The 132,212-nt window shown below is 41.6% G+C and overlaps 1 pseudogene; it reads left to right on the top strand.

Annotated features, from left to right (window-relative positions):
- Window positions 1-14,372: 14,372 nt before the first annotated feature.
- On the top strand, window positions 14,373-78,468 carry LOC144372778 (growth factor receptor-bound protein 14-like; annotated as a pseudogene).
- The last annotated feature ends 53,744 nt before the right edge of the window (window positions 78,469-132,212 follow it).

Raw genomic sequence — 132,212 nt, 5'->3', positions numbered from 1 at the left:
TATGTGATTGATTAGCACTGTCAGTTAGCTGATGATGCAATAACAGGTGTGAAGCAATGCAGAGACAGACCCAGTGAATTTTAGGACCTTCCAAAACTTACTGTCCCAAATGAAAAAAGAATCCTTGCCTTCATGGGACTGAGATAATACGGGGCAGAGAAATAGGAAACAGGTAATGTTCCTTAATAAGCCAGTTCATCTGGGTGTGGGGTGCATACTTGTAACCCCAGTGACTCAGGAGGCTGAAGCAAAAGAATCAAAAACTGGAGGCTAGCCTCAGCAAGTTAGTAAGGTCCTAAGCAATTTAGTGAGACCTTGTCTCAATAAATAAATAAATAAATAAAAGGGCTGGTGATGTGGCTCAGTGGTTAAGCATCCCTGGGTTCAATGTAAGGGTTGATGGCAGGAAGCAAGGCCAGGTGTCTCTGGGTCATGCCAGCTTCTCTCCTCTCGAGCATTGCTCTCAGAGGGGAGCCCCTCTGCCCTTCCCTCACAAAAGCCCCTGTGCCCACATTAGGCCAGCCAATCCCTGCGTCTGGGTCCTGGAAGGAAAGATGGCCACTTTCAGAACTGGGGACACGTCTCTTCCCTGCCCATGGTGCTCTACCTGTTTGGAAGAGAGGTGTTGCCCTGGGAGGTGGCTCTGGGCAGGCCCTCATGTTGGTCCTGTGCTCTTTACCAACTTTCCTGGTCACAGAGCGACTGAGCTGCTAGGGGCCCTGATGCCAGAGAGACATGTGGGAAGACTGTGAATGAGGGGTCAGATGAGCCAACTCTAACCCCTGCCTGCCATTCACTCCCCAGCACACAAGGGGCAGGAGATGGATCACTATTGACATTGGTTGTCAGGAAAAGGGCGAATGCAATGATGGAGGAGAGACAACTTTGCAAATGGCAACTCTTCCAAACATTAGCATCTATTAGAGTCTGTCCTTGCATTTTCCCAGGTTCTTCCTTAAAGTGGGACTTGAGTAATTCTCTGTGGACTGAGTCCTTACTTTATGCAACACCCCTCTGGGTTCCTTGGCCCAGAGCACCTGGGTTCCCAATGCAGCTGGAGTGCAGACAGTCCAAAGCAGTGGGTGTTTCTCTGCAGACTTGACCCTTTCTTTGGATCTGCCATTTGCCTAGTTGTATGTCCTGGGCCACAAGTTTTTTTGGCTTCCTGAAGCTCAAGAAATATACAGCAATTTTTGTCCTCCCTCAAGATTTAATTGGGACAATTATTCCCAAGGCCAGATTCAGGAAGGATCTGGCAAAACAGGAAGGGGATTTCCCCAAAAGAGCCAGGCCTGGAGCCACCTGCCAACCATCCATTCTGTCGTGGCTCAGCATGGCCCCCAGATATGGGTTGAAATTCCCGAAAGTGTCACTGGAGCATGTTCCAGATATCCCTGCTCACTCCAGGGAGAGGCAAGATGAGGGTCATTCTCAGCCCTCACAGGGAGCACGAAGAGCAAGGGAGGGCAACTTGGAGAGGAGGCCAGATCCAGAGCTCAAGAGAGAAGAAGCCCCAGCCACTGAGAGACAGAGAAAGTCAAGAAATGGGGGGTGGATGTGGGGAGAAAAAAATGGCATGAGGTGTAAAGACAAGCAGAGACTGGGGGAGTTGGGAGACTGAGCAAGGGATCAAGGCAAGAGAAGGATAATATACTGATACGTGTGAGACAGAGAGATGGAGAGATGGGAACTCTGTGAGTCATTTGTCCCATGGGGAGTGAGCATGAGTGTGAATGTTCCTATAAACCAAAGGCTGAGCTCGGCACAGCTCTGCTCACCTGTAACCCCAGTGACTTGGGAGGTGGAGGCAGGAGGATCAAGAATTCCAGTCCGGCTTCCAGCCTGTGTCAAAATGAGAAAATAAAAGGGCAGGGGATGTAGCTTAGTGGCAAAGTGTCCCTGGGTTCCATTTCTTAGAAAAGACAAAACAAAACAAAGAGACAATGGAGTTAGAAAGCCATGATGATGATTCCTTTTGCCTGCCTCTCAGCGCAGGCCGGGAGCACAAGTTCTGGGAAGCAGGCCTGGACTGCACAGGGCAGGGCCAGGTGGTGTGAGGAGTTAGATGTGGCATGTTGAACACTCCAAAATGTCAGACTCCCTGGTCAAGAGAAGCCCCTGGGACATGGGGCTGCATCGGACCAATGCAGTGAAAGATGGAGAGGGTGCTGGAAGGAAAACAGAGGTTTAAAGTGGAAGAGCGTGTAGTTTGGCACAGGGAGAGGCCTCTGCAGGGTCAATTGCAGAGGTCCCTACCCCTCTGCTTGCAGGATGTTTTGCAGGGAATGGGACAATGGAGATTGAACCCATGGGTGCTTTACAATCAGACTGCATCCTTAATTCTTTTTTTTTTTTGAGACAGGATGTCAGTAAGGGTTGCACTAAAATGCTGAGGCTGGCCTCAAACATGTGATCCTCCTGCCTTAGCCTCCCCAGTGCCTGATTACGAGCTAGAGTCAGAGTGCCTGGTTCTGCTTGCAAGCTTTTTCAAGGTTGCTGGAAAGGGGTTGGGATCTGCTGCCAGTGAACCTGCAGCCCCTTTGGACAAGCTGAGGCTTCTTCTAGGCTTAGGGCTTAGCTTCTGTGGGGCACGGTTTCACCCCCTGATTGACCACTTGTCCTAGCCAAACTGACGTCAGTCACCAGGATCAGGGAAGATGTTTAGAGTTGGTGGTGATTGGCAGAGTGGGCCAGGTGGGAGAAGCCAACAGCTAAATCCAAGTCCTGTTGTCCTGCTGCCAAGGAGGCCTGGAGGATACCCCAGCAGCTGTCCCTGAGTGCTCCTGACCCAGGACAGAGGATCCAACACTCTTACTTTCCAGGTTCAGAAACGGAGGCCACAGAGAGATCCAGCCCCACTCTCGTCCTTGTCTTCATTTGGCAGGAGAAGGTAGTTATGGTTGGCCTGGGGCCCCACTCAAAGCATGCTTGTCCCCAGAGGCTTTGTTTCTAGATGGGTGCCGGCTCCTTCACCTTGGTTCTCCATCTCCCTTGAGGATCCAAAAGAAAAGTTGGTTCTGCAGCCAAGACCAAGACATATGGTAGTGCAGTGCCCAGCACGCAGGTGCAAACACTGCGTCTCAGGGCCCGGGGTGACTTGTGCACAGTCACACAGCCAGTGAGAGCTACAGCTGGGACAGAACCTCTGCGTGTGTCACTCCGAATCTGCCAGTTTTCTTGGTTGGTTGCTTTCTTTTGTTTCTTCATTTTTTTTTGAGGGACAGAGGAAATTTTAAAAGTAATGCACACTTTCTATAGAGATTACAAAACCACACACAAGAAAATAGAATCCAGAGTCCTACTAACCAGGGAAAGCCATTGGTGACTTTATATTCTTTTTATTGGTCTGGGTACTCAAGAGTGCACTACCATTGAGCCACATCCCCAGACCTTTTCATGTTGAGACAGGACTGTGCCAAGTTGCCCATATTGACCTTGGATTGGTGTTCCTCATGCCTCTGGAGTAGCTGTCATAACAGGCATGTGGCAATGCACCCAGCTTAACTTTTTTTTTTTTTTGTACTGCGGATGGAACCCAGGGGCACTTGACCACTGAGCCACATCCCCAGCCCTATTTTGTATTTTATTTAGAGACAGGGTGTCACTGAGTTGCTTAGGGCCTGGCTGTTGCTGAGGCTGGCTTTGAACTTGTGATCCTCCTGCCTCAGCCTCTAGAGCTGCTGGGATGACAGGCATGTGTCACTGCACCTGGCTAAAATCCTCCATCTTGCAGGACTGAAACTCTCTACCCATTACACAGCAGCTCTGCATTCTCCCTCTCTGCCAGTCCCAGCAGCCATCCTGTTCTCTGATTCTATGAATCTGACTATTTCACGTTCCTCATGTGAGTGGGATCCTGCAGGATTTGTACTGTGTGTGTGGCTTGTGAAACTATGTCCTCAAGGTTCACCCATGTTGGAGCATGTGACAGGATTTCCATCTATTTTAAAGTTGAATAAAATAATGTTGCATTGTGAATGTGTGTATGAGAGAGAGAGAGAGAGAGAGAGAGAGAGAGAGAGAGAGAGAGAGAGAGAGAGAGAGATTGATTCTGTTTCCACATCTAGGGTGTCAATATGTTTGGAGAAATCTCCAGAAGCAGGCTTGCTGGATCACCTGGTCATTGTATTTTTGTTTATGGAACCTCCATGCTGTTTCTGGGTGACTGCATCCTTGGATGTTCCCAGCCACAGCTCACCAGCCCTCACTTTTCTCCCCGTCCTCCCCAGCACTGGCCATCTTTTGCTCATTTTGAAGGTGGCCCTTGGAACAGGGGCAGGGTGGAATCTGATGGTGGTTTTCAATTATATTTCTCTTCCCATAGACCTGCAGGCCATTCGTTTCTTTTCTTTTGGACACCCCCTTTTGTAACCTGGTGTTCCCATATGCCATCCACCACAAACATTTCTCCACATATTCTTTGCTCTGTGGCCGGGCGCAGTGGTGCATGCTGGTGATCCCTGCAGCAGCTCGGGAGGCTGAGGCAGGAGGACAGCAAGTTTGAGACCAGCCTCAGCACCTTAGAGAGACTCTTTGTCTAAACAAAATATTTTAAAAAGGTGGAGCTGTGTATGGCTTAGTGCTTAAGCACCCCTGGGTACCAAAACACAAAACAAAACAAAAAACTAATACTGGTTCTATACAACCCTTTCCAGGAAATAGAAGAGGTAAGAACATTTCCCAATTCATTTTTGAAACTAAAATCCTGATTCTAAGATCAGACATACACAGAACAAAAAAATTGAAAAATAAAGAACAAAAATGCTGCCGGACACAGTGGTGCACACCTGTAATCCCAGCGGCTCAGGAGCCTGAGGCAGGAGGATTGCAGGTTTGAAGCCAGCCTCAGCAACTCAGTGAGGCTATAAGCAACCTAGTGAGACCCTGTCTCTAAATAACATTTAAAAAGGGCTTGGGATGAGGCTCAGTGGCTGAGTGCTCCTGAGTTTGATTCTCAGTACAAAAAAAAAAAAAAAACACATATTTTTTCTTTGCCCCTTCCTTCACCCTGAAGGCAGGGATGTGAACTTCGAGGGCCTAGAAGCCCTGCAATGCCTCTGTCAGTTTTGGCACATGGGCAGTGGTGTCAGGCTGCCAGGGTAGAGGTGGGAATCAATCCAAGGCAGTCTCTGGAGCACTCAAGCTGGGAGGATCAACCTTGGTGGCAGACAATCCGAGGTTCAAGTCCAGATTTTGCCACTTGCAGGCTGCCCGGCTTTGGGCCACTGAGTCCGCCTGTGACCCCTGGTTTCTCCATCTATAAGACAGAGACAGTGGTGCCCTCCGGTTCCTGGCCCCTGTGTGTGGCCTTGCTTTAGCTGGTGCATGCCACAACCTCGCCCACGGGGAGGCCCCGTGGAAGTCAGCTGTTCTCACTGTGGGAATGTCACGGCCTGGCCAGTGCCCACAGCTCTCTCGCCTCCTTTTCTTCACTCCTGCTGTTGTCATGAATGCGGTCTTTGAGGCCTGGTGTTCTCGAAATCTCCATGAACAGAGGCAGGAGGAGGACAGTTGCTGTGGACAGGGTGTTTCTGCCTGTCTCCCCAATCTGGGTGTTGAAACCTTCACTTCCAGTGTCATGAGGACAGTGTAACCCTCCTAAGAAGGGACCCCACACTAAGGAGCTGGCTTCCTCTCTGACATTGTCCATGCAAGGACACAATAAGAAGGCCATCTCCAGACCAGGAGGCAGGTTCTCAGCACACTGGGGCTGTCAGCTCCATGATCCTAGAGTCCCCAGCTTCCAGAACTGGAAGACATCAGTCCATTGATGGGAGAGAGCCATGGGCAGAAATGGAGGTGTGAGGCACACAGGGACCACCAGCTCCTCCTTCTCCTTGTGGGTCAGCCTTGCCTCCAGCAGCCCTTGACCCTGGGGTAGAGGCTCATCTAGGCTGTCATCCAGCTGGGACGTGGTGGGGCCTCTGGCCAGAGAAGGGCTAGGCTGAGCTACACTGCTCTAGAGAGCCATGCTGTGGGTCTGGGTCCCATCCATCAACACCCCGGGGAATGCAAGCATTGGAGTGTGGCACCTGTAGGGAGAGTTACAGGAAAGGAAGAGGCCGGGGCCCCTGAGGCTGGGATCAAGCAGAACTGAGTTGGCCTCACCCCATTTTAGAACCAGTTGCTGAACTTAGCTTTATAATGATAGAGGCAACATCTCGTAAGGGATTACTGCCAGCTCTGCTCATTATAGATGACAAAACTGAGCTCAGAGATGGCAAAACACTTCCCTAAGGTCACACAGCTAGTCAGTATCCACAAAGCTGCAGACAACCATCACAGTACTTCCAGGCAACAGGGTCATCCTCTTTGAGCTCACCTCTGTGAAGATCTTTCTGTTGTAACTGTGCCAAGGTCAGTCTTTGAAACTGGCCCTCCTCTGGCTTGCAAGAAGAACTTAAACATGGGAGAGTGTTTGGAATATGTTGAATCTAATTCTTCCCATTGTACAGTTAGAGACACTGAGGCCAGGAGAGGAGAAAGGATACATGTACATTGACCATCACTTCCATGTCACCAGGTAGGGCGCAAAGCTGAGTACTGGTCTAGCTTCTATGGAGATCACAGGTAGAACTAAAAGGTACATGGGATATAGGTCAGGTAAGAGGATGAACTTTCCTGCAAGTCTCTACGATCATACAACCTTAGCATGTCCCCGCAGAAAGGAACCAGAGGAAGATTCTAAGCCATAGGTTTGAAAACAAGTTGCAGTCACTGCATAACTTGAACCCTATGCAGGGAACCCCACTCCAGCATCATTATCAAATAGCCTGTCATGCACAGAAACTTAGAGCTATGGCTCTGAGTCCATGTCCCACAGGAAGCACTGATTAGCCCCTTTGGGTATCCTTCCTAAGTGCACTATGCCCTTTAGTTGATCCCCTTGGGTCTCCCCGCTGCTGACCTGCCAGCTCTCTGAGAAAAACTCTCCCACTGTCTTTAGCGTCTCCCTCTAGTCCCTGCATCTCCACATCCATTGCCAGAGTCTGCATGGACCATAGGTGGCCGGCCAGCGGGCAGGGGACAGGGAGGGCGCAGGCAGAGCCATGGCCAGGGTTTTGGCAGCTGTGGCCATCTGGAGACACAGATGGCTCCCCCTGCAGTCTGGTACTGTGCCCGGGGAACTGCCCTTTGTCTTTAGGCAATAAGATACACTAAGGCGGGGCATGTCAGTCCACACAGCCGCCACCTCTGGGGCTAGCGGACTCCTGCAGTCCCTGCACGTGGTGCTGGGAATTGTGACATGAACAGTGCAAGCAGAAGGCTGTTCATTCCTCATCAAGTTCATTCAATGGCTTTCCCTCCACCCCCCCCAGGGCATCGAACCTAGGACCCCACCTAGGGGACCATTTTGCATCACTCATTCTTGAGGCCCAAGAGTTCCTGGGCCCCTTTCTCTGGGTCACATTCCAAGCAGAGAAGGAGACTAAATTGGACAAACTGAGCACCTAGTATGTGCCGGGTTTTAGGTCAGGTGCTTCTCTTCTATGTTTCTCTTTCATCCTCAAACCCATGAGGCAGGTGTGATGTGATTTTCCCCTTTTACAGATGAATGACCCAAAGCCTACAGGGGTTGGACAGTATTGTCTAAGGGCACTTGGAGCACACAGCTGTCCTCAAGCCTTCCCCGACCTCCACCGCCCCCACCAAGCGGGAAGACCCAGCCAGCTGCCAGGGAGAAAGGGGAGTAGGAGGAACAGGCTGGGAAGATGCAGAGAGCTGCCCCCAGCCCCGAAACGGCCAGCTCGGCCTCCTGCCCAGAGGGGGATGGCTCTAGAGGGACCTTGTGGGAACAGAGAGAAATTCATTAGCATATGTGCATGTCCCCAAGTGATTAAAGATCGATACTCTGGGCTCCATCAGCCGGGGGTTTGTGTTTATTATCCGACTTGGCCCAAGGCCCCCCAGTCCCACCTCTCCATACTTCTTTCCCCTCCTTCTGAGATGCTCGGGCCCACTCCATCTGCCTCCTCCCAGGCCTCTCTTCAATCCACACAGCCTAGGCCAGTTCCCAGGACAGACACACTGGGGATGGAAGTGGTGGGGAAGGACAAGTGGCAGGGTGCCAGGATTACCTCCTGAACAGTAGGCTCATTTGCTAACCTGAGCTTTGTTCACTTCAGGGACAAAAGAGGACTTCATTTCCATTTTGGGATAGGGCAGAAGGAAAGAGAGTGTGGTACTACAGCAGGAAAGATAAAGGATGGATAATAAGAGGAACGTTCAGTTGCCATCGAACTTTGATTCCTGGCCTGGGGTACACGTCCTTCTTGGCTGTGGGAAAAGGGCTGAAATGGAAATGACACAGGCTGGGCCTGTAGCCAATGGGACCTTCCCCATAGAATATGCCACTTAAAAGTGTCATTAAACCCTCAGGACTCTTAAAGTGGAGAATAAGGAAACTAGGAACACCCTGTAAAGTGATATGGAGAGTTCCCAAGAGACAGCCTTGTCTTTCTCGCTTCCCCTGCCTTGGGATGGAGACAGGTGGCTCCTGCGATGTCCCCCTCCCACCAGTTTCTTCTCTGTCTTCCAGCCCAGCCCTACCCACCCTGGGGCCTTGAGCCAACAAGTCCACGTTAATTCAGGGGCTTCTCTGGCTCCATCTGCCTTGGTTGGATTCTACCCATTGAGTGGTTTTGGGGGAAGAAAATAAAGCAGTAGGGACCATGGTCTTCCACCTCCAATCGGCAACTTCAACCTTGGGCTGGGAACATTCCTGGGTTCCATTCTCTCCAGACGAGTAGATTGGAAATTAGGTGCACTGCTACTCCCACCATCTTTGGAGCCAAAGGAGAAATGTCACCCCAGCCTCTCCTCACCTAGCTCTGATGTTACTTCCCCATCCATGGGGCTTCGGGCTCTTCAGTCCAGGAGACTTAGCTACCTGCCTCGGTGGTGAGTCCCACATTCTGGAAGTCTTTTTTGATGTTTGACCTGAAGCCTTCTTGCTGCAACCAGCTCATTTTTTTCTCCTCATTCTGTCCACAGAAGTGTCAGAGGGAGACTTCTTGTTGAAGGTCACCTGTGAATGGAACTGAGAAGACTGGGAAGCATAGGCTGGACTAGGAAGCCTAAAGAACTCAAGAGTCAGACTGGGGCTGTCGCTCAGTGGTAAAGCACTTGCCTAGCACGTGTGACGCAGTGAGTTCTGTCTTCAGGACCACATAACAATAAATAAAATAAAAGGATCGTGTCCATCTACAACTAAAAATAAAAGTTTAAAAAAATGAAGAGCAGAGTCTGCTAGAGTGGGAGCCTCTCCTTAGGTTAGTGACTTTGAACAATGCTACGCCTACGGTCTTCGGCATTGGCTCCGGGTTCATCATGCTGTCCCTCAACAGTCTCTCCTGCTACCATTAGTCCTGCCTGTTAGTCAATTATTCAGCCAAGGGCTGTGTGCTCCTCCCAACCCGTGGCACTACTGGGGGTAGGGTTGGCACTGTCAAGGAGGGGACCCATGCGGCCAGGCTGTACCCTTCAGGGGCTCCCAGCCTCACGGTCCTTGCTGGCCTCACCTCTTCCTCAACCCAGGCTGGAGGTGGGGGCGAGAGGTGCTTCCAGTGCAGCAGAATTGGGTCATTAAAATCACTCCTCTACCCCTGACAGATGACTTCCAAGGTCTGTTCCAGTCCTATGATTCCAGGATCCCAGCTGGGGGGATCCAGTTAACCCTTGTGATGCTTGGCTGGCGACATGGGCTACAGACTGGGAAGGGGTGGGGTGGACGAGGCCTGAGGAAGGCCACTCTCAGCACACACTAGCACACACTGTCCCCTTTCTCCCGTCCCTCCTCTTCTGCACCAGGCCCTGCCAGGGTGCTGTCCTGGAAATTCAAGTGCCAGTGGAAGGAAGGACAGCACTATCAGTGGTTGTGGGTCCAGGCCAGCTCTGGCCATGTGTGGGCTGGACCAGGCCTTTGGATCAGGCTCAGGCAGAGGGTTTCCCCAAAGCTTTGAAGAACAGAGATAGGAGGAGGTGGGGGCTTTGGAAGGAAAAGAGAGAGCAAGACCCCTGGCCAGTAAACAGGCCATCCAGGGGCCTGGCATTTTGGACCATGTGTCGCCACCCAAGAAGTGCGGGTGCCAGGTGGCTTTCTCCTGGTGGAACATTTGGCCAGTTCTCCAAAGGCATGACATTGGGCAAGTTTTGGACTCTGCTCAGGATGCTTATGGAGCTATCCGTGTGCCAATGGTCAGAGGTGAGGTGGGCCCCAGAGACGGCCATAAACAGGCACCTGGGCCACTTAGAACCTTCTGAGTGTCTCCTTTGGCTCCCATCATGCCTACATCAAGAACAAATGATGTGCCATCATTGAAAGGAGTTTTCTGCATAAAAATCCAGATTTATAACTTTGAAAATAAACTCTAACAATCTAGTAATCCTGGGCTCACACTCATAAGGCCATAGACAGCTGGGGCTGAGTGGCAGCTGTCCCTGGAGCCAGGGCACATACTCTCAGCTTCTCCATGGCCTTCACCTGCCTGAGTTGGCTTTTCCTGGGGATAATGGGGAGATCAAGGCCCACAGAGAAAGGAGGGCCCTCCCTGGAGATTACCCAGAGTTAGGGACAACATTACCCCTTCACCTTCCTCCCCAGAGCTTGGCCAGAGGCTACCAGGTCCCTCTGCCACCACCATCCCCCTCTGCTCTGGAGGACCGGCAGCCTCTGTGGCCAGGCTTTGCTGGCTGCCTTCCTGCATAGCCCCCTCAGCTGTCCGGGCCCCAGCCCAGGCCCCGGCCACCTGTGGGTGGAAGCAGAGGCGCTGCTGGGCCTCCACATCCCGACCTCCTCTCTCACAGCTTGGAACAAGAATGTCATGAAGTGCAGGGGGCGCCGCTGCCAGGCCTGGGGAGCCTGACCACAGAGCTGGGGCTTCCTTCTGCAAACAGCCCTGACTGGCCAAGCTGGGCAGCCCTGTGTCTGTGAGCCCAAGGGGCACTGCGGCCACCCATCCTGGCCCCACAGGCCTCTCTTGCTACCTCTGATTTCCTTGGCCCCTTCTTTCCTGTGGCCACCCCAGTCCTGTTTCTCTGTCTCTCTTCCCTCTGCTGCTCCTCCTTCTCTCTCTCAGCCAGGCTTGCTTTCTGCCTCTTTCTGTCTTGGTTTGGCCGTCCTCTCTGGCATGGCCCTTGCTCTTCTCAGGGTCCTGCCTGCTTGCTTGGTCTGTCTACTGCAACACCATCTTGCTGACCTACAGGGGTGCCTGCCCGGCGTCTGTCTCTTGATCTCCATCTCTGAGCTGCACCGTTTCTCTCCAGCTCTGCTGTCTCTCTCCTGCACTGTGGGCCTCTGAGTCATCCATCTCTCCCTCACTCCAGCTCTCTGGCCTCCCTCAGTCTGTGTTCCTGAGGCCACCACAAGGAGGGCTTCTGGGGGGTTGGCTGTGCTGGATCAACATGGCCCCAGCAGCAGGATAGAAGGGATTCTGTTGATGGAGCTTTCCTCTGGGGCTGAGGAGGGGTAGTGTGAGCCAGCACCCAGGGGCCCAAGGAGAGGGCAGTGTCCTTTCCATGCCTGTGTCCCTTGCCCTAGCCAGCTCAGGGCATGTCCCCAGCTGAAGAGAAGGAACTGCCTCCATGGGGCTGCTCCCCACCATTGCTTCCTCACCACTGATGCCCCCCAGAATAGACACAGTGCACACACTCCACCAGCACCTTAGGTCCAGCACCAACAGGATGGAGTTCAGGGGTGTGTGGCTCCTGGCCTGGCCTGCCTTGGCCTCGATGGCAGGGGCTCTGGGGAAAGGAAACCACCCAGGGGCCCCTGAAGCAGACCATGGGCTACAAAGAACTCATGGCAGCTGACCCTCCTCTCCCAGATGACACCTGATCTTCACCACTCTTCTAGATTGAAAGGCTCTGCTCCTGAGGAGGAAAAGTGTGTGACTTCCCCTCTCACCTATATCTGAGGCCTGATCCTACTGTGGGGCAGCAGGTGCCTGAGCCACACTGAAATCCTTCCTGCTGAGGTTCAGGTGAACAGGGTGTGTGTGTGTGTGTGTGTGTGTGTGTGTGTGTGTGTGTGTGAGATGGGGGTGAGTCCATGTGCTTAGACAGTGTGAAAAAGCAATGGTCAGTGTGTGGGTGTGCAGCAGGGACACAGGGAACTCTGAGAAGAGACGATGGGTCCTGTGCACTGGGACTGAAGGGACAAGGCCTAGAATGGCAGGAACACCTGTGGACACAAATGCAGAGAGAGGAAGAGGATGGAGAAGAAGATGCCCAGTGACATAAGGCCAGGAAGTTTCCTGAAGAAGAATCAGGGAGATTTGTGGGGGGAGTCTTCTACACAGCAAAACACTGTAGGAGTCATGTGGGTGGGAGGGAGTCTTCAGAGACACACAGTGGAGCCTACTATTTGCATGACCAGTGTGTCCCAGTTTTCCAGAGACTGTCCAGATTGGAGAACTGAAGCTCTTATTTCCCAAGAAACCCCTCAGGCCCCAGTGACCTAGAATGACTGAGTCGCCCAAATCCCTGCCCACCCTACCCACCAGGCAGTGCACCCTAATGACAGCTCCTTTCCACCTCCACACAGCCCTGGGCCACGGCTCACAGTAGGCAGGCCCCGTTTGACAAAAAAGACCATGTGAGGACCTGGCTCTAACGTCATGTGGAGAGTGGCCGGTGTGAAGTCAAGGTCTGTGGTCTGTCTGCCTTGGACTTTTTATCATAGTCTTGGAGACCTTCAGGGACAAACTTAGGAACCTCCCTCCTCCCCCCCCCCACATCCCAACCTCAGCAGTTTCCAAGTCCTTCCATGAGGCACTGTCATCTGGACCCACTGCCCACATTCCCCTGGGCTGGGGCTGGGAAGGGGGTTGAGCTGGGACAAGGGGAGCCTGGGTCCCCTTCAGCCTGAGGCCTACAGGGCTTCACTGTGGACTCCACCTGTTGATTTTTTGGCTTCTCCCCCAGCTGCGGCAGGACCCGCTGCTGGGGAAGGGGTGAGTGTAGGAGGGGAAACTGGGGGGAGTGCTGAGGGGGGTGTCTCCAGGGTCTTGCTGGTTCCTGTGCTCCAGGTGGTGGGTTTGGGGAGGGCTGGCCAACCTCTGAGAGCAAACTGAGGGCTGGCCCCTGGAGTCCCATGCTGTTGTTCAGTGCCTCCGGTGTGCTGGGGTGTGAGGAAGGGGCTACAGAGCCAACAAACAGAGCCTGTGAGCACAGGAAGCCATCACGGAGCACCTGGCCTAGGCTGCTGAGGGGCCTGGAGTGGGGGCAGGCTGAGGCCAGCCTAGGAGGCCAGCTAGGGGTGGCCTGGGGCAAGGCCAGCAGAGCACGGGGACTAGGCTCGAAGCTGTTGAGAGTCTGGGGAGGCCGTAGCAGGTGTCCCCTGCTTGGGGACAAATCCCTTCTCCTTTGAAGCAACTCCAAGTAAGGGACAACCTTGGTGAACTTGGGATACTGGTTTCCTGTCAGGAGGCCTTGGTCCTAGGTCTACCATGGCATTCATGAGCTTTGGGGATTATCTGTTCTGCCCTCTGAGTCTTAGTGTGGCCAACTATATAATGAGATGATTGGAATAAACAATCCTGAACAATTCTTCCAGAGTTTATAGTCCATAATACCATAACGTTGCTGAGAGCTAAGGATTGTTTTTTGGCTACAGAGAATTTCTTGAGTGTTAGTTGGATGTATTCTCTGGCTTGACTCGCAGCATCAATAGAGGGAATTATTTATCTATTTATTGACTTATGTATTTATTGGCAGTGGGGGTTTAATCCAGGGATGCTCTACCACTGAGCTACATCCCCATCCCTTTTTATTTTTTCATTTTGAGATAGGGTCTCACTGTAGAGCCTTGATAAATTGATGAGACTGGCCTCAAACTTGCGATCCTCCTGTCTCAGCCTCCTGAGATGCTGGGATTATAGGCATGGGAATCTACCTTCCTATAGGTATAGGACACAGACTCTCTCCTTAAAGAATAATGTTATCTTAAAAAAATACTATATATTAGGCCAGGCACAGTGGTGCATATCTGTAATCCCAGCTGCTCAGAAGACTGAGGCAGAAGGATCCCAAGTTCAAGACTGGCCTGGGCAAAGCAGTGAGACTGTGGTGGTACAGTGCTTGTCTAGCATGTATAAGGCCCTTGGTTCCATCCACAGAATGGAAAAAGAAGCCATTAGCTACACAGTAACTATTTACATGGGCTAGAAGTTTCACTGATGTGGTCTCATTGGGGAATTTTCTTCCAAATTCTATAAAATGAGTATGATTATTATTGCTATTCTAGAGACAAAGAAACTGTCACTAACGGGTGTTGAGTGACTTGCCTAGGTGTGCTGGTTGAGGAAGTGGAAACCACAATTGTACCTACCTCAACCAGACTCCAAAGGCAGCACTGTGAATCATGACTCCAAATGGCTTCTCTGGCCGATGAGGAAGCAGTAACTATCCACATTCGCTATGGTGGACTTTCCCACTCAGTAGCTCTGTTCAGCTTTACAATAGGCCTGTGCACCTGCCAAGATTATCCCCACTTTCCAGATGCGGACACTGAGGAGCAGCGAGTGAAAAGCCCAGCTGCCCTCTCCCTATGTCTCCTGTGCATCGGGATACTGCTATATTCCCTCCACCCCACCGTGCCCACGTGGCTCACACAGAAAGCCAGCAGCACTCCTAAAGTACCTGGGAAGTGCTTGTCTTGTCACCTACCCCCTAGGCTACAGGTGGCCCAGAGCATTTCATGCTTCACTCTGGACTGAGGGTCCACAGTCTTCCCTTTTCTTCCTACCCCAGGGGTTTATTGAGCACCTACTATATTCCAGGCATTGTGGTGGTGTTTCCATGAGTTATTCCCTTAAGTTCCACAGTCACTCTGTGATGTCATTCAGACCTTAATTTTGTGGATGAGAGACCTGAGGCTCAGGAGCTTCTGTGGATCCCCTAAGTCTCCTGGCCTCCTTCTGTCCCAGGCCCTAGGGCAGGAGCTAAAGAGCCCTTGGGGGCCTGTTCTTATAGCTCTGTCCCCTTAAGAGGACTCATTCCAGGAAGTGACTGGCCAGAGTCAGATCTTCCTTTCAGCTCCTGGAAGTGAGTCCGGGGTGAGCGGTCTCACAGTGACCTCTGTCCCTGTCTCTATCACCCACAGCTCCCGTTCCCCATTCTCCTGGAGCTGGGCTCAGGTCTCGGGTGGAGGGCCCTTTGGGACACTGATCTTCAAGTGCTCATGTGCCACCAGGGCCTCATCTCATAGGTACTGTTCTAAGCTCTTGACCCAAATTACCTGATTTCCTATTCTGTGTAACGCAGCAAAGCAGATGCTGTTATTATCATCATTCCCATTTTCCAGATAAGGAAGTTGAGAGGCAGCCAGGTTCTCTGGATTGCCAGAGGCTACACAACCAGCAAGTGGTAGAAGCAGGATTCACACAGTGAGGGAGCCTGCTGCGCACAGGCCCTGGCCTCATCCAGTCACATTTGTACTCATAGTTAAAGGTCCTTAAGAGCCATCCTCAAGGAGTGTGCCCTTGACTGGAGGCAAGAGGAAGTGATTGAGGGGCTTACCTAGGAGGGACATAGTCTACTTTGCTTGTGACATCAATCCACCTGGCTACAGGGAGAAGGGGGCCTTGGAGGTACCAATGAGAAGCAGGAACGCTGGTGGGAAGACTGGGGCTGCTGCAGTCTCTGGGAGGAAGCCTGGTTCAAGGCAGTGATGATGGTGGTGGACATACAGGGCAGAGATGGAGACATTGTGGCCATGACAGCAAGGTCCCTGGTGTTCCTCACACTTCCCTAGAGGAAAGGAGCATCCACCCTCAAGAACAGGAACCCTCTGCTCAATTATGTGCCTAGAGGGACATGCTTTTCCAGTTGGCACTAGGCACCTTGTGGGCCAGCTTGGTGGTTTGACTGGACAGCCAACTGAGGCAGAGGACAGTCGCCTAGGAGGGCCTAGGGAAGGGAGGGTCCCAATGTGGACCTCCTCTCCTCCTTCCTGCTCCCCACTGTTTCCTGGTGTCCCACCAAAGTGAGTCACCAGGGATGCAACAGTGTCCCCATGTGACAATAGGGGACATGCAACAGACCTAAAGGTGTGGGGAAAGAGAAGTCTAGAAGGTTGGACAAGATACTCTCCCCAGTGGCTATGGCTGGGTATTGGTAGAGTGGAGGAAGAGAAGTAGATTTTGGCCTTATGCCCTGAGGCATTCTGTGGGCATTCTTACAAAGAATGTGTCTCATTGAAAGAAAAATAGAAATGTTTTGAAAAGGAATAAACCTCTCTCTTTGGTGGGGAGTGTGGATTTCAGTTAAGATTTCAGACAGCAAATTGAGGGGCTGGGATAATGGATGAGTGACATTTCCACCCCCTCTCGTGAAAAAGGCCAAGGCCATGTCCTCAGGCTGGCTATCCCCACAGCTCAGCTTCCTAACTGACCTGAGCCCTGGGAGGTGACCAAACTCAGCTTCCCTGGGCTCCTCAATTTACCCTGATCCCATCAGCCTCCTGGAGCCAAGCAGAGTGTGCACAAAAGGGATCTCAAGGTGTAGGCCTTTGCTGAGGCTCTGAGAATCAGTGACAAGTTGAATGGTATGATAAGTTAATTGAAGCTATCCCTTATGTATGTGATACTAGGGCAGAGGAAGAGGAAATTACATGGGACCAGGAAATTACATGGGACACCTTGACCTCCTTGAAGAAACAGGCCAGTTGCTCCCTGTGCCTGCCTCAGTTTCCCCATCTAAGGAGGCCGGAAGACATGGTCTCTTTAGGCAGTGCCAGCACTAACATTCCAGGAGTATCTGATTAAAATACTATTAATATTAAAATATTAATACATCCCCTGTGTATTAATCTTCTTGTCAAGTTTTAATTAATGGCTGATGGAGTCAGAGCAGGCACCAGCTGCCCCTCCCCTGCTGGGAGGCAGGGGACACCCACAGGATGCTTGACCTGATTATCACCCCTATGTGGCCTTTATCCCATACCCCCACCTCTCCACCTCAGACCTCTCCTCAAAGCTCAATGTTTTTTTCTACTATGCTATATCACCTAGGGTTTGAGGGATTGTGTGTGTGTGTGTGTGTGCGCGCACTTGGTTTGTGGAAAAGGGTATAACCTTCATCTCAACTCAAGCTACTAACTAGTTCTATGATCTTTTTTTATAACTTAACTTCCCTGAGCTTTAATTTCCTCTCCCATCAAATGGGAAGAGCATTTGGTCTCAAGTAAATAAAATAAAAGGCTTACATAATAAGCTCATTAACTATCCCACAGAAGAAGTCCTCCATGAGGGTGTTTCAATAGTTGGTTTATTCAGAACCCAGGAGGCCAGTTACCTCCATCATTCTGTTCTTGACTTCTGTGCTCAAGCCTGTCTCCTCATACTCATAAGGTGGCTAATCCGCTCCCAGGATGGCACTCTCATTCAATAAGACCCCAAGAGAGGAAGAAGTCATGGATTTGCTTTGGGTCACTTTTTCAGAACAAAGTGACCTTGCCCAGTACATTCCAGCAGCTTTCTGTTAATGCCTCTCACTGTACAGAATTGTCACATGCCAAACTGAAGCCAACCACGTGACAAAGAATTTACAATTATCATGGCTGACTCAAATCAGTACTACCCATTAGAATTTCCTGGTATGCTTTTAAAAACAATACCAGTGCTCAGACTGCTCTCCTGGACCAATTTAATCTCTGGAAATAAGGCCCAATTACTACTATTTTAAAAACCTTTGCAAGTGAGTCAAATATGCAGCCAGGGGAATGAACCACTGGCTGAGACTTACCAAGATCAAGCCCCCATAGTGCAGCCTCCCACATGCTGGCTGCTCAGAAGTGGATGAACAGATTGGGGTCTGAAAGGGAAGAGGAAGTGGTGATGAATGGTTAGCTAGTCCATATCCACACAGCTCATGCTCCCATGTTATCACCAGAAGTAGGGTTGAAATTTGTGGAAATAGGTATCCTCCAGAGGTATCTCTTCCCAGGACTGGCCCTGCCTTTGAAATGGAAGACTCTGGCTACCCTAAGCAGTTATTTCTAAATTTGGCCACATGTCATATTCTCCTGACGTGCTTGTTAAAGTCATGGTCCCTGGGCTAGGGTGTGGTTCAGTGGAAGAGCACTTGCCTGGCATGCATGAGGCTCAGGGTTCCATCCCCAGAACTCCCAATGAAACAAAAAAATATTAGTTCTTTCTGGCCTACATATCATAGAGCCCCAAAACACACACACACACACACACACACACACACACACACACACACACAAATTGTTCAAGTGGGTCTTAGGCAGCCGACACATAGTGATGTTTTGAATTCACTGCTTCACAAATGTCCCTCATGGCCTTGAAATGGCCCTGGAACTCCATCATCAGGTCTGCTTTCCTAAGTCAGCATTTCTATTACCAACTCCCTGCCCCTAATTAACTTGCCACATTCTTAATTTTTAAGGAAAGATAGTTGGAAAGATGCTGTGCCTCTCTTGCCTTTAGTTCTTTTTCTTAAAACGAGGGTAATAATGGTTGCTTCATTTGTAATTGCAAAGGGCCCATGAAACAGCGGAAAGTAGTTTGTCACCAGAACATGCAAAGGGCAGGTGAGAAAATACCTGTGTACTGGGAGACTGGAGGTCCATACTCCAGTTTTGTCTCCAGGTCACCTGGGGTCAGACCTGTCTGTTCTCCCAACCCCTAATCCCCTATGGAAATTTTACTGACTCATGAAGGGCTTGGTCTGTGGGTGGAGTCTTCTCTTTTGTGGCATTCTTAGTGACAAGAAGCCCCTCCTCTGCAGAAATCTCTTGGCACTTTAGCAAGTCGCCTTGCCCTGATGGGTAGGACAGAAGTCATCCGGGTTTCACAAGCAAGGGCAGAGGGGAAAGGCTGGACTGGGGAGTTCTTCTCAGGGGAGAAAGGCTGGGAAGGTGGTGGGGTCCAGGATGAGGGCTATTTCCAAAGACCCACGTCCCACACCTCGGGATTTCTGCTAAGAGTCTGCAGGACCCTTAGCTTCATCCACTGGCATTCCCAATGACCCTGCTCCAGAGGAAGAGTTTTTTCTCCTTGTCTCCATGTGATCTATTGAACACCTACTATGTGCCAAGTTTTTGAGGGGTTCACTAGGTCTATGGATCCCAGCCATAGCCCCCAGGCACTGCAGCCCCCCTCAAGTCCCTGGATCTCCCATTTTCCCACTTCTCTTTGCTCTACATCTGGCTCTGGGTCAAATGTGGATCTCTTTTCAGCCTGAGAGCATCCATCTGTAGAGCCAGAGCCGGAGCCAGAGGCAGTCCAACAAGGAGCTCATCCACCAGCTGAGTCCAGGCAGGGGCTGGAAAAGACCACAGGATGTCAGAACACCCAGGATGCTGAATGAAGAGAGGAGCTTCTGGATCTTCTGGCCAGGAGGTTGGTTCTGGCCCAAACATCCAAGGAGTGGGAGGATCCAAGATGGAGCATGAGGACCCCTGAGTCTAGTTTTCAGAGGACCAATAACGCTTTGTGTGACCTCAAACATTCCCTGCGTCTCTCTGGGCCTCAGTTTCCTCATCTGTAGCATGAGTAAGTTGAATTCAAATGCCAGAGTCATGGAATCTCAGGGTCGAAAGTACCTTTCGAGGTCATCTAGCTGCAGCCTCCACCCAGGGGTCAGTGGAGCTCTGCTGGCACACCTTTACTGATGGGAGGCTCCTTCCTTCCACTGTCATTCGGAGATCAGTCATTCCAAGTGGTCTTCCTGTGGCTTCCACCAACAGGTTCAAACTAGTTCTGTCTCCTGTGGCTACACATGGCCTGTGCCCTGTGACAGCCCTTCAGATGGCTCCATCCCAAGTTGACTTTATTCCAAGCCAAATGGTCCCTTCTGCCCAGACTGTTCTCACAGAGCCTGCTCTGTGGTCCCTCACTGGTTGAGGCCTGTCACTGGACAAAGTCTCCCAGGTATGGTCTTGGCAAGGACTCAGGGGGCCAGAACATCACCTTGCTCCTTCCAGACACAATAGGTCTTACAGCTTGTCACCTTTTAGTTTCTAGTTGTAGTTGGACACAATACCTTTATTTTTATTTATTTACTTTTATGTGGTGCTGAGATTGGACCCAGCGCCTCGCACGTGCTAGGCGAGTGCTCTACCGCTGAGCCACAACCCCAGCCCCAGCTTGTCATCTTTTGGGGGGGTCTCTTTGGGGTTCTCTTCTAGCTTAATAGTTCCACAGAGAATGGTTTTCTGATTTCTGTCTGTTATCCCAGTGCCTGGTTTAGGTATTTGTTCAGACCTGTATTTGGAATGTAAGTAACTCCTGGTTCAAACCCTGGCACAACAACAACAATAACAACAAAAAGACACCTATGAGAGATGGAGACCTGTAGGTGCATGTGTGAGCACACGTGTACGTGTGCATATGCTTGCCCCCAGAGGCAGCCTGAACTGCACGTGTGTACTGGGCCATGGAAGGCCCCAGACTACCCAGATACATCCAGGCAGGTCCAATACCTGCATTCCTGCTATATTTGTCACACAGTGAGGACCTGGAATAGGGGCCTGGTAACACTGGTGCTCATCAGTTCCCAAGTCCTGAAGAGGCTGGTATCTATATATGCAGCCTGGGGACCCAGAGTGTCCCTTGCAATTCTATGTGAGACTTGCCCATGTTGTTTATGTCTTGAAGAGGTGGCTGTGTCCCATCTGTTGGCAGGAGTGACATGGAGATGTGTCTGAAGCTGTAGGGAATGACTGTGCCCGTCAATCAGCAGGCGTGTTCCTGGCTGGGAAGAGGAGCTTCCCGCACCCACAATACAGCTGTCTGTATTGTGGGTGCGGGAAGCTGCCCTGGCAGGCGACTGTGGGATCCTGTCCATGCCTGCTGTGATGTGGCTCATTGATGTGTGTCTGTGTATGTGTGTCCTTGTGCCACTTAGCTGTCATCAGCCCCAGTCACAAGGGAAGTCAGCCTTGCCAGAACTCAAGGTCATAAGTAGGACACTTCAATTATTCCTATGTCATTGGTCTGGGTCCCAGTGGAGAGGACAGACACAGGCTTCAGGGCTGGCTGTAGATAGTGTGTGCCAGAGAAGAATAGGGCAGATGGAGGGGAGAAGAGGGAGGGCCATCTTGAGCAGAGGGAGCCAACCGAGGCTGTCCAGGCACACAGTCACAGATGGGGCATTCTCAGAGCCAAGTGACACAGTTGCTGGAGTGGCAGGTGCAAGTGTGGGTCTAGGAGTCAGATAGTCCTGGTTCTGCTGCTTCCTGGCAACTTGGCGCTTTTCTCATCTGTGAAATGGGGTGCCTGGGCAAAAGTGTGGCCTGTGGTACATGTCAAGAAATCCAAAGCTCCTTCCTGCCTGTCCCTTTCTCTGTGGCTCTCTGAGAGTGGCAGAGGCTGGCTGGCCACTCTTTTGGGGACCGCTACCATGCTTGTCTGCATTCTAGTCCAGAGTTTTTATTCTCCTGGCTTGGTCCCCTTCACTGGGAAGCCTCATTGACATAGAATGAAGGAAGGGACCAGAGTCTCTGTGACCCCTTTGTCATTTGGCTCACACTTGGGGATCACTGTCATTCCCCACATGTAAGATCTTTCTAGAAACCCAGCCAAGAAAGGCTCTTTCTTCTTCCATCCCTTCCCCAGAGGGGAGAATTAGTGTTAGAACCAATGAAGAAAATGAGGCTGTGTTCAGTGACTTCTCTCAGGTCACACAGCTGTGGGACAGACACAGGATTCGAATCCACCTGCCCACACCCATTGTCCCTGGCCACGACACACTGACTACTTAGGATTCCCAAAACACTCCCAGTGTTTTCCTGCTACTGTTTTTTCCTCACTCCAATTCTTTAGCCTGGAAAGTTTGTTCACCCAGTGCTGCCCTGAACCCCCCACTTCCACCCCTTCTCACCTCCTGGGCCTGTGCAGATCCTCCTTATTCTTCAGAGCTGCAACACCTCTTCTGATTCCCGGAATCTGGGGGGCTTTCTGGGCTCCCAGAGAGCTTCGCTCCTCTCTTGTGGCACTAGACGCCATGCCCACAGAACAAGATGAATCTTGAAGATCATTGAGTCAAACTGTTTGTGCTCAGAAAAGAAACCCAGGAGAGCCAGGGAAAAGATGGGGCTCATGTATACACTTGCTCTTCTCCCCAACCCTCTGACCACTGTTTCAGTCTCTTCCAAAGACTGTTGAAGGCCCTCAGGCCTCTAGGACCCCCTCCCTCCTCTGCCTCTCTTCCCCCCACCTCCCCTTCTCTCACCTCCTCAGCTCTCCTTTTCTTTTCCTACCCCTTCCTTTCTTCTTTCTCTCCTCATTGGAAGTTCATCTATGACCAAGGCCTTAAGGAAAGTATTTCAAGGGTTGGGGGTACTAGGGATGAAACCCAGAGTTTCTGTACATCTGAGCTATATCTCCAGTTCTTTTTACTATTTATTTATTGATTTATTTGTTTGTTTGTTTGTTTATTTATTTATTTATTTATTTATTTATATCTGGGGATGGGGACTCTCTAAATTGCTGAGGCTGGCCTCAAACTTGTGATCCTCCTGCCTAAGCCTCCTGAGTTGCTAATGAGATTTTGAAGCCCACCAACATTTGGCCTCCAGCCAAGATAAATTAGAACAGAGCTTCTGGGCCTAGGGCCCAGGTAATGACATTTTTATAAGCTCTCCAGGTGATTCCAATGTGAAGCCAGGATTGAGAATCTCCTCTTTGGGGAAACTTTATAAGGATAGACCCTGAAGGTATGTTCAAGTCACCTACCATAGCTTTTGCCTTAAATGTCTGTCCCCCTATCAAGCTTTGGGGCTTGCTGATCATCTTTAAAAGTCTGGCTGATGAGTGTATGGGGTACCTCCCAGCCCTGAGAGGTCAGCTTTGCCCCCCTCTTCCCTCCCTTCCTTCCACCTGCCCCTCTTTGAAGGAGGCCGGATGCTGATGCAGAAGAGGCGAAGGGGCTGAGAGCACAGCTGGGATTCCAATCACCTCCAACCACAAAAATCCATGACAAGCCATCTCTTCCCCCCTCCCCCCAAGCAAGGCTGTACAGAAGCACCCCACTTCCTGAAAGCAGCCCAGAGTCCCCAAGTTGATACAGGGAAAGGGGCTCTGCATGTGGATATTAAGGAGAAGAGGAGGGAACCCCCAGCTGTCCCTTGTTTGGGGGATGTGTGGGAAGCTCTCTGTGTCCCTTGAATCTGATCAGCCCCTAAGTTCACACAGCCTCTATGGCCAAGGAAAGGAAGGCATATGGGGCCATGAGGGAAGGTGGGTTTCTTCACTGTGGGACAATGTCACCCTTCCATCTAAAACAGGACTTCCTGAGAGCAGATCCAGTTGAACCGGTTCCCTTCCTCTTGCCAAGATGGAACTGGGTATCTATCATGAGTGCAGGCTTTCTCTTCCAGGAACATTCCTCCACCAGCCTCCTTTCCTTACCTTGGCTAGGCAAATCCAGATGGAAAACTAGAAAGTTCCATCTGATGCTGCTGGGTCAACAAGTGTGGAGAGCAAGGAAGGCCTGAGAAATGAGGATCACCCTTTGACGTGACTCTTGGCCCAGGAAGATCTTGCAAAGCCAAGGGCTGCCTGGATTGGAGACTGGAGAAACCCCAGTTTATCCAGGGTCTGCTCAGAGCCTGGAAGGAAATGCACAGGCCAGGCCTGATCTGGGCTTTAGGAAGATTCCTGGGGCCTCAATGGGCAAGCTGTGGCCAGAGGGATGAAGCAGGGGCAACAGAAGGTGACAGGCAGATTCATATCTTTATCCTGAAAGCCGCTGGGAGGTACGGACGTGTAGGTGCTCCTGGACTTACAAAGGCCAGGTCCCAATAAACACACTGTAAGTGGAAAAGAATCCTAAGGCAAATATGCACTCACTGTGCCTCCAGAACATTGTGGCTTAGCAACACAGCACACTGTAGAGCATCAGTTGTTTCCTCTCATGATCGTGTGACTGAGAGAGGCTTCTGTTCACTGGCCCTGCCCAGCATCATGAAGGTTATTGTATTGCATACCACCATCCCAGAAAAGATCATAATTTGAAGTGCAGTTTCTACCAAATATGTATCAGGTTTGCACCATCATAAAGCCAAAATATGCATTAGTTGAATCATTATAAGTTGGGAACTATCTGAACCTGAAGGATAGTACGTAACTATCCTTCAGGTTAGGATAGTTACGTACTATCCTAACCTGAGATGACAAATTGGAGATATATGTCTGGGTGTGGTGGTGCCCATCTGTAATCTCAGTGACATGGAAGGCTGATGTAGGTGGATTGCAAGTTTAAACCCAGTCTCAGCAACTTAGTGAGACCTGGTCTCTAAATATAAAAAATAAAAAGGGGTCAGGGATGTGGTTCAATCCCTGGTCCCATATTATCTATCTATCTATACCAATCTATCTATCTATATCTATCTATCTATCTTTCTTTCTATCTATCTATCTATCTATATCTATCTCTCTCTCTCTCTCTCTCTCTCTCTCTATATATATATATATATATATATATAGATAGATAGATAGATATAGATATATGTATGTATGCATATATATATATATATATATATATATATACATACATACACACACACATTATTTTTGCCTTCATGGTTTTCTTGGTTGGAGGCTGGCTTGGGGTATGAAGAGTTGAAGACCCGAAGATGAAGGACTATCTTCAGACTAGCAGAAAGGTCTCAGTTCATAAGGTTGGTGAGACAGCCATGAAAGAACTAGAATTTTTTTTTTTTTTGTAGCAGAGATTGTACCCAGGGGTTCTTAACCACTGAACCACATCCCCAAAACTTATTTTTTTTTATTTTTAAATTTTGAGACAGTTTCACTAAGTTGATGAAGTTGCCCTTGAACTTTAGATCTTCCTGCCTCAGCCTCCTGAGCCATTGCACCTGGCTTAATGAACCAGTTTGAATGTCAAGGTGAGGAAGACTTGGCAATCTTTTGAATATTTATGGCACAGTTTCACTTGCTCACTTAACATGTTCTAATGGCTCCCAGCATTCTTAGGATGCAGGCGAAATTCCTTCCAATAGCCAGTAAGGCCTAGGTGCTCAGGTGCCTAGTGATTTCTGCAGGCTCATCTCTTACCAGGTAAGACCCTATCCCCCAATTTATAGCTTTGCCTCTCCATATCCAGAGCATGATGTGATCAAGTTTCTCAATTGCTGAATGTTCTCTTTTACTTCTGGCCTTTGTACATACTCTCAGCTCTGTGAGAGGACTTCACTGATCCACATACAGGATTTGATTAATGGCTTCCTTCCTTCCATTCCTTAATTCCTTCCTTTCCTCTTTTCTTTTTGGTAATGGGAATTGAACTCAGGGATACTCTACCACTAAACTACATCCCAAGTCCTTTGTATTTTGTATTTTAAGACAAGAGTCTCACTAAGTTGCTGAGGCTGGTCTCAAACTTGCAATCCTCCTGACTCAGCCTCCTGAGTCACTGAGATTACATACATTAACCATTGTGCCTGGCCTGATACTCCTCTTCTGGGTTCCCTCAGCCCCTGGGATTACACCCATCTCAACTTCTTGTCAACTGATCAGTGATTTTTCTGCTTACTTATTAGATGAGACTATAAACTGAAGTGGGTGCAGGGATTGTGACTTGCTCACTGCTGTCCCCCATCTCCTCAGGCAGTACCTGGTACCACCTGTTCATATATGTTGAAGGGACAAAGTAAGGCGAGGGATATCAAATATGATGTCCAGCTGTTGGGTGGTGACATTATTCCTAGAGTCCAAGAATGAATTGTGTTTTAGGAGTGTGGCTGTGGGGAAGGGGAAAGAAGAGCTTTGCTTTAGAACCAGTTGAGCTGGAGATTTCTGAGGGTCACCCTGGAGGACACGTGCAGGAGGCTGTCCACTCTGTGGGCCAGGAGCTCAAAAGGAGCAGTTTGGACTGGAAAGGTCTGCCGAGAGGTGTAAGCTAAAACTGTGGGAATGAATTTGAAACTTGGTGTTTTTGATTCCTAAGTCAACATCCAGCCAAGAACCAGTGTATTTAGAAACACTGGTGGCCAAGGACGTGACAGGAAGAGATGGAGGGAGGAAGTGGGAGGTGGTACCTTCTTTGTGTGGGGTTCAGGGGGATCCTTCCTCTGGAACTGCCCCAGCTGTCACACATCTCTGTGGAGAGAGAGGCCCCGGCTGGGGAGGTGGCTTGGGAAGGAAGGCTGGACAAAGTAGAGGTCCTGCTGGCCTCTCTCTGTAGTCCCCACCCCTCCAGGTGCTCCCAGTTCTCCCTGGGGCCTTCCCCTGGCTGGAGACATGGAACCTGGTTGGCGTTGTGCTCCCCCATCTCCACGGGTTCCTAACACCCCTTTCCCTCCTGCCTCTCCCCTGCCCTAAGCCAGCCTTGGTAACGCAATGCACCTTCTTTTTTCTCAGGCTGGCCAGGGACCATGCCAAGCGCTGTGCTTCCTGGCCTGGGGTGACTCAGGCTTCCCTCCCCAGATCCCCCACCCTCAGCCCTGGAGTCACGCCATATGCTGAGCAACAGAGGAGCTGAGGGCCGTGCAGACCCACAAGCTGGAGCGCCATGGAGGCAAGCCCAGGCCCCAACTCCTGATGCCAGTCAGGTGGCATCCAGTGAGGGGTCCAAGGAGCAGGGTCAGAGCTAGAGGTACTGCGGACAAACTGTCAAGACTGGGGACTGCTAGGAGCCCTGGCAGGCTAACATCAGCACAACATGACCATGCCTCACAAACCAAGGAGTCCATAAGTACGTATTATTTTGCAAGGTCAAGGTCATTTTGCAGCAGGCCAAGTCTTCTCCTGTCCAGACTCCGAGTTCTCCACTGCAGATGAAGGAGACATTTGAGATCCATGGGCTAACATCAAGTCCTGGTGCCACCTCTCCCTTGCTGGACAACTTGGAGCAAGGAAGTCACTTTGCTTGTGGAAACCTCAGTTTGCTCATCTGTACAATGGGGACAAGAATAATCCCTTCCTCCCAGGGTTGTTGGGAAGATGAGATGAAGAAGCACATGGGGAGTGCTTTGGAAACAGTCAGGGGCTGTCATAGGAGGGTGTTATATTTATCTACATAGCTTGGATGGAGAAGAAACAGGTGGCTTTTTGCTTCTCTGTCATCTGAGGGCCCATTCCCCAGTTTCTTCCACTTGATACAGTGGGATTTCTTGAGGCCTTGGCCCATGGAGGGTCAGGACTCAGAACACTGGGTTCCTGTGTGGCTGGAGGATTTTCTGCAAGCAGCTGGACTCTTTGGAGCCCCAGAGATGTGTACAAGGAGGGGCAGAGAAAGTGCAATCTTGCTCCTCCACTTCCCCTCCAAACTGCTGTCCGTACTTGTGGCTGACATGATCAAAGCAGAGGTTCACACAAAGGAGAGGCCCAAAGGCCCAGCAAGGCCCTTCCCAGATGTGGCATGGGGAGGGGGTTGCAGAACAAATGTGGCCACAAGGAGGGCTGGTGCGTGTGTGATGGAGAACAGGGCTGGGTGGGAAGGTGCTGGAGTGAGTTCCTTGGTTGCTGAGGGTTTGCTCTTTTCTCTCAGTTGCTGGGAGGCCTTGGTCTTCACCCCTTCCCCTGTGCTCCCTGCAGAGCTGTGCCCGTGGCCCCCACTCAGGCCCAGTAGGAAAGAAGAGCAGGCCACCTACCTGGCTGGCCACAGAGTGCATTAGCAGGCCACCCCCTGAGCAGCTGGCAACACTCCGCCTCCCGAGTGCCCCCTTGCCTCTCGGTGGGATGTGCACCCACAGGGCCCCTCGATTCCTGGGCTGAAAATTGGAGAAGTCTTCTGCTGCCCCTGATGGCACAAGTGTCTGACGTGTCCCATGCCTGGGTTTTGCCGCCCCTTGTGTGCATAAAATGCGGCCTGTGCTAGGGGGCAGGGGTGTCATCCTCCTGGACCAGGACAGGGACTCCTGTGTGGCAGGAGGGCTGTGCCCTGGCCTGGGCTGGCTGGAGAAGAAGGGCTCAGCTCTGCAGCTCTAAGGCCTCCTGCAAGGTAAGATGGGAACAGAAACAGTCGCTTTGTTTTAGAGAAGAGGAAGAAAGATGCTGTCTCTCCTGGGTTCACTCCAGTATCCCAGGAGCTTGTCTGCCAACTCGACCAGTAAATGTGCCTTCCAAACCATGCCCAGTCCAGCCCACCCTATGCCCCACTTCCCATCCTTGGTGGAGATCTTGGGGAGATGCCTCTGACCATTGTTTCCAGAGACGGCTCCCTCGGGTCAGGCCTAGGACAGGCTGGGGTCCTCAGCCCCCACACCCTATAGGGAGGCACATGCTGTCCCAGAGAAACAGTTCTTCCAGCCTTTGTTCTTGGCTGGGCAGGAAACCACAAGGACACCAGGGCTGGGTGAAAGGCAAGCATTGGGTAGACAGTTTCCTTTTGATTTCCCTTGGGAAGGGTTTTGAATGAGAGGAGACCGAGGTAAGGAGCAGATACTTGGCTCAGGATCATGGCAGAGTTAGAATGGTACCATAACATAGAAGGGACCCTAGAGTTGATTTAGTTACCCTCTTGAATTTTAGGGAATTGGTTTGTCTTGATCAGGGTTGTGTCCTGAAAAATGAGATCTATGCCTGGCACAAAGTAAGTGTTCAATAAATATTTGTTGGGTGTATGACTCTCTCTGCGTTCCAATCTGATTTTCCACTCACATCACCAAAAGCTGACAATTCTCCTGGTGCTCTGGACTGGGAGTTCTGTTATATCCCTCCCTCTGCCCTTCCTTCCTTCCTTCTTCCCCTCCTTCCCTCCCTCTTTTCTTTTCTGTTTCTTGCTCTTTCTTTCTTTCAGCACTGGGGATTGAGCCCAGGGGTGCTCTTCCACTGAGCCACATCCCCAGCACTCTTTATTTTTTATTTTGAGACAGGGCCTCAAAAAAGGTGGCTGAGGCTGTTCTCCAACTTGCAATCCTGCAATCCCCTGTCACAGGCCTATGTTACTATGTCCGACTAGCCACATTACTCTAGCCACATTGCTTTTTAGCTAAAGGATGGCAGGACTTGGTTTCTTTCTTTACAAAATGGAGATGGTTGTTTCCATCTCTAAGTGGTTGAGAGTCATTTTCCTGAGGTACATTTGGGAGTTGTCCTGGTGCATAGTTTAAATATTGTTCTTTCCCCTTTCTTTTCTCTGAGTCTTCTGTTCCATCAGCCTTAGACATTCCTTATTATTTCCTGTAATCCTCACAACAAGCACTATCAGACGTGGTGTTGGCAAGATCCTCATTTTATAGATGTTGAAACTGAGGCCAGATGAGAGCCATTGTGGTCACACAGAATGGGCGAGTCAGGGTCTGAACAGCATTCTGTCTGGTTCCTCGTGTTTTTCTCTGATGTGATACTTGTCCCTTCCCACAGATGATAGCTTCTGTCTGACTCTAGCTTTGGGATGTCAGGCTCTTCTCTATATTTCTAAAGGCCTTGCTTTTTTCAGCTATCTCATGGGAACAATTATCCCACATGCCCCACACTTGATGACAACCAGATTGGATTGACCACTGGTTGCCATCTCTCTGAGTGACTCTTAGACCATGTGCCTTGGACTGCCATCCTCCAGGCATTCTTGGGAAGGTAGCTGAAACCCCCACCCTTTTGTGCTCTTTCCAGGAAATATATCTGAAAGCAAGGGAGTGAGAGGGACATTATTAGAGGGATAACGTTGGGTCAACTGTTGTTTATTAAAACAGCAGTAAATCATTTTAAAAAACTATCAGTAACAAATGACTTTTGACACTGTACAACGGATGAGGACACCCCAGTGCACTGCGGCTCCTGAGGGAGAACTGCTGGTGTTTCTGATTGCTCTTTTGGGAATGTGTAAAGTCCCATGCAAATGGGAGCAATGACTAGCATTGTTCTTATAATTAGGATTGTTATAATTGATTTTAATCTGGGAGGGAGGGTGTCCTGTAAAGATCAACACCAGAGGCTCAGAAGCCAAACCACTTGGGTTAAAATGCCGGCTCAGCCACTTCCTGGCTTTATAACAGCAAGCCAGTTACTTGTTAGCTTGAGAACTCAGTTTATCCACCTGATAAATGGGAATAATAGCAGTATCTACTTACCAGGGTTGTGTGAGAATCAAATGAGATAAGTTAAAAGTGCTTAGCACAGTGGCTAGTTCAATGGTCCACAAACTACAACTGCCGGGCAAGTCTGTTTTGCTGCCTGTGTTTATAAATAAAGTTTTATTGGAAACAGCCATTATTGATTAGCTTACCCATGATCCATGGCTGGTTTGTGCTACAAAAAGAGAGATGAGCGGTTGCAACATTAACTCCAAGCCTGCGAAGCATAAGATGTTCATTTTCTGGTCCCAGGCAGAAAGAAAGTCTGCCAACCCTTGTGCTAGTTTATAGGTGAATTACCCAGTAAATATTAGCTGCTGTTACTACACTTTATTTAATTCTTCCAACAGCTCATTCATTGTGAACATGAAGATCCAACTCCAGAGAGGGGAAGTGACTTGTCCAAGGCCACACAGCTAGGATGGTTCAGGACTGGGAGTTGAACTTTCAGCTCCAGGAACTTTCTAGAATGTGATACTGACTGCTGCAGTCTGGCTGGGCATAATAACTGAGCTGCCACAAAGCCTTATAGATTCAAACAGTAACTCTTTATTCCCCAACTCTCACCGGCACTGCACACACCACACAGGAACACACTCCCTACACTTGGCTCTGTCTAATCTCCGTGAACCCCTGGGGGGGGGGGACAGGGACTCACAGGAACTCCAAAGTAGTGGGGCCTGACACAGCAAGAGCCACCCTATCGCCCACAGTAAAGGTCAAATATACAATTCAATCAACCTAGCATCATAGCAATTATATACAGCTTAACTCAAATCATCATCTCAATGGTTCGATGTCATCTTTCAACCATTCCCTCTGGCAAGTCATTCTGACTGGGCTGTGGCTCTCAACAACTGACCAGGGATTCTCCCATGCTTGGAGTCCTTTGGCTTTGAGTTCTTCCCAAATTAGTACTTAGGAGGAACTGTCTTAGCTCCCTAGGCAAGGACGGCCCACTCCAAGCCCAGGAACACCTCCTCCCTCTCTCTGACCAAGGCTCTCCCCAGCCAGCAGGCACAGAACAGCTTTTTGCCCCATTTAGGCCTATCAACAGCCTGGTCTGTCTTCCTCTCCTTGGGCCCATGGCCTTGCTAGGCTGGACTGCATTGGACAACTCCCTGGTGATTGACATTTTTGTTCCCCCCTCAGGACTCTGTGGTCTGCTTATTGGCCTTGCCCTTGTCCTTGTAATGGACTGGTCTGAAGCCATTTCCATTTCCTTGGTGTGTTCTCCTGTCCCATAGCAACTATGACATGATTATGTTGTTCTCCCTTATCCTTAATCCTCTCAAACTACCTAGTTATCTTTAATTTCCTGTCCATTTCCCATACCGGGAAGTTAAGTGGAGCTGAGTCAGGCCCGCAGTGATGGAGTAGCGTGGGAAAGCTCAGAGATTCTCACCCTGGGTCCCTGGAGCCCAGAGAGGTAGCTTGGGCCCTGGAGCCTGTGGAGGCTGGCAGGATACACCACCCCAAGGCTGGACCCTCTCTGCTCCAAACCAGAAATCATGAGCAGACAGCAGCGCTGGGTTTCTGGGGCCTTCCTCCCACTTGGGCAGTCTAGGTTCTTTTGAACTAGTAGGATCAATAACCTCCAAAGTTTCCACCTCCCCCAGCCACCTATATCAAATAATGCACTCTCAGATACCTGTCCCAGTGTTCCTAAGTCTCATGGACCCAGCAGTGATAGCCCAGGACAAATTCTACCTAGACTGTTCTCTCTCTCTCTCTGTGTGTGTGTGTGTGTGTGTGTGTGTGTGTGTGTGTGTGTGTGTGTATGTACGCATGCATATATGTGCAGTCTTGCACACGTCCCCATGACCACAGACTTCCTTTGGCATAGAGTCTGGCATATGCTAGACACTCAGGATGTGGCATTTCCTGCCTCTCTTTGGTGACCATTGTGCCTAAGGTTCAGCAGAACTAGTCAGATCAGCACACAGTAGACATTTATTAAATGACTAGATTGACGAAGTGTGTTCTTCCTAAAAGTGTCCTCTGTGCATTTCTACACGTGCACGTGTGTGCGTGTGTGTGAAATGGCTGCACCTTGGGCATGGAGTGTGTGTAGAGTATGTGTTATATGTGGGCAACAGTGTGCATGACATGCTGCTCTGTTTGTCCCCAGGGGGTTGGGTGCAGGCAGGAAAGCACAGTCATTCAGAATCTGGGGTGCATACTCAGAAGTCAGAATGACCCAGACGTGAGTCCCCGCTCTGCACTTTCTCATGGTATCACCTTGGTCCATCAATCTATGGAAGTCCTAGCTTTGCTTCCTGTCAAAAAGGGAAACACATTTCAAATAGCAAACTCACAGGGATGTAGGGAGCTTAAATGCTCCAGTGTAGATCAAACTCCTACTATGTGAACGACACATTAACCTAGGTGTAATTATACCATTAATAGACAAATGTGTATTTTGGATAAATATCAGCATTAAATAGAATTTTAAAAAATAAGGGTTTGAAATGGAGTTCAAACAAAAGTCTTAAGTTTTTCTCTCAGTAGACGTTATTTATTTTAAAAATGAATATTGGTGCTTATGCCAGAAGTTTAAGTTGGCCTACACCCTCTAAATTTGTGTCTTTCAATTCTCAGCAATTTTTTTGCATATTTTCAGTAACATAATCTGAACAAAACAATGGCATTTCCCGATTGGTTAGTTAAATTTCTCACTTTCCCCAATTTTACCTCCTGCTCTGTTCTTTCCCTCTTTTCTATTCTGGCTGAGGCTTCAGAATGCCCTAGTTTTACATTTTCTTAGCCTCTTTAATGTAGAAGACAGAGCATGTAAAATAAGAGGCATGCTTCTATGATCACAGGTGATGAGTGTTTCCTGCAAGAAAATACATGGGAATAGTGAGGAAGTGAAGGGAACCTTTGCAGTAGCCACTGCTCATTCTCCCCATTTCTGGCCTGATATGTGTAACAAGGAGCTGCAGCAGTGACACACCATTGCTCCACCTAAAGGAGCAGTCCAGAGTGGCAGCCTATTGTCCTCTCAGAAGTGGGCATTTTTACATTGCTTTTGCCAGAAGCACCCACCATGCTTGGTCCAATCAGTTTGACTACAACAGCGTGAATGTATAGTGGGAGCATCCTTTAGAATGCCACCAGTTTTTTAGCACAGATGCAATACTTGCACATATAGTCTACCCAGGTGCAAACCTGGGCTATGCTGAGACTACAGAAAGATCCCAGCATCTTAGTGAACTGCATGTGTTAGGTAACAAAGTAAATGTAGATTTGTAGACAATCATAACTGGCTTCAAAACATATTTCCATGATCTTGTTCAGATGACTTTATGGCCATCTCAAAGATTAAAACTCAGATTTGCAACCTGGAGTCAATTCTTACCTAAAATTTTTTTATGATGAAAAATTGCCTGTTTCTACTGAAAAGAATTTTAATTTTCTAAGCATAGAAATTTCAAGTAAAAATCGCATACTTCATGACAGAAAATATTTCTAAAGTAAATGTTATAAATAGGTTTTGAGTACTTGTTATGAGCAAAATGCTGACAGGTTTACAGTGAGTCCAAAGTTCACTAACTTTGAAGACTTTTATTAAGCCAGCATTGCCCGGGCTAGTTCCTCCTGATACAGTCATACATGGTGAATAAATGGAGATTTTCCTTAAAAGAGCTTGTTAGCATGCCTGAGGAGAAATACACATAGACAGATAATTTTAAAAATCACGTGAAAGGGCATATTACAAAGCCTTGGGTAGTTAGGGTAGACTTTCTGGAGACAGTTCTATTGGAACTGTGGTCAAATTTATGTAGGAATTGGCCAAAGAAAACATGTTATTGGTGATTTAAACTTTAAAATATATTCCAGGTGGAGGATATCACATGTGCAATCAAGAAAGAATGGATTGCAAGTGTTTATCACAGAGTGACCAATTCCATAAGACACTAATCCCATAGAGGAGGGCTCTGCCCTCATGACTACATCACTCCCAAAGGTCCCACCTGCAAATACTTTCACTTTGGGATTAGAGTTTCAACATAAGAATTTGGGTTGAAACAAGCATTTAAATTTTTTCAGTATGATTTATATACCAACAATGATTAACAGTCACAGCTTCAGCCTACTGTCTTTCCAGGTTTAAGCCCAGTAGAGAAGAGGGTGTCTTCTACGGTAATGGAATAGCAATTTGCATTGGCTCTGGCTCTGAGTAAGTCATTTGCCTCTGTTAAATAATAACTGCTGTCAGGGGCATCTGGATACTGATTGGTCAAACTAGGAAATACCTTCCACCTTGGAACAGAGGTTGGAGTGGAGGCCGTTATGCACTTATAAATTGGCTTTAAAAATTAGAAAGAAAAAAAAGGCTTTTTAAAAGCCTTAGTATTTATGGCATTTATTAGTTTCTTTAGTATAAATACTTCCATCATGGCTAATTTGAAGATGCCTGACTTGCATGATTTCTGAATGTTTAACAGTCAGCTCCTGTAGGTAAGTTGCAGCAGCTCCAGCACACCATCTTTGGGCTGAAGAAAGAGCTGCCAGAATCACAAGGATTGCAAGTGAGGGAGAGCATGGTGCTTTAAAAGAAAATCAAACTGGTGCCATAAAGAGGAGTGGTGCCAGGTATCCAAAGCCAACAAGTAAATATGTACTATTCTATTTAAGAATTTGTACACATTCTTAGGTAGTTTATTTGGATAACAGTTTTAAGGACCATATAATATTCCATTCAATGAAAGTTTACCTTTCTTTTACTGTTGAATGTTTAAGTTGGCAGAATTCTAAATAATACTTCATTGGGCATGTCAATGCCCAAAGCCATTTTGTACCCTTAGCACAAGTTTGTTGAGATAGTTTGCTTATGTGCAATTACTATGTTCAAGGAATAGACCTTTTAATGCTTTTAATAAATATTCTCCAATAGATGTACAAAATAGTTTTACCATTTTATATCACTCCCATCTTTGTAGGAAAGTAATTATTTCATTATGTTGTCATTAAGTATAATTAAAAAATCATTGATAGGACAAAATTGAATATCATTTTGTTTAGCATTTGTTCAAATTTCTAAAAATGCAGACATTTCAATGATGTTCTTACAATAGGCATACTTCTTATATTGAATTTTCCTCTCATTTCCCAGTTGTGTGTTTATATGTGATTTTACCATACTATTGTCATAGAAATTTATCTTCTTTTACTTAATTAACACATCAAATAGATAATATTGGAAATTCTAGTCCAAAGCACAGCTTCATAAATGTTGATGGGTATTTTATATAAAACTCTGATTCTATATGATTGAAGATAACATTGGCTTACCTAATAGATAAATCCTCATATACAGTGAATCAGCACAATATAAATTTATCTCTTGCTCATGTTAGTGTTTCATAATGACTTTTCTCAGTTAAACATCTTCCTCGAAATCATTTAAGGACAAAACCTCATTCTGTCCCATGATTTTCCTTTTTTCTTGGGCAATCCACACAGCTGTTTCCATTCAGTGGGAGGGGGGATAAAAAAGGGTTGAAATTTGGGAGAATTTTATGGCATCCTGGAAGTGCAGCAGTCCTTACACACACATTCCACTGACTCAAACTCAATCAGCTGGCAACATTAATTGCAAGGGAGTAAAAAAAAAGGATGTGGTGAGCATCTATCCAGTATTTGCCCAAACTTCTATACCTGAAATGGAAAAATGTTTTCAAACAGTCTGATTTTGTTCCATACTACATAAGTGTACCTGGGAATAAATCACTAACATTGCTGGGATTATGTACAAGATTTAAATATGGAATGTGAAACTTAAAGTATTGATAAGAGATATATAGATTTTTAAATAGAGCAAAGTGGTGGGGAAAATTTTTTGAATACTCATTGAATGGCTTTTAGTTTAGACAATGTAAAAAAAATGGAGTTTGTTGGACAAAGTGACCTTGACAAATAACTTTTGGTTAGGTAGCATTCAATGTAAAGAAAATTAGTATAATCAGCTCAACTAGTAAACTGGCTTATTATAATGTCATTTTAATTCAATATTTTAGTGAAAAAGTTGTTTATGGATTGAAGAAAATCTTTGCAAATAACATATCTGATGAAGGTTAATATATAAAGGAAAAATCCTTACAACCTGATAGCAGAAAATGTAGACCCACTATGAAATATCACCAAAAAGTCCTTAGGATGGCTTTTTTGAAGATTAGGGAAGTATTGGTAAGGATATAAAGAAAGGGAAATGTTAGTGGGAATTTAGATTAGTTCAGGCATTTTGGAAAATGGTTTGGAAGTTTCTAGAGAAATTAAATACAGGATGATCATATGACCCAGATATCCCTCTTCTGGGTACACCCAAAGGAAATTAAATCACTACTTCTTGAAGATATTTGCACTGCCATGTTTATTGCAACATTATCAATAATAATAGCCAAGATATGGAAACAATCTAAATGTTCCATAAAAGGATGAATAGATAAAAAGAACCGTGGATGTGTGTATATACTCAGTTGTATATACACGTAAAAATACACAATGGAATATTTAGTAAGCTTTAAAAAAGGGAGATCCTGTCATTCACTACAACATGTCTAGCCTGGTGGAAATTATGTTAAGTGAAATAGCCAGACATAGAAAGAAAAATATTGCATGATTTCAGTTGCATATGGTATCTTCTTTTATTAAGAAATTAAAATACAGAAATAGGGACAGAGTGAGGAGAAGGGGAATGGGAGACATAGATCAAAAATACAAACTAACAGATATATAGGACTGACATTTCCAAAGGTCTAATGTATATAATGAGGACTAAGTTAGTCATTGTTTTTGGAATTTTTACCAAATGAGTAGATTTAAATTGTTCTTGCCATACACAATAGGTAACCATGTGAGATGATGGATATGTTAATTCACTTCACTATAATAACTAATTAGCTATATTTTATCTTAAAACATCATGTTGTATACCTTTAATGTATGCAATAAAATTTATTTTAAAAAAACAAACAAGAATATTTTAGCTCTCTTTTTTTCTCCTTACACAGGTGATTAAAGTGTACAGTGAAGATGAAACCAGCAGGGCTTTAGAGGTACCCAGTGACATAACAGCTCAAGATGTTAGCCAGCTGTTGATCCTGAAGAATCATTTCATTGATGACCACAGTTGGACCCTTTTTGAACACCTGCTTCATATAAGTCTAGGTAAGGATATAGAATCATAATGTTGCATCATTTTTTGTGTCCTGTAGGTCATGTGACAAGGATTTTCTTCAGATATATAAAAATAAACAAAAGGAATATGATCAGATCTTTTCTTTACTTTTTATTTTTCATTGTTGGTGATTAGTCAAGAATATAGCACCAAATGGAAACAAGAATAGAAATATTATAAATTTAGCATTGTTCCTTGTTTAAATAATAACATCAGAATTTTAGAACTAAAACATAGAGTTTAAATTGTATTCTTCTTCTTCTTCTTCTTCTTCTTCTTCTTCTTCTTCTTCTTCTTCTTCTTCTTCTTCTTCTTCTTCTTCTTCTTCTTCTTCTTCTTCTTCTTCTTCTTCTTCTTCTTCTTCTTCTTCTTCTTCTTCTTCTTCTTCTTCTTTTTTGGAAGTGGGATTGCACTATGTTGCTCAGGCTGATCTTGATTTCCTGAGCTCAAGGGATTCTCCTGCCTCAACTTCAAGAGTATAGGTTCACAGAGCCATACCAGCTCTGAGTTCAAATTGAAGGAAAGATAAATTTCATAATAATCTTTGGAAACACAATTAAACTTTTTTTGAGAAGTTGACAAAGCAGAATGTTATTTGGACTATTTTTTATGTTGATGGCAGTATGGGCAATTATAAGTATCCATAGTAGTTCTCTCTGTCCACCTCATCATCCCCCCTTTCTTTTTTGTTTTACTCTTTTTGTGGTGCTGGGGATCAAACTTAGGGCCTTGCATGCTGTCTACCAATGAGCTACACCCTCAATTCCCAATGGTCATTCTTTTTTTGGGGGGAGTGGAGGGTACTGGGGATAGAACTCAGGAGCACTTAACCACTGATCCGCATACCCGAGCCGTATTTTGTATTTTTTTAGATACAACATCTCACTGAGTCACTTAGTGCTTTGCTTTTAATGAGGCTGACTTTTAACTCATGATTCTCCCTCAGCCTCCCCAGCCAGTTGGATTATAGGCGTGCACCACTGTGCCCAGCTTGTCATTCTCTTAATAGTGTTGTGCACCGTAGATTTTACTTGAAAATTATAAAGAACTCCTTTATATTTTGAAGATATAAAGATTAACCTTTTCAATTTTTTAAAAAAATTATTTGTTCTTTTAAATTGTACATGACAGTAGAGTCTATTTTGCCATATTTATACCAACATGGAGTATGTCTTATTCTGCTTCAGTTGCTAGTCTTGTGAATGTACACAATGTTGAGTTTCACTGTGTTCTATTCATATATGTACATAGGAAAGTTTCATCAGATTTAAACCACTTGTCTTTCCTATTTCTATCCTCTCTCCCTTTCCTTCATTCCCCTTTGTCTAATCCAATGAACTTCTGTTTTTTAATTGGAAATGAGGTTTTGTATTATGAACTCTGGAGAGTTTTTAAAGCTTCTTTTAATAAGTTATAAAGAATTCATTACTCAAGGGATACAGGGTTCGACAATAGTTTTATTCCCTGTTTATTTTTAATGGCATTTATTTTATTTTATTTTATTTTATTTTTTTTATTTTTGGTTGTTCAAAACATTACATAGTTCTTGATATATCATATTTCACACTTTGATTCAAGTGGGTTATGAACTCCCATTTTTACCCCATATACAGATTGCAGAATCACATCAGTTACTCTTCCATTGATTTACATATTGACATACTCATGTCTGTTGTATTCTGCTGCCTTTCCTATCCTCTGCTATCCCCCCTCCCCTCCCCTCCCCTCCCCTTCCCTCTTCTCTCTCTCTACCCCCTGTACTGTAATTCATTCCTCCCCCTTGTGTTATTTTTTCCTTTCCCCTCACTTCCTCTTATATATCATTTTGTATAACCCTGAGGGTCTCCTTCCATTTCCATGCAATTTCCCTTCTCTCTCCCTTTCCCTCCCACCTCTCATCCTTGTTTAATGTTGGTCTTCTTCTCATGCTCTTCTTCCCTAGTCTATTCTTAGATACTCTCCTTATATCAAAGAAGACATTTGGCATTTGTTTTTTAGGGATTGGCTAGCTTCACTTAGCATAATCTGCTCTAATGCCATCCATTTCTTTCCAAATTCTATGATTTTGTCATATTTTAATGCAGAGTAATACTCCATTGTGTATAAATGCCACATTTTTTTATCCATTCGTCTATTGAAGAGCATCTAGGTTGGTTCCACAGTCTTGCTATTGTGAATTGTGCTGCTATGAACATCGATGTAGCAGTGTCCCTGTAGCATGCTCTTTTTAGGTCTTTAGGGAATAGTCCGAGAAGGGCAATAGCTGGGTCAAATGGTGGTTCCATTCCCAGCTTTCCAAGAAATCTCCATACTGCTTTCCAAATTGGATGCACCAATTTGCAGTCCCACCAACAATGAACAAGTGTACCCTTTTCCCCACATCCTCACCACCACTTGTTGTTTTTTGACTTCATAATGGCTGCTAATCTTACTGGAGTGAGATGGTATCTTAGGGTGGTTTTGATTTGCATTTCTCTGACTGTTAGTAATGGTGAGCATTTTTTTCATGTACTTGTTGATTGATCGTATGTCCTCTTCTGAGAAGTGTCTGTTCAGGTCCTTGGCCATTTGTTGATTGGGTTATTTGTTATCTTATTGTCTAATTTTTTGAGTTCTTTGTATACTTTGGATATTAGGGCTCTATCTGAAGTGTGAGGAGTAAAGAGTTGTTCCCAGGATATAGGCTCCCTAATTACCTCTCTTATTGTTTCTTTTGCTGAGAAAAAACTTTTTAGTTTGAGTAAGTCCCATTTGTTGATTCTAGTTATTAATTCTTGTGCTATGGGTGTCCTATTGAGGAATTTGGAGCCTGACCCCACAGTATGTAGATTGTAGCCAACTTTTTCTTCTATCAAACGCCATGTCTCTGATTTGATATCAAGCTCCTTGATGCATTTTGAGTTAACTTTTGTGCATGGCGAGAGAAAGGGATTCAGTTTTATTTTGTTGCATATGGATTTCAAGTTTTCCCTACACCATTTGTTGAAGATGCTATCCTTCCTCCATTGCATGCTTTTAGCCCTTTTATCAAATATAAGATAGTTGTAGTTTTGTGGATTGGTTTCTGTGTCCTCTATCCTGTACCATTGGTCCACCCGCCTGTTTTGGTACCAGTACCATGCTGTTTTGTTACTATTGCTCTGTAGTATGATCATCTTGATAGAATCGGAAAAAGCATTCAACGGAGTACAGCATCCCTTTGTGTTCAAAACTCTAGAAAAACTAGGGATAACAGGAACATACCTCAACATTCTAAAAGCAATCTATGCTAAGCCTCAGGCTAGCATTATTCTGAATGGAGAAAAATTGAAGGCATTCTCTCTAAAATCTGGAACAAGACAGGGATGCCCTCTCTCACCACTTCTGTTCAACATAGTTCTCGAAACACTGGCCAGAGCAATTAGACAGACGAAAGAAATTAAAGGCATAAAAATAGGAAAAGAATAACTTAAATTATCACTATTTGCAGATGACATGATTCTATACCTATATTTGATTCTATACCTTGATTTCTATACCCCAAAAGGGTCTACAAAGAAAATATTAGAGCTAATAAATGAATTCAGTAAAGTGGCAGGATATAAAATCAACACGCATAAATCAAAGGCATTCCTGTATATCAGCAACAAATTCTCTGAAATGGCATTGATTTTAAAAAATGTTTATAGATAAGTAGATGAGAATGAAATGAGTTTGTTATGCCAATTCCATTCAACTCTTTGAACTCTATATTAGTTTCCTGTGGTTGCTGTAACAATTTATCACAAACTTTGTTGCTTAAAATAACAGAAAATTTTATTTTAGACCTCTAGAGATCTGAAATCAGTAATAGTGGGTTGAAATCAAGGTGTCAGCAGCTATGTACTCTGGGGAAGATACATTCCTTGCCTCTTACAGATTCTGGAGGCTGTCAGCATTCCTTGGCTCATGGCTGCCTTACACTAATCTCTGTCTGTGTGCCTCCTCCTCTTCTGTCTGCACCAAATATAATCCCTCTTTCTTATAAGGTCCCTCCTAGATAGTCCATGAAAATCTCATTTTGAAGATCTTTAATTTGATCACATCTGCAGTCTTTTTCTTCTTCTTCTTCTTCATAGAAGATGACATTCACAGGAATTCAGATGGAGTTATTTTGGGGGTCTATTATTCAGCCTAGTGCAAATTTCTTCTAATTATACATTAAAAAATTTTAGTAATACATCATCAAAGTCATTTTAAATAACTTATCATTCACAGCTCAATTAATGCCTTCAATTTTTTTTGAAGAATTGTGAAAGAATTTTATAACTAGTCATTAGAGTCATTCGCTTTCTCATCTGACTGCCAGTATACAAAATTGTCCCTTTGTTTGATAGGTTCCAGAGTTTACACCTCAGAGAAGTATTTCCAAAGAAAGGTTCTAGTCAGATGTGAGATTTGCCATTCTCTGATAAAACAGAATTTTAAAAAATGATATTGGCAGAAATGTGCTCTTAGGAGGATTCATATTGAAGAGACCCTTGTGAAGTGGATGTACCTCATGATGCCTGCATTCCCGTAACCCTTAAAAAGTGTTGATAGACTTCGGGTTTTATGACGGCTGTCCTGGGACATGTCAGAAACCCCAGGAGAGGAAAGAGTGAAACCTGTGAAAAAGAAGTTAAAATAGTTCCACAGTCTCCATTGGGATTTGGAACCTGAGCACCTCTGCAGTTGACAGCTGATGAGTTGCAGCAGGGCCAGCTGATCGTGACAGCTGAGTGAGGATGGTTACGTACCTGCCAGGGAGCCTGCGTTCTGAAGCAGTCTGCAGTGGCCAGCTCGGCTCCCTGTATCCTAGGACAGAGAAAGCTCACTGTGTATTTTCCTCATTGTCCTTTCTGACTAATTTAACTTCTCTTTGTGATAATCAATCTCACAAAATATGGTGCTCTCAAAAGATATCTGCCATATCCCAAATTATTTAATTTACGTATACTGACAAGAATATAGCTTTTATTTAGCATCACATATAGCCATAGTATCTCATCCTCCTTTCTTTGGAGGGGAACTTTAAAATTATTCTTTTTGTTATAATCACTACAATTTATCCCTAGCAAATAGCTTTGGAGTTCAATAACATAGATCTGCTATGCAAATCGAGTAGCAGTTTTCACTGAGAACACTGAAAATTATTTATACTAAAGAATGAAATATACAAGTCTTTTATTGGAAAAACTTAAAATGGAACATTGCAAAATTAATTTGAGCTACATACCTAATTTAAACATATAATAATATCAATGTATTTTTCCATTACTATGTTTTCTAGAAGTTTCTGAAATAAAATCAAAGATTTGAGCATAATATCTCCTGGTTTCATTAACAATGCTTTAGACCAAACAATGAGAAGGAATTTTAGTTCTGGCATTTTCTTCTTTTTTTTTGCATTCATATTATATATTTAAGCAAAACAGTTGCAAACATAAATTCTACCCAAATGCTAACATATATAATATTACACAGCCTCCAGTTCTTTGTCTAACAGTGTAATAGGAAAATAAACATTATGGAGGTGCTGCGGTTTTCCTGAACACCAAATATAAACAAATATGACTTTAAAATGTTTTTGTTTCTGTTATTGTTTGTGCTTTTGACAAACCTATAAATACTCTTACAATATATATTTAATCAAGTAATGGAATTAAGAAACATTTTTTGCATTTGCATATTAAAATGAATAAAAAGAAGTAGAATGAGGTTATTTTTTCTTCCTTAAATATGATATGCAGTGACAGATATCCTTTGTCAATAGAATGTCTCCTGATACCTCCCTATAAGTCTTTAATGGGTGCCCTTGATATAAAAAACCAAAGGACGAACTCTTTGCCAAAAGTTTTTTGACTAGCTAGTTAGCTCTGCATGTTATTCAGGAGACAACCTTGACCTCTTTTGGACCAGAGTGATAAGTTTTCCATTGATAAAATTTATGATGCTGGAGACCAAACGCAAGGCCTTGTGCAAAACAGAGAAGTACTCTACCTCTGGCTACATCCTCAACCCTAAAAAATATTTTCAAATACAAAAATAAATCAGTTCACTATAAATAACTGAGAAATAAACAATAATTAAACATAATTATCCATAATTTCACAACACTGAAATAACTTATGTTAGCATTAAAAATGTCTTTAAATAGTTTTCCTATTTTAACAAACTCTCTTTTTGTTCTCACTTTCGTAGACTGCTTTCTTTTTTGTGTATGTGTGCATAAAAAAACCTTGAGTGTTCTCCCCCCACCCCATTTTACTTTATAGATTCCACATAATGTAGGAACATAGGAACTTCCCCAGCTTCCCTTGGCTGTCCTCCATAAACAGGTTAGCAAATATTTACAGACAGGTTTATACTGACTTTTGTATAATTTTGTAGATCCTGGAGACAGTATGTCATAGGGAAAGAAAGATAAGAACATTAATATTTGTTATCTCTTAGGTGTCAGTAAACTCCAGGGAAGGAAGATTGGGTAAAGAACATCAAGTGGAGGTGGATGGGAGAGATGTGTTTTAAATAGAGGCATGAGAAGACCTCCCAGAGAAAATGGTGCTAGAGTGCATACCTGAAGCACACATCAAGCAGGCCAGAGTGAGATTGTTGTGGATCTAGGATACGGGAAAGGGAAAGGGCCCAAAGTGGCAATGTGCTTGTATGCAGGAAGCAGCCCAGAGACCAGTGTGCCTTGAGTAGTGTCACTAAAGTGGAATGCTATGGCCACCAGAGGACCAGATCCTATAGGATCTCATAGGCATGGAGTGGCCTGGATTTTATCCTGAGAGAGAAAGCAATTAGGGGTGTGTGAGCCCAGAGAGCAATATGATCTGATTTAATTTAATATATACTTCTGAGCTGGAAATGTAGCTTAGTGACAGAACACTTGCCTAGCATGTGTGAGATTCTGGGCTGGATCCACAAAAGAGGCCAGAATTAAAGTTTTGACGCTTGGTGGATAAGCAACTTATCTTTGCTTTTACAGCAAACTGCCTATGGCTAATGGAAATTATCCCTGCCTCTCTTTATTATTTGTGCTAGTTGTGCATGACCCATTCTGCTCCATTTTCATGTATTCTGCATATTTATGAAATTTAGTGATTTTGAGAGATCTTGAGACCTCATAAGGAAGAACATTTAGATTTTCAGAATAGAAGAGAGTTGAGAGTTTTTCTCTCACTCCAGTTGGTCAAAGCTCATGTTCCTAGGATTATGTGGTGGGTTTGTTTCTGTATCATTCTACATCTCTGTCACTCAGGCATACTGTAATTTAAATCTTGAATTCCAAGAACATTTTCATATAGCCTTTCTTTCCAAGGTGGTACTGAAGTTCCTAAGATCAAACTGAGCCAATCCGGTTCACTTAAAAAAAGGCTAATAACTTATTTTATCTGAACAACACAAGAAATCATGTTGGAAAGCACCTGCTCTTGAATTTGTATAACTTAGTAGAAATATTATGTTTGGAACTTTGAATGTAATAGCGACCTGTCATATCTTCTGGTCATAATTATTAATATATGCTTCTGAGAATTTTTTTTTTTGGTGCTAGTGCTCAGAACCCAGAGCCTCATGTATGCTAAACTCACACTGTGCTATTGAGTATCCCCCATTCTGATCTTTAGAATTTTAATAGGCAGAATAAATCATTGAAAGCAACTAAATACCCTGATTTTGTTCTCTGAATTGCCTAATTTGAGTGTATGTTATACTGTGACTCTAGATGTACACAGTATTTTATAGACATTGAATTTGTTGGCTTCTCACTATTTGTTTATGACAAATATTCCACATCCACAGTTCTCTCCAGTCAAAAATAGCCATCAAATTTTTAATGTCACTGTATCAGCAAATATTTTCCCTTCTTTTATATTGTAATATACCAGATTTTGTAACTGGTGTGCTTTGCTCAATAACCACTGGACGTCACTATAGCTCCTCAGATGGAGTACTCTTTTTTTTTTTTTTTATAATCACTGTAAGAGGAACTTGGTGGGGTAGTCGACTTCAGCTTCAAGTCCTATGAAACTTAATGGGATCCATGTTTGTCTTGCTCCCATTTTGATTCCTAATTGAAGCCATGGTACGAAGCAGTGGCAATTAGTACATACCTCCAGCACATACCTGTAGACTCTTTGGGAAAAGGAATTAATTGCATTTTAGTATTATTGCTAGAAAAGCTGAGATTTCCATTGTGGATATCATTGTGGAGTGGCTTTAATAAGCAAAATGAATGACTGGAGGCTTTTAATGAAACTGTTTTTATGTGTGCAGCCATGTCCACATGATCTGTTTAAGACAAAAGCAATGTACAGTGCAGGGAAGGGACAGTTCACTGCTGCCTGCTTTCAAGTTGATTCTTCACATTTTTTTTCTTCTTAACAAAATAGGCAGTGTTTTCTTGTTTTCTGGGGCTGATAGGTTACTGTGCTTTCTGTGTTGTGTATAACTTACCAACTCTCAGATTTGTGATCACCGTTATCACCAGCAAAAAAAAGTCCTGAAGCCTTTGGGACATGTGGCATATGGCTCCTGTATAGTGAACTATGTGCCCTGATCTTTCAGCTTTTAAAAGACCATGATGTCCTGGTAGCACATGTAAGGCTGGAAATGAAAAAAATTCTTAAGCAACAAGAATTTGAAGTGCTCTGCCTGCATGCACCTCCTGATTCAGCCAATTTTCCTTCTACGTGTTCTCATAGCTTCTGCTGCTTGAGTTCAGATCCCACCAGTTCTCTCCTCAGGATTCTGTTCCTGGTTCTCATGCTTCTAGTAGTATCAAGGTTATCTCTCTGAATGCAGATCTGATTCTCATGCCATATGGAACCAAGTTCCTCTGTGGGCCTTATAGTACCTTGTGACCTGCCTGCCCCTTGTAACTGCAGCCCATGTCACATCTAGCCTCACTGTTTGTAGTTCAAGAACTGCCTACAAATTTCTGATGCATTGCAGTTTCTTCTCAGTGTCCTTTCTCCTGCTGTTGTGATTCCCAGGAATCCCTTTTCTGCCCAAGTTTATCTGACTTACTGCTATGCATTTTCCATGGCTTAGTTATTTTAGCTAGCCCTTTCTTTAAAATACCTATGAAAACAAAGTAAAAATGAAACCTTCAGCTGTTCGGGGTGAGTGACAGCTAACATAGCACGACAGTCTGAGGAGGTTCAAAAGAAAAAAGCAGTTGGGAGCCTCTTACACTCAACCTATCATAGTCACCTTTTCCATCTGAGAGCAAGTAGGGAGACACATCTACCTCATTCACAGATGTGTCTCCCCCTAGATGCACACTACAGATGCTCTGAAGCTATTTCTTGAGATGATCAGCACATTTGCTGGAACCACTTTTTCTCATACATCACTTGGGAAATTGCAAATCCTGAAAAGCAGAAAGAGGTATAGAAGGCATTAGGAGTATTGGCAATATTTTGTGTCCTGGGAGGTGCTGCTCCCACAAGTACATGCTGTCTGCAGGAGTGGGAAACAAGTACTTTGGATAGGAATTAGACATTAGGCTATTCAAAGAAAATTATTTACAATATCAATTAACCAGGAAAGTGAAGCTTAATGGTATATATAACAGAAGAATGTTATAAATTATTGTATATTCATGAGCTACAACATTTTTTATCATATAGCTTTTGGTTATTTTTTTGAAGTTATTATTTAAACACTGATGTGGGAAAATATACAATTTGTAATGATGATTAAATAAAAATATCATATAAAGTGTATAATGTTTTCTAAATTTTATGAAAAATGTACACACATACCCTCTTGTAGAACCAGAGAAAAAGACAAGAGGCGGTTATTCCTGATTGATATATTTAAACATGAATTGTGACTACCACTTTTCTTTTCTCTAATAAAAATGTATTCTTTTAGTAATAAAAAAATAAGAAAAATAAGAAACAGAGACAATTTTAAAATAAAGAAATTTAAAAAGACTTAGCTAAGTTATCTTCCTGAAGCCCCAAATTGGGCCAAATTCTATACCATTTCCTACAATGATCTTAATAATAATCATATTATTAAAATTAAATAGTAATTCCATGGGAACAAGGACTCTGCATTGCATACATCTTTGAAATTCATGGTCAAAACTAATAAGTTTGTTTTGAACTAAGTTGTATTAAATTGTAAAATATTTATATCAAATAATTTAAAGAGTCAGGTGCAGTGGCACACACCTGTAATCCCAGAGGCTCAGGAGACTAAGAAAGAGAATCACAAATTCAAAGCCAGTCTCAGCAAAGCAACTCAGTGAGACCATGTCCCTAAATAAAATAGAAGATAGGACTGGGGATGTGACTCTGTGGTTGAGTGCCCCTGAGTTAAATCCCTGGTATCAATAATAATAATAGTAATTATTGTTATTATTTAAAGAATAGATTGCAAAAATACAGAAATGGAAGAGGCTTAGAAAGGAGGCCAAAGAAACCACATAGCATGCCCTGCTGGAAATTTACTCTGAAGTAAATTTACATCCTTAAAGGTAAGGATGCACTGGATAGCTTGGAATATATGGAAGCTCTTTATAGAGCTTCTGATATTTACCCAGTCATCTTCAGATAACATATATGCAAACATTTTGTGGAGAATAAGGCTTTCTATGAATATAAGTGGTGACTTTGGGGTCTGAGTTAACACAAAGTGCATTTCAATTCACTGGAGAACCAACTACAGGGCTTTTATAGTCATCAAGCCAAAGTGTCACAATTTTCCCATTATCACACTTGGGGAGATGCATCTGGCAGTGGCAATTTTCTGGGAGATCCAGGTGGTATTAAGTAGTATTCTTAGGTTAAAGAACCTTTTAGAAATTGAGCCCTGTTTTATTCTTTGCTTCTTCAGTTTTTGTTTTGCTTCATCAGAGGCTGTTCATTTTTATCTGAAAATAAGATTGACAAAAACGTTTGTAGTTTCTACCCAGTGCAGAGAAGTACAAGGACCATTTGTCTCCTGGAGTTTCCAAAAGTTACAAAAGAATTGTTTTCTGGGAAAATTAGAGGCAAAAGACACTTTTTTTCTTCTCTTATCAAGTGATGAGAAGACTAGGGACTCAGGTTTCTATTTGAGCCCCATGCTGTACTTTCAGTAGATTCAGCAAACCAATCCAGGCAGAAGGTCACAAGTGAGCACTTTCCATTCTTGGAGGATGGAAGTTTTTTTAAAAGACTTTAAAGTTAAATCAACAGTTTCAGAAAAACTTTTCTTTATTCTTCTTTATCTTCTTTTCTTTTTTAGAAATAAAGCTCCTGAAAATTAAACAGAATTACACATAATTATTATTATTTGGTACAGTTTTTTTTTCAATTGCCATTAGACCTCACTGATATATTTGAAACAAAACTAAAATTTAAAAACAGTATGAAGCTTTTGTTTTTGTTTTAAAGAAGTTGTTTGAAGCTTTTCTTTCCTTTTCTGCCACTATAGTTGATATTTTCACGTATTTTAAGAAGACTTTCTTCCTATTTTTCTGTCTACATATATGTAATATTTGATAATTATAATTCACTTTACAATGTCTGGAAAATAATTTCAGAAAAATGTTTAAAAATAGAATTAATTAATTATTGATCAGGTAGTTGGGGGTAGGAAATATGAGGTTAGGATTTAAATGATTAAAAATGTGGCTTTAAAGTTTTAATAATGTTTAAATATGGTATTTTAAGTGAACTTCATGAAGTTTTCAAAAAATAAAGTATTTAAAACAATTATGTTGAATTTGTGTGAAACTTACCTTTTCTCAAATGCTAATAACTCCATGTTTGAGTTCATCTTGGTTTTGAACTTTGCAGTAAAGAGCCTCTGGTTGTAGGATTAATTTGTTTCTTTTTGGTATTTAGAAAAATACATTGTAAGTTTCTTAGTAGGATTACTTGATAGGTTAAAATTTGTTTGCATTTATGATAATACTAAAGGATGGTCAAGAGAAAGCTTATTGATTAGAAGCTGGCTGGTCCAGCACTTTCCTTAGTTCTTAGTAATGATATTTTATAGCCAGGCCTAGGCAAGATAAAGCTGGTGACTAGCAACTTTTCACTTTCCCTTTAAGTGTTTTCCTTTTCTGGTAAAGCAATCCACCTTATCATCTTGTACATTCCTATTGAACTTTCTGCCTATAAAGGCCTGTATTTAGATAACTGTCTTTGTTAAATAACAAATACTATTTTTAATGTAGAATGTGATTTACTGATAATCAATTATGCCACCTGGGTTTATTGGGTTATTATACTCTTAATACTTAATGTCATGAGATTGCTTGGGGGACAGTATGTGACAATGCATCCAAATTGAGATAATAATGTATACATTTAAAAAGAATATTTAATGTAATGTGACTTTAAAAGCCAGATTCTGTAGCAGGAAAATTTTATTTTCAATACCAGGCTGATATATGAGGCAAATGTCCTAATTGCGTTCAACCCTCTGTTGAACAATTCCTCTATCTGTTATCTGAATTTTCAGTAGGATGGTACCAGAAATTTTCTTTGAAGGAATGGAAAGTACATCTTTTACTTTTTTACATGTATTCTAGTTTATGACATTTTTGAAGACTTTTTTTCTTCTTAATATTATGAGAATATTTTCTTGATGCTAGTAATGGCATTAAACATTCAATGAAGTTTTCTTAAAGATTTTATTCCTTATTTTTTCTTTCTAGACTAGAATTCTGACCTTTATTTCCATGTGGTCAACAGCAACAACAAAAAAAACCCTGGATATTAGATTTCACTTTTTGGTGTCCATGGGCATTTTACTATTATTATTATTATTATTATTATTAGTAGTAGTAGTAGTAGTAGTAGTAGTAGTATTTTGGTTACACATCTGTTATAGCTGTTTACACATCTGTTATAGCTTGATTTTTGAATCCTTTTTGTATTTACTTTTTTATCTTTTTTTAAACTAGAGGATTATAGTTCTACATGGTAGTTGGAGACATTTTGACAAGTTGCATGGTGCATGAAATTTGACTTCAATCCCTGCTCCCTTTCCTTACACTCCTCTCTTCACTCCCCTTTTGCTCTTTCCTCTATTACACTGACCTTCATTTTGCACATTTATTTATTTATTTATATTTGATTGGTGTTTTTAAAAAGGTGAAATTCCCTGTGGTATAGTCATATGTGGATATAATATGAATTTATTAAATTCATTTCATCCTTCTCCCCTTTCTCATTCCTCCTCCCTCCCTCTCAATGTTATTCTTGTACTCCACTGATCCTCCCTATTTTTCCCTTATTTTGCTACAGCTTCAACATATGAGAGAAAACATTCAACACTGATTTTCTGAGTTTGGCATTTTTCACTTAGCATGATTTTTTTTTTCATTTCTGTCCATTTACTGGGAAACCTCATGATTTTATTTTTCTTTATAGCTGAGTAAAACCCCATTGTATATATTTACCACATTTTCTTGATCCATTTGTCTATCAATGGACACCGAGGTGAATCTAGAATTTGGCTATTGTGAATAAATATAGACGTATGCTGCTTTTAGGGTTTTTTTTTTTTTTTTGATAATTCTCAAGGAGGGGAATATTTGGGTCATGTAGCAGTTCCACTCCTAATATTTTGAGGTTACTGTATACTGCTTTCCAGAGTGATTATACTAATATGCATCACAATTTACAATGTATGAGTGTACATTCTCCACATTCTTGCCAGCATTTATTATTGTTTCTGTTCGTGAAAATTGTCATGCTGACTGGAGGGAGATGAAAGTGTAGTTGTATTTACCTTTTAATGCAGTCCAAAGTGAAAGGATTTATAATTACTTTCATGGAAGATGAAGATTGATGTAATTTGAAATGTTGCCCATTATTTTTACCTTACAATTTAAATATGTTTGTTTATTTTTAATTAATTAGCAAATATTTTTTGAATTTGTTTCAAAATAAAAAAATTGAGGTAATGGAAACATGAAAACTGCAGCTGATACAGAAAGAATGCCTGTGATATAAATAGACACAGTGTAGGTGGCAGAGAATGTCTCTTGGTTGGGAAACTCTAGGCGGGTAGCAGTAATTCTGTGCAGGGGAGAGAGCATCATGTGGAATCAGATATGTTGCTACTTTTCAACCTTGAGGAAAATTGGCTATTCTAAACCTCAGTTATTATCAGTAAAATGGAAATACAGCTTGCTCATTAGATTATTGTATTAATTTCCTAAGAGTGCTATAACTAATTACCACAAACTTGGTAACATAAACAATAGGGATGTTTAGTTTCACAAATCTGGAGGGTTATTTCCTGCTGGGAATTCTAAGGGGAATCTGTTCCTTGCTCCATCCAGACTCTGGTGGCTGTTTGCATTCTTTGGCTTGTGGTCACACCTCTTGAATGTCTGCTTCTGTGATCCCATTGCATTTTCTTTTTTGTCTGCATTTATTCTCCTCTGCCCGTGCCTTAAAAGGATGCTTCTGGTTCAATTTAGGGCCCACTTGATTGATCTAGAATATTCTCCCTAATTCAAAGCCCTGAATAACATCTGCAAAAGCTTTGCCATGTAGGGTAACAATTACAGGTTCCATGAATTAGGATGTGATATCTTTAGGGCCACTATTCATCTACTTAAAGGTGTTATAAGAATCAAATATAGCAGTAAAACAGCTCTCAGAGTGAGACATGCCAAAATGCAACTTTTATTTCACAAAATGGAACTAATTTTGCACTCTGATTCTTCTGCCCTTGCAGACAATTTAGTTTTCTATTGTTTGCTTACTCTCTAGACTTGTTGGGATAAATAATAAATATCAGTGAGTTGTATACAGGTCTAAAATGTTCTGAGTTGAACATTGAGACGCACCTTCACATTTCTGACATTGTGGTGGGGCATGTAAGTCCCGAAGGAGGTACTTGTCTGATTGTTATCCAATTCTTTTTTGTTCTGGAAACTCTTGCTCCTTCCAAGATTACTGCCTGAAGCATAAAGACCCTTATATTCATGGCCTTTTCTTCGTTCTCTGTGTTCCTCCTCTCTGGGGCATTTCAGATGTCCATACTTTTTGATTAGACTTAACATTGACTCAGCAATTGCTTCTCGCTGTGCTAGATGCAGGGCTTCTTGAGGAGAGTTGTTTTGTTTTGTTCTGTGCTGGTGTACATTGAACCCACCAGGCTTCACATGTGCTAGGTAAACCCTCTACCACTGAGCTACATCCCCAGCCCTTTGAGAATATATTCTTTAGACTATGGTTTGAGCCACATCACATGTTTAAATCTATTGGACTTTTAACAACAAAAAATCATTCTAGTGCTGGAAAGGGGCAGGATATAGAGTCACTTGAGACCAGCACCATACAGGTCCTGTCTCTCTCTATTTTTTTCTTTCACTCCATCCCCTGTCAATTCCTTTATCCTAGTTTCTTTCCCAGGAAGCAGAGGGTGCATCTCTGTAAGAGAAAACAGAGGACTGGAATTGCTCTGATTCTCCCTAAGCAGTTGCATTTGCCAAATATCAATAAAGTCTACTTTGAAGCTCAAAAACCAATAAAATTTCTTTTTGTCATTTTTTCCTTTCTTTAAAGTGTATGTTGAAGACAGAACATAGCTATTACCTTGGTGGGAGAGAAATGGATGCAAAGAAACAGGTTTGCAAAGCAAACAAGCCAGCATGTTGATTCCTTCCTGAACATTATCTCAGTGTAGTTGCAAGGATCATAGATACAGTTTCCAGCACTTACAGAACTTACTAGTGCATACCTGTTTCATAAACTTTAAAATCCCAGCAGGGTTTGCATAAGAAATAGAGTCAAGTGGGGATTGGAAGATTGTTAAGGATGCAACTTCCCATTTGATATCTCCTTAATACAGCCCTTCAGAGTGCTTATACCCAGAACCTGGTGTCTTCTTTAAGTACACATTTTTCACTCCTATTTTATTTTCCAGCAAATTCTGTTGGCTCCATCTTCAAAATCCAGAGTCTGCCTATTTTTTTTGTTGTTATTTGTTTGTTTTTTACAAAATTGACTGTTGTTATGTTCATCTAAGCCACACCCTCACTCTGGGTTCATTGAAGTAGCCTATGAAATAGACTTTATTTTTCAACCCTTACAACTTTTAAAGTCACTTCTTCACTCAGTAGCGAGTATAATCCAGTTAAAACATGTCAGCTAAGGTTTTCCCTGAGTTCAGCATGATTTTCACATAATTCAGAGGAAAAGCTGAGTCCTTACTAAGGTCTGCAGGGCCCTATACAGCCTCCCATCTTATCTCCATTATTTCTCTGGCCTCTCTTCCTGGTAATGTCTCATGTGCTTACTCAGCATTAACCTCCTTGTCAAGCTCCAGAAATACCAGCCTTGGTTTCATCTCAGTGGCTTTGTTCTTCTTCCTCTAAGTATCCCCTGGGCTCATGCTCTCTTCTCCTTGGGTCTTGTTTAAAGACCCCCTTCTCAATAAGCCCTTCTGTTGTGAGTTATTGGGAATGGATTCCTTTCACCATTTTCTAGTTAGCACTAGTACTTTCTTTCTTCCATGCTCCATTTTTTTTTTGGTAGGGTTTATTGCCACCTTTTAAGATTTACCTTTTATTTATCATCAGTATCTTTCCCAAAGCCTCATGAAGGCAGTTATTTTTTACTGATTTATCCACTAAAAAACTCTCAGCTCTAAGAGGAGTTCCAGATAAATTGCAGGCCTTTAGTAAATCTTTGTTCATTGAATGGATGAATAACTTACAGTTGCCAAACTACGTTGGTTTATCTTGTAAGAAGTAGAAGTAGACAAATTTTTTAAGCAGGATTCACATTCAAACAACTATCTGGAGAGACAGGAAGTTGCTGTGATAACAGTGTTCAGGTTGGATTGGAAGAAATTTGGAGATAAGAGGCTTTACAAGAAAAAAATGATGGTCCAACAATAGTAGTGATGGAAAAGCTTGTGTGTGTGTGTGTGTGTGTGTGTGTGTGTGTGTGTGTGTGTTTGTGTGTGTAGGAGTTGTTGGTTATGAGTGACACTTGGAGTAAGAACACCTGATAGCTTGCAATATCAGGAGTAAAGGATTATTGGAGAGGAGGTTGAGAAAAATGAAAGTGTGACTTAATTCTACATTTCTTTGAGAGAATGTGGTAAAAATAACACTTATCATAGTGGAGAAAAATCTAAAATATAAAAATAAAGATGAATTTATTTTGCTTTAAGGTGTTTTTAAAAATTATGGAATATGTATCACATAAAATTTACCATTTTAACTATTTTTAAATGTGCAGTTCAGCACCATTAAATTCATTTGTGTTGTCATGCAATGATCACCACTATTATCTTTAGAACATTTTATCTTCCCATAATGAAACTCTATACCAAGTCAACAATAACTCCTTGGCCCCCTCACCCCCAGTTCCTGGCAACTTCCATTCTACTTTCTGTCCCTGTGACTTTGGCTGTTCTAGGCGTCTTGTATAAATGGTAGCATTACAGTATTTGACCATTTCTGATTGTAGTTTTTCACTTATCATAGTAACTTTGAGGTTCATTCATGATGTAGCATATGTCAGAACTTCACCCCTTTTTTTAAAGTGACTGTTCCATTGTGTTTATGCATTCATCCCTTGATGAACATTGGGTTGCTTTAGCCTTTTGGCTCTTATAGATTGTGTTTCTGTGAACATTGTTGTACGAATATCTTTAAATCTCTGCTTTTACTTCTTTAGGGTACTCACCCAGGACTGGAATTGCTGTATCCTATGGTAATTCCATGTTTACTATTTTGAAGAACCACTATACTGACTTTCATTTCAGGTGAATTGTGCTTGAGTTGGTGGAGAGTGTCAGAAGGTAGGACTGGACCTTAGCTGAAGGTACTTCTAGGCAGAGATTCCAGTTGAAGGAGCCTCCCGGATGTGATGAAAAAGGGGAGGTGGTGAATTAGTTTGAGGAAGGATAAAGGAAGGTATTGAGTGAAGGACTAAGTCAAGTCATAGGAAAGAGAAGCAGTGAAGGGAGCCAGTCAATGAGACAGAAAAGGAGCAATCAGTGTTAAGAACAGAACCAAGAATGTTGATATACACTTAACTCAAACTCATCCATATTTATTGAGTACTCTTTCAAGAATTTCTTTTCAGATGAATAAGCTTCTATTTAAGGATGGCATTACTTTCAAGGGTTCAGGTCCAGTAGGTCACAGATCACTACTGAGTGTTGAATTTCTGAGGCATAGATACTTTTCAAAAAGGTCCTAGAAATACTAAAAAAGCAGAGAATCTCTTATTCTTTTGTTGGCTGTTCTCCGTTTCCTTTTTTGCATTAATAATTTTACAGTTACATTTTTCCCCCAATGTTTTATGGAATTATGACACACATAAAGAAAAGTGAGCAAGCCAACGTGGATAACTCTGTGACTTCTCAGAGAGTGCCATGTAGCTAGGTAATCAACACCCAGATCAAGAAATACAGCACTGACCTTACCCCAGTGGTTCCCTGCATGCCTCATTTATCCTGTATTGGCATTGTTCACATTTCCGGCACCATAGAATAATTTTTCCTGTTTTGAATCTATGTAAGTGGAATCATGCAGCATATACTATTTGAGCCTGACTTCTTTCACTTAATGTTTCTTAAATTAATCCACGTTTCTGGGAATGCTTTTATACAACTTATTTATTTTCACGTCATATTCATATGCAAATAACTAGACTTTCAGGTAACTTCCAGTTTGAGGCTATTATAAATAATAATATATGAACACCATTACAATTTCTTATTGAAATAGGAATTTGGTATTATGTTTTACCTATTTAAGTTGCCATTGCTTCAATCATTCAAGTGTCTTTTCTACCCAGTGCTTTCCCCCCTTACCTAATTATCTTTATTGTTAATACAAGATATGTTTTCCTTAATATTAGTTTTGAAAGTACAAAGTATCATAAGAAATTGAGGTTCTTAAAAAAATCTGTATTTACTTTCATTAACATTTTATTTTTAAAGCATCTATTTTAATTTTTTTCTCATCTATCCAGATTATGCCTCTTAAATGTGTGTTGAATCTGTCAAAATTTTTCATCCCTTAATGAGGTGAATTGTTCAACCCTGAAACAAATATTTTAATTTTGGCACCATGATGAGTTGGAGGAAGAATAGCTCTTGTATCTTAATGCAGTTTATTATTAAATTTATATCATAATTTGCATAGCAATAAAAGGAAATTGAGAATTAGCAAAATGTACATTGTGATATGAAATTTTTCTTTTCAGATGACTGTTTTGGTATAAAAATTGAATTACTAATTCAAAATTGATGAGGAATTTTTATCAATCTGGATATTTAGGAATTGAGTTGAAATTTTCTATGCATATGAGACATGTATACAAAATCTATTCTAAATGTTTGTATAGTTATTTGTGTGTGTGTCTGTTTATCTGTTAACATATTCACTGAAGCATTCTTCACAGAAAGAACACTAGAAGACCATGAGTGGGTGACTGAAGTTCTGTCTAACTGGGGAATGGAAGAAGAAAATAAGCTGTACTTTAGGAAAAAATTATGAATTCTTTAAAAAGCCAATGGAAAGTGAAATCTCCATTAACAGTCAGTGAAAATCAAATGAATCAGTTAAATTTTACATGAAGAATATGGTCACTATCAATAAAATACAGTTCCATTTAGTGATTCTGGCCCTTTAAAATTATACTCACATTTCTTATTCTAAAAATGATTAGTCACCATGATACAAGAATTTCAGACACATATAAAACATTTCTTTAGCCTTACTTGCAGAATCTCAATTGAGATGCATTTAGTCATTTAACTTAAAAAATATAGGTAAACCTACTTTGGAGGCATTATTGCTTTTTTCTTGCCTTAGAGGAAAACTAGACAAAGCAACTGTACATTTGACTTTGAGATAAATTATTATATGTCCTCAAATGTATTCCAAAATGTAGTTTTAAGTTCTTTTCACAATATTTAGGAAACTTAAGTAAGAAATTTTCTAAAACAAAAATAGATTGGTAATTATTGGGAATGTATAGCTTAGCCAGAAATTTAAGTTTGACATAAATCTTGATGCTTCAAATTATTTTGTTTTTAGTGAAATAATTTTTGACCTAAATAGAAATGAGATAAAGAGTAGCATATTATATAGCAAATACTACTTTCATTGTAATTCTCTTTAAAAGAAAATAAATGTATGTCACATTCTAATGAAGACTAGGAATCTAGAGAAGTCAGAATAGCCTCTGGGCTCATTAGTTTAAATTGTTTTTGTCTCTGCAGCAGTAGCATATTTTTACATGAAGTTTTGGATAATTGGATTGAAATGATCCTTTATGAAAAATATATGATACACACCATAATAGAATATTTTCAAACCCTGAAAGATCTTTTACATTCTCTTTTATTTTAACCTATTAATAGAAACATAATGGGATGATCTTTGACAAAGAAAATAAGAGTTCTAACAAAAATTAAATAGATTTGAAGGAAAAGTGTTTTCTTGTTGCAAATCTTTATTAAAAGCTAGAATTTAAAAGTTGTATTTAAAGAAATATGGTTTGGTGCTCATTTCTGTTTTATTATTATTATTATTATTATTATTATTATTGTTATTTGTAATTTAAATAAGATGAGACATTCACTTTGTATAGTTGGAGCCAATGGTTCGACTGGGTGATCTGACAATATCTGGATACAGTTTTGGTTGTAGGACTGGGGGTGGGGTGGGGGTCAGCAGGAGCAGTGCCAAAGTGGGCAAAGTTTGAATTCTGCTGAACATCCTCTAAGGCTCAGGACAGCCCCACAACACAGGATTATTAGATAAAATGTTAATAGAACTGCTGTTGAAAACCCCTGTCCTAGAGGAAATATAGTAGAATATATTTTTTCAAACTTGTCTGTTCATAAAATTTACCTAAAGGAGTCCCAGTACTTATTAAAAACACAGACTCCAAGACCTGGCCAGACCTATGGAATCAGAAACTCCAGGAATGACGTCTGGGAATTTCTATTTTAAACAACTGCTGTGGGTGAATTTTATGATTAAACAAGTTTGGAAAAACAGTAGGTGGAAAGAATTGAACTTTTAGTTCCCACACTGAGTCCTGGTTTCCCTATGTTCTTGACTGTGAACCTGGGTACAGCTTTTGCCCTTGACTTTTGTGAGCCTTGATTTTGTAAAATGGGTCAGTAGTCTTTTCGTACCTGGTAGAGTAGTTGGAGGGTTTGGGGAAAAGATGTGGGAACAAGCTCATTGTCAACTTGAGGGCTGTGTCCTATGACTCCAGGTCGGAGCATCTCTCTGCATCATTGTCATCTGGGCCCAACTCTACCTGGGAAGATGCCTGAGGACCAAGGACCAGCATTTTCAGAAGCACTTAATGTGGATTTTAGATACATTGGCTTAAGGATCTTCTGCTTTAGATTCTATACTGGTCATAATTCAAACTTTTCTAGCATAGGTTTAGCGATAATTTATCCTTTATTTTTTGCCAGTATTTTTTTTCCAGAGCATATGGTGTCTTTTGCAACTGAAACCAATGGTGAAATATCACCAACACAAATTTTACAAGTAAATATATATTTTCATTAAAATATGTAAGAAATCACATAATAATGGGAAAATTTTAGGTCCTTATTAGCATGCTCATATTTTGACATGTTGAATGTTTAATTTTTTTGAGGGGAGTGCAAAAAGCTAACCAACCAACCAAACAAAGAAACAAACAAAGAACCAACCAAACAAAAAGCGGGGTAAAGAATGCCCTAAATCAATACATCCTCCTAAAAATATTTTTCTTCCCACTTCTGGCCAGTTGTCAAATGATTTTAAACATTTAAAAATGTACGTTATGAAAGGAAACTTTAGAGTTTTGCTTTTTGATGTGTGTATAGGTTATGTTATTCTTTTGAAAAATCAAAATTCTCAGTAAATTGAAGACATTTTATCAATAGATACATAGTATTAGCATTCATAATAAACACCTTCAATTCTATTTGTGATAAAATACTTAGCAATTAAATGAATGGAGGGATATTCAGATATATTTGTTTCATATACCAACATCTGTAATAGCTGTGACAGAAATACTGACATAGAATTGTAAGATATTCTTAGCTGAATCATGAATGTTGATTATCTAATTAAAAATCTCCTTACTTTTGTGTCTGTTAGATTCATTTCTTCCAAACTAGCAGTTATTTGGGGGGGACATTTTCCTAATATATTGTCATTAAAATAAATGAACAGTTTATTTTAATTTTGATAGATTGGTAGATTTGGTATCAGAAGCTCTGCAGTTGTTTTTCACAGGTTAATGTTGAGCTATGTCTTCCTAAGGATTGAAGTTAAGCTCTAGGCATTCCTGAACTCACTCAGTATTCTCTGGTATTTCATAAAGATCACTTTTAGTATTTCCAATACAATATGATTTTAATCTATTAGTCAGGCATATCTACCATAGATTTGTTTCCTGTGGGCTTTTCAATATGAGCATGCTTTATTTTCATACTTCAGAATATTTTAGAAATATGATTAATCCCCAGATGTTTTTCTGAAGGCTGCTTCTATGCCACTGGGTTACACAGAGCCCCCCTGCATCTGAATGTTAGGGTAAATGACAACCTCAGGACTCCCAACTCTCAGCTCCCTGTAGGCTTCACCATTGTATTGTGATTCAGTGGTGAGGTGGAGGTTTTCTTCTATCTCCTTTCCCAAATTCTCCTCTAACATAGTTATATTGCTTTGATGCTAAATTATAAAAACAAGAAAAATTGTAGGCTTTGGAATTAGATAGTCCTGCATATGCCCCTGACCTCTTCTCTCCACTGAGGCAATGTCTTCCCTTTTTAAAAGGTTTCTTCTTTGTCTAGTGTGACCTCCATGACTCTCTTTTTAAAATTTAAATGGCAATATGTAAATCAATGGAAGGGTAACTGATGTGATACAGCAATCTGTATACGGGGTAAAATTGGGAGTTCATAACCCAATTGAATCAAACTGTGAAATATGATATATTAAGAACTATGTAATGTTTTGAATGACCAACAATAAAAAAATTAATTGGTTTGGTTTAATAACTTGGAAAGCACTCAAACTAAAAAAACTACTTGCCTGTTTTACATGTCAATTAATTAATATCTGTAGCTGATTAAATTAAAAAAACATTTAGTAAATTACTTTAAAAATGTAAATATGTACTATTGGTCTTTCCCTGAATAGACTTTAAAAATAAAGTACATTTTTGTAGTTAATAATTTCTCTTAATTTCAGTTCTTCCATTTGTTTAGTCATAGGAATTTCTATTTTCTTCTTTTAATGAGACACTAATGCACTTCCAGTGTCTTATTAAGGACACTGAGCATGGCCACACACACAGAGTGACTCCCTTTCATTCTCCTTTCTGTGACCAATGTGTGCCCCCATCTCAGTTAATTACTGCTGTATAACCCAGTCTTCCAAACCTTAATGGTTTAAAGGACCCACCTGCATTTTGCCAACCATTTTGAGGGGCAGGGATTTAAGAAGAGTTTGCTTCATCTCTTTGACTCAGTGGTTAGAGAAGATTCAAGGTCCCCTTCTAAGCTGTCCCTTTTACCACACATTCTGTGACACTCAACTCCTGTCCTCTCTTTCTCCTTCTGTGAGGCGTTTCATCTTCCAGAGTTTTTCCAGTTTCACTGGGCTTCTCACCCATAGGGATTTCCAGATAATCACATTTCCTGTGTGGAATCTGACTTGCAGAAGTCAAGTTGGTTTGAAAGCCATCAGGATAGGATATATCTAGAACTGGCAAAGGGTTACTTCTACAATTTTATTTTGGTCCAAGCAGTGATAGGCTTACACTGATTCAGGGTGGAAGGAGAAACAAAATCCGCCTTTTCATGGTTTAAAGCCAAGATGCAATTGCAGAAGGACACATGGGATGGGAAATATGGTTGCAGTCCTCTTTGGAAAAAACCCAGCCTACCATACTGCCCCATGACAGAACTATGGAAGATAAGAGGTTGTGTATTCTCATCAGCAAAGTGAAGTTGGCTCAAATTCTTGTCTTTAATAATAGAATCAGGATTGTAATCTTCTATGGTATAACACAAGGAAATCAATAGGTAAACCTGTCAACTCACACACACACACAAAAAAAAAAAAAAAAACATGGGAAAGGATGAGAAGTATAGGACTTCACTCTATAGATGATATCCAGCTTTACAAATAGACAATCAACTAGTTTATAATTTTGATGTTTGATATTGATATTGTTTAGTTTTTCATACTTACATTTGATTGCTAAAAGGCTACAAAATCATTGTTTCCATAATATTAGGGGAGAGTCTAATTTTTTCTTCCAGATATTTCTAAGTTCAAGCACATATACTGAAATCCATGGCTTCTTACATGCAGAAGAACAGGGAAAGAAATCCTGGAAAAAATTTACATCCTTCTATGAAGATATGGTTTATATTTTTCTACTAAAGGAACATCAAAGGTAAATTAAGTATCTGTAACATGTTATGTAAGATTATTAGCTGTAAATTAAAACAGACTTTTTACTTTGTTATATTTATGATTTTATTACCTGATATCAGGAGGTGGTGACATTTTTTGTATTCTAAAGATTTATCATGATATGTTTAAAAATTGTTCAGTTTTATTTCAAACTTGTTTCTATACATCTTTGAGGATATCCGGATGCTCTTATTTCTGTATCACGTATGTTGTTAATTTTTCCCCACCCTGAATTTACTCCTTTCTCTCTATCCAAGACTGAAGGTTTTGAGGCCCAACATAGATTATACCTTTAATTTTCTCCCTGCACCTCCACCTTTTTTTCTTTCTTTTTGGAACTAAAGATTGGATGTTCAATGTTTAGTACCACTGAGCTATATCCACAGTCAGTTTCATATTTTGTTGTGGGGGATAGGGTCTTGCTAAGTTCTTAGGGTCTTGCTAAGTTGTTGAAGGTGGTCTTGAATTTGGAATTTTCCTGCCTCAGCCTCCCAAATTGCTGGGATTCCAGGAGTGTGACATTGTGCCCAGCTACAACTTTTCCACATATCCCAGTCATAAGACTGGTCTTGCTCACTTCTGACCTTCTCTTCATCAACATCAACAGAACAGTTAGTACACCCATCTGAGTCATTTATTACTATTTAGTTATTTTATGTGTGCTGTTGTCTTTCCTTACGGAGATGATAAATTCCTAGAAGAATTTATGATGTTATGATCAGGGAATAATGGATGTGTTGGTTTGTTGGTATGTTAAACCTATACACACCATTACATAGGTATACATGTGAAGATAGTCACACCCACACATATGGTCTCTTAGACATGTGTATATTCCATAGCTTTTAGTACTGTCTATTCTATGTTTCTATGTATAGTCTATGACCACTAATAGTCTGTGGTTTATAAGTGTTGATATTTTGTGCAATCCATTGAGATTTTTCAAGTAATATTCCTTTGAAGATTTTCATAAGAGGGTATTTTAATTTTGTATTCATGAATTTGTTATTGTCAGTGACAACACTGTTCCTTCTTTATGAATGAACTTTCATTTCTCTGAAATAATTATACTTATAATTATTTGTGTTTGGCAATTTCCCCTGTTGCATTTCTAGGTATGTTGAAATAAGTCTGTTAAATCTTGCCTGATTGCCTGCATATACATGCAATCTGCAAACTCATATTCTTCTTTTGTGCTGGAGATGTTCATTTATTGTTTATTTGACAATATTTCCCCATTCTCATCATTTGACCTTTTAAATTCTTAGTCTTGACCAGTGGTAACTCCAGGTATACCTTGGCTTGTGGCTAACTCTAATCTCTGCCTTTGTCTTTACTTGGACTTCTCTTTAATTTTTTGTATCTCTTATAAGGATACTAGTTATGTTTAAAGCCCACCTGAATCATCTAGAATGATCTTATCTCGAGATCCTTATCTTAACCGCATCTCCAAAGACTATTTATTTTTTATTTTTTCCCCAAATAAGGTCCCATTCAAAGTTTCCAGGGTTAGGATATGGACATTTCTTTTGGGGCAGGAGAGCCACCATTCAACCCACCACAGAAAGCCATTGAAATAGCATTAACAAGGGAGAGAAATGGTCAAATGAGTATCTTAAGAAAATTAAGATAGGCACAGAGAGGAGTTTAAGATATCAAGAAGAGAAAGTGATAGAGGGAGAGAGAAAAACAGGGGTCAGAAATAGGGGAGGCAATGAGGAAATACTGGAGGAAAGAGGAAGAGAGAAATTGACCAGAGGTATGGATACTAATTAGAAGATCATTTCAGTAATCCAGAGTGGAGGTAGTGGAATCTGACCTGGAATGGACAGCATTGGGGAGAAGAGAGGAATGGCTACCATATTAAATGGCACATGGCCAGGCTGATATAAAAGAAGAGGAAGCAGTTAATAATGTTCTTAGAGAAATATTCCTGGAGAAAGAAATAAAGAAAGGAATAAAATCAATTAAAAAATCATTAGAAGTCACTCTCTAAGAAACAGTAATCTTAGTTCAAGAAGGATGAAGCCATTATTCTCTGGTTATCTTTTCTTGGGCATTTTAAACTAGTTTACAAATTTTTACATTAAAATGTTAGAATGAATAACTGTCTACTTTTATTATTAAGGTTTTAAGCTCTATCTTAACCATTTCAATGAGGCTGCTCTTTTCCTAAATGTTTCTATTATATACAGTAACATAATAGGTATATTTTAAACAAATGTGTGCTGGGATTAACATTTTACTTTAAACTTATGAGAAAAAAAATGGCTTCTAGAGCTGGACCTGTAGCTCAGGGGAAGAGCACTTGCTTAACATGCATGAGAAACTGGGTTCAATCTACAGTATTGCAAAAGAGGAAGAATGGAAGACTGAGAGAAATGGCTTCTCAATCCAGTCAATCATGTTTATCTCATTCTTACCCCAGTGATTCTTGACTGGAAGATGTGATAATGTCTCTTTAATTCCTATATTCTTACTTCTTCAACAGGTCTCTCATTAAAATCCACAGCCCATTTTATTTTCACTTTACTCTTCATTTCCTTTCCCTCCCACTCATTAATTATATAACAGAACAGGCCTGTTCCTTCTACAAGATTCAGAGTCTGACTTTGCTATCCATCAGTGCATAATATTCTTTTAATTAGCTCATGTTTCAGTTGATATATGGAAATGATGTTATGTTTTCTGCCAAAGGAAAAATGTGAGGATGTTAGATCTCTTCAGTGACTGTGATACAAAATGTGCAGATTATCTAAAGTCAAATATAACATTTTTACCTGGCATGGAGGCTGTGTCCTGTCCTTCTCGAGGAGGAGGTTTGATTGATTTCACTTTGTAAAGATGTAACAGCTGTTTGGGAGTTAAAAACCTCTACTGTAAGTGTTGAAGATGTGTCTGTAACTTAGATTTGCAGAGAAATCTCTACCTATCTTTCCATCTCTTCCCTTATACCCTCACATACATGTTTAGGTTCTGCTAACCATGCCAACCCAGGCTTGTAGTGTTATGCCTTAAATAGAAGAACAAAAATTGGTCAAGACAAAAGACTCATCATGCTTCTTACTGCCTTCCAGTGTTTCTCAAGCTTTGTTTTCCTTTCATTTGAATGATCGAGTTATATTGACTTCTACAGCATCACTGGACAGGGATGGTTTTATCCCATGTTCATATAAATCAGACATTTAATTATCAAATCAGTGTCTATCAAGGAATACATTTTTAAAAAAACATAACAGTAAGAGTACATTTTTCCTTCCTTCCCCATTTTTCCATTGGCCCTATGCTAGATCTTTGTTATTTTCTTTTCTGCCTTATTCATCAATGGTCTTAAGAACTATGGTCATTGATTAGATTAAAATGCTTAAGAACAGAGACATACAGATAAATTTTTGCTCTATTAGTTGTCATAGTTGTGAAAGCCTATTTATAAATTACAATGAAATTTCTTTGTCTTTGGATAAGGTTGCTAATATTGCTGAATATTTTTTCTCTCATTCTGTGTGCGTGTGTGCGCACGCCCACACACACACTGCTACAAAAATTTAGTGCATATGAGATCAGTGAGATCTTGTTAAAATGCAGATATTGATTCACTAGGTCTGGGGTGGGGCCTGATATGCATTTTCAAAAAGATCCTAGAGGATAAATATTTTCCTGATCTGAGACCATACTGCTATGGCAAAGTTTTAGAAAACAGATGCATTTTGTCCAATTTTGATTATACATTGAACCTCAGAATTAAGTACTTCTCCAAGTTATTAACCTATCACAGAATAATATGACCCAGTGATTTCCCATGACTAGCATTAACTCTCAGAGATTTCCCAGAAAAGAAATAGCTGTTCATGTTACCACTTTGCCTTGAAAATCAGACACATTCCACTGCCAGATAATTTCCCTGAGCTCAGCCATAGGAGCTTCCTTTTTGTAAAGCAAGATAGTCACACAGCCCTTCTGGTTGTTTCCTGCAGTGTATTACATAGTACACAACTATGAGGCATGGTTATAGTCTAATGAAGCAGGAAACATGGTCCCCTTTACCTTTTTCCTAACTGCTACAGAAGCTCAAACCAACCTACTTCCCTTTATGGAGATACCATAATTTGAAACCTGGATTAGGAAAACATGTTCAAAAGTCATTGTTTTCTATCTTCTCTCTCTGAATCCTGGAAATGATGAATAAAGAGAATAGAGAGTTTAAAATAGAATGTGTGTGTGTGTATATTGAAATTGTATTTAGGTAATTTTTGCCCAAGGAATACATTATGTAACATTATAAACATACAAAAAGAAATATTGCAAAACATTTATCCATTTCAACACTCCTATGTATTTTTTTAGGAACCATGACCTTTGCAATTTTTCAGCGAATTTGGCACTAGTGATATTTATGTGTCACTGGTGGGAAAAAAAAAACACGGAGCACAAACTAACTATGGATTCTGCTTTAAGGTACAGGCTTAATATTTTGATAGCTCAATAAAGCAAGCCTCAGCCTTTTAGGTAAGCTTCAGTTTAAAGAGACAGTTTTCTATTATATATAGGAGAATTTTAGTGGCTTTTATTTCAACAGGTGTTACCTTCAAGATATGCATTAAAGATAAACAGTGTGCTGTGGCCCTTCTAGCCTAACAAAGCAGGAGGGCCCCGAGACCTGAAAATGCTCTGTGCAGAAGAAGAGCAGAGTAGGATGTACTGGGTGATCATGATTAGATTGTTTAAGGTAACTGACTGGAGGCATGAATTTCTATTAAATTCTGTGAGTACCATAAAAGTTTGAAAATATCTGTAGTTGAAAATGCAAAGAAGAGTGAATCCTAATATGAATCTTTGTGGCTGAATGAGAAAGAAGAAAAATAGCCACCACCAAATGCATGTATTTTTTAATCTAAAAGATAAACATTTGCGGAGTAAAGTGGAATGGGCTAATACTTTATCTTTTGTTTATGAAGTAATATTCCGTTTCTAGAAATTCTCTGATTTTTATTTTTTATTTTTGCAAGAGTATTATATCCATAGCCAGTATAACTTAATGGATTTCTCTCATATAAAACTTAGTCTACGTTTATACAACATTGCTTACAATTCAGTGTGAAGTGTATTTAAAATGTGTCTGCCTGGATATGTTTCATGTGATTGTTCCATTAAATGGAACAATGAGAAATCACTGGCTTAAGATGACCCATTCTTACTACTACTACTAGAAGTAAGTTGTAATTCTTAAGCTAGGGAAGATGATTAATATGACCCATTAAAGTGTTTTATAAATTACATTCTAGCTTAAGAATTACAACTTACTTCTAGCAGAACATCAAAAAAAATTGTATGATTCTCCTATTAGCATATATTTAAATCATCCACTTGGGTGTTAAATGGAAATTACAACTTCCATAAGCATAATTTGTTGAATTTTTTTTGTTTTTGTTTTTAAAAAAGTAAAATACAAAGAGTATGTCTGGGCACTTTATTTAGTATCATTTACTGCCAAAGTTGACAAAATATACAAATTACTATTTTTCTTAATCCTTTGTTTAAATTAGAAGTTTCAGCATTTACCCAGATATTCTTTATAATTTATGCCTGATCACTAATATAATTTATTAACTTATAGATTTCATATTCTATGCATAGCATATATGATTCACTTATTACTACATAAAGATTTAGATTATTAACAGTGTGTGTGTCCTAAAACTAGCTTTTTGATATATTTAGATGTTAACATCAGAGAAATGGAGTCTTGTAGAATCCCTGGGTTCTGCCCTTTCGTTAGGCTGAAGAGTGTACACTTCACTTAACATAATCAAGTTCTCAGCTTATGTATTTTCTAGGTCCACTTTGGACCTAGAAGTTTTTCTGCTGCCATTTCCATATTTGCCACTCAGTAGCTCTTCAAAACATTACTAGCATCCTGGGTAAGAGAGAGATCAGGGTAAAGAAGGATAGAACAATCATAATCAGATAAGTGATCAGACTAGCTTTGGAGAAAATTTTTATTTTTATTTAAAAAAAATTAAGTTGAGGTAAAATTCTGATATTAATAATTAATAAAACTATTTTAATGTGAACATTTCATTGACATTTAGTGCATTCAAAGTGTGCAACCATCACCTTCCATCTAATTCCAAAACATTTCATCACCACAAAATGTACCCATTAAGCAGTATCTCAGAGAATCTCAGGTGCCATTGATTTTACAAGGATACACTTTGTGATATTATAAAAATTTTTTTAAAAAAAGATGCCAATATAATTATGACAGGTGACTTTCACATCACTTTTGCCATTTGTTTTACTTTTATTTAAATAGTTATTATAGACTTATTTGGACTTAGCTAGAAATTTGCCATATTTCACCTTTGCATGCATAGATTACTTATATATACATGTACATATGTCTATATATGTAAACATTGATATATGTATATGTGTATATGTATATATGAAATTATAAATGAAATAAATTAGTCAAGATATCTGTAAAACTTCTTCCTGTTCCAAGTCTGGCTTTCCTGAATCATTTTCATCTCAGAGTCATGGATACCTGTTACTTTCCACATAATGTCTGGCTTTGTGCCATCTTTGAAGAGACAAATGTTGTATTTTGAAATGCAATTGCAAGAATCAATGAAATATGCCAAAAATTTCCTTTAATTCTTCCATGTTGGCGATGCTTAGTTTCTGGAAGATTGTTCCCTTCTTGCTTTCTCCCCTCATCTGATTATTCTCTAAGACCCTTTCAAGTCAGATTTCCAGTTCAAAGATGGTTCATTGTGTTAGATTTTTATAGCTGGTATAGTAAATTATCCCCAATTTAGAGACTTAAAATAACACAAACTTAGTATCCTATATTCTTTTTTTCTTTTTGACAGTATTGGGGAATGAACTTGAGAATCTACCACTAAGCTATAACCCCACATTTTTATGTTTTATTTTGGTCAAGCATTTTGCTAAGTTGCTCAGGCTGGCCTCAAACTTGTGATCCTCCTGTCTCAGCCTTCCTAGTTACTGGGATTGTAGGCATGTGACACTCCTCCCAGCTATCCTGTACTCTTTTAGTTCAAGTCCAGAATGAGTCTTACTGGTTCACAGTCAAGACTTGGCAGGGCTGCTTGCCCTTTGGAGTCTTCAGGGGAGAAACCACTTCCCTTGTCCTTTCCAGCCTTGTGAGGCCACACATATACCTTGGCTGGTGGCTATTCCTCCACTTTCAAAGACAGTAGTATTACACCAAGTCCTTCTCTTGCTACCAACTCTCTAGCTCTGTCCCTTGTGCCTTTTCCTTCCACTTATAAGCTCCTGGTGATTGCATTGGGTGCGCGTGGAGAAGCCAGGATAATCCTCATCCCACAGTCAGCTGGCTAGCAACCTCAGTTTCCTTTTGCCATGTAGCCTAACATATTCACAGGTTCCAGGGATTAGGATGTGGACATCTTTCTGGGATGGTTATTCTACCTATCATCAGTGTTCCCTTTTATTTCAATGACAAAACTTTTCCAGATGATGCCAGAAAAGGAGGCGAACATCCAGGAGTACCTTTAGCCTTTAGCCAATGAGAAAGCAGACATGAAAGTGACACAGTCTGTATTACATTTGAATATTAACAGATCTGGCCTCTCTTTGGAGAAATTCTAGTTACATATAGAATTGTAGAACATCAAAGACAGAAAAGTGGATTGCTCACATAGAATGTCACAGTTACATATTCTCTCTTTCTCTCTCTTCAGTTAGAACTCTGACAGCTTCTCTGTTATGGTATTTCATTCTTTTATCTGGCCCTCCATAGGACAGAGAAATGTTAAAGTTGGCCCATGACTACCCTTGACATGAGTTAAATGCCTACTAAAGTTCTTCAATGGCACCTAGATACCCACCTAACACTGCAGGTGTCAGGAACAATACATCTAGGAAGATAACCATCTTATTTGTAGGTAGCAGGTTTTTCAATGAAGAAGGTAGCCAATCCTCATTTTCCTTGTGAAAGTGTTGGTTTGAGATTATTATCTATACTTCATAATGAACTTGACTAGGAATTAAGCTCTTCTTTCTTCTTTTTAAAGTTGTTGTAGGCTTAGAGTTGATTTAAAGTGAATTTCATTAGGTCCCTTGACATCAATGTCCTTCAAACCTTGAATTAAATAATTTTTAAAAGTTGGGAAACAATTGGATAAAGAAGTCAGCACAGAGAATTTAAAATGAGTGTGGGTTTGTATTCATGTTAGAAGAATAATCTTGAAACAATGACTCTCTCAATCCCCTCCCTCCATTTTTTTTTGTTTGTTTGCCTAATTACCAAATATATCCACTTTGTTAGAATTAGTTTCAAGGAAACTACTAGTAGAGTAGAGAAATAGCACTCTTGAACTATTTATATAAAATTTATCCTATGGGTAAGATTTGATTTCATGGTGTCATTCAATATTTTCTATACAGTACTCTGTGTGTGTGTGTGTGTGTGTGTGTGTGTGCTCATTCATGTCTGTGAGTGTGTGTGTCTGTGCACCTGTGTGGGTACATGAAGGAAGCCCATTTAAGGTGGACACTCAAGTACTGGGCAGAGTAGGTGTTGCTCAGAAGTTGTGTAGACAGATATGTGGGTCACAGTCCCATACCTGTTGCCAGAGGGGATGCAGGTCAATAGGGGCTGGCCCAGGTGGGACAAAGGGAGGTGCCAGAAGGGTGGCATGGGCAGGCAAACCCACCAGGAAACCTTGAGCTAGTTGGTGGTGCTTAGGCTAGAGCTTGACCCAGGAAGCAGTGTTGTGGCCTGATTGGGGTTTTGAAGAACCTAAGGGCTGGCACCTTTAGGGGGGCCTTTTAGACCTGCCACTGAATTGTGATCTTACCTATCATTTGGACTCTGGAAGCCCCTGGAGGCAGGCATGGAGATGGTCATTATCCTCTAAGTGATAAGATTAGTTCATGAGGGCCAACATGGAATCAACAGCAGCACATTCTTCTTCAAAGTCATCCTCCACACCTTCCATGTATGCTTCCACTGTCAGGCCCATTTGAGACCCAGCACCTGCTGGCTCAGGTGCTGCTGGGGCCACGAGGTGACAGAACACAATGACCACCCTGCCAAAAGCAAACATCATGCAGGTGGAAGCAGTAGATGGAACAGGGCTGCTGAGACCTAACATGAAGTTCATTATATCTTCATGAAATGGAAAGAATTATGGAGTGTAGCCAAAATGTAAATAAATATGTATAAATATAAATAATTTAAAATCATAAAAATTTAAAAGCTGCCAATATAATTGCTCCCCCCCTCAACAAAATAGCTTAAATCTAAAGAAGTACTTTCCAGATTCAGATGAGGATTCCTTCAGGACAAGTTTGCTCATGACAGTTAGCAGTCTTAATTTTTCTCAAACTAATAATCCCATTAGAATCCAGACCTCCTACTTTCCCATTATGGCCAGCTGGCTCAGTCTGTCATATTCTTCTTCATACAAGTGAAGACCCCACATTTCTAATCTGCTACATTGTATTTTGAAACTCTGAAATCAGCTGGACTCCTCAGTGTTTTGTTTTTCTGAATGTGAAGCCCAAAAGTATTATGAGAATAATTATTCTTGGTTATAAGAATATTTAACCAATAATGATATAGAGCCAAGAATTTTCCAGATAGGGCCCAATTTATAGTTTTACCAAAGAGACAAATTAATTCATCAATCATCAGAATGACAGTGAATTTTACAGTGTTGCTTAGGACATATGTGAGGTTTTTTAAATTTTTGGAATGTACAGCATGACACCTTTCCAAGGTGAGCTTTCTTTTCATGAGACAAGGTACCAGTCCAAATGATTTTGCTGTAAACTATGTAAATATGTAAGTAGAAATGTAAGTATCAGTATAAAGTAATACCAGTATAAAGTAATACTAGTGAGCAAGACCTTAATTTGGGAGCCTCAGTAAAACAAACAAAGTAAAAAACATTACATACAAGAGGAAGTGAGGGGAAAGGGAAAAATAATACAAGGGGGAGAATTGAATTACAGTAGAGGGGGTAGAGAGAGAAAAGGGAAGGGGAGGGGAGGGGGATAGTAGAGGATAGGAAAGGCAGCAGAATACAACAGACACAAGTATGGCAATATGTAAATCAATGGAAGTGTAACTGATGTGATTCTGCAATCTGTATACGGGGTAAAAATGGGAGTTCATAACCCACTTGAATCAAAGTGTGAAATATGATATATCAAGAACTATGTAATGTTTTGAACAACCAACAACAAAAATAATTAATTAATTAATTAATTAATTAATTAAAAAAAATAAATGTATTGTTTAAGGTCATTAAAAGATTTTCTGTCAAAATTTTGGTTGCTTGTCTGTTTGAAGGAAAATCACAAAATTATTTTTTATACTGATAACAAATGATTAATGAAAGAATATTTTAATTGAATTACCAGTGTAGTAAAGTAAAAATTGTAACATTGTGTTTTGTTTATTTATTTTGCAGTATGGCATGCAGCTGTACCAGAATTATATGCCTCCATATCAAGGCAGAAGTGGCTGCAGTTCTCAGAGTATATTACCCATAGTAAGGATCGATTTTTGGAACGTACATTTTATTTTATATTTATACTATTTTATTTTGCTATTACATTACAATTATATACTACAATATATTTACCATTTCCTTTTGTTAAGTAAAGTTATAATTTGTATGTATGATGTTATATTGAATTTTTTATACTTGGATAGCATATGTGTATGGTCTATGATAAAAATCATAGGACATATATGAAATATTCAATTATAATAAATAATTTTATATGTTAGTAAAATATTTTAAATATTTGAAGGAATGTATATTCTATGTCATTACATCATTTGAGGATTAGATTCTTAATAAGATAATTTCATTGGCATTGTGTTTTTTAATTAATTTTCTTTGATTGTGGGTTTGCTTATTTATTTTAATACTGATTCTGAGATTGTTGTAGCCTATTATAGAGACGCCAATGATTTCAAATTTTAAAAACTGTAATATACCCATGTGTATGTTTTTACATTCTGGCTTTCTAGCAGTAATTTTTTTTTAAGTTCCAGGTCCTTAAAAAGCAGACTGCTTTCCAGGAAATGCAAAAACTACAAGTCAAAATATAGGTCATGTATTACATTAACAATGCAGTGCTTCTCAGAGTTTTACCAAATTTAACTTGCATATGTATTTGCAGACACACACAGGTACATCTTTTACCTTCTTTAGCACCTAATTATAATTTCCTGTGCATTAACACAGAAATTTATTTCTGAACTTAAAGTTTATGTTCTGCAATTCTTGCTGCACTCCTTAATATTGAGTATATTAGAAATTCAGATGTATGTTCCTGTATTACAGATCAGTTAATGCACATTTCTTAAAACTGTGTTTCCACTTAGGCTAAAAATGTGTTCTTCCTGACTGTGACCAAGGGAGGTACATTTACCCACACGTAATGTGCCAGATGAAATGCTCAGTTCCAGGAATGTGGCATGAAATAATGTTGATTATGAAGCCCAATAGATGATATAGAAAAAGAGCCCCTATTTTGTAGTTATGTTGCTTTAAATTATGGAAGAATAACTTTTCATCTTTGTATCATATTACTTTTAAGCCCCAAATAAGAAACTAAAGAATGCAATGAATTTTTATAATAGAAATCACTTTAAGGTGAATATTTTCTGCAGTTTGTCAGCTTACTCTTATCTTTCAATCCATCTGTATATAAAAAATAATGAATTTTATTATCTTAATCCTTTCCTAAATCCCTCCAAATTTTCTTTTAGAATCTAGAGTTATTAGCATGGATGTGTTAATAGCAGCCAAACGTTTGGAAGCAATTATTATTTAGTGTCCTTTTAATCATAGGAAAAAAAAATGTTATAAATAAAATCCTTTCTATTTTCATTACTTTTGTTAGCATACAAGTGTGATATTATTCTTACTTTTTCCCACTGAAAGTCATTCTGCCGTTGATCATGGCATATCTGAGTTTGCTTAGCCGGTTTTTGCTTATTCAACCCCATCTGTAAAAGGAAATGCTCCTTAAGTGAATCTGACTGGAATCAGGTGTGATAGGGGAAAGAAGTTCCAATGCCTCATGGTAAGGGCTTGTTCTACACAGGAGTTGTGATCATAGAAAGTAGCACCTGAGAACTATATCTATGCTATTCTTAATGTCTGTGAAGGAGACCTAGATGTTTGGGGAGGTATTTGTGTTTACTTTTGTGTGTATGGAGAGACCCACTTTTCTAGATGATTACAGAGGGATCAGTGACTTGAATGGTGCTGGTGCCCCTCATCTGTCTCTGCTGCTTTCTACTCAGGAACTATTTTCAGTGAGTTACATAGAAAAGTTAGAATAATTTAGTTACCTTTCTCAAGTAACAGTATTCTCTTTTAAACTTGTCCATATTTTGAAAAGAGAAACAAAACAACAGTTCTCATACCAAAGGGAGCACCTAGCCATAATACTATGTGACAGCCACTCATATCAATTTTTGAAATGAGAATCATCAGCAGATATTTTAGGAAGCCAGATAGATTTGGTTCATTTAAGGGTAAAGGAGGAATTTATTTAAAGGACTGTCTGTTAATATGTTCCTGGCTGGAGTGAGGAGATCCAGAGAAAATGTCTGCTTAGTTCTTTTAAGTCTTTATTTTTGACCCTGGGATAGACATGCTAAGCTGCAATTTCTTTCCTTTACCTCCCACTATGTGGCAATAGAAATAACCCTAGATGGGACATATTGGTTGCTATTTTTACCATAAGGTGTGTGATCTTGGTTGGATCTCTGGTGTCCTGCAGTGTAAAAGAAGGGGGTAGTTGCATATATCCTGACTCTTACATCTGGGGTTGCCTTTGGCTCTGTATGAAGCAGATGAGAGAACGATACCTGGAGGAATTCTTTGTCCTCTTGTTCAGTCATTCTGAGCTGCAGGTTTATCAAGATCCTTAAAATAGAGTGACAGAGAAAGAATGGCTAGTTGCCATGTAATTATATTGCCTAATATTGGATTTGGTTTGGATTTTGCCAGTAAATAATAATCATATATTCAGTGGACACCAAGTGTTTTTAATTTTGCTTATCATAACACAGAAATGACTTTGTTCTGTAAGAGTGGCTATCACTGAATTCTAGCAATATCTGTATAATACCCGGTACACAGAGTGTGTTTAGTATTTGTATAAATTAACAGAGAAGAGAATAGTATTCTTTGTTCTTGACTAGGAGCACTAATGTTATCCATTCTGTGCCAATTCTAGCATTTTAGATATTAATTCATGAGAGGAAAAAAACTAACCTTGTTTTTGGGTATCAATGTTTCAATTTGAACAAGTAATTAATATGATTCTAAAATATGATTTACATTATGATGTTATCCTATACATTGTAATTCTTTTTAGGTATAATTCAGGGTATATTAAGTAGAATTTTTTCTGATGTTTTCAATGTTTGCTTTTATTTCTGTTTACATCCCTATTGCTTTTTCTCTAAACATTTACAGCTTAAAAATATGAATCTATTAAAAGAGTACTTTTTGATGATTTTTTTGTGTTATCTTTTAATGAGATACCATGGAGTAAACAAAAGAAGCATAAAATATTTTATGAGAGATTTATAATCTGAAGGATTTTCTTCTCACATTACTCAGTTTCAGGTACTTTAACACTGCTAAGTTCCTTTCCAAATGCAGTACAATGAGAACATTTTATTGAGGATTGGATGAGAAATGAAACCATTGTCAGTTTAAACAACTGGAGAAAGAATCTTTTATCTTCAAAGGTTGACTTAAGATGATGACAAGGGTTTGAGGAGATTTAATACTGACATTTGGGTAAAAATGAATCTTCACATGGAAGATTATTAATAACAAGTCAACATTTCATCAGAGTCTAAATAAGAAAGGATTTTAATATACTTCTCTGCTTAGAGCATGGTCAATTTTTGGATATAAATTTGAACAGTGATCAGAGTTACAATCTAGTGATGTCAGGAAAAGAAAAAAACAAGAAATAATGATTTAAATGTTTTAGAAGATTATAATTCCCTTTATTTATGAATTTGTAACCCAGAGAAAATAGTTTTACAGGGTAATCATGCCTGTTTCCATTATTTTGGTATTCCTTTGGAAATTTGTGAAGGTGTCAGGTGGTCCATCAGGTGGTAGTGGTGATCTGCTTGAGAGGAGGAAGACTTACTGCTTAATTTTTCCGTGAAATGCCCTTTGTCCTGTCTCCCAATGATGTAATGTCAGAGTCTCACAAATAAAATGGATAATTTCATCAGACATCTGTGATGCCTCAGATTTGGCTGCCTCTTTGCCCTGGCACAGTGAGATTAGTATTGAAGTCACCAGTGGGGACCACTTACACAGTGTTTTGCCAGTAATTAATACAAAACTGGCTTTTCACTGAATTGACAGTAAATAAGAATCCATACCCGACAGCCTTTTTCTCTGAGACCATTAGACCACGTCTTCTTTTTGTAACCTGACATTAATAGAGGTTTTCCCACTGCATTCTTCAAGGTTAAAGTGCACGTTGGGTACATTTTTTTTAACTTGAAACATTTTTACTTAAACATTTAATAAACAATTTTAAAGATGGATTTTAAGGATATAGCATTTCTTATTTTCTGTCGTATAACAGTAGAATCCAGAATCAAAAGAAGAAAGCAGACCAAGTGTAGAAAAGAGGGTAAAATGATTTTACTCTAAGTCATTATGTCTTACACACACACACACACACACACACACACACACACACACTCATCCGTTATTCGTTCTCATCCCTTATTCTTTCTGGTAGTTACATGGGAATACCCAATTTCCCAGTGGAAAAAGGACAACATGAATTGTTGATGCCAACGAAATGTTTTGCTGGGTATTGTAAGCAAACAATGTCACAAATAGACTGTGTATTTATCATATTAAAATTACATTAGCACTGATGACAGTTTTGTAGTATGAGATTATGTTGTAACATATCATTCACCACGTTGAATAATCATACCCACTGAATACACAGTTAAGGTGATCCCAGCTACAGTTTTATGAGTACACATCCTGGGTTTGTTACATGCTACATTTCTATGAAATCTGTGAGTAAATGTAGAAACATATTGAAATTCTTCCTCTCTCTTTTTATAGTTTTCTTGGTAAGGGGTAGTCAGGGTAACCCCAAAACTTTCGTCCTGTCAATGAGTCATAGACAAAAAATAAAAGACTTTCAAATTATACCACTAAGTAATTTGTGATTTCATATTCGTATTTTAGATATGATCTTAATGCATAAGCTTTTGGAAACTTTGTTTTTCTATTGTTCCTTTTATTAAATATAATGTTAGGTGCTTGTGCTTTGACCAGAGTTAACTTTGGCAGAAATGGTTTTATGAGTCTGAATTAATATAAGAAATACAAGAATTGTAAAAATTAAATTTATCTTTTTTTCCACGAAATAAGATTTAGCAATATTGTAGAGACCTCATGACACCTATTGTTAAAAGGCCACTAAAGATTCTTTTTTTCTTGGGGCTGAGGATATGGCTCAAGCGGTAGTGCGCTCGCCTGGCATGCGTGCGGCCCAGGTTCGATCCTCAGCACCACATACCAACAAAGATGTTGTGTCCCGAGAACTAAAAAATAAATATTAAAAATTCTATCTCTCTCTCTCTCTCTCTCTCTCTCTCTCTCTCTCTCTCTCTCTCTCTTTAAAAAAAAGATTCTTTTTTTCTGAGTTCTAAACACTCCTTTAAAAAACATTATTTTAAAACCTTTTCTCTTCTCTCAAAGACATTTTTTGCTATTATTGTTAGTAGTTCATTTATATAGAAACACAGAAACTGTGAAATTGGTGGACTTTAAATAATCCTGGGAAAATGTTTAAAATATCTGTGACTCTGATTTTGGCTGACAAAACTTGCTTTGGGTTTTTGTTTTTGTTTTTGTTTTTTGCTTCTGCTGTTGTGTGTCAGCATGTGCACATAGGTACATACATATGTGACGTGCACATTGGAATCAGGCAGAGTAAAACAGATTGAATCTACTTTCAGGAATGTCTTATTTAAATTACTAATGCTTTCCTTTGAATTGCCTCTTTTTTAAATCATCCAGAGGCCATATAGAGTACCAACCCTGCTTCTTTGATTATTTGATCAGTGTCCCCAGCAAGTATGAGCTTTTAATGCTAGAAGACTTCACCACCAAAAAAAAAAGTCAACTGACATTCCATTAGCATAATATTTTATTGCTTCAGAATGAATTTGCTGAAAAAAAATATATGACTACTCATTTTTAATATACTGAGGCATTAAGTAGACAATGTTTAGAAATAGAAATTAATTTCTGTACATGGAAGCATTAAAATCTCCTGTCTACTTTTGCACTGAATAGTACAGATTTCTCTCTGTTCATTGACTCAAAATTGTTAAACTATCCTAACTAAACAGAACTCTGGGAGAATTAGATGCAGAGAAAGTGGAGGCATGTTTCTTATCCAAGGATCATATGATACTTCTTTTAAATGTAAGTGAAATTAAAAAAGTGGGCATGCCATGCTGTTCTCCGCACTGTACTTAGTTTAATAAACTTGTCAATTTTGGCATGAAGACATAGCTTGCAGTGGAACAACCATCATCCTTCTGGATTCTTTACCCTCTTTACCAGCTTGTTGCTTTTCCTATTGCAGGTGGAAGATGATGGTGAAATGTTCCACATGCTAGATGATGGCCACACTAGATTTATGAATATAATCCAGCTAGTGGAGTTGTACCAACTCAAGAAGGGTGAATTTCCTTGCAAATTGAAACATTATTGTTCTAGGATTTCTCTATAGCTGAACCAAAAGTGACGTGTTAAACTGTTGAAGAAAAAAGACTCAAGGGGGAAAAATATTAAAAAGAGAGAATAAATAAGGGTAAAAAACACTGTGGTGAAAGGACTATTTCACCTGCAAGTTATAAGAAATATTTCGTGCATTGCAAATAAGCAAAAACTTGGATTGGCATTACAATCGTCATTTAAAATTCGTAATTAAACCTTAGGAAAAAATGATTTGGAGTGTTCTTTTGATAGTTTCACATATTACTATATTTTCTTCAAATATGAATACTTCAAACATATATCTGCTCCTTTTTAAAACATGACAGCCCTAGAATTCTCAAACACCAAATATGAAGAAGAAATCAGGTTTCAGAACGACCTTTTTGCAAACTGAATTCCAGTTATACTACTTTTTTAATATTAAGAAACGTGACAAAATCTTTAGCTATTAATTAAAAGAAACTATACATGACTTGTTAATAAAACTAAAAATATTTTTCAATTGTATGTTCTCTGGTTTTATTATAGCCAAAGGATCAAATCATACTTTGTGGTAGCAGCTTAAAATCGTTTTGAAGTAAATTGATTTTTTGTCTATAAAACTTTCATTAAAGTCATTGAATTACTAATTGTACCATAAAATCTATACTAGTATCGAACATATTAGTGGCACATTGTTAATTGCACTTTTTTTCATTTCTTAATAATTGGCTGAGATTATCTATTTTTAAGAAAATGATCAAATTATTAAAAAAATTTTGATAATTTGCACATACTTTATGATATATAAACTATGATAACATAACACTGTCACCTTAATATTTCATGTTTAACTCATGCTTTTTCAGAACATTCGTTAGATCCTTTCAATAATAAGTCAGTAAACCAATTAAAATAGGTAAAAAGAAAGATTCAAGACCTATGAGGATCCTAATAGGTAAATCTTTGTTCTTCTCTTTGTGCCCTTTTTAGTTTTTTTAGCATGGTAACATCAATATGGAAGCCAAAGATTTTGAAAACTTGAGACAGTAACCTGCCTGTTACAACTTCAAGACAATCTGGGATGTTTTTACTTTTTAGTTTTGTTTGTTTGACTGGGTTTTGACGTTGTTGTTTTTGTTGTTGTTGTTCTATGATTCTTGTTCCCAGTTTGGTGGGAAGAATAATCATTGTTCTTTAAAAAAAGAGGGGAAGCAAAACATCAAGTAAACCTCAATGTTATACAAAATATTGCCCATCCCCTCTAACTGAGCCTTGTAACAAGCTTGTGGGAAAGATAATTTTTTAATCAATATTTCAAAATTGCATAATTCACTTTTAGATTTAAAACTATACATTTTTGTTAACAAAGCATAGAACACATTCATGAAATGTGAATAAAATCAATATCACTGAAAAATAATTACTTATTGGATTTTTAATATTCACTTTACTTCTCAGTGCAAATCTAACTCCTAAAACAATAAAACTTAGAACAGTAGTCTACTATTATAAATTACTGGTCATGGGGATGGGGTTGTGGCTCAGTGGTAAAGCGCTTGCCTAGCATGTGTAAGGCACTGGGTTTGATTCTCATCATCACATATAAAAAAATAAAAAAGTCCACCAATAACTAATAAAAAATTAAAAATAAATACATAAATTACTGGTCAGGTGTCCACAAACCCTGAAAGACACAGGACTTGCTGGTGGAATAGTGGGAGGTAATCACACTTGCCCCTTTCAAACTTTCATCATGGGCCTGGGTATTTCTGATTTATTTCCAATTTATAGAAACACACTGTGTTATGAATTGGAATGCACTTTCTCGTGATATCTCCATTTCAAACAAATATAAAATGTAATACTTTATATATTAAATGCTTATAATTTGATTAATTTGTGTTTGTATTTGTTATTTGTGTTTCTAACTTCATTGCTAATCTATAGTTACTATTGGGAAACTCAGATTTTATATGAAATTGCTTACTTTAATTTTAAATCAAAAGTCAAAATTACTGAGGAAAGAATCATGGAGTGTTTTAGTCAGCTTTTTTACTGCTGAAACCAAAAGACCTGACAAGAACCATTAGAGGAGGAAAAGTGTATCTGGGGGCTCACAGTTTCAGAGGTCTCAGTCCATAGACAGCTGACTCCATTCTTTGGTGTCTGAGATGAGGCACAACACCATGGCAGAAGTGTGTGGTTTAGGAAAGCCATGGCCACCAGGAAGCGGAGAGAGAGCAAGCTCTCCTCACCAGGAATAAAATATAAACCCCAAAGACACATTCCCAGGTACCCACCTCCTCCAACCACACCTTACCTGACTATGGATAATCCCTGTCAGTGGATTGTTGCAGTAGATTAGTTGAAGACTCTCATAACCCAATCATTTCACTCTAAATTTCTTGCATTGTTTCACACATGAGCCTTTGGGAGACACCTAATATCTAAAACATAACACAGAGCGAGGGAAAGTATTGTTTTTTTAAATTTCTTTTAAAAAGGGGTACTTGCCTCTGTGTGGCTGTGTATGTGTGTATGTGTGTGTAAATTTATTATGATGTTAAATCTGAGAATGTCAGACAAATTCACAGGCACTCCAGTGTTGAAATGCATTCCCCAGAACATGTAAATTACCTTTGGAATCCTTTCCATTGTGATTTAGCCATGTTATATTATTTTGCCCCAGTCTGGATGGGAATGATGACAGATTAGCTCGGTTTTCTTCTATTTCTGTTCATATGTGAGTGTTGGCATGCCTCACTCTCTCAGAAAGAAGAGAGTGCCGCAGCCATCCAATCCTTGATGTTCTTTTTTATTTCCATATATTGAAGGAATAGGTAATTATTTTGAAACATTTGGAAGAACTAATAAAACAAGACTAAAATAATTAGGGTGCTTTAATTTGGAATAATTACTTGTTTCACCTATATTAGGAAAGTCCTGATTTATATGAGTAGACTTTTATTTCACTCTGTTTCAGTGTGTTCAGCATCAATTAATTCATGTGGTCTCTGTCTTTTGAATACCAACAAGGATAACTCTACTCGTGGTGGTAGTATTCTGGTCGGCAGATCAGACTGTTCCCTGGATCCTAATTATCCTGAGGGGGAATGATTGTCATTGGCAAACATTACAGCTTGGCATTCCAAGCTGGCTTTACTGGTTTAAAGCTGTTCCATTGCCAGGAGTTATCATGCTTTGTGGTGAGTTGGTTCCATTTGGTGATCTAGTAAAGCCTATGGACCCCTTTGATTGAATATTTTTAAATATGTAAAGTAAAGTAGATAGAATTTCAAAGCACATGAACTATATAGAGACATAACTATCAATGTGGTGGAGACCCTTCTGTGCTGTGCCTTGCTGTGTCTACTTCTGGTTGTATTGACTCTTGTCCATATATGACTTACAATTTTCTGTCCTATATTAATTTGGGAATAGGTGGGTGATTCACAGTGTTACTCATAATACTAATGGGGCACAGAGTAGTTTTTTGAAATGTAGGGTTATTGTAACATTCACTGAACATTCCCTCAGCCAAACCTCCATGTTTACCTCTTGTAGAGTGTGTTACCTTGTGCCAGTCTTGGATCTCACACTTAGACCTTCTGGGACCTTTAGGAATGCTCATAATTGGGGTACTGCTTAGAATGTCTCTAACTGCATATTCCTCAGGTCACAAATTAGAGGGATTTTTTATACATTATTAAAAAGGATTTTAGTGATGGCCTAAAGAAAGTCTAACCTTTTGGAGGAGCACAATCACAATAATGACCTAAAAGCTCATAGCAGAAATCCCCCAAATGAATTTCTCACTGTCATGAATATTTGTTTCTCAGTTGGAGTATCAAGTGTTTAGTTTTTTTGTCATGCCAATATCCTTTGTAAGTATAAATAATTTACCTCCTTCTAATTCAGAGCCACACAATACACAAGGTTCCAGGAACCAAGTTGAGATGATAGCTCTGCTATCACACTTTATAGATTTGAATTCTAGCACATTCTGAGTAGCTTCATAGTTTAGTCAAGGAGTGTTTTGGTTTTTTTTTCCCCTAGAGGGGACTACCCCCACCACTAAGCATTATTATTTTCATCATCACCACCACTTTTGAAGATGTCTTGGAAATTAAATGAAATCATTCAAATAAAACACTTAGCACATTGTCTAGAATTCTAATGTATATTATTATTGCATTAGTCGTTTTATGTTTAGGTCCTCCACCTTGCAATATTCTTCTTTCCATGCAGTGCAGTTTTTATGCTACCTCTCATCTACCCTTCCTACAGGAGCAACACTGTACTTTCCATGTTGTGCCTCTGTCCTTGTTTCAGTCATTGTGATGAGTCTGCTTTGATGAAAGTGCCCATGAGCACTGCAACAGGGTCCTGCCATTCATTTGTGGGACTGAGTAGACAATCAAAGTGTGCCTACCTATACTAGATCCCACATATGGCCATGTTTTTTTTTTGTTTTGTTTTTTTTACCTGTGGTTAAAGGATAAAAGTATGATTTGGGATTCTTATATATTGTCTTACTTCCTCTCTCTAAATATAGTGGTTGATATGATGGGAAGTAGAGAAGGTTGAAGACTTTCTTTAGAGTAATTGCCTGGACAGTGTAGGGAAGCTGAAAGAACACTTTCTAGGTGATTGGTTCATCTTGGAGGAATTAGCAAACTTTTATGTGAATGTGACCTTCTCTGATTTTTTTAAACTCTTATTTTTTATTTGTTCTTATTAGTTATAAATGACAGTATAATACATTTTTATACATCATGCATAAATGTATAATGTCTGATTCTTCTGGTTATACATGACTACACTGGTTGTGTAGTCATGTATGCATATAGGGTAATAATGTCTGATTTATTCTACTATCCTTCCAACCCCTATTACCCCTCCTGTCCCTTCACATCCCTCTGCCTAGTGCAAAGTACCTCTAGTCTCTCTCTGCCCCCATTGTGAATTAGCATTCTCATATCAGAAAAAAAATATTCAACCTTGGTTTTTAGGAATTGACTTATTTCACTTAGCATGATATTCTCTAGCTCCATCCATTTACCTGTAAATGCTATAATTTCATTCTTCTTTAAGGCTGAGTAATACTCCATTGCATATATATGCCACCTTTCCTTATCTATTCATCTGTTGAAGGGCACCTAGTTTGTTTTTATAGCTTAGCTAATGTGAGCTACTATAAACATTGATGTGGCTGCATCACTGTAGTATGCTGATTTTAAGTCATTTGGATATAAACCAAGGAGTGGGATAGCTGGGTCAAATGGTAGCTCCATTTCAAGTTTTCTGAAGAATCTCCATACTGATTTCAATACTGGCTGCACCAATTTACAGTCCCAACAGAAGTGTATATTTTTTCCCTACATCCTCACCAACATTTATTGTTGCTTGTATTCTTGATGATTGCCATTCTGAATGGAGTGAGATGAAATCTCAGTGTAGTTTTGATTTGTATTTCTCTAATTGCTAGAGATGTTGGATATTTTTTCATATATTTGTTGATCAGTTGTATTTTTTCTTCTGTGAAGTGTCTGTTCAATTCCTTAGCCCATTTATTGATTAGGTTATTTTATTTATTTATTTATTTATTTTTTGGTGTTAAGATTTTTTTCCTAGAGATTAATGCTATATCTGAGGTTCCTTGGTAAAGATTTTTTTCCAGTCTGTACGCTCTATTCATATTGATAGTTTCCTTTGCTGTGAACAAGTTTTTAGTTTGAACCCATCCTGTTTATTGATTCTTGATTCTACTTCTTGTGTTTTAGGAGTCTTGTGAAGGAAGTCAGTTCTTAAAAAGATATGGTGAAGATCTGGGCCTATTTTTTCTTCTGTTAGGCACAGGTCTCTGTTCTTGTGTCTAAGTCTTTGATACACTTTGAATTAAGTTTTGTACAGAGCGAGAGATTGGGGTTATATTTCATTTTGTTACAGTGGATTTCCAGTTTTCCCAGCACCATTTGTTGAAGAGGCTGTCTTTTCTCCAATAAATGTTTTTGGCGTCTTTGTCTAGTAAGAGATAACTGTATAATGTGGGTTTGTCTCTATGTCTTCTATTCTGTATGATTGGTCTACACATCTCTTTTGGTGCCAACACCATGCTATTCTTGTTACTATTGCTCTGTAGTATAGTTTAAGGTCTGGTATTGTGATGCCTCTTGCTTCACTCTTCTTGGTAAGGATTGCTTTGGCTATTTGAATCTCTTAGTTTCCCAAATGAATTTCATGATTGTTTTTTCTATTACTATGAAAAATATCATTGGTATTTTAACAGGAATTGCATTAAATTTGTATAGTGCTTTTTGTAGTATGGGCATTTTGAAGATACTAATTCTGCTTTTCCAGGAGCATGGGAGATCTTCCCATCTTCCAGGGTCTTTAATTTTTTTCTTTAGTGTTCAGTAGTTTTCATTGTAAAGGTCTTTCACCACTTTTATTAGATTGATTCCCAATTATTTTATTTTTTGAGGCTATTGTGAATGGGGTAGTAATTTCTAACTTCGTAATTTCTCTTTCAGTAGATTCATCATTTATGTATATTTATGCATTTGATTTGTGGGTATTGGTTTTATATCCTGCTACTTTGCTGAAATCATTTACTAGTTCTATAATGTTGTGCTGTATTTTGTCAAGTGATTTTTCTGCATTTATTGACATGATAATATGATTCTTATCTTTAAGTCTATTGATGTGATGAATTACATTTATTGATTCCAAATGTTGAACCAACATTGCATCCCTGGGATGAAATCCACTTGATTGTGGGGCACTGTTTTTTAAATATGTTTTTGTATGCAATTAGTCAGAATTTTATTGAAAAATTTGGCATCTCTGTTCATTAGAGATATTGTTCTGAAATTTTTTTTCCTTGATGTGTCTTTGTCTGGTTTTGTTATATCAGGATGATACTAATATCAAAGAATGAGTTTGGAAGAGTTCCCTCCTTTTCTTCTTGGAATAATTTGAGAAGTAGTGGTGTTAATTCTTAATTGAAGGTCTTGTAGAACTCGGCTGAGAATCCATCTAGTCCTGGGCTTTTCTTTATTGGTAGACTTTTTGATGGATTTTCTATTTCATTACTTGAAATTGACCTGTTTAAATTGTGTATGTCCTCCTGATTCAGTTTGGGTAGGTCATATGTCTCTAGACATGTGTCAAATCTTCGAGACTTTCTATTTTATTGGAGTATAAGTTTTCAAAATAATTTCTAACTATCTTTTGTATTTCAATAATATCTGTCATGATATTTCCTATTTCATCACAAATTTTAGTAATTTGAGTTTTCTTTTTCTTTCTCTTTGTTTGCATTGCTAGGAGTTTATCAGTTTTATTTATTTTTTTCAAAACAACAACTTTCTGTTTTGTCAGTTTTTTGAATTGTTTCTTCTGTTTCAATTTCTTTGATTTCAGCTCTGATTTTAATTACTTTTTGTCTTCTACTGCTTTCAGTATTGATTGATTCGTCTTTTTCTAGGGCTTTGAAATGTAATGTCAGGTAATTTATTCATTGACTTTCTATTCTTTTAATGAATGAGCTCAATGCAATGAACTTTCCTCTTAATACTCCATTAATAGTGTCCCAAAGATTTTGCTATGTTGTATCAGTGTTCTTATTTACCTCTAAGTATTTTATTTCATCTCTGATTTCTTCTACTATCCATTCATCATTCAGCAGTGTATTATTTAGTCTCTCTAGCTTATTTTTTACTCACAGTAGATCCAGATCCCTTTGCAGGCTCCTTTAATGTTAGCAATATGATTATGAGCTGAAAATGATGTTCTTGCCTTGTGTGTTTTTTATGTTCACTTCAGCATGTATTGAGTGCCTGTTATGTGAAAGACACTTTTAGAGATGCAAAATTGAATAACAGTACAGATGTACAAGTGCCTATTCTAGAAGGCGGGCTGGGTAAGTGTTCTACTATAAACACAAATCGAGAGGGACATTGGTTACACGTGCTGAAAGATGGGAGGAGGGAAGTGGCTTTCTGGAAGGCTGCAGGAGTTAGATTTACAAAGCACTGGAGAAAGGACTGTGCAGTGTCATCAAAAGGAGGGAGCAGTGCCAGCCAGAATGGAAAGGACAGAGATTCAATTTAAGAGTTTTTCAGCAAATGATAACTTCATTGTAACTGAAGTGTGTGGAACAGTATAACAGAAAAAAAAGTCAAGGCAAATAGAACACAGGCAAGCTCCTGCTGCATTAGGGGGAGTTCCAATGATAGGCAAAGCAGTTGATACTCCAGTTAAGTAAAACCATAGCCAGGCACTTCAGTATTTTGCCCTGAACACTTCACCTGCTTTAAATTATGGAGAGGCTTTATTTAAATTTTTATCTCTTCCCTGCACATCAGAAATTCTCAAAATTATGAATGAATGTGTAAATTGATTATGTCTTAGAAGGAGTCCTTTGATCTGGAGTGAGAAGGGCAACCATGGTCTGATGAGTAAGGTGAAGAAGGAAAGCACAGGAGGAGAACCCAGCAGAGAGTTATTGAATATTCTTGGCAATAACCAGAAGAGTCTGCTCCAGAGTCTGGGCATGGAGAGATATTTTGTATAGGAGAACTTGTCAGTGATATCACATGCCACTTGATGAGAGGCACGGGGAGGCAGCAAGGGAGGTATAGAAAACAGTTAGTACCTTTAGGGTCTAGGAGACTAGGAGAATGAATATTCATGTAGGTGAAAATTTGATTTTAACATCATGAGAATTCTTTGAGAAAGAATTGTTTTTACTTAGAACTTCTTTATATAAGAAGGTGAAGCCTTAAGGCAGATGCTGAAGGGAATAGTTAAGACCTGATACCTTGTTTTACATAGGAAGTTATAACTGGGGCATAAAGATGAAGAATGGAGACAGAAACAATGAGCCCAAAAACAGATAGAAGGTTGAACCTGAGGAGAAAGATGGAACGATGAACACTGAGAGGTTAAAGACAGCTCTGGGTGAAGAGCTTGCTTTCTTTATGGTACTGGGGACTGACCCCAGGGATACTTTATTATTGAGCTATATCCCCAGTTCTTTTTGGGAGGGACAGAGCCTAGCTAAATTGCTGAAGCTGGCCTTGAACTTAAAATCCTCCTGAATCAATCTCCCAAGGCAAAGAGCTTTCTAAGCAGTGGAAAGAGCATGTGTAAATAGCCCCAAGGCAAAAAATAACATGGCACATTTGAGGAACAAATAAAGATCAGCATCAGTGGGCATGGTGGGTTTAGATGATAGTGAAGATACAGGAAACATTCTAATCTTTTAGGCCATGGAAAGAAGTGTGAGCCTAATTATAATGGTGATGGAATTCCATGAATGGCCTTTAAACAAACAAATTAAAAAGATAAAATAAGATTTCTATTCCTATAAGATTCTTTGTGGGTCATGGATTGGAACTAGATAAGAGTAGATGTTTCCCATAATACCATTTATAATAATGAAAAATTTCAAACCAAATACTTATTAACAGGGATCATAATGAATTGATCATCTGTCTGCTTACACTTATTAGGAAAAATTTCTACTACAATGAGAAAAAACATGTGTGGGTGTGTGCATGTAAAACTCTTTGCCTTGGGAGGTTGATTCAGGAGAATTTTAAGTTCAAGGCCAGCTTGTATGTTTGTGTGTGTCCATGCTAGAAAAATCTGAACAAAATGATAGAAGTAGTTGGTCTGGCTCTCCCTATCACATAAAATTAGTGGGTTGTGGAGGTGACTACAAATTGGTTTATCTTTTCTTTCCATGTAGCTTTCCTATGAATGGCCATGCTGTTTTTAATTAGAAAAAAAAAAACAAATAACCTTTAATTTTAGGAAGAAAGACAAACTTGCCTATCCAGGATGGAATTATTTAAATTGTTTATTTTCTCGCCCTACTTTTCTAAATTTGACCACATTTGTTAGTAGGCTCTTAATGTGACCTGACAATCTTTTTGGGTAAAATACACATTTGTATTATTGATATCTTATCCTAACAATCCAGAGTTTGAGCCTGAGCATGTTACTTTTCTGCCAAAATATGGAGATTCACTAGTTTCCATTAATTCTCTATGGATGATGAACATGCATCTTGGCAGGTGCCTGCCAATTCCTTAAGGAAAATAATCTAAATTTAGACTCTCTCCCTAGTCTGTGATCCTGGTAACTCAAAGGAGCCTAATAATTTTTATGCAAAGAGACCTATTTTTAACTTCTGAAGCCAGGCTTTTCCCAGCTTTTCACCTGGGAGGCTTGGTGAAAATTACAAATTGGCTTTAGCATCAAACTCCCCAGTTGTCTTCCAGCACCATTACCCTAGATGCACATGCATCCTACACAGGTACTGGGGATGCTGAGGGTTATTTGAACATGTTTTAAGAAAGGATATTACTTTATTCTTCCTAAACATTGTAATTTTTAACACTTTTCTATAGGAGGAGGAAGTTTCTTATCTGGAATTGCAATCTACTTGGTTAATTTTTATTCCCTTTAGAAAAAAAAAAAACAATTGTTTTCCTCCCCTCTAAGTTCTAGATGCTGTCCCTTCAGTTTTTGTCATCTTATAGCTCCATCCCTTTAATACCTTTTCCTTAGTTTCTCTTTGAAAATAGCTTAGCCTTTGTGATTTCTTGCCCTTGTGTCTCTTACCTTCTCAGTGCTTTTCAGAATTTTCTTTACTCCATGTCACAATTATTAACTGAAAGTTTATTAAAACAGCTTTGGAGTAAGTACCAAAATTCATTGTGAAATAACTCGAATCATCCATGAAGCTTCTGGTAATTGTAGCTTTGTTGTGAGATTTAGAGGGATGATGATGGTGATGGTGATGATGATGATGATTGCATAAATATTGCAAGAATGCTGAATGCAGCATTGAGTCCTCACTGACATCCACAATTTTTCCCAAAACATGTAGGATATGTTTTCTTAAAATAAATCACATACATAGTACATCTTTATTACAGAAAAATTAGGCAACATTGGGAAAAACATCAACTGTAGTTTCATCACCAGCAGATAATGTGATATTGCTAACATATTAAAATATACAGTGAAAATATATTCTGTACTGTCATTGAACATTTCATGCTAGTTATCCCCCATTTATTTAATCTCATCTTTGGGGTGCACCTGATTTTTACTTGTAAGCAATGATAAACTATTCCTGTTTTCTATGCACTGCCTGGAAAATCTGTGGAAATATTATTGTAAGTTTTAATTGATTAGATTATGAAATATTAGTAAGTGGCATAGTATAAAATGCAGTATTTCTGAAGAGTTTGTCCCCCTGATAAACTTGAACCTGTTCTCTAGGTTGTCAGTAATAAGGAATTCAAAACATCATTCGATCTGCATTGTGCATGAGATTCCAATATTGGAACACTGAAGATAATAGGGACTATCAGTGCTGTGTTCCTCAAAATGTGGTTTGCCGACCAAATGAACCAAAATTGTCTCTTGAAGATTCTTCTACAGATATACAAAGGGGCTCAGAAATCTGCATTTGTGTAAGCATTCCAGCTTCTCCCTGGTAAAGATTCAAATGATGATTAAATTCCAAGTAGCAGAATAAGAGAGCAATAGGAACCCTACAACATCAAGAAACAGGTAAAACTAGGGCAAAACCTTAGGGAGACCTCATCCACACTCAGGGTAGGAATGGAGAGACAATCAGATAACCTTTCTAGAAGGTTCATAGTTAGAACCATAGAAAATTAGGAGAAACAAGAAAGCTCTAGCTATAAATTCCCAGCTTGTTGGTAAGAATTTGAATGGGTCATGAAGATCAGGTGGGTAGATTACAGCCCTACCCACACCAAAAGCATATAGGTTTTGAAGTTGAACTGTGTTTTGCTGGAATTTCAGCTCTACTTATTATTGCCACTGAACCTTTTGCAGCTTATGTACTCTTTATGATTCATGTTCTTTCATCTGTTAAATGAAGAGGAAAATAGGGCAGAGTTTGTCACTCTCTACATTGCTGACATGTTGGATTGGATTTCTTTGTTGTGGGAGCTGTCCAGTACATTGAAGGATGTTCAGCAGCATCCCTGACCTACGCCTCATATGCCAATAGCACCACCATTCCACAAAGTTCTGACAACCAGAATGGTTCCAGACATTGGTGAATGTCCCTGGAAGCAAAATGATGCTAGAATAAAACCGCTACAAAAAATTGTTTTAGTAGGAATACTGAGGTCTACATAAAGAGTTCAGAATTGTATCTGACATGCAATTATCAATAGATAATTAGATATTACTTTTGTGCTTTGATAAAAATCTGAGTAGTATTTTCATTATATATTAAGTAATGTAGACATGAGAAGATTGCAATCACTCTCTCAGTTATGTGTGAATATTCTTAGTTCAGAGTTTCAACTGGCTCTGCTATTTTTTCTTTGAACGGGGGAATCAGGTTAAAAACAGACATTGGTTTTTTTGTGTGTGTTATCATTCTTAGTTCATGCACTGTATGCAGATACACTCACAGTTCACCTGGTAGAGGATTGCATGATAACAGCTGCATGATTAATTGATTACACACTGAAGTGTTGTTAGCATATTCTGGAAGAACAATTACAAGCTCCCCAATGTAACAGATGTCTTGATGTTGCTTAGCTGTCCACGATACTCTTATTTAGAAAGATATTTGTGACATTTATATGTGGGCTTCCATTAAAAATCCTCTAAACTTGCTTCTTCACCATATAATTACTTACTTGTTTTGTTGACATAATCTAAATAAGAAGTATGGTGTTCATTTCTGTTTATTATATACATTAATGTCTTTATCTTGTTTGTTATTACTTGATAGCATATACAATCATATAATCATTCAAAATGCAATTCTGGCTTCTCCTTGAATTCAGCGATTAAAAACAAACCACACAACATGATCCACTGAGTTTGGCTTCACATCAAACTCCCACCAGTTCTTTGGTAAAGGAAAACTGCAGGCTACTAATAAGAATAGGCATGACTAACCAAGCTAATTTCTTCTTGCGTTAATCTTAAAGTCTATAAGAGTCACCAAGGTTTTATTTCTATGGCTCCAGATTGAATTGTTGAATTTTGCAGAAAGCATTAAAAGTTACACAAGGGAGATTAAATTGAAACAAAAGACACATCTGCCATTAAGGTAATATTAAAGAGAATGGAGGAAAATTTATAGTTTAAGCTCTAAAAATGTAAAAAAAATGTGTGTGTACAAATCTCTCTCTCTCTCTCTCTCTCTCTCTCTCTCTCTCTCTCTCTCTGTGTGTGTGTGTGTGTGTGTGTGTGTGTGTGTGTGTGTTAAAGATTTTGGCTAAGAATAGCTACCTTTCAACTTGCACTGGAAATATTTGGGTTTGAAAATCTCGTTGAATATGTTTATGTTTAGAGTAAAATTGGGAGAGCAACTTTTAAACATCTATCTGACAGGTATGTTAGGCAAGCACTTTAGGCAAATGGTATTAAAAATATCATTGGGGCATAATGTATTAGATTAGATTTTTTTCCAAAATGTAAAGTAATTTGAAGAACCAAATAAAAACAAAGTTTTTTTATTCCATTAAAATCTGTATCATATGACCTTCAAAGCCACTGGAAGTTGCTATTCACCAGCTTTTCCATTCTTAATTTCTCTATACGTTTATTAGTTTCAAATATAAATTTTCATGCCTTCCTCCTTGTTACGGTTTGGTTGTGAAGGGTCCCCCAAAAGCTCATGTGTGAGACAATGTAAGAAGGTTTGCCAGAGAAATGATTGGGTCATAGCCTTCACCTGATTATTGAATCAATCCCTAATGGGATTAACTAATAACTCGAGGCAGATGGGATGTGGCTGGAGGAAGTGGGTCATTGGAGGCGTGGTTATAGGATACATATTTTGTATCTGGAGCATAGAGTCTCTCTCTCTGCTTTCTAATCTTCATATGAATTGCTTCCCTATACCACATTCTTCCACCATGTTGTTCAGCCTCAACTTGATTCCCAAGAAATGGAGTCAACCTTCTTTGGACTAAGACCTCTGAAACCGTGAGCCCCTAAATAAACCTTTTCTCCTTTACAATGTGGTTATCAGTTCCTTTAGTCACAGAAGCAGAAAACCTGACCAAAACTTTCCCTTTCTCTTCAACCATTCATTTTTATCACTTTTTTGATGTTCTAGATGAAAACCCATCCTTCCAATCCTCTTTCTTTATCATGCCTATGCATGTTGCTAAGTCTTTATTTCATGTTCTCTGCTTTCATATTATATTATTTTGTACTGGTTTATAAATAGCTTATGAATTTTATGCTGAAAGCATGTGTTTTGTATTATTTGAATGTTAATAATTATATATGAAATTTAACATTTTATAAGCCATGCAAGTAGATTGTTGTATCATGGAAAGAACAAACTCTTTTTAACTTTTATTTTTCTCAAAGTACCTACCAAGGTGTTTTTACTATATAGAAAGTATGTGTTGGATGAATTAATGCATATTATATTTAACTACTTTAAAGTTAAATTTTATGAAGAATTTTTCACTTAAATGTTTAAAATTATATGATGAATTTGCATAACAACCAATAACACCACCAAAAATATCACTTCTGTAGAATGGTGGCCTTCTTTAATCTAGTTTAATTTTCATTTAGTAGGTAGACAATCTGAATGGATAAATTATGGTATAATCTCAGTGATCAAGCCAGAAGAATATTTGATATACCCCTTCCCTCCATTTGTGTTACACCTCCCTCATTAGTTAGATATTGTCAATAAAATACACTAATCTAATACAAACATTGTGGTAAATGGTTGCCCTTGATTTTCAAAGAGGGTCAATATATAGCATGTTGGAGTTAAGCTCATGTTTTGGAGGTTTGCACATGGGCATTAGAGTCTGACTTTATTGTTCCTTAACTGGGAGAATTCAGATTAGTAACAAACCTCAGTTTTGTTTATTTCTTAATTGAGATTAATAATTGTATCTGTGTAAAAGCACTTAACTCATTTGACATATTTTCTATGGCACATAAAAATTGCTAGTAAATATTATCTATAATTGCTAGCATTCTTGAGCCTTTAAAGGAATTCTAGTAAATTTAACATATAAATTTACCAAATTTATATTATCCAAATTTATATTAATTCATATATACCAATGATTGAACCCAGGGTCATTTACCCCCTGAGCCACATTCCCAGGCTGTTTTTGTATTTTATTTAGAGACAGTGTCTCACTAAATTGCTCAGAACCTTGCTGTTGCTAAGGATGGCTTTGAACTCACAATTCTCCTACCTTAGCCTTCCAAGCCAACAAGATTACAGGCATGGGCCACCATTCCCATCTGCACCCATTTATTTTATTGTACACTGTAAAGAAATGTATGTATATCCTTCTATTCTACCTTGTCATATCCCTCCCCACCATGGCCCTGACACCAGTCTCTTTAATCACATTTTTTTTCTAAATAGAGAAGAAAATTCTTTTGAGTTTTCAGTTTGGATAATTTTGATGTCATAGATATTTTGTTTTTATTTCCAGAAAAGCTCTAATGATCCTCAGTTTGAACATAACTCTCAACATCCTTAAAAATTACTTATGATTTTAGTCGTACACCTCCTAAAATAACATTTTTTTTCTTTCAGAAAGTGAAATGGTGAAAAATAATACTGAGGAGAAACTGCTTATTTTATTCTTACATAACACAATGCCATTTTCATAGATATTTCTTCTTAAATCATAAACATTAAATTCACATGAAGACCAAATTGGAGATTTCTTTAATTTGTTCTTGTTTTTATTTTAACTTAGAATCATAGCCTCTGGGACAGGAATCCCCTGTGTTTCTCCTTTGTTAGCAAAGAAATAAAACTTTGTCCCTTTTCTCAAAACCATGTCCTCGTTATTGGATTGGCATTGGGGACCAGGATGGTATCAGCATCAGATCAACATTGGCACCAGATCTGCCATTTTAGGTCGGAGCCATTTTATCTAGAGATCCTGAGGCAAGGCTGCTTACCCTCCCGTAAGAACAGGTTCCTGCTAAAGGGTCAACCCCACCCCAGCCATGGTGTAACCCCTAAGTAGCTTGTGAGGTTCTCTTGTGGGCTATAGAGCTGCTCAGTGAGTGCCAACAGGCTGTTGCTCTCCTCGGAAGGACCGCCTTACCGATTTGCTTCATGCTACTGACAATAAATCTCCCGCGTAGGATTCCGAATGTGGTGTGGTCCTCAGACTTTGCCTGGACTCTGCGAGTGATATTTCAGATGGAGCTTTTGGTAACAATACTTTTGGACACAGCAGACAATGACCCTGTTGTGTCAGGTCAAGCCACAGGACCAAAAACTAGAAACTGGACTCTATGAAGGACAGGGAGAAAAGACAGCTAGAACTATGTTAGGTGATGGAGGTGGTGGAGGAGCAAAGCACCATGCAACCCGTGCACATGCCCAAGCAGGACAGAACCACCAATCAGGTGCTTACACAATGGCCTGTCAATCTGCGGGGTCTCCTGGCCAATCCTGGATCTTAGCCAGCTCCCCCAACCAACCCCAGTGTGACAAGGGACTCTAAAAATCCCTTTTCCAGTCCCAAGTCCTCCCTTTCTGCTCTAAGCCCAATAAAAATTCCAGTCTGGTCAGCCCTCTGCACTTCTCAGACTCATCCTTTCAGTCTCAGGGTCTCGACCAGGAGCGAAATCTCAATAAAGCCTCGTCCAACAGCCTTTTAAAATCTGCCTCCTTTTGGTCGCTGCTGCCTAACCTTACAAACTACATGAAAGGACATTTGCAGAGTCCACGTCAAGTTCGAAGACCAAACTACTCTCACGGAAGTGATTTATTGTCAGTAGCGCAAGGCAAATCAACTAGCTATCCCTCCAAGGAGAGCAGCAGCCTGTGGGCACTCACAGAGCAGCTTTATAGCCTGCAAGAGAAATTTCATAAGCTGCTTAGGAGTTGCCTCCTAAACTGTGGTGGGGTGGGTCCTAGGCTGGGGTGGGGTGGATCCTTTAGCAGGCACGTGTTCTTAGGGGAAGTTAAGAAACATTGTCTCAGAATTGGTACCTCTAGATAAAATGGCTCCTAACCTACCATGGCAAATCTGGTGCCAATATTGATCTGATGACAATACTATATATGATTTAAGTTCAATCTGGCAGGAAGAATTTGGAGTGCAGAGGAAACAGCAGCAGGTACTAGTGGTAGTTCAGGAAGACAACTTGTTCAGGGATGGAGGGTTGAGAGGCAACTGGCAGCCTGGAGCATGGGAACCATAAATGCAGGAACAAGAAAAGGTTATCCTGACTGGCAGGTGGGCTTGAAGGAACCAAGGTGACCTCAGCCTGGGGTGAGCATCAGGACCCTTGCTGCTAAAGAAAAGCATAAGCATAACCCCAGAGGTACTTGGACAGAAAGAAAATAGCTAAACTGTGACCAGACCCTAGAAACCTACTTGATAGAATGAAGTTCAGGGTGAGTGGTGGCCCACACTCAAGTCACTCTGTGATCAGAACCAGGGCACAAAGTCCAAGTAAGGTGCAGACATAGGACAGTCTTCTAAATACTGGGAGTCTAGGCCATAGTCATTTCTGCTTCCAATGAAGATTAGTTCCAAAGCCTGGGACAGGCCTGGAATGAGCTCAATGCTTAGATCCCCCTAAAATCACTTGTTGAACTCCTAATTCCTTCTACTGGGAGACTGGCTGCTAGGGATGATTAAGTCCAGAGAGCAGAGCCCTCAGGGGTGAGACTGGTGTCCTTATAATAGCCCTGAGACCTGGTCTCTTCCACCACATGAAGACCCAGTGGGAAGACATCAATGATGGATCCACAGCAGGCTCTCATAGACACCAGTGCCCCCAGAGTCTCCAGAGCTGTGAGATATAAATTTCTGTATATAAACCACCCAGTTTATGGTATTTTGTTGGAGGAGCTTAAATGAACTAAGACAGGCTAATCCTATGGGTGGAGTCGGGAGATCCCAGACATGGGAGGAGATGGGAGAAAAGAAGAAAACCCAGGCCAAGCCTAACATCCGCTTTCTGTAGAGCTCATGGTTTATGACCGTGGACACTACTCTGACAACCTTACCAAGCAAAACACGTGATGCAGACACTGTCACAAGAAAGCAATTAGTTTTTATCTACCATTGAGCTACAAGAATAGCTTCAATTCTCAAAATGTAAGTGTTGGATGAATGGACATTCATCTGCTTAAAATAGATATGTAGGCGTTTCATGTTCTAAGAGTCATTTCCACATTTTCACACATGACTAAAAACTCTTAAAAAGTAATTATAAATATAGAGATATCAAAAAGTTGCCTATTTTATGATTCGGATTATATAACATTTTTAAAAATTAAGATTTCAGAGATATAGAACAGATCAGTGGTTTCCAGGGGGTAAAGATGAGCAATCTCCTAGCTAGCAAGGAGATCCCACCTAGGTGACAGTATTTCTGTGTCTTTTCTGAAATGGAGGTTATATGAAGTATATATGGAATTAAAAAAACTGTAGAATTATACACAAGACATACAAGAAAGATGACAATGCATAAAACCAGTAAAATCTGCTCTCTAGCTAATTGCATTGTGTCTATATCAATTCTTGGTTTTGATCATGTATTCTGGTTACACACAATGTACCCATGGGCAAAGCTGGGTGATAGGGACATAGGACCTCTCTGTATTATTTTTACACATTTTTGTGAGTATATATTTATTTCAAATTAAAAAGTTAGGCAAAACAGTCTATTCATGGTCAATAGCAATGTGTGAACTTAACCCAGATCCTGATTAAACAGAAAATTCATGAGACAATTGAAGATTTGAACAAGGACTGAATATTGGATGATATTAAGAAATTAATTTTACTTTTTATATAATAATAATAGTTTTGAGGAATTTTAGGACTCTTTGTCCTTTTTTTAGATACATGTGAAATATTTATGACTGAAATGATGTAATGTCTGTGGTGGCTTCAAATAATATGGGAAGGGAGATGAACCCACAGGAAAGAAACAAGAATGACCCTGAATTGGTAATTGTTGAAACTAAGAAAACATTTTTGTGCTATTCTTTTTACTTTAGCATGTATTTGGAGAATTCTAGAGTAAGAAAATTTTTAAACAATACTACTTTGTTAGAGTCTATAAACAAGTCAGGATGGCGCCTGGCAAATGTTAGAGTCTGTAAACAAGTCAGTCTGGATGGCGCCTGGCATTTTGCCAGAGGGAGTGGTTTGTGAAGTAACTTCAGCGAGTCATTAAGTGTGGAGATTCCTTATTGTTTAACTGCTGTATCTAGGTTATGTTAATTAAGATAAGCTGTGTGGAATGTATAAATACCTCTGTTGTCCTACAATAAATGGCTCCTACTCCTGCTGTATCAATCTACACAAGTTGCTCGTCACCACCCAGTTATTTTGCTGCAGCCGGACTGCGGCACTACTTCAATCCAAAAATGACTTTAAAATACAAAGAATCACACTCAAAAACTCCTACCACTTGTTGCTTACTAGCAGGTTCCCATCATAGAGTGTAATATACCTATTGGAATATATGCCTTATTATTAGATCACACTGGAGCAAATTCTACCTGGCTGATCATGAAGGAAGTTTTCATAAAGACCACTGCATAGAGGAAAATGATCAGTTTGACATAGAAATTCTCTTGGTCACAGTATTTTGGGAGGTGTAAAAGCCATCACTAACTTTTTGTCACTCTTCTTCCCTTGCTTCAGTGACTTTATTGCCTGATTTTCTCCAGCAAATATTTCTTTCATCAATCTTTATAATCATTTATCCCCTTTAGCTTTACCTCTAATTCACTATTTTGAAAGATTTAAACAGAAAAATAGAGATGAGTGTAAATTGTTCCAAGAAGCTTGCTTGTTTTTTTATTTGTATTTTTCCATATCCAACTCACTAGGGAGATCCTGAAAGATTGCTACATAGTTTTCTTTCATAAGCATTTATTAATGCCTCTGGGTTGCCGTTTTCTCATTTATTCCTACAACCACCCACTATGATAGTAATATTGGCCCACTGCACACGAGGAATCTGAAATGTAGAGGTTTCCCCTGAAAGTCGCAAAGCTTGTATAGGATAAAGTGAAATTGAAATTTATTAAAGAATAAAACAATTCAGAACTCATTTTCTTCATTCAGCCACTCTAAATTTTAATTTGAGAGCCTTAAACCCTTTGAAGAATAATTTGCAGAAACTTTCTTACAGATCCTCCATCTCACACTCATGCAATTGTAGTGAGCTGCAAGAATAATAAAGAGTAAATCTTTCTACACACTGTTGATACCATGGACTCTCCCCATCAAACCTCAACAGATAATCTCGGCTCTAGAATATCCTGAACCATTCACATGAGATTACTACAGAGAGAGGTTTTCAGAACAGAACTAACATTAAAAGGGTTAAATCATCTTTTATTTTTCAACTTGCTAAGTGTTTAATAATTAAAAGAGCCATAGTTGTCTCCATGAGGATTGCTGAATTCACAGCCAAACTGCCCCAGAGGACCCACCTTTTTGCTATCCATGAGCACCATAGCCCACCTTCCTTGAAGAGAGGCCACCCACTTGCTTTCCTCCTTAAGATAGAAGTCTTGGAGTATTTCACTTTATCTCTTTCCTTTTTTGCCCTCTCTCCTTTCCAGTGGTCAATTCAGTCCTTCCCCTACAACCAAATATTGCAAATTTCAGAGTCATTGAGACTTCCTTCCCTCCATGACCACTCCAGCCCTCTATGTACCAGACCAAGAGGGAGGTGGGCCACCTGGGACCTACAGAATTTTCTGGCAGTGCAGGGGTGAAGTCTGGAGTCAAAGGCTTCCTGGAGACCTGCCAGAGTGTCTCCAGAGATCTTAGGAGTCAGCTGCTAAGGACAGGATGTGGCCTCTTAATCTCCAGATCCACCTTCTAAAGAGACACTGTATTTGGAGGAATTGTCAGGCAAAACTTTGGCTGGAAATTGAACTGCTCTGGGAGCTGCCACCTCTTTGGGTGGATAGAGACTTCTTAAAAGTGTCCCTTTCATGTTCTGGTATGGAGAAGCACTGCCTACTGTCCCTAAAACCTAATCTGTTAAGAGCTCCTGTCCTCAAAAGCAAGCTTGTCTAAATTTAAGAATAAATCCCAAACTATCTTGATCTAAACTGAATCATGTTCTTCTCAAAGAACCACATATAGGAAAGCAATCCCAGGTATGAGAAAAACTATATCTCATTCTTGAGTAAGAGATTGAGAACTGGGAGAAGATAGAAAATGGTGTTATCAGAAACTAAAAAAAATCATTCTACACAGCCAAATGGGATGTCAGGATGGAACAGAAGCTTGGTTCTGGTGACCTTATCAATGGTCAATTCACTCCACAAACAAGGCCACTCAGCCTTCCCAGCAGAGACCACTGTCCAAATTGCTCACTGAAAGTTAAGAGGATTGACTTCCAGCTAGATTACATGGTGGGCATTTGGACCAATGCCTTTGAAGTAAAACTTGCATGTTCTTCCTCTTTATACCAGCTGGCCATTTCTCCTCTTGTTTTTGGTGTAAGTCTCCCATCACTCACTCCATCCCCCACACCCATTCTGCCCTTCTGTATTTGAAGATGGCATTTCTATCTGGCATGTGGTTAGATTTGGCAGTGGAGGGCACTGGTAGAAGAGCAGAGAACAGAAGAGAAAAATAGAGATGCTCTCCCCGACTACTTCCCTGCTTCAACATGGCTCCAAAATGACTGCACCCTTCCCCACCACAGCTTCCACAGAGAAGTCCCTCCCTCCTAACTCAGCTATCAAAGGGCTCCCATCACCTTCTCCCCCAAGCCTTGTCCCCTTAACCCTAGGTTTGGAGACAGCTTCCTGGTGTTCCTTGTCTATGGGTGCTTCCACACTCCTTGTGTGTTTCCTTGACACTCTTCCCTTGTTTTCGGAAGCAGCACCTTCATTACAGCCTCTGTATTTGGATCTTCTAAGGTAAATTCCATTTTCTGCCTGGACCTCAGTAGACTCAGCTCCTGGCTGTGACACTAATGCTCCAGGAAGAATCCTGCCTCGGGGTCTTTTCACTTTCCTTTCCATTTCTCAGGAAAGTTCTTCTCCCAGGTTTCTCCCCAACTCATGATCTCAATGCCTTCAGGTCTCTGTTAAATGTCACCTATCAGACACCCCACCATGCTGAAGTCCCCGGCCACCCAACATAGCCCCATCCTTTGAGCCTGACACTCTGTTCCCTTCCCCTGCTCCCATTGTCTTCACGATGCTTTTGACCATTTGACAAATTATCTAGTTATCGATTTGTTTACTGTGTCTCTTATATGGCTAGAATGGAATCTCCTTTGTAGTTTATGACTAAACTTCAACCTGCTGGGAATGTGGTAGGTACTCAACAGACATTGACTGACTGAATAAATGTACCGTGAAGACACTATTTGACTCTTTCCTCATACCTTCTGTATGAATTCCGCATGCTGCCTTTTCTCTTTACTCTCTATCCACCCTCTTATGTAGTAATTATTGAGTATTCAAAGGTTCTAGGAATTTCACTCAGAGACATCCGGTGCAGAAATCAAACCAGGAAGGGATAATAATTCACAAAGTCTAACCACCACCAGGATTGGGGATCTATTCATAAGCTTCCAGAATTGGGAATAAGGTAGAGGAGGAAATCTGTGCATCCAAAGTAGGAGTGAATTATTTTAAAGGGCAGATCAAGGATGTATGGGACTGGCCTAAAAATCAAAGAAGGAGAAGATAGCAAGTCCTTAAAAGAAGGGCCCATGTACTGTGGTCTCTGAAGCAAAAGTGTCAGTCTTTTACCTCCCTGTCCTCAAGGGTAGGAAATATCTAAGAGAAGAAGGTGAGGGTCTGAAAATGAAACATAAAATTTCACAGCTCTGAATCTGGCCCTCCTCTACCAAATCTGGAAACTCGGAAGTTGGGAGAATAGAATCTTGAGCCCACCATGATCTGATTGAACCAGCATCATGGCCCCTGTGCTCTCCCCATCCCCAGTTTTGCTGAACCCCAGCTGTTCTCAGCCCTTACTAACATTATCCATTTCTGTAGGAGTCGAGTGACATTGTGGCTTAACTTGCATTCCCCTGATGACTACTGATGTTGAATATCCCTTTATGTTCCATTTGTTTATCTTCTTTAATAAAGTATCTGTTCAAATTCTTTGCACATTTTTAGTTTTATTATTATTGAGTTAAAAAAGTTCTTTATATTATATACTCAAGTCCTTTATCAGATAAGTTATTTGCAAATATTCTAGCCTATGGCTTAATATTTCATTCACTTACTAGAACCTCTCAAAGAGCAGAAGTTTTCAATTCTGAGGACATCGTATTCATCAGTTTGTTCTTTTATGGATTGTGCTTTGGTTTTGTTTCTAAGAAAACTTCCCAGATTCCAAAGTCACAATGGTTTTGGTTTTTCTCAAGAAATTTCTCTAGTATCTAGTTTAATTCCATTATGGTCATAGAACATGCTTTGTGTGATTTCAATTCTTTCAAGTCTGTTTGTTTTAGGATCCAAGATATGGTCAGGAAAAGACTGTGCACTTCATTGGTACTGAGAGGAGAGTACTCTTTAAGAAATAGGTAAGTTCTGTGGAGAATGCTGTTCAGTTCTTCTACATCTTTGCTGATTTTCTCTCATTCCATCAAATAGTGAGAAAGGACATTTGAAATTTCCAACTATAATTGTGAATTTGTCTGTTTCTCCTTTCAGTTATATTAGTTTTTCCTTCATAAATTTTGTAGCTCTGACATTAGAAGTAAACCATTTAGGGCAGGCATGTTTTCTTTGTGAATTTTCTATCTTTTTTTTTTTTTTGGCTGTGAAGTCTCCTTTGTCTTACATTAATATAACTGCTACAGCTTTCCTGTGGTGTTTGCTTAATAAGTCATCTTCCATCCTTTGATTTGCATAGTCATGCTTTGCTTAAGAACATGGAAGTGTTCTGACAAACAAGTGGCTACATAATTTGTTGTGCAAAGCTCAGGGTCACCCAAGCCATGATGGCATACTTATTACATACTTAGGCCATGCGGTATCAACAACATGAGATTAAAGGAAGCACAGGAGGAAATGATGGGATCCAGAGACACTAAACACAGATGTATGAGGTCGCTGCCAGCATGACATGGCACACTGTACCACAGTAAACTTTTTTTTAGAAGTAGAAGGAGTACATTGTGGAAAAATGATAAAAAAGCAGAGTCATTTGTTGCCATTATCAAGTGTCATGTACTGTGCATTTCCACAACTGGCATAACAGTAGGTTTTTTCATACCAGCATCGTCACACATACGAGGAATGCAAGGTGCACCAGAGTATGGTGGATGCAAAGTCACTAGGTAGCGAGAATTTTTCAGTCTTTTATAATCTTTTTTAAAATTTGTTCTAATTGGTTATACGTGTCAGCAGAATGCATGTTGACACATTGTACACAAAGGGAGCACAACATCTCAATCCTCTAGCTCATTGCATGATGCAATCACACTGGTCATGCAATCATACGTGTACCTAGAGTAATAATGTCCATCTCATTCCACCATACCTTCCCACCCCCACATCCCCTCCCCTTCCCTCACTCCCCTCTGACCAATCCAAAGTTCCTTCATTCTTCCCAGCATGCCTCCCAACATTATGGATCGTCATCCACTTATCAGAGAAAACAGTCAGCTTTTGGTTTGGGGGGATTGGCTTATTTTGCTTAGCCTGAGAGTCTCCAGTTCCATCCATTTACCTGCAAATGCCATAATTTTATTCTTCTTTAAGGCTGAATAATATTTCACTGTGTATATGTACCATAGTTTCTTTATCCATTCATCTGTTGAAGAGCATCTAGGTTGGTTCCATAGTTTAGCTATTGTAAATTGAGCTGCTATAAACATTTATGTGGCTGCATCACTGTAGTATGCTGATTTTAAGTCCTTTGGGTATAAATCGAGGAGTGGAATAGGTGGGTAAAATGGTGTTTCCATTCCAAGTTTTCTGAGGAATCTCCATACTGCTTTTCATAATGGTCACCCCAATTTGCAGTCCTGCCAGTAATGTATGAGTGTACCTTTTCCCCCATATCTTCGCCAACACTTATTATTGTTGTATTCTTGATAATTGCCATTTTGCCTGGAGTAACATGGAATCTTAGAGAAGTTTTGACTTGCATTTCTCTAATTCTAGAGATGTTGAACATTTTTTATATATATTTGTTGATTAATGGTGTTTCTTCTTCTGTGAAGTGTCTGTTCAGTTCCTTAGCCCATTCAACAAATGGTGTTGGGAAAACTGAAAATCCATATGAAGCAAAATGAAATTAAAACCTCTATATCTCACCCTGCACAAAACTCAATCAGAGTGGATCAAAGACTTAGGCACTTGAACAGAGACCCTGCACTTAATAGAAGAAAAAGTAGGCCCAAATCTTCAATATGCAGGCTTAGGAACTGACTTCCTTAACAAGACTCTGAAAGCACAAGCAGTGAAATCAAGAATCAATAAATGGAGTGGATTCAAACTAAAAAACATCTTCTAGCAAAGGAAACAAGCAAGAACATGAAAAGAGCCTACAGAATGGGAGGAAATCTTTACCACACACACCTCAGAGCACTAATCTCCAGGATATATAAAGAAACAAAAAAAATTTTGATACCAAAACAAACAAACAAACAACCCAATCAAAATATGGGCTAAGGAACTGAACAGTCCATTATAATCTTATGGAACCACCATCATACAAGTAGCTATTGACCATATGTTGTCATGCAGCATAGGACTGTTCATCATTCTAAGTGTGTTTCTTGTAATGCAATTATTGATATGCTTGGATTGAGGTTTGCCATGTCACTCTTTATTTTCTCTTTGTTTCTTCTCTTTTTTTGTTTCTCTAGTTCCCTCCTACTGACTTCTTTGGGACCCTTGGAACATTTTTTTCTCATATCCCAATCTACCATTTACTTTCAAAAGCCCTCAAATAGCTGCCCAGTGCATTATTTCCTGGCTTTGCCTTTAGAGGAAAAGACAAGGTGGAGTGTACTTACTCCATCTTACTCTGAACCAGAAACTTCCTCAGTCATGTTTTTAAGTATATATATAACCATATTTTTCTCATTTAAATAATAATAATAATAAAAAATAAAATAGCCAAAACAGTTGACGTACCTAGATTTGTCCTTCAGAGGGATGGGTAATTTCTCCATTTCTGTCTCCAGTGGCATGACCCAGGATTATTTGGGCTCCAGATAAACACTAAGGAAAATTTCAAAAATCTAAAAAACAATTCTATTCTTGGATGCATGAGTGTTTATTAGTTGAATAAATTACAGTGAACTGCACCCGGGCTCCAAAATTCAGGAGCTAAGTCCACTCTGTCCTTGGAATATCAAAAACAGCTTTAACTGGGTACTAATGGTGCCACTTGCATCTGGTGTTAGGTAGGAGTTACCTTTTCTTATCCCTAAGGGAACTGTGATACTTGCTGAGTGCTTTCACGTGCAGGCACTGTGCTAGGGACTTTTCACACATTATGTAATTTAGTTTCTCACCACAACCATTAAAGGAGTTCTTATTTACCCCATAAGTAGGATGGGAAATCTGAGGCTCGGTAAGGGCTCCCACGTGAGTCCCACTTGAGTCTTGCTCCAGCCTCCTCTTCCTCTTGCTCTGCTGGGCTTGGCAGCCATGCTCAGGTTTGATGGCTCTTTTTATCTCCAGGGCTTTTCACCCAGAAGGGCCTTATACATTCATTCATGAATTCAATGATCCATACTGGCCTATGACTTGTTGGGTTTTATTTTTCCTCTTTGCTTCCTATCTATTTCCATTGGTTTCCCTTGATCCTCACTTTATTCTCAAAAGGGATCCCGAACCTCTCAAAAATCTGGCATCCAATATCTGCTCCTGTGGAAACACTGGAATGACTAACTAGATTTCTCAGTTTCCCTCCAGATACTGGGGACACTGCAAAGTCCTACCTGCTCCTTTCTCTGTCTCTCCCACCACAGCCAGCACTGGGTTCTCCTTGCCACCAGCATCCCATGAACACTGCCAGCTGCTCCAGACCAAGGCCAAATCTTTCCCTTCCTGTTGCCCTTTTTCTCTTAGCCAACTCCCCCAGTCCCTAGGGAACCCCACAGGTTGCCAAAAATGCTAATATCCTGAGATAGGTAGATCCCAGGAAGGTGAGCACCAGCTAAATATCAGGTCTTGGGAAAGACAAAGAAACAGCAAAGTTCCTGCCCTGAGCACCAGGGAGTATCCAGTGGCATCCCTGCTTTGACCTAAGAGCTACCCGACCTTACAAACATGCCCTACAGATTAGTTCTCAAACTTTAAGGTGATCAGAATTATTTGGGTTGTTTGGTCAAATGGTGGTTCTCTGGCCCAGCCACCAGATTCTGAATCAATAGACATGATAGGACACAAGATTCTGCAGTTTCAACAAGTGCCCCCAAGTGCACCTTTAACAATTCTGCTACAGGGACACAGCCACATCAATGTTTATAGCAGCACAATTCACAATAGCTAAACTGTGGAGCCAACCTAGATGCCCTTCAGTGGATAAATGGATAAAAAAATGTGGCATATATTACACAATAGAATAGTACTCAGCAATAAAAGAGAATAAAATCATGACATTTGCAGGTAAATGGATGGTGTTGGAGAAGCCAATGCGAAGTGAAGTTAGCCAATCCCAAAAAACAAATGCTGAATGTTTTCTCTGTTCTAAGGAGTCTGACTCATAGTGGGAAGAATAGATGAACAATAGTTAGGGCAGAGGAGTGGAGGGAGAAGAAAGGGGACAGGAGATTAGCAAGGATGGTGGGATGTGATGGACATCATTATCCAAAGTACATGTATGAAGACACGAATTGGTGTCAACATAGTTTAAATACAACCAGAGATACGAAAAATTGTGCTGTATATGTGTAATAAGACTTGTAATGCATTCTGCTGACATTTATTTTTTAATCAATAATAATAATAATGATAATAATAATAATAATAATAATAATAATAATAATAATAACAATTCTGGACTATTGTGTTAAAGAGTTTTCATGTTTTCTTCAACACTTTCATCATCTGACACCCATAAGTGAACTGATGATATTCAAGCTGGACATTTTTCTTTTCCTTTTTTTCATGAATTAAGAAGCAGGCTACCCAGGACAACAGGAACTACAACTATGATTTGTTGAGGTCAAACTCTGAGGCAGCAACAGTGCTGGGTATGCACAGGCATTGTCCACTTAGTCCCCCAAACTCTTTCAAACAGGGCTACTATCCAGATTTTAAAGAGGACAGAGTTGCCACATTCAGGTTAATGCAGGTCATAGCTAGGGTGGGGCGAGGCCTAGATTGGAACACAGGCTTGTGTGACCCCAAAGGCAGTGCTCACTGCACACCACCACACTTCCTTTCTGCCTAAAAAATTTTTCCTGGGGGAAAAGAAGGAGTGATAATTATGCATAAGCTCTGTAGAGCATAAGTCTGTCTCCCTTAAAACAAGAAAGAAATATTGTTGGTCATAAAAAGAAACCTCTGACAGTGAACCCAAAGGAAGTAGTTGACTCTTCCATTAGATATCTTTAATGCATAAAGAATTTAATTGTTCAGCTTCATGCTTCCAGAAGTTAGAGGAATGGGAAGGGAATAGCCCTTCTCCAGGTCTTTTTTCAGGTCAAGAATTGCATATAATGTTGCTTCCAACTAAATACCTGTCTCTGTTCTCAGGGACTGGTTGCCTTCAGCTTTGCTGGTCTTTTGGTGCAAACATCTGGAAGGCAGGTGTTTGATTTTGTGGGTGCCAGAGGACACACAGCTGAACTGCACAGCTGAGGGGCAGGGGAGGAAATATCTCATATTGACGTAGCACCTTCCACTCTCCCCAGGCTCCCTTCAACAGGGAAGTGATGGGGGCAGGAGGTGACTGGAGGGCCACCAGCTGTGGAGCAGCTGCACAGGGGAGCCCTTAAGAGAAGGACAGGAAGTGGAACACAAAAGGGCAGCCAGTCTTGGGGAGAGGTATGAGGAAAGTGGGGGAAGGCGGCTAAATCTTCCTGCCTGGCTGCTACTCTAGGGAGGTCCTGGTTAAACTCAGAGCCTGAGGACTCTGCTTCTATTTCTCCCAGGGGAGGAAGGGGAAGAGCATTTTTCTTTAATTAAAAACAAAGAGTATACAGGGAACATGTGTGTGCTGCTCCTCCCATCCCCTGCTCCTACCTGAAACCGACTGTGCCCCTGTTAACTCACCTGTGCAAGCAGTTGCTTAACTTTGCATTTTCTCTAAAGTAGCTCACTTTTTGTCCTGATTTGTAGCTCACTTCAAGTCCCTAACTGAACCAGGAGATCAAGCTCCCATTGTCGTGGAAGTCTTCTCCCTGAGAACTGCACAGGTTCACTGAGGATGCTCCCCTGATCACCTGTCATGAGTCCACCCAGTACCTATTAGGCTGCCCCTTATGCCAACCTGCACAGTCCCTTCAGGGTCAGTGATCATTTTGCTCTGAGTCCAGCCTCCCTTTGTCCCCACACCACCATTTCCTCCAAGACCAGCCTCCTTTCCCAGGCACCATCAGGACTGTCATCCCTCTGCCTTGGTGTAAGGCATTTGCCTCCCTCTCCTCTCCTTCATTCTTAGGACACCTAAGTCTCCTGGTAGCTTTAAGCTTTTACAAAAGACAGCGTTGGATTTCAATGAAGCTTCTATATCCCATCCTTGTGCAAGGCAAGGAATTAACAAAATTTAAAACTTAGGTAGCCCCTTTAGGTGTCAGCCACAATTTTAAGTACTCTACCTATGTCAGCTCATTTAATTCTCACAAAACTTTATAAGGTAGATCCTGTTGCAATTCCGTTTCGCAGGCAAGGAAAGTCACATACTAACAGGCTAAAGACCTTATCCTAAGCCACACAGCCAGGCAGACTCTGTCTTCAGAGTCTGGGATCCATGAGGAATGCCCTACTTCTGGTCATTTATAAACCGCTGCCTTGAAACTGCAGGAGAACAAATACAGATTAAAACACATGGAAGGTGACAACGCAAAATGTTTTCCCATACTAGGAGAGAAGTGAATAAACTTCCTAGGCTGGGTTAAATAGGGTCCCTACCTCCATGATGCTATATGGGCTTACTTTGGCTCAGATGCCACTAGGGGAGAAGAAAAGGATGAATAAAAAAGATTTTAAAAAATGCAAAGTTCTGTTTCAAAAAAGAGTAACATGAGTTTGACCAAGTTTTAAAGCAGAAGTGGCTCAAGTCACTTTGAGGAACAGGAATACAATTTAAACCAGCAGCAAAAATGGCAACTGAGTTTAATTAAAAAAAATGCATTTCTAAACAACTGACTTGAAGAATGTTTTTGCCTGGTGCATATATTCTTTATCAGATAGTGAAGTACAAATGTGTCCCTTTAAAAATAGAACAAAACATTTCTTCAGTTGAATGTAGAGGGTCAGAGGGGTGCACAAAATTTCAAAAAGAACTGTCATGAAAACTGTATTTTCATGGAAAGGTCTCTCTCATATGTCCTCTACTCTAATTTCTTGGTCATTTAAATGTAACATGATTCAATCTAAATATTTTTTTCTTCCCTAAACCTATCCCCAATCCTATATTCTCTACCTATATTAGTCTACTTTCTGTTATTATAGCTTTTGGGGGGACTGGGGGTAACTGGGGATTGGAATTGAACCCAGAGCAGTTAAGCACTGAGCCACATCCCCAGCTCTTTTAATTTTTTATTTAGAGACAGGGTCTCACTGAGTTGCTTAGAGCCTCAATAAGTTGCTGAGGCTGGCTTTGAACTTGCAATCCTCTTGCCTCAGCCTCCTAAGCTGCTGGGATGATAGGCGTGCACCACCAAGCCAGCTTCCCCATAGTATTTTTTTAAACAGTTTAACTTGCATCTACCTATAAACTATCATAGCTATTAAAAATGTGAGCGTAAAGCAATTACAAGGGTTTGTTACTCTGGAAGTTCTTCCTCATATTCATAAGGGCCCCAGGAAGCCTCGGTACTTACAGTTCCTTAAGATTCCTCATCGTGATAAAGGTGTCCAGCTGCACAGACCTGATGGCATTCTCTCCCAGGTCCCTGAAACACAACACAAGGACTTGTGCCAAGAAACCCCAGGTGCCCTTCCAGCCAGCCCCGTGTCTGAGCCAGGAGATGCGAAGGTTTTCCGTGACAGCCTTGGTTTCAGGTGACCCAGAGGTGATAACTCCACAGGAAGTGGCTCTCACACGTGTTGACACAGCACATGCGGTGACACGGGGACCCAACCTGTCTGAAGGGCAGCTCAGAGGCGGGTGCAGGCCTGCTCAGCAAGTCAACTGCCACAGGCTCTCCCAGCAGAACCGGGGTTGAACTTGGTGCAGGGGTTGAACTTGGTGCAAAGAGGAAACAGACTCAAGCCCACCCACTCGAAGGAGCTACCCCAGATGGATGTGAAGTTCTCAGGGCTGGCTGGTCCCCTTACTCCCAGGGCCAGCCAGAGAAGCTCCCAGTGGGGTGCCATAAGTGTCACTCTGCTGGCTGGCCTAGTGGGGGTGGCAAGGAGATCAGGGCCCAGGGAGGAGCGGGGGCAGCAGCGACACAGGGCAGCGGAGTCCGCACACCAGCTGCATTCATGGGAATCACACCAACTGGCCATGTATTCTGTGACTGCTCTGGCACAGGCAAGATAAGCACCAGCATTGAGGCAGCTGCCGCATCTAAACAGCCTGTTTCTCAGTTTACAAAGATGCCATTCAATTCTAGCTAACTTTTCGGTTGCCGCCCTTGGCAGGCCTGGGGGTCAGGCAAGGTCTGGCAAGATACTCACAGGTGCTCCAGGCCTTCCAGCCCTGAGAATGCTCTCTTAGCCATGGACTTGATCTTGTTCCCAAACAGAGTCCTGCAGATTCCAAACATCCAGGAAGAGACAGGGTGGGGGAAAAGGGGGAAAAGGAATGTACAGTCAGCCTGTCTAGTGAGAGGCAGGGGAAGCTGACCTGCACTGAGATCCCAGGGCGGACACACACAGTCCTGCCCCTTCTGAGAGGAAACACTTTTTCCTCTATTAGAATTCAGGAGCAACGACAGGCTGAAGGTGCATTCACTTTAAGGCCTACAAAGGCCTCCTGCAGACTCCATCTCACTGCAGTCAGAACAGTGATCGTTAAGAATACAACTAACAATAAGTGTTGGTGAGGATGTGGGGAAAAGGCACACTCATACATTCCTGATGGAACTGCAAATTGGTGCAACCACTCTGGAAAGCAGTCTGGAGAGTCCTCAGAAAACTTGGAATGGAACCATCATTTGATCCAGGTATCCCACTCCTTGGTCTATATCCAAAAGACTTAAAATCAGCATACTACAGTGACACGGTCACATCAATGTTTATAGCAGCCCCATTCACAATAGCTAAGCTATGGAACCAACCTAGGTGCCCTTCAACAGATGAATGGATAAAGAAAATATAGTGTACATACACAATGGGATATTACTCAGCCTTAAAGAATGAAATTATGGCATTTGCAGGTAAAAGGATGGAACCAGAGACTATTTTGTTAAGTGAAATGAGTTCATCCCAAAAAACAAAGGTCAAATATTCACTCTGATTTGTGAATGCTAGCCCAAAACAAGGGTGGCTGGGGAATATTAGAAATCCATTGCATTAGAAAAAGGGAAATGAGGGGAAGGGAAAGGATGGGAATGGGAAAGACAGTGGAATGAATGGGACAGAACTTTCCTGTGTTTATATATGAACACATGACCAGGGAAACTACAGGTCATGTCCAACCACAAGAATGGGAAGTTAGACTCCATGATGATTTGACATATGTATGATATGTCAAAGTACACTCTACTGTCCTACATAACTAATACGAACAAATAAAATCCATTGGACACACACTTATACTACCTGGCCCTCTGTCTCCAAGGGCCCCTGAAGGGGGTTGGGGGTGAGGCAGGCAATAGCATCACAAGAGACAGGCTGGGTAGTCTCTCAGTGAGGAAAAACAGAGAAGGTAATGAAAACACAAGTGGGTGTGTGGCAGCCACCTGGGGTTCACGATACTGTTTTGTCTTGTCTGTTGTCATGGTGTGCAAAGGTTTATGCATTAGATTGGAAAGAGAAAAGCGGATCTTGGTGCACAGCTCTAGGTTGACCACCTGTGCTTTGTGTTGAGTGACCACTTAAGGAGGGAACCATGCTGCTTGGATCCCCTCTTCTGCTGGGTTTTATCCCATTGTCCCTGGGAGCTCTGTGGCAAGGCTGTGCTGGAAGATGTGGCCATCACACTGCATTGCCCCATCTGGATGGGCTGGCCCCAGACTGCAGGGCTCCCCTGGGCAGTGTGGAGCATTCCAGCACAGAGGAGCCATGTGGAGATACTGCGAGGTGGCCTGGGTCTGCCTTTGGAGAGCTTGAGAGGCTGGTCTTTCTGGATCTGCCTCTGAATGGGGAGGTGAGCTACTCCTGAGGTCCTTCCTAGCTCTCCACTGGCCAGGCCTAAATGAAGGTGTTTTCCCACTAAGAGCAGCAGAGCCCTCTGTGACCACGGGGTGGATGTTGCCCTTCCTTGTTCCAGGTTTTGAGCTCAGGTAGTCCCTCATGCCCAGCCATTGATAGTTCTTCAATATAGCTCTTCCTGGTGCTGCTGGAGTGTTCCTTTCCCCTAGGTGACCTGTCTCTAAATAAAATACAAAATAGGGCTGGGGTCATGGCTCAGTGGTTGAGTGCCCCTGAGATCCATCACTGGTATACAAAGAAAAAAAAATGATTTCAGGGACAGTGTGGCAGAGGCTGCCCACCTGGGGACGCTCACTTCAACAGCAGGACCCAGTGTCCTGACAGGCACAATGTGCAGCTTCTGCTTGGTGACACAACACTATAGGGTTGTCATTCCCTCAGGCACCATCCCAGGGGAAGGAGACATTCAACATCAGCTATGCACACATAACACATCAGCTTGGAGTCCAATTCCCACCCAAAGCCATTGGGAGTGGAGTTCATAGAACTCTCAGAGAGGCCTTTGGGGCACCGGCTCTGCCCTCTTCTGCTCTCTTGCCCAGGACGCTGTCGCTCGGTCACCCCCACAGTGAATGCCATACAAGATGCACAGGTTCTTGAGTCCCTTGAAGGTGCCTTCAGTGATGTGGCTGATGGAGTTGTGGCTGAGGTGCAGGATGCTCAAACTGCCCAGCTTGGCCAGGCTCTTCTCATCCAGCCACGTGAGGTTGTTGAAGGACAGGATCCTGGAGAGGTGAAAGGGCTGAAGTCATTATCAGGCCTCACGGAGTTGCTTACAACAGCCCATGGGATCTCCGTGGGCAGGGAGTATCTCACAGTGAACGTGCAGCTAGGTCATCCACCTGTTCTAACAACGGGAATGGCCATGCAGGTCCTGGTGTGGTTAAACTGTAAGGACGGCACAAGGTCACGTAATACAAAACCTCCCTGCTGGTGTCTAGGCTGGTCCTGATTCAGACCTTTCTTGGCAGAGGCCCGACACCATAGGTCCCTTGTGGATCAGATGCTGCCACTCCACGCGCTGGACAGCAGAGGGCGCCATGCATCCCTGCCTGGGACAACCACTGCAGGGCCTCAGCCTCAGGCTGGAGGCTCTGGCCTGAGTGTCACCTACTCTCCCTGTGAGCAGGACAGGACACGCCCCAAATCACCCATTTAGCCTGCATGTGAGACTCCAACCCTCCTCCCAGACACACTTGCATTTCTGACACAACCCTGGCGCTGATCACTTGGCATATGGGTCATCTCTGGTTGAAAAATGGGAAGTTTGGGCTGGGTCAGGAAGAAGAAAAATAGTATCAGTGAAGATTAATGGGTTTTTAAATGGGGCAGCAGGCAGCTTTCTTTCCCTGCTGGAGAAATAAGTCATGGTGTCTGTCAGTCACAGGACCTGGCAGGAGACCAAAATTATATCCTCACCTGCAATTAAGGAATTTAGCTTACGGGAGGGGTGGGAAAGCAACCCTCAGCCTGGCTCTGAGGTGACCTGAGAACACGGCAAGCTTCTAGAACTGGTCAAGGCACGCATCAGTGACCCCCGGCCCCTCTAAAGGGCACAGCAGACAGCGGTCCACAGCCAGAAAGAGGAGCAGGGAACTCAAAGCCCCATCAAGGCTCTGAAGCACAGCTTCTCCAAGGAGGTCACACACCCTCTGCCGAGTAGCAGGATGGTGGCTCCTCACCCTAGGAACTAGACAGGTTCAGAACTGTGGGACTCAACACCTGCCCTGCTTCCCCAGGGCTCCTGGCCGAGGACAACAGAGAACCACGTGTCCCTGGAGTCCCCTCATGCGGTCCCTGCCTGAGCAAAGAGCTTGTCATCCAATACCACAAGAGAGACGAAGCAGCACCCTAAAGCACCAGGAGGGCGAATCTAACACCCTAAGTCCAAGGGCAGTGAGCAGGAGGGAGAGGCAGGCTGCTGCATGGCACACACTCTGACCACTGACCCACAGAGACCAAAACGCCAGGTCACCAGAGGGATGCATATGAGCTCTTGATGCGAGGGACACACAACGGGAGGGACCGGGTAAGGACTCTGGCAGTGAGCGCAGCATGAAGTTCCGAGGCCCCTGCGAGTGTGCCTGGCACCCGTAACACTTGCTCACATTAAGTAACAATTTTTATAGGCCAAGCCTACGACAAGTGGGAAAGTAGAAAACCCTCCCAAACTCTCCTGAAAAATAAAGAAACCCAACCGGACTAAACTAGAGCATTGTAAAACTGAAAATTTCTACTTAGCAAGGACCTGTTCCCCCAACACAAGCAGAGATCTAGAAACGGGTGCAGACACGGAAACATGGCCACATTCTCCAACCCTCGGCTACGCAGCTCCAGCTGTGCATGCAGGACAGAGAGGGGACCCAGGTTCCCTCTCCAGGGGTCACCACTGTGGCTCTCAGCTTGGGCAACAGTGAGCTCAGGTGCTCTCAGGCCCAGCCTGGGTGTCTCGCCTGGGGATCTTCCAAAGGGATGCGGGGTGGGGAGGGGGGGGCTGTGAGCCTCCATTCACATTCACCTTCTCCACCAGGCACGACAGGTAAAGAGAGGAGCCAGGTCCCTGGGGAAGCTGACCGAGATACAAGCGCTGAGGACACACAAATTTTTTTCACAGTCAGTGGGTTGCCATTGTTCTGTTCATGCTCCCAGTGTCTCTCTCTCTCTCTCTCTCTCTCTCTCTCTTTCTCTCTCTCTCTCTCTCTCTCTGATACTGGGGCTTAAACTCAGGGGTGCTCTACCACTGAGCCACATTGCCAGCTTCTTCTTTTTTTTTTTTTTTGAGATAGGTCCCACTAGTTTACCGAGGCTGGCCTCAAACTTGTGATTCTCTGACTTGGCCTCCCAGGTCACTGGCATTACAGGTGTGCCACACCATGGCCCAGAGGCCTAAGGTACCATCCCTCTCCAAGAAGCTACAGTGAGAAGGGTTCTTTAGGTTGCCCTTCCCAGACAGAGCCCTTGACTTCAGGAGCTTTTTCCATACCCAAGAAATCCCTGGGGACAGAGGCTCCTCATGGGGACTGACAGGTTACACCTCTATTAATCCAAAATTAGGATGTAGGAAGGGCCTGGAGCTCAAAGCCCTGACAGTCCTGCTTTGGGCCTGGCTGGCCTGGATATCTGTCCTTCTTTCTGCCAGAACAAGGCCACTGGCAGGCCTGCCTCTGAGCTGCCTTTGCCCCAGAGGCCTGCACCCCTTTCTAGTCCACTGCTCTCTGGGCTCTGGAGGATCTACCTCCACACCCCAAAGCCGAGAGCACTTACAACTTACACAGCTTCTGACAGAAGTTCCACCCGCCTCGGTGGATGTGCAAGATGGAATTGTGTCTGAGGTGCAGCTGGTGCAGGGCCACGAGGCCGAAGAGGGAGCCGCTATTCACTTCCACCAGGCTGTTGTGCTCGAGGTGTCTGCAATGACAACGCCAGGGTAAAGGAGTCCGACCTTTACCCAATACCCGGAGTGTGCCTGGTCAGCGCTCCGGAGTGTGCCTGGTCAGCGCTCCAATTAGACACGGTGGTCACACTGAGGATGTAAGAGCACAAGGGAAGCTTGGAGACCCCCTGCTGTGCACACACATGATGGAGAGAAGACGGGCAGACCCCAGTGGAGGGTCTGAAGGCCAAGACATACTCAGAAAGTTGGGAAGGGCAGGGGACGTTATCCATAAGTCAGTTTTAGCTGAGTCAAAGTGAACCAGACAGATGAGTGGGCAGAGGAGCTCTCAGCAAGGGCAAAGCCAGGAGAGGAACAGAGAGAGAAGGGGAAAAGGGAAGCAGCCCTTATCCTCAATCAACTGATAAAATCTACTGTGCCAGGAGACATGGCATTAGCTCTGGGATCCAATGACTGTATGATTTTTGTTTTTCTGGTACTGGGGATTGAACCCAGGAGTGCTTAAACACTGAGCCCCAGCCCCAGCCCTATTTATATTTTTTATTTAGAGATAGGGTCTCACTGAGTTGCTTAGGGCCTTGCTAAGTTGCTGAGACTGGCTTTGAACTCATGATCCTCCTCTCTCAGCCTCCTGAGAAGCTGGGATTACAGGTGTGTGCCACTACTCCTGGCTCCATGACAACAAGATTTAAATCTTGATTTTGCCATTTTGATGGCTTAATGAGTCTGAACACCTGTGAAATGGAAATATCCAGTAGAATCCACCTCATGGCGCTATATGGAGAGGGAATACAGAATGTACATTGGGGTTGTGGGCAGTGCGAGGATCTGGCTCCCTACAAACTCATTAAGTATGTACAGTAGGTCCCTGACTTACAATATTCCAACTTGTGATGTTCGCACTCTATGAAGGTATGGAGACTAACACACATTCTGCAGAAACTCCACTTGGAATTCCAAATTTAGATCTTTCCTACCTGGTACAATCCTTTCTCAATGCTGGGAGTGGCAGAGAGATGGCTCCCCGTCAGCCCTGTGCTCACCAGAGACAACAGCTGACACTCTACCATGTGTTGTGCTGTAAGCTAGAATGCCCTGGGGACTAGATATTAAGTGTATTTTCAACTTATGACATCCTCAGCTCACAGTGGGCTTCTCGGAATATGACCCCATTGAATGAAGAGTATCCGTGTGCCATTCCCTCACGTCTCAGTATCCTCACCAATGACAACTCTGCCCAGACACCTGGTTTCTCTCATGGAAGTTACGAATGCACATTTTGCTCTTTTTTTTTTTTTTTTGGTACCAGGGATTGAAGTCAGGGATGCTTAACCACTGAGCCACACCCCCACCATTTTTTTTATATTTGATTTAGAGACAGGGTCTCTCTGGACAGGACCTTTGTAAGTTGCTGAGGCTGACCTCAAACTTGCAATCCTCCTGCCTCAGCCTCCTGAGCCACTGGGATTACAGGCACACACCACCATCACCCGTCCTAATTTGTATAAATTCATTCCACATAAAAACGAAATGGTAGAGCCTCACACTGTTTTCTTCTGAAAATTCTCTTCATCCTCAGACCATCAACAACTTAGAACTTCAGATTCTAAATGACAGGCTTGAGGAAGGAAGAGTGTTCTGGAATATGCACCACAGAGCTCCAGCCCAGCTGAAGTGGCAAAGGAGGAGAAGCCACTGGCATCCTGGTCATGCAAAGCAGAGATGCTTCTGCACAGTACTCCGTGGGGCCTGGACCTAAGCTTCTGGGCTTGGTTTAAGTTATAAAGACAAGTAGTGAAGGAAAGAAGTGGGTAAAGATATTGGTGCAGGTGTGTCAACTTGGAAGTAACCAACCACAAACAGGAAAACCAAGAGGAACTGCTGAGACCCAACTGTCTCCTGAGAGAAGAACAGGGATGGGGAGGGAGATGGAGGGAGGGGATGGACAATGGGTGGGCAGCAGCTGCTTTGTTTACTATCTGATTCATTCACGCAGAGGCATCACCTCTGATGAAAAATAAACAAATTTAAATGTTGAACGACAGCAGATTGCGTTCCTCTGCCTTTTTTTAAAATGTTGCCTTTGTTTCTGGCAGGCCTTGGCTCTGATATTGGACACATCTGGCCAAAGATAACATTCTCTTGATAAAAGCTACACATCTTGGGCTGGGGATGTGGCTCAAGTGGTAGCACGCTCGCCTAGCGTGCGTGCGGCCCAGGTTCGATCCTCAGCACCACATACAAACAAAGATGTTGTGTCCGCCGAGAACTAAGAAAAAATAAATAAATATTAAAATTCTCTCTCTCTCTGTCCCCCTCTCTCTCTCACTCTCTTAAAAAAAAAAGCTGCACATCTGCACCAAGTGCCTTGATGAGCTCACAAGACAAAAATAAATCTCCTGTGATGAACTATATATTTTGGGTCCACCTGCACATCAAGGAAGACTGTCAAACTCAAAATGGGGAGGGAAGGAGCTTCCTGTGGAGTGTGGGAGTGGAGAGGATGTGGGGAAGGATCTGTTCCACAGCGAGAAAGTGGGGGGTGGGAGGAGGCCCAGGAATGGGGCTCCTTCCTGCAACACCTGACCTGATTCACAAAAACCTCCTCCAAGAGATGTTCCTACTCTGCTATGGAAACACCAACAGATTTGGTTGAGTCTGCAGAAACACTGAGTTGGGACCACAGCAAGGCTCAAAGGACAGGTGGCCTTCTGGGCGCGGTGGAGCAGGACTGTCATCGAGGCAGCTCAGGAGGCTGAGGCAGGAGGATCATGAGTTCAAAGCCAGCCTCAGCAAAAGTGAGGCGCTCAGCTACTCAGTGAGACCCTGTCTCTAAATAAAATACAAAATTTATTGGGGATGGGGCTCAGGGGTCAAGTACAATCCCTGGTACCAAAAGAAAAAAAAAAGAAAGAAAAAGGAAAGGTGGCCTGCTCTCCACCTAGTGCTCAGCTGAATGGACACACACAGGCTTCCCCACTCCCCACAGAGGCAGGTTGCAGAGGCCATGGCCTCACCCTTGGGCTGGAGCCCTGCCAGGGCCCGCCCACACTTACAGCACATGCATATTGGACAACCCCCAGAAAGCACCATCAGTCAGCTTGCTGATATTATTTCTCTGGAGCTTCAGCACCTCCAAGCTGTCCAGGCCCTGGAATGTGAGGCCCTGGATCAACTGAATCTGATTCCGATTGAGGTCCCTGAAGAGAAGAAGCCCACAGGCTCAGAGCCTCCCTGTGCACATTCCATACACACACACACACACACCCATGCCGAGTTTCCCAGCCAGTGAGCCAGCAGGTATCGAATGCAAGAACATTTGCAGTAAGGGCATCTGTAGGGATCTCCATGTATGGAGCAGAGTGAGCAAGAGCAGTGGGGGACACCCCATGAAGCACACACATTCACTTGCTGGCTCTAGTACTAGAGAGCTTTGGGGGACCGAAAAGACTCTGGGTGGCCTGGAGGGGCAGGGAAGGACACACAGAGCTAATGGGACAGCCCTGGTTTCCCTGAAGTATTTCTGCAGCATCTCATGACCCAACCTCCTCAGCATCATGGAGACCTTCTCCGCAGACAGCCCAGGATCCACACCCTGCTGAGCCTCAACAACTGTTCTCATCAATTTAAACCAAATTTCCACTACTGGCTTATTTTCCTGATATTTACTTTTCCAATAATAAAAAGAAGCCGAAAATCAATCAATCAATCAATCAAGAGCCAGGCGTGTTGGCACAGGGCTATAATCCCAGTGGTGCGGGAGGATTGTGAGTTCAGAGCCAGCCTCAGCAACTCAGAGAGGCACTAAGCAACTCAATGAGACTCTGTCTCTAAATAAAATACAAAATATGGCTGGGGAGGTGGCTCAGTGGTTGAGTGACCCTGAGTTCAATACCCAGTACCAAAAAGAAAAAAAAAAGCAAGAGACAATCATAAATCATCCACCTTGTAAGATTTAGGAGATAAAGATTGCCATCTTCTGCTTACCACCTCTAGCCATGCTAACTTCCTGCTAAATTCAAGAAATGTCAAGGATACCATCAAGCCTGAGGTACATATTTTAAGGGTACCTTTCAAAACAACACTAAAATCTCTGAGATAAATAAACAGAATGCATGCAGCCTAAGCACTAGCCACATTAGCTAACCAGCAGGATTCCTCATGTCATCGAAGAGGACACCAGCATGGACCCATATTCAGTGGACCTCACCCCTGCAAGATGAGGTGGGCCACCGGCACCAGACCTAGCTCCAATCTGCTTTTACTAGATGTTGCCATAGGGGCATTAATTATGGTTCATGCAGAACTTTACTGGGGGCGGGTGGGGGAGTAGGGGTTGCATTCGGTGCTAGGTCCTTGAGGAAGTTTGGCCCCCATAAAATTGGGGCAATAACCTTAATTGAAGTGCTGGTTTCTGTACTCACAGTTGTGTCAGCCTGGGTAACTTGAATGCTTTTATAGGAAGCTGGGTGATCCTGTTTTTGCTCAGGTGAAGAAAAAGCAGCGACCCTGACAGGCCATCAAATGCTCCCAACTCCAGGGTACCAATGTGCTTGCTGGCCAGGTTGCTGGAACGAGTCAGGAGAGAAAATATCACAGCCTTAGGAGGCCTTCCTTGTTCTGTTACAGACACCAGACCCAGCTGGATCTGAGCTGGGAAAACACGCTAAGACACACCCAGAGGGACAGGTTTCCCGAGGAGACGTCTGTTATCATGAGGCTTCAGAGCCTGCCCTGCCACTGCAGGTGGCAAGACTGTCCAAGGTCAACCTCCACTCAGCCCAGAGCACACAGCACCTGTGGCTAGTGGGCCCAAGAAGGCGGGAATGACCATCAGACACCTTCACCCTCAGCCCTGCTGCAAACCTGCCAACCTCGGGCCACACCTGGCCTGCCACCCTAGGCTGACGAGAAAAGCCCTACACAAAGCACAAAGTCAGTTCAGAGGCCAGGTCAGATTCCATTCCACAATTTGGGGAATCAGTCTTTAATCCTGAAGTGGGTCTCATTTTTGGACTTACATAATAAGTGTGTACAAGCCAATTCCTTAAAATGATTTTAAATACCTGAAAGAAACCCTCTAGTTAAAGAGACCTAAGCCAAGTTCTTTAAAAAGAAAGCCATACCATGAGTGTAATAACAGTAGCTCGGGAGGCTGAGGCAGGAGGAATGAGAGTTCAAAGCCAGCCTCAGCAAAAGCAAGGTCCTAAGCAACTCAGTGAGACTCTATCTCTAAATAAAATACAAAATAGGGCTGGGGATAGGGCTCAGTGGTTAAGCACCCCTGGTCCAATCCCTGGTACCCCCGCCTCTGCCAAAAAAAAGACAAGAAATACTTTTTCAGGGCCATCTCCTTTGACCATACCAAGTGGATAGACTGCAGTGTACAACACAGACATGTGCATCACACTGTGTGCAAAGCATAGCAAGCAGTGGAAAATAAAAGGAAAAAATAAATAAATGGAATAAAATAAATCAGTATTCCTATGAGAAGTTACCCCTCAACAGCCTTTTTACTGCTTTTCCTAGACAAAAATTTGATGTTTTTTTTAAAACAAAACAAAACAAACAAACAACAACAACAAAAAAACAGCACCTAAGTGAAAAAAATAGAAAGCCCAGGGATTCTTCTACCTGGGGGGAAGGAACAAGGTTCCTCTGGATTCTTTACCAGGTAGAGCCCCAGCACAGGGCACATGAGGATTCTCTAAAAATGGGGCTGGACTGTTTGTTCTTGACATTCCAGATTAGAGAACAGCCTCTGGGATGAAGATAGAGCAGCCACAAGCTGCCAAAAGAGAAAATCCCTCCTGCTTTCTTGCAGGGACAGAAAGTCAGTGCAATTCCGTTTAGCGGTGGTGATTTCTTGGTTCTGAGCAAGGGAGTATTGGGCAGCAGCTGGACACCTTGGGACAGGCTCCACTTGAGGCTTAACAAAGGTCAATTTCGGCACCTTGATGCAGCCTGAGAATGACTTGAAAAATCTAGGGGCCAAGGTTCATCTTCCCTGAAGGGATTGTTCATGACCACCTCTAAACAGGACTTGCAAATGAGCTCCAACATGACACCGAAACAGTGATGACAAAGGGAATGGAAACTCACTCAGATTTGGAAATGTCTCTTCAGATTCTTCCCCAGAGCAACACTTTCCTACCCACAGGCCAGGGGTGCTGCAGGTTTTATCATTTTTACTCCTGTCTACCATCCACACTGCAGGTAAGATGGGGCCTGAACACAGGTAAGAGACACATCAGCACAGTCCTGAGAACACACAGAACCAGGAGCCGCCTTCCCAGACAGATCCTGTGAGCTGTCTGATCATGTGTGACGCTAGGAAGAAAGAGCCTGGAGAGTCTGCAAAGCACTCTCTCTGCAGTGTGGGCCTCTAAGCTCCCCTGAGCCTTCTCTCCGAGCTCTGCTGGGAAGCAGCCCAGTAAATTGGAGTAAAAGCAGGCTCTATGGTCAGGGCAGACCTCAGAGTCTTGAACTCTTCTGTCTGAGGGGTGAGCTTCCTGGACAGGTGAGTCCACTTCTCCCTGCCCAAGGTGTCCACCTTGGGTGTAACACAGATGAATACTATAGGACTGGAAATGTTCCATCAGTGGGCATCAGAGGCCAATCCCTCCTGCCTTGCACCATCCCCAGGGCTGAAAAATTGTTATGGTTTGGATGTGAGGTATCCCCCAAAAGCTCACATGTGAGATGGTGCAAGAAGGTCCAGGAGAAATGACTGGGTTGCGAGAGCCTTAACCCAACCAGTGAATGAATTCCTGATGGGATTAACTGGGTGGTGGCTGGAGGCTAGTAGGTGTGGCTGGAGGAGGGGGCATGGGGGCATGGCTTTGGGGTCTCTATTTGTCTCTGGAGAGTGGAGTCTCTCTCTGCTTCCTGATCACCATGTGAGCTGCTTCCCTTCACCACATTCTTCCTCCATGATGTCCTGCCTCCCCTCGAGCCCTGAGGAATGGAGACTGCTATCTATGGATGGAGACGTCTGAAACTGTCAGCCCCCAAATAAACTTTTCCTCCTCTACAATTTTCTGGTTGGGTTTTTTTTTTAGTCACACAGTAGTGAAAAACCTGACCAAAGCAGAAGAGAAATATGCAGACTGTGTACAGACCTGGGAAATGGAGGCCTCCACCTGATCTAGAAACAGAGGGACAGCCCCAGCCACAGAAGTACTTACAGCTCACTTATGTAAAGTCCAGGGGGAAAGTAGCCGCTCTGGAATTCCATGATATTATTCAAACTCAGATCCAACACTTCCAAGGAAAGGTAGGCCTTCAGCTGGCTCCCTTTCATGCTGTGGATCCTGTTGTGTTGCCTGAAACACACAAGTGGAGGTGACTCGTGCATTTCTTTTTGCAGAGTAACTACAAGAGCCAGGCATAGTGGTGAACACCTGTGATCCCAGTGGCTCAGGAGGCTGAGGCAGGAGGACCTTGAGTGCAAAGCCAGCCTCAGCAACTTAGTGAGGCCCTAAACAACTCAGTGAGACCCTGTGTCTAAATCAAATATAATAAGTGTAAGAATTCTCTTTCCTATTTTACTAGTTGTTTGCTCTTTTATAACATGATCCTCTAGTGACACTCAAAATGAGTTTTCCTGTTGTTCTTCCAATCCATGATCAGCTGCTGACTTCAGAGAGTATGCTGGATTTTCTCATATGGGACAAGCTGTTTTCAAAAGTATGGGGCAAGAACACAGGGTTGATCTCTAAGTACACAATCATGGCATGACCTGCATCTACCTATATACCCACCATAAAAAATGTACCAATGCAATTGGGCAACTCCAAACCAATAACCTTCTGCAATCTTCAGGACACAGTCCACTGCCATGAGATAAAAGGCTTGTAGGCATGAGTCCAGGTTTAGTCATATGGCTGTGTGCAGTATTGGGGATTAAACCCAGGGTCTCATGGATGCTAGGAAAGTGCTCCACCACTGAGCCACATCCTCAGCCCTCTCTGATCAGTTTAATCCAACTTCACAAATCACTACGCACTTTCACAAATCACTACTGACACCTCCCATGTGCCAGGCATGGAGACATACAGGAGATTAAACACACACAACACACACACACACACACACACACACACAGAGAGAGATAAAATCGTGGTAATCCTCATACTTTGCTGGTGGGACTGCATTTGACCCAGTTACCCCACTCCTCAGTATAATACCCAAAGGACTTAAAATCAGCATACTACAATGACACAGTCACATCTATGTGTATAGTAGCTCAATTCACAAAATCCCAGCTATGGGACCAACCTAGATGCCCTTCAAAAGATGAATGGATAAAGATAATGTGTTATATATACACAATGGAATATTACTCAGCCTTAAAGAAGAATGCTAATCTTGGCATTTGCTAGTAAATGGGGGGAAATGGAGATTATCATCCTAAGTGAATGAAACACACCAATTCCAAGAAAAACAAAGGCTGAATGTTCTTTCTGATATGCAGGTGCTAATTCAAAATGGCAGGTGAGTAGGGAAGAATAGAGGTACTTTAGATTAGGCAGAGGGGAGCAAAGGGAAGGGAGGGTGTTTGGGGGGTAGGAAGGATAATACAAGAATGGGACATTATTACCCCATGTGCATACATAATTACATGACTGGTGTGATTCCACATCATGTACAACCAGAAGAAGTTATACTCCATTTATGTTGGATGTTTCAAAATGCATTGTACTGCCATGTAAAACAAATTTTAAAAAATAAAATCATTAAAAAAAATTTTAAAAATAAAATCCTGGCACTCTGCAAAGGGAGAGAGGAGCTCACTGCTGGGTCTCACTGAAATCAAATCCCCTGCAGCTCTAATGGTGTTGTTCCTCAGTTTTCTGATCTAAATGATGGAGCCGAAACCTGTCATTTCTGGAATATGGGCAACCCAACTTAAAACCATGCTAAAGGGATAGCAGACACTAAGGAAAGTGCTCTGAGGGTGTCCTTCCCACCTAGGAAGGCACTGTCCACTATGATTTATTTTCATCTTTAACCCTCAAGGCCTCTGACAAACCCCAAATCTAACCAAGGGACCAGCAGCCATTAATCAGGACAAAGGTAACTAATGCTAAGCGGGGCAGGGCCATGGGCCTGTTGTGAACATGGCTCTGCCTCTCAGATTCAAACTGGGTCAGGAAATGCATGAGAATCTGCTTGGTTGCCAAGCGCAGTGCTGCCTCTCATCCCAGTGGCTCTGAAAGCTGAGGCAGGAAAATCACAGGGTCAAAGCCAGCCTCAGCAACCTAGTGAGGTCCTGAGCAACTCAGTGAGACTCTGTCTCTAATTAATTACAACATAGGGCTGGGGATGGGGCTCAGTGGTCGAGTGCCCCTGAGTTCAATCTCTGGTACCCACCCTCCTCTCCCCACCTTAAAAAAGAATCTGCAAGGTAGCAGTGCTGTCCTGAGGGTTCTAGGCACACAATTCTGCCAGGTTGAGAAAAGAGGGGCAGCTGTCCAGCCAATCGAAGCCAGGAAGCCTGCCGTCGCTTACCAAGTGGCATCTCCTTTAAACCAACACTTGAACATTGGTTCCAACAAGGCAGGAACGAAGACCTCTTTCTAAGAAGTTTGGGGGCTTCCCTCAGCTCCTTTTGTTGTTGTTGGTGTTTTTTTTTTCTTTTCACAAGTCTCCCAGGCCCTAAATTCAAAACTAGATTTACAAGGGCCCAACTCTGCTGACAGGGGGAGCCTCCTTCTAATGAAAAGACCCTTCCCTCAACCTCCCCTCAAAGTAATTGCATTCCTTTGTACAAGGAACTTGAGGCTCCATGGATTAGTATTTTTTTTGGGGGGGTGGGGAACTGCATAACTGTATATATAGAATCCCTAGAACTGACAGCAACAGAGAACAAATGTCCTGATCAAAACGTGGGCAAAGGGGACCTGGGGCTGGGGCTCTTGCCTAGTATGTGTGAGGCACTGGGTTTGCCTCAGCACCATATAAACATAAATAAATTTTTAAAAATTGGCAAAGGACTTTATAGACATTTCTCCAAAGAGGACCAAGTAGCCAACAAACCCATGCAGCCATGTTTGATGCATGTTTGGTGAATGCCTGTCACCCCACTGGGATGACAGGCATGCACCACCATCCTTGGTGCCTTTCTTATTTTTTGAGACAGGATTTCACTAAGTTGCTGAGGTTGGCCTCAAACTTGTAATCCTGGGCTGGGGTTATAGCTCAGAGCTTGCCTGGCATGTAGAAGCCCTGGTCCAATTCCCAGCACACGACATACACACAACTTGTGATCCTCCTGCCTCAGCCTTCCAAGAGGCTGGGGGGAGGGTTATAGGTGTGCACCACTCCACCTGGCTCATTTCCATATTTCCTAACACATTTGCTTATTGATTAGTCTTCTTTTAGTCTGGCTGGTGGATGGTCCAGCAGGCAATTCCTCCACCAGAAGAAGAGTATGGTTCTTTATTGTGAGGAAAGAAAACATACCCACCTCAACTCTGGCCATAGATTCTACACTGAATACAGACACAGAGCTCCACCATCTGAGAATACCACTCAATTTTTGAAGACAACTATTATTTCACACTTCCAGGGATAAATAGCATGCTCAAGAGATGATTTTTCACCTGAATCTTCATGATGTCTGAAAAGGCTGGGCCTTCTGCTACATATTAGGAAGTTTTAACATCAGGGGAGTGAAGAGAAAGGAAAAAGGCCTCATTTATTCTCACTCCTTACGCAAGAATAAATAAATGCTCCAGCCCCCACACAGGCAGGCACACGTGTGCATGTGTAGTCATTTTGAAGAATGCTAGCAACTATTTATTACTCAGTATGATTTCACCTGTGCCTCAAGACTAATTACCGACAGTCCCAGCTCAGGTCCCAAGGCCAAGACTAATTTTCCAAAATTAAAGTCTAGGTCTCTTTCCCCCCTTGCTTGCAGGCTGATCCATTAGGGGGACTTTAATTATTCACCCAGCCCTGGGGGGTAGAGGCTCCTGTGGCTGCCTCCCCTACAAGACCTGCTCTTAAATTACACTTTAATGTGAATTGATCTCTGCACTATGGATAGTGTAAAGAAGATTGATCTCCCCTCCCTCCCTCTCTCTCTCTCTCTCTCTCTCTCTCTCTCTCTCTCTCTCTCTCTCTCTCTCTCTTTCTTTTTCTAGAGGGTTTGCTAGAGAGTTAGGTATTCCCATTGATATTATGTCACTAGCAGATCCAGCCAGGAAGAGGGCTCAGGCTGTTGCTGCCAGTGATCTCTCCAGCTCCTCACTTGCCTCACTATGAGAGAGGTCACCCACAGGACAGCAGGTTGCTTTCCTCCCAGGCTGTGTTCTCTGGGACTTACAATTTATTAGGATGTTAAATATTGCATCCCTTTTATTTAATCAGTTTTTCTTCAGCTAAGAGTTCACAGAAAATTAGAGGACTTAGAACCATCTCAGGTATTTTTATTTAATTTATTCATACTCTAAGTCTTCCAGGTACATTTGTTAATAGGAGAGAAAAATTTTCCTTAAAAGCAAATGACAGCCATGCGCAGTTGCTCATGCATGTAATTGCAGTGGCTGGGGAGGCTGAGGCAGGAGGATGGCAAGTTCAAAGACAGCCTTAGCAACTTAGTGAGACCCCAACAACTCAGCAAAAAATATTTAGACATAAAATATTTTTTTATGAAAAAGGCTGGGATGTGGCTCAGTCATTAAATACACCTGGGTTCAATCCCTGGTACAAAACAACAACAACAAAAAGCAAATGACATTTTCAGATATGTGGACACCAGAGGCTGAAAGGAAGGGAATACAGGAAGTGAATGCTGATGGGTGGGGGGTGTGAAGGGGGTCTCTTTTTGGGGTGGTAAAAATGTTTTAGCATTAGATACTGGTTATGGTTGGACACCATTGAGAAGGTACTAAAAGCTGAACTGTATATACCTCAAAGTAGTTAAAATGTTGAGTTCATTAATTTCATCTCAATAAAAAAATCCAAAGAGCCCAAGTGCAGTGGTGCACACTTGTCATCCCAGGCTGAGGCAGAAGGATCATGAGTTCAAACCCAGCCTCAGCAACTTAAGTGAGATCCCCTGTCTCTAAATAAAATACAAAAAAGGGCTTGAGATGTGGCTCAGTGGTTAAGGGCCCCTGGGTTCAATCCGCAGTAACCGCCCCACCCCAAAAAAATTTTTTTCAAGATTAGAAATATTTCAGTGTGTTTAAACACACACACACACACACACACACACACACACACACACACACACACCCCTAAGGATTTTTGACAGCAATTTCACAAAGTCACAAGTAACTGTGTCAACCTGGTTTTTGTTTTTATCTCCCACCTGGTGGACACAGGTCGGGGAGAGCAAAGGAGGTGGCAGGGTGAAGAGGCAAGTTCTGACAGGTACCATCACCACCTGGAGAGGAGGTCGGGCAGACACAGCCAGGGTGGCCTCTGCATGGGGTTCAGAGTGAAAATCAGTTTTCAGCCTGCTTTCCTCCCAGGACTGAAAACCAATCAGTCCTCCACACCACAACCAACCTCCTCCATGGCGTAAGTGCAGAACTGCCACAGGAAAAGCAGAAATGTTTCTTTAGCAGAAATGTTGCTTATGCCTCAGACAAAATTACTGTTGCCATGGAAACTGTAACTTGAGTTTCCTGAACTTCAAATTTAAAAAAAAAAAATCTCAAATGTGAAATTCGACTGGCAGACTCTGCTCCCAGTTAACAAAAGGCTGTTTCTTTTTCTGAGAACTATTTTTATGAAATTAGTGACCTCGCTTCAACCCAATCCTATTAAAAGCTTTCCTGGAGTTTTCTGCTTTCTGTTATTAAGGATAAATGGCTCTGGTATCATCCTCAGGACAAGATGCAAATAAATCTGCTCTCTGACAAATACTTTAATTGAGTTAGATCCCTTTAATCAGAAAGTATTAACCAATTAAAATTGTGCTGTAGGACCCAAGTTCCCAAAACTCTAGAACTCTATCTCTCTGTCTCTCAAAGCCTTGATATTAAAGTCAGGCACAAAACAAAAACCTCTTCCCAGGAGACCCTTCAAAGGGTGACATCCAGCAAAGAAGGAAACTGGAGTCTGAGAACTCAGGGAAGTGTGACCAAGATGAAGAACTCAGCTCCAGAGGCCAAGTCTAGGATGACAGGTGTCTGAGCTGAAAACCACAAATCTGCTATTTCTGCTGAAATACACAAAGTACCAAGAGCAGCTACTGGACAGACAGACCAACCATGTCTTCAGTGACATTGCCCCTGCCCTTGACTTCTGGGTCACCCAAGAAATTGCCGCCTGATTCAACAAAAAAGAAAAAAAGGAACTTGTCCCAGGTCACACCTGAATCGGAGGCAGAGAAGGATACACACCAGGTCTCCACTTTTCCTTTCTGCATTAGCCTATAAACTTGTTGAAACAAAGTCGTCTCCTCGAACTCACATGGCTCACAGTAAGCATATTTTGCTTACTTTTCTGATCCTCCACCTACTCAAAAAAGGGAAATAAACAGGGTGGCACATGCCTATAATCCCAGCAGCTCAGGAGGCTGAGGCAGGAGAATTATGAGTTCAAAGCCAGCCTCAGCAACTTAGCGAGGCTTTAAAAAACTCAGGGAGACCCTGTCTCTAAATAAAATACAAAATAGGGCTGGGAATGTGGCTCAGTGGTGAGCTCTCCTGGGTTCCATCCCTGGTACCAAAAATGGGGGTGGGATAAAATACTGAGGGACTAAGGACTCTTAGATGTCAGAGTACAGCTCAGTGGTATGGCACTTGCCTAATATGTGAAAGGCCCTGCATTCAATCCCTACTGCCACAAGAAAGCAAAAATGAAGTTTGTAACTATTAGCACATTTTCAGACAATGTGTCATTGCTCCCACATCACCTTGGAACAGCCTCTGGGACACAACTTCACGGGGCACAGGAGACACCTAATAAATACTCACAGAACATGGGACACATTTTAATTCTAAATTTCTGCAAGGCAACAGTACCTATTAGGAATACATGTTCTTCTAAGCTGATCAATGGTCACCACTTCATGGATGGAGATGCTAAAAGCCTTGTTGGGTCAGAATGGGAAAGATGTCCTTTGGCTACAAAGTGACCCTCATCCACTCTCTGCTCAGACTCTGTTGTTCTCTCCTCCATCCTTCACATAGACCACAAAGGAAACCCAGAAATGCATGCAGGGTGACCGCAAAATCATCTAGACTCCTGCTCCCCAGAGGTCACGCTGCTAACCTAACTGTCTGCAGACACTCGGTCCAGGCATCCAGTCTGAAAACCTCCAAAAAAATGAAAATAAAGACCCTTCCATTTCTGTTGTCTCAGAGAAATCACTGCCCAAGTAAGATGGAGACTAACTTCAGGCCAGAGAAGTTGCCAATGCTAACCTGCATTCTCCAAAACTGAATCGGAGTGAGGAGGGAGCCCTTCCCCTTCCCCTTCCCCTTCCCCCTACCCTTCCCCCTTCCCTTCCCCTTCCCCCTTCCCTTCCCCTTCCCCCTTCCCTTCCCCCTTCCCTTCCCCTTCCCCCTTCCCTTCCCCTTCCCCCTTCTCTTCCCCCTTCCCTTCCCCTTCCCCCTTCCCTTCCTCCTTCCCCCTTCCCTTCCTCCTTCCCTTCCCTTCCCTTCCCCCTTCCCTTCCCCCTTCCCTTCCCTTCCCCCTTCCCTTCCCCCTTCCCTTTCCTTCCCTCTTCTCTTTTCCCTTCCCTTCCCTTTTCCCCCTTCTTTTTTCCCTTTCCTTCCCTTCCCCCTTCCCTTTTCCCTTCCCCCTTCCCTTCCCCCTTCCCTTCCCCCTTCCCTTCCCCCTTCCCTTTTCCCTTCCCTTTTCCCTTCCCCCTTCCCTTTTCCCTTCCCTTCCCTTTTCCCCCTTCTTTTTTCCCTTTCCTTCCCTTCCCCCTTCCCTTTTCCCTTCCCCCTTTCCTTCCCCTTTCCCTTCCCTTCCCCCTTCCCTTTTCCCTTCCCTTTTCCCTTCCCCCTTCCCTTTTCTCTTCCCTTTTCCCTTCACTTCCCCCTTCCCTTTTCCCTTCCCTTTTCCCTTCACTTCCCCCTTCCCCCTTCCCTTCCCCCTTCCCTTTTCCCTTCCCTTTTCCCTTCCCTTCTCTTTTCCCTTCTCTTTTCTGTCTCTTCTTCTCTCTTTCTCTCTCTCTGGTTCAATCCCCAGTATCCCTCTCCTCCAAAGAAAAATGTCAGAATCACATTTTTCTTTTATGACATTCAGAGATGACGTCAACTGTCCAGGTTAGGGTGAGCCACCATCCAGCCCCTCCCCAGGCTTTCCTGAAGAACCTTCAGCAGCCTTGAAAGGGTTTAGCTCCAGAGCATGTTTCACAAGGATGCTCCCTGAACACAGGGCCCGCAGCCAGCCAAAATCCAAGATCAACACACTAACCCGAGATCTTATTAATAGTGCCTTCCTGCCGAATCCCCCTGCTCAGCCTGTTGAGTTCCAGGGTTCCAGAGAAAAGGACGCATGCAGGTGAGCAAATTAATTATAAAACCAGCAAAATCAAGATAAAGTAAAAATGCACAGGGCTGGACAGGGAAGGGAAGGAAATTCAGTAGGAAGGGGGTGCTCTGCTCAGGAAGCTACCAAAAAAATCTGGTGGAGCACATGGCTGGACTCCCAGCTAGGAAGACCTATCAGGCTGCAGGAGCAGGGCCAGGTTAGGTGCCTCGTCCCCAGCAAAGGCAAATGGCTCAAATGATCACAACCCGGGGCTTCCTCGCTGTGTTTTTTTGGTTAGAACCCTTTATGTACTTATTGGTTCCCTCTGTAAGAACACCCAGATTTCACTTCAGTCTATGATTGATCATGACAATAAATTCCTCTTTTTCTGCTGATTTCTGAGGCCAGGGGGCACTTTATTATTATATATATACACACACACATATACATATATATATACACACACATATACATACATATTATATGTATGTATATGTGTATATATATTAGAGCCCTAAAAGTAAACTGAGTCTCAGTCCCAAATTCACTGGCACAGAGCTGAGCCTGCTATCTTATAATTCACACAGCTTCCTTTAATTCCAGTTTATTCACCTGAGCTGCAACTTCATGGGTCAGAGAGCAAGTAGAAAAGTCTTAGTGTCCCCCAAATGGGAGACAAGTCAAGGGCTGGAGAGTGGCTCAATGGTAGGGTACATGCCTAGCTAGCATGTGTGATGCCTGAGGTTCCATCCCCAGAACTGCCAGAAAAAAAGGGGTGTGGGCGGCAAAACCTCCAGCTTTTGATTCAGCAAAACCCCAGAACAGCAAACAAGGCATTTTCTGTGTTGAAAGTCATTCTTCACCAGTGAGCAAGCATGCCACCACAAGTTCTCCTGTTCACCACAAGTTCACCAGTGTCAGCAAGCCAATGCCACGGCCCCACCATGGCCCAGAGCCCCCAGATGGCACTACTCAAAGAAAGAGAGAAACCACGTGTGGAGAGGCAGCACTCAGGGACGGTATGGCTATCAACTCATTATTATGGAGGTACCTGTAACAAAAGCAAGAGGGAATGGATCATATGGAGCACTTAAGTTAAGGGTTTAGAAACACAAATATACAAGGCCAATCAAAACCACCATGAGCCAGGCACGGTGGTGCAGACCTGTCATCCCAGCAGCTTGGGAGGCTGAGGCAGGAGGATCGTGAGTTCAAAGCCAGCCTCAGCAACTTAGTGAGGCCCTAAGCAACTTAGTGAGGCCCTGGCTCTAAATAAAATATAAAAAGGTCTGGGGATGTGGCTCAGTGGTTAAGCACCCTGGGTTCAATCCAGCTACCAAAAAATAGATAGATAGATAGATGATAGATAGATAAATAGAAACCCCCTGCTGCATTCACCACAGGAGGTGTGAAATAAAAGAATCCA

This window comes from Ictidomys tridecemlineatus, unplaced genomic scaffold, assembly GCF_052094955.1.
Source record: "Ictidomys tridecemlineatus isolate mIctTri1 unplaced genomic scaffold, mIctTri1.hap1 Scaffold_162, whole genome shotgun sequence".
In the NCBI taxonomy this organism is placed as follows: Eukaryota; Metazoa; Chordata; class Mammalia; order Rodentia; family Sciuridae; genus Ictidomys; species Ictidomys tridecemlineatus.
The sequence above is the reverse complement of the archived record's forward strand: the minus strand, read 5'-3'. Positions and strand labels throughout refer to the sequence as shown.